Source organism: Dipteris shenzhenensis, chromosome 11 (assembly GCF_047967505.1).
Source record: "Dipteris shenzhenensis isolate YYH24624 ecotype China chromosome 11, Dip_SZ_1.0, whole genome shotgun sequence".
In the NCBI taxonomy this organism is placed as follows: Eukaryota; Viridiplantae; Streptophyta; class Polypodiopsida; order Gleicheniales; family Dipteridaceae; genus Dipteris; species Dipteris shenzhenensis.
In genome coordinates this window covers 18,442,254-18,586,432 of record NC_141606.1, presented here as the reverse complement: position 1 = coordinate 18,586,432, position 144,179 = coordinate 18,442,254, and the positions used below count along the sequence as shown (strand labels likewise).

General features: G+C 43.4%; 1 protein-coding gene across 3 annotated transcripts; it reads right to left on the bottom strand.

Moving 5' to 3' along the window:
- Window positions 1-37,637: 37,637 nt before the first annotated feature.
- On the bottom strand, window positions 37,638-128,359 carry LOC147896712 (mechanosensitive ion channel protein 2, chloroplastic-like). Of its 3 annotated transcripts, none has more exons than XM_087381434.1 (13): window positions 128,145-128,359; window positions 127,993-128,064; window positions 117,073-117,251; window positions 94,973-95,096; window positions 94,759-94,853; window positions 61,517-61,630; window positions 61,312-61,372; window positions 61,053-61,202; window positions 45,075-45,185; window positions 44,748-44,915; window positions 44,543-44,656; window positions 39,211-39,267; window positions 37,638-39,065 (listed from the first exon to the last, which is right to left on the bottom strand). In XM_087381434.1, exons 1-13 carry the CDS (start codon window positions 128,211-128,213, stop codon window positions 37,989-37,991), a joined length of 2,391 nt encoding a protein of 796 aa, XP_087237560.1. In that variant the 5' UTR covers window positions 128,214-128,359; the 3' UTR covers window positions 37,638-37,988. The 3 variants fall into 3 exon arrangements, with proteins under 3 accessions (XP_087237560.1, XP_087237561.1, XP_087237562.1); XM_087381435.1 differs by having other exon boundaries at window positions 127,993-128,043; XM_087381436.1 differs by lacking the exon at window positions 127,993-128,064.
- Window positions 128,360-144,179: the final 15,820 nt, after the last annotated feature.

Sequence of the window (144,179 nt, the reverse complement as noted above, 5' to 3'; positions counted from 1 at the left end):
AAACTGCCTCTAATAAAGTTTACCTCATGAAGAGGTTGTTTGAGCTTAAGATGAAGGAAGGGGTCTCCATTGCTTCTCACTTCAATGAATTTAACATTATTTCCAGATGAATTTTGATGTGGAGCCTAAGGCAATATTCCTCTTATGTTCATTGCCATCCTCATGGGATACCTTCCGTACAGTTGTTAGTAACTCTGCACCTGGTGGAGTATTGAAGTTTGATGATGTTGTGGGTAGCTTGTTGGCCGAGGAGATTAGACGTAAGTCTATGGATGGCAACAAGCAAGATGCAGCCTTAAGTCTACAAAGGGGCAGATCACAGTTCAAGGGGAAGTCCCAAGAAAGAGGGAAGTCTCATAGCAAATCCAAGGCATGAAACATTGAGTGTTACCACTGTGGCAAGAAGGGACACATGAAAAAGGATTGCTACAAGCTGAAAAGAGAGCAAAAGGATAAGAAAAAGAATGCAAATTGGGGTGCAAATAAGAAGGAAGAGAGTCCAAGGGAGGACAAAGGAAAAATGAAGATCGAGGAGACTAATGCAGTCACTGATGATAGTGACAATGATATTGTCTTAGTCTACCTGCAGACTTGCTTACCACTTCAAATGATGCATATTCCTAGGATTGGATTTTGGATACTGGTACTTCATTCCATGTTACTTCCCATAGGGAATGGTTCTCTACTCATGACAGTGGAAAGACAGGTTGTGTGCATCTTGGAAATAACTATACATGTGACATAGTGGGAGCAGGTGACATAAAGTTTTCTTTTGCATAAGGGTCTACATTTGTTTTGAAAAATGTGAGACATGTGCCTAAGCTGACCAAGAGTCTCATTTCAGCAAGTCAACTAGATGATGCTAGTTTTCAAACCACTTTTGGCTTTCAGAGTTGGAAAATTTAAAAGGGCTCTATGGTTTTAGCCAAGGGTTCCAAGTGTGGGACTTTGTATCCCTTACATGTATCAGGGGTGTCTGATCATGTTGTTGCAATAACCAAGCAGCCAAGTACTTCTTTGTGGCATTGCAGGTTGGGGCACATGAGCCAAAATGGAACGAAACTCTTATGCCATTTGGGTTATGTACCGCATTTTGCATGAGCATTGTCTTTATGGGAAGCAGACTAAATCTGCCCATAAAAGAAGGGGAAAGAAAGAGCACAATGCTGCTTGGTTATTGCAACAACATGATCAGACACCCCTGATACATGTAAGGGATACAAAGTCCCACACTTGGCACCCCTGGCCAAAAACCATAGAGCCCTTTTGAATTTTCCAAGTCTGAAAGCCAAAAGTGGTCTGAAAACTAGCATCATCTAGTTGACTCGCTGAAATGAGACTCTTGGTCAGCTTAGGCACATGTCACATTTTTCAAAACAAATGCAGACCCATTTGCAAAAAAAAACTTTATGTCACCTGCTCCCACTATGTCACATGTATAGTTATTTCCAAGATGCACACAACCTGTCTTTCCACTGTCATAAGTAGAGAACCTTCTTGCATGGGGATTCGCATGAGGAAATTTACATGGTGCAGAAAGAAGGCTTTGAAAAAAAGGGCAAAGAGAATTTGGTTTGCAAGCTAAAAAAGAGTCTCTATGGGCTTAAGCAAGCGCCTCGAGAATGGTATCACAACTTTGATGCTTTCATTCGGTCCCAGGGTTTCAGAAGAAGTGAGATTGATCATTGTCTCTACACTAAAAGGGTTAAGGATAATGGGCTGATACTCCCGACACCTTATGTGGATGATATGCTATTGGCTAGCAAGAACACTTATGGGCTTGATGCATTGAAGACCAAGTTGCATGAGGCCTTTGACATGAAGGATTTGGGACCTACATGTCATATTCTTGGTATATGCATCACGCGTGACCGGAGAGGGAAACTCCTTTGGCTTTCACAGAAGGAGTATGTTACCAAGTGTTGCAGCATTTCAACACAGAAGGAGTATGTTACCAAGTGTTGCAGCATTTCAATATGGAGGGGGGGAAGGGAGTAAGTACTCCATTGCCTCCATATGTGAAGTCCCAAATCACATGAGGAGAGGGCCATGATGGCCAAGGTTCCTTATGCATCAGCGGTTGGGATTCTTATGTATGCTATGATAGCTACTAGACTGGACATTGCATTTGCAGTGGGAGTTGTTAGCCGGTATATGGCTAATCTAGGAAAGAGGCATTGGGAGGCAGTTAAGTGCATCATGAGGTACATGAAGGGTACCAAGGAAGTGTGTATCTGCTTTGACAGAGGAGAGATGCATGTATTTGGGTACACTAATTCAGACTATGCAGGGCATGTGGATAGTAGGATATCCACTTATGGTTATGTTTTCACCTTTGTAGCAGGTGGTGCAGTGTCATGGATGTCTCGCGTACAGAAGTGCATTACTTTGTCTACCATAGAGGTCGAGTATGTTGCAGCCACAGAGGGTTACAAGGAGGCTATATGGCTTGATTGGCTAGTGAGAGATTTGGGGATTCATACAGGTGTACCGACATTGCATAGTGATTCCCCATGAGTGCTATTCAGCTAGCACGAATTCTGGTCTTTCATGCAAAGACCAAACACATTGAGGTCAGGTACCATTTTATCAGGGAGGTAGTACTTGAGGACAAGCTCATTGTTGATCTCCTGGTCTCATGATATCCGGCATAGTCATCACTATCATAGTATCCATGCAACCGTGGATGACTTCCTATGTGTTTGGTCTTTCATGCAAAGACCAAACACATTGAGGTCAGGTACCATTTTATCAGGGAGGTAGTACTTGAGGACAAGCTCATTGTTGATCTCCTGGTCTCATGATATCCGGCACAGTCATCACTATCATAGTATCCATGCAACCATGGATGACTTCCTATGTATTCTATCCCAAACTGTCTTGTACCTCTAATGTATCTCAAGACTCTTTTGGCTGCATTCCAGTGATAATATTTTGGATTTGCCATAAACTGTGAAAGTGAACTTAATGCATAACAGATATCTAGCCATGTTATAGTCAGATATATAAGAGATCCGATGAGTTGCCTGTAGTATATGTCATTGGATGTAGGCTTTTTTGAATCTTTAGTAAGTTTCAAACTTTGTTCCATGGGAGTGGCTCTGCAATCTTGCAATCTGCCGTATGAAACTTCTTCAGGAGACTGTCAACATACTTGAGCTGACTCATGAATGTGCTATCTGAATCTCTCCAGAACTTAATACCAAGACAATAGTGCTTAAGTCCAAGATCTTTCATGTCGAGCTCTACAAATAAGTATTGTTTTAGTTTTCTGATGAAGCTATCCTTGGTTCTGGTCACAATCAGATCGTCTACGTACAAAAGTGCAATAGTAATGTCTTCCCCTTGAACTTTGTAGTAGAGAGTATGATCTGCATTGGACTTCATGTATCCCAAATCAGCAAAATACTTGTCGATTCTACTGTACCAACTTCTCGGTGCCTACTTTAAGCCGTAGAGACTTTTCTTGAGATGGCAAACCTTATTCTCCTTTCCTAGTTCAACATAACCTGTTGGTTGTTTCATGTAGACTTCCTCGTCTAGGTAACCATTGAGAAATGCATTCTTGACATCGAGCCGATACAAATTCCATCTAGTGAGTGTCACTAGTGATATCAAGAATTGTACGGAATCCATCTTTGCTACTTGAGCATAAGTCTCATCATAGTCTTGACCAAATTGCTATGCAAATCCTTTTGCAACTAGTCTGGCTTTGTATCTTTGAATACTTCCATCTGGATTGTACTTCACTTTGTATACCCATTTGTTTGCTATGGACTTCTTTCCTGGTGGAAGGTCGCATAATTCCCAAGTATTATTATTATACAAAGCATTCATTTCTTCATTCATAGTAGTTTGCCATTCTGGCTTGTCTGTTGCATCTTCGAAGTACACTGGCTCTTTTGTAGCCATGATGGTAGTCATAAGAGCATAGTTGGTGGTTTCAACCTGAATTGCTTTGCCTTTTTGAGCATATGTCAATTTGGCTGGAGGTCTGCTTTCCTTGGTAGACTGTATGAGCTGCTGTGGCTTTGCTTGGTTATTTCTGGCAATTCTTGCTCTTCTTCATCAACCTATTCTATAGATGATTGTGAAGTCGATGCTTCTATCTCCTGTGTGTTTGAGGTTTTCCAATCTGATTCCTCATCAAAGATTACATCTCTGGAGATAATGACCTTACGGTTGATGGGATCATACAACTTGTATGCTTTGCTTTCTTCACTGTAGCCAACCATGATGCAGTTGTGTGACTTCGCATCCAATTCGTACGATGATCATCATGTATGTGGGCATATGCTATGCAACCAAATATGCAGAGATGCCCAATGTGTGGCTTATGTCGAGTGAATGTTTCATGAGGAGTCATACCCCGTATCACTTCGGTAGAAAGCTGATTAAGCAAATAGTTTGTAGTGGCTATTGCATCTGCCCAATACTGATTCGAAAGATGCTTTTCACTAAGCATTGCTCTAGCACTGTCTGCTAAAGTCCCATTCCTCCTTTCAGCTCTTGCATTTTGCTGAGGAGTATTTGCACAAGTGAATTGCCTTCAAATGTTGTGACTTCTGCAAAAGTTCATGAATGCTAAAGACATGTATTCACCTCCTCTATCTGATCTCATGACTTTGATCTTTCTTCCTATATGGTTTTCTACCATGGCTTTGAATTCTTAAAATCTAGAAAACACTTTAGATTTCTCTTTCATAAAGTAGACCCAACAATATTTGCTGTAGTCGTCGATGAAAGTCAAGTAGTAAAGCGAACCATTGATGCTACGGGTCTAGGCATAACCCCATACATCTCTGTATGTATCAAATCAAGAATACCTCATGCTCGAGAGGTACTTCTACCAAAGTTGGTTCACTTTTGTTTGCCGAAGCAGCATGCTTCAAAAACTTTTCCAAGAAAATGTAGCATAGGAATCCCAATTGCCATATTCTGATTCCTGAGATCTAAAAAGCACTTGAAATTGACATGACCATATCTCTTGTGCCATTTTGCAGATAGTGGCATTTGTTGCGGTTAAGCTAACATGGCATGCTTATTTGGTACTGTAGCTAGCATTTTGTACAATCATCCTTCCTTGACACGTTTTGCTACTAGCTAACATCATTTGAATTTGTCTCTGATAGTGCATTCATCTCTATCAAAGATGACTCGGTAGTTTTCATTGGATAGTATGCTCATTGGTTGTTCTCCTTAAAGGCACATTGGCCTTTAAGTGGGAGGTTATGGGGGTTAAATGCCACAGTGCCTTAACCCCATTTATGTACAATATTCAAACACATATATATATGGATGACATAGAAGATTAGGGTGTTCTGCACCCACCAAAACTTGTGTGGATCTCTCTTCTGGCTCTCCCTTTCTCTCATCCTCTTCCATTCCGCTTCCATTGTTGAGATCTCTCAGTGTATTTGTACAAGCTACAATTGCTAGGAATGGTTTGATGACATAACATTCTCAAGGTTCATGGATTTTGATCCAATCTAAGAGGTAAGATAATTCCTCTCATATTCATGGCTAGTGGAAGCTTAGAAAAGCTCTATGGAGTAACATTCATGATGTAACATTCCTCTCATATTCATGATGTAACATTCTCAAGGTTCATGGATTTTGATCCAATCTAAGAGTTAAAATGATTCCTCTCATATTCATGGCTAGTGGAAGCTTAGAAAAGCTCTTACATGCTAAGCGCTAGTGCTAACTGCTACGGGAAGATGAATTTTGTGGGGATGACAAGATGAAGCTCGGAAGAATGCTCGTAAAGCACGTCTAGAGCAAGGCTCTTTAAATTGTAATGAGCTCACTTCTATAGATAAACTAGTGTGGCAGACAATATTGCTCTTCAAAAAGAGGTTGGTGTCTTGCTTTCACCGTTTTTGCATTTAGATACGCATCTCCACAAGTTAGCTCCTCTCAATCTTTTGGTGCTCATGTGCTTGGTTGATCTTCAATTAGCTTGTTGCACATGTTGTCTTCTTGGAGGTTATTTTGGCTTTTGAGTAGGGGTGGTTTTTGGCTTTCTTTTTCATTTTGCCTTTTGGTAACCATGTGTACAATCATAACATGTTTTGTTGCCATCAATGCTTTTTTTTTTCAAACACCCCCCTTGGAAAAGGAGAGCCTAATTGGGCTATCCTACTATCCTCACCCTTGAGAAATGATTGCCTAAATGGGCGCTCATGCTCTAAACTTGGTGGAGAAAATTAGCCATAAATTCATAAAATGATTATTTTGATGTATGTAATTTTATTAAATGGTAAAACAAACATCTTAAATATTGTAATTATGCCTTGCCATTTGATTTAATCTGCTACATGTATCAATTTGGATTTGTCAGTCAAAAGTTATAGGTTGTCAAAGATATACATAACCACATGTATAGACTTAGCATGTTGTGTTGCTATGTCCTTTCACCCTAATTATACATAAGAGTGTATCTTTATTTACATTATTGGCATGTTGTGGTTTTGTCCTTAGTGGATCGTCCATGTAGACATGCCCATCTCCACAATCTCTGCATAATACTTGGAATATAGTTGGATTGCCTTGGTGAGGACACTTACTACTATGATTTTCACCACATCCAAAGCATTTGATGGGTGCTCTATATGTATTTGGCTCGATTGGTTAACATTGATTGGAATTATGCCATCTATTCGTCCAAATGGATAGTAAATATTTATATTCAAACTCAAATTAAAGTTTCAACTCTTTTACTTGGATCTTCTACTATTGGAGTTGGATTCGAGGCTCTTGGATATTGTAGTGGGTTAGTATTTCTCAAACCACGATGGGATTCATCTTGCAGACTTGTGGAACTTGCATCATTACTAGGGTTAAATATACATTGGAATCAGTGCTTGGAACTTGCATCATATTGGTTATCTATACATTAGTATTGGTACTTGCTGATACTTATAAGGTCCAATTTGGGTGACTTGCATATTATAAAAGCACGTACTGACATCACACTATGAATTAGGCACCGCTAATTGATTTCTTTCCAAACAAAGTCTAGAGCTTAGTGTTGGACATTCATTTACCAGATAGTTGGCCATGCAACGTAGACACCATGCATTCTTTCTTCTTAGATAGGTGGGCACTATTGATTGAAATACTCTTAATTTCTTATTCGATAGTATATCATTTCTTCTTTTGCCCTTCTCAGGAGCTTGATCCCTACTAGAATTGCCTCTTTCCTTTATTGATCTTTCTTCATGCTCAATTATTATCACTAGCAGTCTTTGAGTCAATCATGCCATCTTTTATATCTAATGCATCTTTGTGTGCTTCTTTTATATGATATATCTAATACATCTTTGTGTGCTACTGAACTTCTTGATTTCCTTTGGATGGGGTATAGATATAAACCAAGCTATCAAGTATTTATTATCTAAGTGGAGACAACATTTAGCCATTAATGATTCATCCATCCTTGATATGTTAATACCTTTTCTTTTCTTCTTTGTTTGATCTAGTTATTCTGCAATGTCTTTCATTGGAATCTTCTTTTGAACTAATTTGCTAATAGGCTCCAAGTTTCTATTTCTTGTACAATCATGACTAAACACAAGTGGAAGGCTTCATCTACTAGTGCCATGGGGAATCATGTAGCTTTGGTTTCATTTGATTAAACTCCCACTTTGCAAGCTACATCAAAGAGCTATAGAAAGCTTATTGAGCTATCTTGTCCATTGAACTTGGTTAACTCTAGTTTTCCAAAGTGTATTATTCCATGTTTATTACTGTTGTTGCTGCTGCACTCGTTGTGAGCCCACCATCAAAAGAAATCTTTGTTAAGTTCTCCCAGTAAATTTCAACTTCATCCCTTTATTATTTAGTCATATTGATAATTGATGGAATTTATATATTGAATGGCATTGAGGGAATAACAAAGTTTGTTAAAATAAGTAGATTCTAACCGCCTTTTAAATCTCAAGTGCATAAACGATATAGGATGGAACTTTCAATCCTCACTATCTCTCATAAGTAGATGCCCTTGCATGTGTTTAGGCTCTTGTTCTCTCTACTTCTTTTAAAAAATGACACAACTTGCCCTTGGTAACCTTCTGGCCTTTAAGCTTGAAAGCCCTCACAAGACCTAACTTGATTTTTTGGACTTTAAAAGGGTTTTAGCATGGGTTCATAGTTCTTAAGGAGTATTTCAAAGCTTCCTTAAGGCATTGATTGGGTATAAGTGCAAATGTGCACTATGCCATCACTCTTCCATAATATGCTAGGGGTGGGAGAGCAAGGTGTCGGAAAGGTCACCTCCCCATCTGTAATCCCCCAAATGAGGAGAGCAAGGGGGAGGGAGACCTAGGGCAAGATATGCCCATAGAAGATAGAGAGAGGGGACTACCACATGGGCAACACCTCACAGCAAACAAAGGCTGCATCAAGAGGAGCTTATGTGCCGGGGTTAACCTCATGGCAACAAGGGCCAAACGTGCAATCTAGGATAATAATGATGAGAGCATTGTGTGTGTAGAGTAGCGGCAAAGCTTCGCTTGAAATATCTTGAGCCTGAAAGATGATATAATGAATCTTAAAGGATGAGGATAGCCAAAATTCTCTCTAGAAAAGATCCAATCATACTTGCAAAATTAAGATCTAGAGAGAGACTAAATCTAGAGAGAGAACAACTAAAAGCCTACACTTTTTGAGGTCCCCCCACTTTGTGTAATGACCCAAAAGGTCCCCCCACTTTGTGTGGACACTCAAAGGTCCTCCTCACTTTGTGTAGAGACTCAAAGGTCCCCCCACTTTGTGTAGACACCCAAAAGGTCCCCATCCAAAAGTGGAGGGACTCTTGTCCAAAAGGTCTCCTACAAAAGAGGTCCCACCATGGAGGTAGCTACGGATTGTGTAGAGACCAACATGTATAAATATCTCTCAATGGAATGAAGCTCCCACTCTTTGGGGTTCAACGTTCAAGCTCACTATTGTGTTCATGTGATTGATTTCCATTGCGTCCATGCTCTCCTACAGTATCGTGTTCTAGCATGCCCTTACCCTTGCACTCTCTACCCTTGTACTCCCTCCTCCTCCTCCTTCCTCCTCCTTTTTCCTCCCTCCTCCTCTCTTCTCCTCCTTCCTCCTCCCTCCTTGCTCCCTCCTCCTCCTCCTTCCTCCCTGCTCCACCTCCTTCCTCCCTCCTCCTCCTCCTCCTCCTCCTCCTCCTCCTCCCTCTTCCTCCTTCCTCCCTCCTCCTCCCTCCTGCTCCCTCCCTCCTCCTCCCTCCTCTTTCTCCTCCCTCCTCCCTTGTCCCTTGTCCTCAAGCCTTACCCCTCAAATCTGTGAAGGAGACTAGCTCTCCACTCCTGAACCCTAGACTCCTCCTAAACCCTGTAGCCCCCTCTGAACCCTGGAACTCCTAGATAGCTCTCTCAACCCTGTCCCCATTTGGAACCCTAAAATCCCCTTCTAAACTCTTGAACTTCCATAGAGGCAATAGCCTCCATCAATCGTTATGATCAAGCCCTCTTTCTCACCCACGTGCGCATGAGATCTGCTTTCCATGCTTTAGCCTACACTTCTCGCTGGAATACGACCCGAGGACCTATGCTACACTTGTGAACACCTATGCTACAATGAGCAACAACACGACTGTAGGTGACCAACACCCTCGAAACCTGCACTTGGGAGAAAGAGTGACAACATTTTGGTGCCACTGCCAGGGAGGTTAGCACCTGAAGCAAAAGCGGAGCATGTGTTTGCATGTGTGAAAAAGAACCCCCTTTGAAAAACCATTCAAGAGACATCCCTCAAGGAAAAGGAGTGAAAAAATGCTTCCAAGTGATGCAAAAGGATAATGTTGTCCCTCTTCCTTCCCCCCCCTCCACCTCCACCACTCATTGAGAGTGCTCTCAACGGAAGAAAGAACGGAAGAAGGAGAGAAAGAGACAGAGAGCCACACAAGTTTTGGTGGGTGCAGAACCACCCTAATATTATTTTTCATTCATTTATATATGTGTTTTAGTATTGTACATAACCGGGGTTAAGGCACAGTGACCTTTAACCCCCACAACCTCCCACTTAAAGGACAATGTGCCTTTAAGGGAGAACAACCAGTGAGCATACTATCCAATGCCCATCAATACACGACAATACTCAAACCGCTGACTAGGTAGACTCTTCGTCAGCATATCTGAAGGGTTATCATCTGTATGAACCTTGACAAGCTCTATGCGCTTGTCCTCAAGTACCTACTTGATGAAATGGTACCTGACCTCAATGTGTTTGGTCTTTGCATGAAAGACCGGATTCCGTGCTAGCTGAATAGCACTCATGGAATCACTATGCAATGTTGGTACACCTGTATGAATCCCCAAATCTCCCACTAGCTGATCAACCCATATAGCCTCCTTGCAACCCTCTGTGGCTGCAACATACTCAGCCTCTGTGGTAGACAAAGCAACACACTTCTGTGCACGAGACATCCACGACACTGCACCACCTGCAAAGGTGAACACATAACCAGAAGTGGATCTCCTGCTATCCACATGCCCTGCATAGCTTGTACCAAAGCAAATGCACATCTCCTTGGTACCCTTCATGTACCTCATGATGCACTTAACTGCCTCCCAATGCCTCTTTCTTGGATTAGCCATATACCGGCTAATAACTCCCACTGCAAATGCAATGTCTGGTCTAGTAGCTATCATAGCATACATAAGACTCCCAACTGCTGATGCATAAGGAACCTTGGCCATCATGGCCCTTTCCTCATCTAATTTGGGACTATCTGTATGACTCAGTTTCACATATGGAGGCAATGGAGTACTCACTGCCTTCCCCCCCTCCATATTGAAACGCTGCAATACTTTTGTAACATACTCTTTTTGTGAAAGCCAAAGGAGTTTCCTACTCCGATCACGCGTGATGCGCAGACCAAGAATATGACCTGCAAATCCCAAATCCTTCATATCAAAGGCCTCATGCAACTTGACCTTTAATGCATCTAGCTCATAAATATTCTTGCTAGCCAATAGCATATCATCCACATATAGTGCCAGGATTATTAGACTATTATCCTTAGCCCTTTTAGTGTAGAGGCAGTGATCAATTTCACTCCTTCTAAAACCTTGGGACCGAATGAAAGCATCAAACTTCTGATACCATTCTCTAGGGGCTTGCTTAAGACCATAGAGACTCTTCTTCAGCTTGCAAACTAAATGCTCTTTGCCCTTTTCTTCAAAGCCTTCCGGCTGCACCATGTAAATTTCCTCATGCAAATCCCCATGCAAGAAAGCTGTCTTGACATCCATCTGCATAAGCTCCATATCCTCTGATGCCACTAGTCCAAGCATGCATCTAAGTGTGGTCATCTTCACAACCGGAGAGAATATCTCATCAAAGTCCACACCCTTCTCTTGCTTAAACCCTTTAGCAACCAATCGGCCCTTGTACCTAGGCACATCATCACCTGTGACCTTCATTTTGTAGACCCATTTACATGGCAATGCTTTCTTTCCATGTGGCAAAGAAACCAAGTCCCAAGTCTTATTCTTCATAAGTGAACTCATCTCTGATTGCATAGCATACTCCCACTTGCATTGATCCTCACACATCATAGCCTCTCTATAGCAAGAAGGCTCCCCGCAATCAGTAAGCATCACATAGTCTACCCTTGGAACAAACCTATTAGGTGGTCTAGACACTCTAGATGATCTTCTCAAGGGCATTTCAGCTTGCTGTCCCACCTGCATATCATCCACATTTGGCTCATAATTTCCACCAATAGATGATCCATCATCTACCCTTGATTGTATGCCTGTGGGAGTACTTGGTGGTACCATTTCTTGCACATTTGGTGCATGGACAACTTGCTGTCTATCAACATATGCAGATGGATTCACATCCTGGAAAGTGATTCTCCTCATTTCCACATCCCTCATGGGTGTCTTATGCATCTTCTTCTCATTGAAGACTACATCATGGCTGCGTATGATCTTCTTTGCTTCTGGATCCTAGAGACGATAGCCCATCTCTCCACTTTCACCATAACCCAGAAAGATGCATTTCCTAGACTTAGGATCTAGCTTCTTTCGAAGCTCTTTTGGCACATGTGCATATGCCTCACACCCAAATATACACAAATGAGCATAAGAGGGCTTCTTGCCACTCCATGCCTCTTCAGGAATACTGCCATCCGAACTCTTACTAGGTGATCTATTGATCACATGCACTGCAGTCTTCATTGCCTCAGCTTAAAAACCACTAGAAAGACTTGCATTGGAAAGCATGCATTGCAACCTTTCTTGAATGGTACGGTTCATCTTTTCTACAACTGGATTTTGCTCTGGAGTACGAGGGGATGTGAGCTCCCTCTTAATCCCACGTGTATCATAGAAATGCTGAAAGCCATGAGAGAGATACTCTCCACCATTGTCAGTCCATAGGCATTTAAGCATTCTACCTGACTGATTCTCAACCAAGGCCAGCCATTTCTAAAATATCTGGAATACATCACTCTTCCGAGCTATAGCATAAGCCCAGACTTTCCTAGTTGCATCATCAATGAATGTCACATAGTATTCAGCCCCGCCTAATGACCGTGTAGGCATGGGACCGCATACATCTGAATGCACCAAATCAAGATTTTCAAACTCTTTCTTTCCCCTTCTTTTATGGGCTGATTTAGTCTGCTTCCCATAGAGATAGTGCTCACAAAATTCAAAATCAGAGAAACTCAAATGCGGTACATAACCCAAACGGCATAAAAGTTTCATTCCATTCTGGCTCATGTGCCCCAACCTGCAATGCCACAAAGAAGTGCTTGGCTGCTCGGTTATTGCAACAACATGATCAAATACCCCTGATACATGTAAGGGATACAAAGTCCCACACTTGGCACCCCTGGCCAAAAGCATAGAGCCCTTCTGAATTTTTCAACTTTGAAAGCCAAAAGTGGTGTGAAAACCAGCATCATCTAGCTGACCCACTGAAATAAGACTCTTGGTCAGCTTAGGCACATGTCTCACATGTTTCAAAACAAATGCAGACCCATTTGCAAAAGAAAACTTTATGTCACCTGCTCCCACTATGTCACATGCATAGTCATTTCCAAGATGCACACAACCTGTCTTTCCACTATCATAAGTGGAGAACCATTCCCTATGGGGAGTAACATGGAATGAAGCACCAGAATCCAAAATCCAATCCTGGGAATATGCATCATCTGAAGTGGTAAGCAACTCTACAGATAAAGTAGACATGAAGAGAACATCATTGTCACTATCATGTGTGACTGCTTTCCTCGATCTTCACTTTTCCTTTGTCCTCCCTTGGACTCTCTTCCTTTTGATTTGCACCCCAATTTGCATTCTTTTTCTTATCCTTTTGCTCTCTTTTCAGCTTGTAGCAATACTTTTTCATATGGCCCTTCTTGCCACAGTGGTAACACTCAATGTTTCGTGCCCTGGATTTGCTACGAGACTTCCCTCTTTCTTGGGACTTCCCCCTGAACTGTGATCTACCCCTTTGCACATTTAAGGCTGCATCCTGCTTGTTGTTATCCATAGACTTCCGTCTAATCTCCTTGGCCAACAAGATACCTACAACATCATCAAATTTCAGTACTCCACCAGGTGCAGAGTTACTGACAGCGGTACGGAAGGTATCCCATGAGGATGGCAATGAGCATAAGAGAAATATTGCCTTAGTCTCTGCATCAAAATTCATTTTTTGAGCCTGAAGCTGGCTGAAAATAATATTGAAATCATTCAAGTGAGAAGCAATGGAGACCCCTTCCTTCATCTGCAGCTCAAACAACCTCTTCATGAGGCAAACTTTATTAGAGGCAGTTTCCTTCTCATAAGTGGCACACAGTTTCTTCCACAAATCTTCCGTAGTCTGCTCGTTTACTACTGTGAAATAAACTGACTCTGCAAGATGAAGTCTAATAGTAGACTTTGCTAATGCATCCAACTCATTCCAATCATCCTCAGACATATTTGCAGGCTTAGCTTCAATCCCTGCCAAGGGTTTAATCTGCTTCTTTTGAATAAGCACATCCCTTATTTGTTCTTTCCACAAAGAAAAGTTTGTCCCATCAAACTTTTTAATGCTGAAAAACTCCTTTTCAGACATGGAAGAGGATGCCATGATGCAAATGAAACAAAATCCCAAATGCTGGTGCCTGCAAGAGAGAATCACACCAAATACCAGGTGCACCCAAATGTGTATGCCACAATAGACTGAAATATCACCACTCAAAGCTCAAAGCATCAAAAGATGCATCTGACTCATGTGCATATACTATGCATCCATATGAGCAAATCTGGCCCAAAAGAAAATGCCAATAAGTGCCAAATGACTCAAGCATAAACACCGTCCACTGGCATATGCATCAATAATATCTCATCCAAGAGAGCATAGCACTATCAGTGCATCACCTGCAATGTGTCAAAGCTGTCCCTCAGCATAAAATAGCATCCATGTGCAAAGCGTCCATAAAAAATAGCATCCCACAAGGTAATTTGGGCCTATCAGCGCATCCAATAAGGACCACAATGCATCCAAATGGCCTATAAATCATCCATTGCAACGCAATGCATACCACAAATGAGCACACACACTGCAACCAGAGTGATCTGCATAAGGTATGCTCAAGAAATCATAGTCCCACGGTAATGACTGCTACTGAAAATAGAACCTCAGATGCCTCAAAACATGGGTGCCATTGCATAATTGGACTCAGTAAGAAAATCTACAAATATCTCTCTTCTGCCAAAACTCCAAAATCCCAACCGATGAGTGAGAAATGGGAGTCAACACTTATCCACTGCCATGTGGCATAAATCTAAGGTTTCAAAACCTTAGTATGAAAAATGCATAACAGAGAGACGAAATCGAATACACAGAGATCTATAACTCTGAAAATCCTCCACCGAATTGCATAAGAACTGACAAGTAGGGGTTTTTGGGCGTCCGGAACACAATAGGACAGATGGTTTTGGAAACCGTGGTCTCAATCACTGGGTCCAACACATGGACTGAAAAACGTTTTTGGAAACAGAGCTATTTGTAAACTCCACCAGAGTGCGAATGATGAGCAACATAGAAGTTTTAGGACCTCCTGAGTCCACTAGAACTGACAGATCTACAAATGGTTGCTCCAAACTTGAGTTCCAACACCCGGGCAAAAAACGCAGGAACTGACACAATGAGTTAGAAATCCAATGAAATGACCCCAGATTCAAGAATGAAGGTGTTTCCAAGCTCCTTAAGTGAAGTGGACACCAAAAGCAAGCAATAGTTGCCTCTACAAGTCAATATGGAGTCTCTGTTGTCGAACGGAATAGGGAAAAGCTCCAAAAATGACTTTTTCTTTGAAAACTCTTAACAGGCTCTCAAAACCACTTTGCAAAACCAAAGTGACTTTTCCAAAGGTTCTTCCAAGGTCTCTGCACACTCGGATGCAAGTAAAGTCACCCACAAAGCTTCCCACAGAGCTGCTCGTTCCTCCCACAGAGCTGCTGAGCTTCCAAGAAGGAGAGAAAGAGACAGAGAGCCACACAAGTTTTGGTGGGTGCAGAACCACCCTAATCTTCTTTTTCATTCATTTATATATGTGTTTGAGTAATGTACATAACCGGGGTTAAGGCACAGTGACCTTTAACCCCCACACTCACCTCCCTCTCCACCATCCCCCCCCCTTTGCCCCCCCTTTGCCCCCCCCCTCCCCCCCTCCCCCTCCCCCCCCTCCACCTCCACACCCCCCGCCCCTTCCACCTCCACCCCGCCCCCCTTTCCCCACCCCCACCTCCCACCCCCTCCACCTCCACCTCCACCTCCACCTCCACCTCCACCTCCACCTCCACCTCCACCTCCACCCCCCCCACCCACCACCTCCCACCTCCACCACCTGTATCTTGGTTGTTTGAAAGCCAAATTGCACCCAACCTTAAGCCAAGATTCATGCACACAAAGGCTAATATCAAATGATAATTTTCAAGTCGTTTTACCATCATTTTTAGTCTTAGTAGTCTCCATGATGTAGGCACTGATTTCGACCCATTGATTGCATATTTTATGCCATTTTCGGGCTACGAAGGTCGAAATCAATTGTGGATTTCAAAGTCAAATGCACTCACTTGAAAGATACAATTAAGCATTGTGCATGCACCTTAGATCTGGATGAAGACTAGCATCTACATACTTTCGTGAACTTTCTTCTACCCTCGATGCACTCTAGGAATTCAACCTCTCACCATCAATGAGCAGCATGGAGGACCTAAGGGTTGAAGAAAAAATAGATAACGAAGATCTGCATCCTATAAATTACTTTGGTCAACAATGCAACCGCAACAACAACAATGGTAAAAGACACTTTGGCAAATTGGAAATGCCAAAGGATAATGGATGAGGGGATCCTGTCAGGTTCCTTCAACTCTTCAATACAACATGTTGTGCTAGAGGCGATTAGTCAAATGAAACCAAAGCCACCTGGTTTCTGATGGCCCTAATCCAATGAGGCCTCAAAATGGTACATCGACCTTCTTGTAGACAAGATGGCAACAACTAAAGAAAGAGCCACATGGGCACTGCTATCTGAGCGGTTTAGAAGAAGGTTCCAAATATAAAGACTACAAGATGACCACACATTACAACTAGGCAATATAGCAATGCGCAAGAAAGAAAAGATGAGAACATACTTAGGAAGAATGAAAAGATTAATAGCAAAGCATGTTCCCCGTCTGGATGACAAGTACCTCATAGCATGGTTTATCTTTGGACTGAAAAAGTCCATTCGCAAGGACATGAAAAAAGTCAGTAGTAGTATGCACATCTCAGCGACACTCATGAAGTTGCAATTGATAGAGGATGGCATGACCGATTCTGACAGTGATAATAATGGCTATAAATCAAATCATCGTGACAAGAAATCTTTGAAGAAAGGAAGCACTTTCAACAAGGATCGCACCACCGAGGATAGAGTGGAACCCATGGCCCTAAGAGTAAAAGATGAAATTATGCAAGCCATCAAACAAAAGTTGCATGTCTCTCAACCACCACAGTTTCCACAAAGAGAGAATATTTGGTGCCCACACTGTATGGCCAACCATATAGCCAACGAATGCCAAATCCTATGGAATAGACTAAACCCATTAGAAGTGGCTCAGCCCCCATGGTTATGGTGTCCCATTTGCAATGTTGCAGGGCATGATGTAAATTCCTATTTCTTAATCTGAGGGTAGCACAACCCTGGCCCCAATAATACCAACAGCCGCCAATCCTAGTGTACTGGCAACCAGCACTAGCACCTAATGCACAAATGCCATGACTCAACCCCCTTCTGGTGAGAACACAAGTGCCTTAACTAATGAGAGGAATCCCAATCCTCTGCACTATTCTCGGCTCCCAATCTTGCTCTAGTAGTTCTGGTGTAACAACTCCAACCTGAAGAGTTGGAACCTCACTATGAGTATGAAATAGAATACCCTATGTACTACATGGATGGTGCCAAAGGAATCATTCCGGTGTATGCTAATCGAGTAAGGCCCACCGCATATCAAACACCCATCAAGTGTTTTAATTGTGGAGAAAACCATTGCATAGCAAAATGCCCACACAAGGGTAACCCCATTACATTCCAACCTTGCAGGGAATGTAGAGTTGGGTATGCCTGCATGGACTGCCCACTAAGAACAAAGCCTCAACCAACCACGGAAGTAAAACCTAATGTACCCTTGGGATGATAAGTGTGGAAAATCACAACGTGGCAACACAAAGTGTGGTATCACAGCTAGTCTTGATCATAACAAGATAGTAGAAAGTAGCGGCATCCAAAAAGCAAAGAGCCCTCTAGCAAAACAAGCCACTCCAATCCCACAACACCATGCCTAGCACATCTACAAAAAGTGCCCCCTAAGAAGCCAAGGAAGCATACCCCAACAGTGAAACTGAGATGGCTCGTTATCAAGCTTTGAAGCAATGGGTACAATAGGAGCAAGAGAAATTTGAAACAAGCAAGATGGCAGCATTAGAGGTCAGAGCACCATCATCACCCAGCATTGACACAGTGATTGATCCCAACAACTTCTAAAGGGTAATGGAGCAACAAACAAAACATCACCAATTGGATGGTATTGCACTAGCAAGCTTGATAAGCTACCCCATCACAATGCCAATTAGGACCTTACTAAGAAATTTCCCTACAATGTGGGAGATTTTCAAGGGATGGATAGAATCTTCACAATACTTTTCCCCACTTGAAGATGAAGAAAAGGTTATCTCAGTAAAATTCAATGCTAGGGATGGCATCAAAATGGTAACCATCCCGCTGGAGCATAAAGCCTTTGGCCAATACCCTGTAATAGTGGATAGCGGAGTAGGAGTAAAAATTTTAGCAAGAGAACTATATGAAGAATGGGGCCTACCTCTAATGTAGAAGGCCACATTCAACGTCTACCTAGCCGACCACACTAAAATGAAGCCATTGGGTATCATTGACAATGTGTTGACAAAAATTGATGGAGTCAGGTTGACTCTCCAATTTACTATCTTGGATCTTCCCAAGGGAGCAACAATAGACCAAATATTGTTGGGAAGACGATGGTTTCGAGAAGCTTTGGTACTCCATGATTGGGGCACTGATAGAATCACAATTCAAAATAGAGAAACCACTGTCAAGATAAATTTGGAAACATGGGAAATCAAATCCACTATTCCTAGAAATGATAAAGACACTTCCTCCACTATAGCCACCAGCCATGCATCCCCTGTACCTACAAATGTAATAAAACCCATAGGAGGGGATACACAAAGTGACATCAATAATTGGATCTAGGTAGTGGCTACAATAGATAACTGTAAAACAACACATCCAATGTTGCCAGATGTGGACGCCTAAATGATCCAACTAGAAGCACCAATCTGGGATGATGAATCAAAAGAGGTGGAAATGCCAATCTTCATGGCAAGTGTCGAGTGGGACACTGACCTTGAAGAGGCAATAATAGAAGGTTATGGTGCAGAATTTAGTTGGGATCTAGAAACAGAAGTTGATAATGCCACTTTGGAAGGCCAAATATTCAACAACGACTTGGCAATCCTACACGCACTCATGGCCATAGAATACCCCAAGATAGACCCTCCAGCACTAGCCATAATAGCAATCAATCCAGGAAAAAGAAGGAGGTTGTGCAACGCCAAAAGGCCTTCAATGAATTTGAAAGAATGTAGACTAGAGTGGTGGAATTGTATTTGACTAAGCCCACAAAAGCACCTCAGTCCCCAAATTTTGAATGGGATCCTAAAGGGATTGAAGGTGCCTGTATGGCTGAAGAACTGCTCCTTGGACTGAGACTCTTATTGAAAATTCATCACTAGTCTCACAAAGCATAAGACTTAGAAATTTCAAACCCAATGTGAGAATGAAGAATCAAATGGTGAATACTAACAAAAAAGAAGAGCAAGGAAACACAACTGAATTGGACCAAACATCTTCCACCACATCTAGTGAAGCTAGCATCCAAGCAAGCACCTCAAAGTGCCATGAAGGCCTAAGGGAAGTTCCCGATTACTTCAAAAACTATACCAGGGGAGAAGCAACAATAGCAATGTCTAGGTGAGTCAAGGAATCAAAGCTCACAGAAAAACAGAATATTGAGAATACCCTAGTTTATGAAGGACTAGCCAAGACAAAGAAAATGAATCTTGCCTTGGATGGAGAAGAAGAAAAGCCTATATACATTGGCAAACAACTCACTCTAGAAGAAGAAAAAGAATTAAAAGCATTGCTAATGGAATGTAGAGATTGCATGGCTTGGTCCTACAAAGAAATGAAAGGGATTTCCCCTGAAGTTGCAGTACATACCATACCAATAAGGGAAGGATCCAAACCAAAGATATGCAGACCCTACAGGACAAATCCCACGTATGGCACTCATGTCTATGAAGAACTAGAAAAATTATCGGATGCTAGTTTCATTTATGAGATTAAGCATACCGATTGGGTGTCACTAATTGTGATTGTTCCTAAGAAAAACAAGAAGCTCAGAATATGTGTAAATCTCAAGAACATCAATGCAGCAACAATCAGAGATCACTAACCCCTACCATTGACTAAAATAGTTTTAGAAAGGGTAGCAGGGTCTAAAGTGTATAGCTTCTTGGATGGGTTCAGTGTGGGTACAACCAAGTACGAATTGCAAGGTCTAATGTGTATACCTTCTTGGATGGGTTCAGTGGGTACAACCAAGTACAAATTGCACCTTAAGATCAAGCAAAGACAATGTTTGCCATAGAATGGGGCATTTTTGCATACAGAGTCATGCAATTCGTCGGCTTATGCAATGCTCCATCTACATTTCAAAGGGTCATGTACACCGTCTTCAAGGAATTTCTCAACAAGTTCCTACAAGTCTTCCTCGACGACTTGTGCGTACACTTAGGAAAAAAGGATCACTTGAAATGCCTTGAAGTAGTACAAAAAAAATTCAAGGAGTATGGAATCTCTTTGAATCCTCTATAATGCCAATTCTTGGTCTTACACGGAGTAGTCTTGGGATACATAGTCTCTCGACATGGAATTGCAAAGTAGCTGACATGGACAAAATAAAGATGGGCCTGGAGGAGCAAGAGCCATTAGTTCAAAATCCAGGAATTGGAATTGGCACTGCATTGTTCTAAAGGGTTTCATCATGGGAGCTCTTGGGGAAACTTCATCGATGAGTTAGCATTGGGCCAAGATGTGTTAGAGTGAGAGGGGGTGTTGGAAAGGCCACGTCCCCATCTATAAGCCCCCAAATGAGGAGAGTATGGGGGAGGGCAAGATATGCCCAGAGAAGAGAGAGAGAGGGGGATGCCACATGGGCAACACCTCACAGCAAATAGATGCTACATTAAGAGGAGCTTATGTGCAGGAAAGATGGTAGGGCATCTAGCCTAGGATATAGCTTGGCAGAAGATGAATGAGAGTAGCAAGATGGCACTGATGGATGGTGACACATGGCATGGAGGAAAGGCACCTAATTATGGATAGGTTGTGGGAAGAACTATGGCGTGCAATAGGCCATAGATCTATGGCCCAACTATGGATAGGTTTGTGGGTAGATCTATGGACTGTAATAGGCCTGGCAAGAGGGTAGGTATGCAGGGCACTTAGGTGGTCCGGTGGAGCAACAAAGGGGGTTGCAAGTGGTCAGTGCCCTACCCTTATATAGGGCTAGGCTGGCTGGTCGATTGACCAACCACGTCATCTAGCACACAACCCTAGATTGATGACCACAGCTCCATAATAAGGGCTATTGTGGGCTCCATAGAAGGGTGCCAACAGTTGGCCATAAGGGGCCCTACTAGTCAGTCAGTTTTAAGTGGGGTTTCCCCTATAAAACGGGCCCCTTGGGGGGCATAACATCATCTAATAGATCAACCAAACAAGGATCGGGAAGGAGCAATAGAGCCTCATCCTGAGGTCTACATCTAAGAGGTAAAGGAGAGCCAAAGGCTATGCTCTAGACTTATCTTAGAGGGATGAACCCTAGGCTAAACCCTAGGCTATCTACCAGGGAAGCAAGGTGCAAAGATCTAGATAGAGAGTCTGCATATGCTCAAGGTGGAGAGAGTTTGCATATGCTCAAGGTGGAGCAAGGTGTTGAGATCTAGATAGAGAGTTTGCATATGCTCAAGGTGGAGCACGCAGTCGTAGAAATCTAGAGGTATTTGGCAGATAGTAAAACCTTTAGGTAGGATCCAAGGATCTAAATCTATCTTTTGTATTGTGTTTTTAGCTTTGGATGGAGATATATTCCTTTTGGCGAATTCTATATTTGGCTTGGCCATTGTCTACTTGCTAGTCTGCATAACACAATAAAGAAGTTTGTGATTGCACCCACCCACCCACCCCACTCACACGCATGCATGTGCACCCCCCTAGAGAGAGAGAGAGAGAGAGAGAGAGAGAGAGAGAGAGAGAGAGAGAGAGAGAGAGAGAGAGAGAGAGAGAGAGAGGGGGGGGGGGGGGGGGGGAGAGGGGGAGAGAGAGAGCTGCTGGGCTATCCTATTAAATTTTTATTGTGTGTACCCTTTGTTGGTAAATTTCTAACACAAAGGGGGAGGTTCACATGTATGTAAGTAACTTGTCCTGATGCCTTGAGCTTGATACGTGAAGCTATAACTTGAATTATAGGACTCAATCAAGGTTTTTGATTGCTTGTGTTAGGATTATGCTTTGTAGTCTTTATGGAGCTATATGCTAGGTTATGAAAGGATTTTAAAATTGAAATATTATGTTAGTAGCTACTATGATTACACAATCATGTGTGCAGTGAGAAATAAGGTCGTGTTTGGCAGTGACTTGGTAACCAAGAGTGTTACAACCTGAGATAAGATTAGATACTAGCAATATCTCTACTAGATTAACAAATCAAGAGGATAGTTCATTTTGTCCCTTGGATATACAATGGTTAGGATATGAACTTAATAACTATCTCATTAGCTTGCAATTCATTATAATTTATCAAGTAAAAATTATAGGGTAAGAATCACTTCCTTCAATGGATCATGTTATTTCATTTTAATGCAGTTTGTTTTACATGAGGCCACATTGAGAATAGACTTATATTTAAAATTTACTCTTTGTTTTTTGTTACTTAGACTATTAAGGAAAAAACAAACAAGTTGGCAAGTTGTAAGTGATAGTTCCAGTGGAGCATTTGCCATTGCTTCAACACAATCTCAGATTCCAACCATTCAAGTTCCCACAAGTGGTTTAATGAGAATATGTATGTGTTAACTGTTTTCTCCAAGATTTGCATGCTTGCTTCATAGGGTTTGGTTCAATGGGTTGTCAAATACCACATCAATCATCTAGTGCACATAATTGCAAAAGCTAACCTTGTGACTTGCAAATACTTTTTCTAAGAGTATTTGTGCATACAACCAAAGTTTATATTTAAAGGTGTAAAGTTTGCTCTAGTGACTATAGGCAGTAGATCAACGTTAGCTTAATGACCAAGTCTACATGACATTGATAGGCATCTACAATATAAACTAGTTAATCTTGTTTAGTTTTGGACATGTTTCATTGATTCCTCCTTCATTTTATTGTAATTGCAAAATATAGGAAAATGGGACATTGATCCCACAAAAAGTGTAAGCATCTTCTATTGCAAAATTTCCTTAGTAGCTTTCATTCGGCTTGTCAGATGTATTTCCAGATGTCATACACGAAGTGACATTTGACAAATTGGCTGAAAATTTGATTGTGTATAACGGAAATCTGTGATGATGCTCATTAGGAAAGAAGAGGATACATTGTTCTAGGTTTGTTTCTTGGGATGTCTCAAACTTCCATTTGCGGTGTCTTTGCTCTCAACAATCCTTGGATTGGTTGGGGTAAGAGAACCTATTGGATTATGACTTTATGAAAATTTTTAAATGACAATGAGACTTATGCTATTATTGTTGTGATAAATAAGAAGATTATATTTTATATGGCTAGATATATAATCGAGAGAAGGTTTAATGTTGGAAAATTGAGCAAGTGGCGGTGGGTGAGGATATTGAATTCAAAGAGAAGCCTACCTAGTTTAGGCATGTGGAGCCCTCTGTCCCTCAAGAGCACCTTTGCTCCTCCCTTCCCCTAGGTATAATCGGCTTAGTTCAGGATTAGTCTTGCTTGCCCATAGTCTAGCTTTTGAATATTATTTGATGAAGGGACTTGACATTTTTATTATGATTCCAAAACATAAGATTAATTTTTGATGGAGACTTAGTGCATTGGAATAAATTACTCTCTTAGTGCCATGATGGTTATGTGTCATCTTGTCATTGTAAAGTGGATAGACGTAGGATATGATTGGTTTGGGGAGCAAACTACCCATCATTAGTACATGCTCCAAATTTCTTTGATTTTCTTACGTAAATGAGAACTTAGACTTTATAACTGTGATAAATATGTACGCATTTTAGAAGCTTAGCATTAGAATTCAGGCTTTAAAGAAAAGAATATGTACCCGTGGTGTGGTGGTAAGATCTTAGCATTAGTCTTTAGAGAAAAAACTATGTATTTCTATAGTTTCTTAGTTGTGGGTTTAGCACTAATTATGTATTTATACAACTACCTAACCCTGGATATGGTTATCCAAATTTTGGTTCAGCATTAGAAGCCGAGAGCAGAAGGAAATTATATACTTACAATTACTTGATTTTTGGTTCAACATTGGTCTCCAAAAGCTTGGAAAAGAAGAGTTTTCTTTTGGTGTACCATTTTCCCTAGTTGGGTTAAATAATAAATCTACTTTACTTTATTTGGCATCTCCTAATTTAGCAAGCATGAATTGCACCATTGTCATTGTTTCTTGAGATTTTTGTAGAGGATGTAGCTCCTTAGGTACCAATGATAGATAAAAGTTCAAATGAGATTGGGGTTTGAACATATATAAACAATACAAATTTTGCCTTTGAAGTTTGAGCTTGGGAAAGTGCTTGCAAACTAGCAAATTCATGAATATTTGTACTAGATAGAATTCTTGAGATTAATAGATATCAGATTAATGAGGAGCACAAATAGATGAGATTGGATACATGCCATTGATATGTTAGACATGGTGAGTATCACAATTAATTTTTTTATGCTCCTTGGTTTTGAATTTCTCATGGACATATCCTTCATTTGGATCTTTTGAAGTCATATCATTAGAAAGATCTTCTTGTATGGTTCAATGGAAAATAATTTGATGTTGAAAATCATGGAAAAAAGAAAAGGTTCAATGGAGAAAGAGAAGATAAGGAGGTGGTACAAGAAGATCTTTCAAATGATATGCCTTTAAAAGCTCTAAATGGAGGATTATTAGGTGAGGTATAAAATTGAGGAGCATAAATAGATGAGTGTTGATACTTGTCAAGTCTTATGAATCAATGGCATGCATCCAAAACCTTATCTATTTGTGCTCCTCATCATCTGTAAATCTATAAAAGCACCATAAGAAATTCTAGGTAAGCAAAGGTGTAAAAAGCTATACTCCAATGCAATATCTACTGCTAAACTTTGGCCTTCTAAAACTAACCTTTTTTAATTCCTAACAAATATCTTGTGAATTTTGAATATTCTAACTATGTTTAATTCAAAAATATTCATTGTTAATTATCCGAACTGTCTCTTAGAAATTGAGATGCCAATATTATAATTCAAGACACCTTTAGATAAGATTGGTGTGCTTTGGGTCTATGTTCACCTAATTTCTATTAGGGATTACAAATGGTTACTTTCTACAACCATCAATTCCCTATAATATTATGTATTGAGTTCGCCCGTGTTTGATTCATTGGGAGATCACTGTACATGTTTTGAACTTCATATTTACATCCTAAGACTTCTAGGTTACCTTGGGTTTGTCCCAACATTTAGCATTACTATTGTAATTGAAGTTGAGCATCATTGCAATAAAGAAATATACCTAGGATTAGCCTAGGCAAGGGGTGTACCTCATTCAAACATCCATTGTGTGTTGGCTCTTTTTCATTCTCTTCATGATATTTCATTTTCAATGTACTTTGTTTGGCATGATATCACATTAAAAATAGCCCTATCATTTCAAATTTCAAATTTTACAGTTTGAAAATATTCAGGACAAAGCAAGTCTTGAAACACAATCACCATTGAAGAATAAATACTTGAAGAAAGGACTTCACACCAGTAGACACAATCATGCTAGTAAGATGAGCTCTCAATTAGTACGATAGGCACAATAGAATGACATACACAAAATCAAAAGATAAACACTTTATTAGGCTAATAATAGATGACCTTTTCAAAGAAAGGACTTGCAAAAGCTTCACTTTTGTCTTATGCATTCTTAAAGAAAGACACAGTTAACAACAAGGCTCTAGAGGTACTCAAAATGACTATTGATTTTTCTTCAAGAATGCATAGAGTTGAATGAGAACCTCAACTTCTTGCAAGAACCATCCTTAGAAAAATTTCATCTACTTATAGGTCAATAAAACTTGTTGCTAGTAAGTGGATTTTTGTTTTGTTTAATTGCTTTGGTGATATTTCTTAGGTTGATCATGCATCGATTATACAACGCATTACTTTCATCATGCAAAAAATTTACCTCATTGGAAAATGGCATCATATTGTGTATCCAAGTGGCTAGATTATAATTGCTACTAGCAGCTTTTCAATATCTCTTAGTAGTAAGATTGTCCTTGTGGGAGCAGTTGTAGATGCTGCTAGTGGGGATTGCATCTCAAGCGTTTGCTTGCTCTTGGATAGTAGTGCTATGCTCAAGGAACTTTTCTTGCTTCCCCATACTCTAGGAATACCTAGAAGAGAGGACTAATTAGAATTTGTAGAGAATAGTCTTTGCTTTAGCAACCTTGAGGGTAAGTTGCAAATGATTATGTAGAAGTAGAGCTTCTTCATCACTATGATAACAAAAGCTCTGACTTACATCTTGAGATTCATCTGTGCATATTAAAAAAGTATGAGCTACATTGTAGGAACATGTAGGCCTTGTGGAAGATGACATTACCACACTGAGAATTGGGTCAACATTGATGACTAGCCGGTGAGATTTATCTTATGAGGAGATCAATGCTTGTTTGAATTGTTGAATGGTTGTTGCAAAATGGATCCTGCTCGTTCTTGTACTTTAATAGAAAACAATTGCATAGTAGAGCTTCTTCATCACTATGGTAGCAAAATCCTTGACTTACATCTTAAGCTTCATCTGTGCCTATTGACAAAGTATGAGCTATATTGTGGGAAGATATAGGCTTTGTCGAAGATGACATTACCACTGAGAACTAGGTTGGCATTGATGATTAGTTGGCGAGATTTGTCTTATGAGGAGATTAACGTTTTGTCTACATTATTGAATTGTTGAATTGTTGTTGCAAAATGGATCCTGCTCATGATTGTACTTCAATGGAAAGAATTTAGATGCAACACTGATCTCCATGTTGGTAAACCTCACCAGCTAATCATCAATGCCAATGCAATTCTCAGTAATAAGCGTATCTTCTACAAGGCTTGCATCTAGGGTTATACTTATGGTATATTTATATTTACTATTGATGAACCCACATTTATCACTACGGGGCAAGTTATCTCGTAAAAGGTTACTAGGTCACCATGAATATTAATAGATACATGTTTCACAAATGTGATCACGTGATTATGTCAGCACATGATCACGACATAAACCTAGAGGTTATGAGATGATTTAGGCTCCCCTAATGCACAAGCTCTTATAATTAAGACAATTAGATTTGGTAGGATCCTGGTTCAAAGCTCCAAGACTCAAGTAAGGTTTTGGGCTAATTAAATGGCCTTTGAAGTTTTAGTCCCACCTTTTAATTAATTTATGAAAATTATGACCTCTAGTTCCCCCTAGATTGGCTTTGGAGGACATGCTCTTAACTATTGTAGATCAATACACCCATGTACTTAAGGTATATGTGTAAGCCAGGTTCCCAACATTGAACTGGTTGCTTACTTTTCCGAGTCCAAGTCCTACTTAGAAGTTTATTTGTATGGCTTGTACTTCTAAGCTTTAGTATGAAGGCCTTGAAACTTCTAGGTGCTCTCGCCATGTATGACTATAAAGAGTGCTCTAGGGAGCTTAATGGAAGGGGTGACTTAGTAAGAATTCCTAGAGTTCCTAAGATTTACTCCCACCATTCATTTCATCTTCTAGTCTGACTCAATAGTACAAAGAGTGTTAATGTGGCCTTGAGAGTAGAGGCTCTTAACTATGAGAAGCTACAAGTTGCTTCTAGATAAGCACTAGCTTGAATCATGAGACTCAAACAAGGACTGGAGATAGGATAAGATCACTTGATATATAGAGGCATAGAGATTCCATTACTTTTAAATTACAAGGTAGCTTTTTAAGTCACCCTTTCTCCATAAAGAGTGACCTTTAGGGTATCCATTTTAAAGGTTTTATTTTGTTTTGAGAGCCAACTTTCTATGTAGGAACTTACACCCACCAGACATCTCAATGAGGTTGCCATATTTTGGATAGGAAGCCAAATAGTGTAGCCAACATTAGGTGCCATTTATTTGTAATGTTTAACTTTGAAATTCCCACCTTTTTCTGTTGCACTATGAGAGCTTGAATCCAAGACTTTACACTCATGTCTCATTGTCTATACTAGTACACCAACTTCATTTGTTGTTGACATATTGTACCATATCATATATTATCTATTTACCTTCTAATACTCCTCCTTCCGTGCCTCCACTTCCACATCTACCTCCATCATCTCCTCCTCCTCCTCCTCCTCCTCCTCCTCCTCCACTCATCCCTCCACCTTTACATCTACCTCCACCTTCTCCTAAACGTCCACTGCATGCCTCCACCTTTACATCTACCTCCACCCCATGCCTCTACCTTTACATCTTCTTCCACCTTCTCCTAAACATTCACCTTCTATGCTATCACTTCTATCACCATCTCTACTACCTTCTTTGACATCCCCAATGTTGGAACTTGGGGAGAGAGGAGAGCTTCATCATGGAGGGGAGTGAGAACACATGAGATATTCAAATGGGTGTTCTATTCATTGTGAGAGGGAAGTCCCTCTGTTATAGAAATTGAGAGAGGGTGTCCTAAATCAATGGCACCTCTCCTACATCAAAGGAGGTAACTCCTAAATCATAGGAACTCCACAATCATAGGCACCACCCCATGTCTGGGCCTTTGCATTACATCATCACCTGTGTCATGGCCTATGGCACTAAGTGTGCCTCTTCTACACACACACACACAACCATATGGTTGGTAGTGGATGCACACATGCTCCTAGCAAGCCCTTGATCACACATATCCCAACATACCCCCCTCAAGGGTTTGCCTCTTGCTATGTCAACCAAGGATACATCTAGTTACATAGTTTCTCATGCCATCTCATGGTGGTCAAGGATAAATCTATGGCTAGGATCTCATGCTAGCAAAGTTTCCCAAGGGTCAAGTTTTACAAAAATGGGATAGGCCCCCCCCAAAATGGTTATCTCCCTTGCATGTACACGGATGAATCTTAGGATTTTTGTGGACCTAGTTTCTCATGTTTGCAAGAGGTACCATGGGGGTAAACGCATATCACATCGCCTACATCATATGGTGACTAGAGGTGATTTACAAAGTTTATATGGACTTAAACAAAACCATAACATTCTTTTTGGAGTACTAATCTAGGAAGAGAACCTCAAAATTGACTACATGACCAAGTGACGACCATAGTTCAAAATATTGGACTCTAGAAAGCCCAATCTGCATCTACCACAAAATTTGATTTTTCATTTGTTGATGGAGTTCTCTCTTCAACTAGATTTTATTTGTTGTTGATGTAGCTTCTTTTCACACGATATGCTTCATTCTCTTTGGAGTTGTTGTTCGTCATGGAATAACACACTCCCTTTTTCAATTGTAGCCAAAGGAACTTAATAAGCAAGGTATATTTGAAGCATTTCCCTTGTGCACCAAATACTGTGTGAAGATGATCCCAAGCTTCATGTGAAGTTTCAAAGCCATCAATGTGGTGAATATATGAGCCAATTAATCTCAAAGCAATGATAGCAACAGCCTTCTTATCTTTGATCAACCAATCAGCTTCTTCTTTTGTGGGCTTCTTTTCCTTTCTATTAACAACATTCCATATCCCCTTTTTCATAAGCACAAACTTAGCTTTTGTTTAGAAACTAGATCCATCAAACTTCTCTACTTGCTCGGGCTTAGTCATGTTTACAATTCAAGTACTCATCAATCATGGTCAAAGAGAATCACATAGTTATCATCCTAAATGCAAAGTATAATGACACTCATGAGCTCCATGACTGAGTTCTACTACTTAATACAATCAAAATAATGAAAATTTGTAGTAAATAATAGAAGCCCCAAACTTATGGTGATTGGTCAACACCCTTTGACCAAAATATAAAGAATTCTGCCAGTAAAGACCAAGGTAGATTGGAGGGTACAATTCAAGCTGAAGAGAAAAGATTTGAGAGGGCTTTCAAGGGCAAATGGAAGCTTGCATGCCAAAGAGAATCCTCAGCTAAGAAGAGGCACAATGTTGCGTCAGGTCACCTGGGATAATAGCATCAAACTTGACTAGTTTTTTTGCATTTTCTTCTTCGTTTGTTGACCAAATGCACTCAAAATTGAACAGTAGCTAGCTCATAAGTTTACCCACTAGTGGCTCAAAGGAATTGACGAAATGTCACATATGTAGGTGGAATTTCTTGAAAGATCAGCAAGCAGATATTGTGTCGATACGGGAAAATGAGGCAAAATTTCAAAGAATTCTTGGTGTCAAAGATGTAACCCAGTTAGAGGAAACTTCAGTTTAGAGGGCTCTAGGAATGGTTGCTTAATGGAGGAGAATAGAGCTAAGCAAAATCTAGGGAGAAAGAGGGCAGAAATGAAGAAGAAGGTGGAGGGTGGAGAAGAAGATGATGAGGTGGCATATTGAAGCTAGAATGGGCTAAGGACTCAAGGAGGATGATGCTGCTCTGATACCAAATGTTGCAAGTTGGGGAGAGATGAGAGCTTCATCATGGAGGGGAGTGAGAACACATGAGATATTCAAATGGGTGTTCTATTCATTGTGAGAGGGAAGTCTCTCTTTTATAGAAATGGATAGAGGGTGTCCTAAATCAATGGCACCTCTCCTACATCAAAGGAGGTAACTCCTAAATCATAGGAACTCCACAATCATAGGCACCACCCCGTGTGGGGGCCTTTGCATTACATCATCACTTGTGTCATGGCCTATGGCACTAAGTGTGCCTCTTCTACACACACACACACAACCATACGACTGGTAGTGGATGCACACATGCTCCTAGCAAGCCCTTGATCACACATATCCAAACACCCAACACAACTACCACTCTTACTTTCTCCTCCATCTCTATCTTCTCATCCCTCCACCCCATGCCTCCACCTTTATATCTACCTCCACCTTCTCCTAAATGTTACCTTCGATGCCATCACTACCATCACCATCGTTACTACATTCTTTGCTATCCCTAACATAACTACCACCATTACCTTCTCCTCCATCTCTATATTCTCCACCATAATAAGAGTTAGAGATACCCTATTTAAAAGTGTAGCCATGGACTTCCCTATTTTTTGCCCTATGTCCAAAAGGGCAATCATGAACTGCCATGTTTCTTCTCTTATGGTCAAAATGGAGGTCATGAGATCTGCTCTATTTTGAAGGGTGGCCATAGATTGCCCTATTTCTTGCCTTATGTCCAAAGGTGTAGCCACAAGCCACCCTTTTCCATGGCTTGGGATATGGATTCCTTGTATCTGGTCTAAAATGGCAATGTATGGAAAAACAACCTTTTTGGCTTTCCCTTTCAAACCACTATTCTTGTTGTGTTAGATAGTGATTTCTAGCACTTTTGCACTCATTTTTTCGTAATAGTCACTATTTTCCTCTAGCTAGGAATATGTGAGCTAGAAAGGGATCAAATTAGGCAAGAATTTATTGTTTACTAAAGGTTCTTTGGCCTAATTTCCTCCCCATAGGACATTTGTGGTCTTTTTGGAAGTTGGATGATGTCTCCTTGCCTATACTCATACATGCTTTCAGTTGTGTAGCGTTTGATCTAGTAGCATGGATCCAATAGGACTCGAGTTATGAATTGAGATAAATGAAAGAGTACTCAAGCTAAAAATCTAAAAGGCTCTTGATTTTCTATGAGTCTTATGTCCAAGGGGGTCAAACCGATCTCCAATAGCATCTTGATTTACTGTTGTGCTTCAAATGCTTCTTTGCATGTCATTCATGAATTTGTGCACTATATATATATATATATATATATATATATGTCAAGCTAGTAGAGCCCTTGAGGCTTGAGTTATGAATCAAGATGCTAATTAAGCAAGAATTATTTTCATTTCTTCTCTAGTATGTTCCAACTTCCACTCATAGATACCATTTAATAGCTTCTTATGTTCGATTGATTTCTTTTCACATGTATTAATGCACTTGGGTTTAATTTTGGAGAGCTTGGGCATGTAATCATGTAAGAGATGAGTACTCAAGCAAGGAACTTATAGACTTTCTCATTTTTTCTTGGTTATGTTTCCTTTGGTGGCTAAATATGTCCATGAATTCAAAGCTTTAGATTGATTGCCATTAGGTATGTGGTCCATAATGCATTACATTATGACTCGCACTGCTATATGCAACTCTTATTCCTTTGGCTATCACTTCACTAAAGGAGTAGCTCTTGCTAGAGTAGAGTAGCTTTGCCACCCTTTTTGTCACACTTGCAACTCTTATTCCTTTGGTTATCACTTGTCTATATTAGTTGGCTAGAGGAGTAGCTCTTGCTAAGAGAGTGGTTGTTCCACCCTGTTGTCTCACATGCAATGTTGTTGTGATCTTTCTTTTCTTTTATGTGCAATGTGCATATACTCTATTTATTTAATAGATGCCACTGCTATTTTGAGATAACTTATGCTATGACCAGGACTATTAGGGATATGCACTTTGTGACCTCTCTAGATGCTGTGCTAATTGTAGTGGATTTGTTATTTTAACCTAGAGGTTATAAACTTATCCCTCGTTTGGTAAATGATAAGGTTAAAAAATTTATGCTTGTCCTCATATCTATTATTTCCTCCAACTTGCCTCATAATGCTCCCATGTAGTAGACATAGCATTATCAATAAGATCATTTGGACTGTCAAGGACATAGCATTGTCAAAATAAATAGTTAAGATGGCATTGCCTCATAATGCTTCAAATGTAGTAGATAGAATTATCTCAGAGATCATTTACACTATCAAGATCATAGCATTGTCACTGAGATAATTCATTATGATCATTTGCCTATCAAGCTTCTACTTGTTGCTGTTTGTCTTGTATGTTTGCTACCAATGCTCCAAGATCAAGTGACTTGAATTAATAGGCACATTACAAATGTGGCATTTTTTTTGCTATTGTGTATGTATAGGAATACATATGCATTTTTTCTTGGATCCTCAATAGCTTCCCTCAGTATCAACATCATGAAGTTGGACTCCCCTCAGGGCAATGATTTTAGGATCTAAGAAAGATTGACCAATACTACTCATCGATCCTCTCAATAGAAATGTCCTCCCCTCTAGTATATTATAGCTCAATTCTGCCTTCAAAAAATATATTTCTCTAATAGGAGTCTCCTTAACCATCTAGCTCTAGATGCTCTTGTGGTGTTATTCTACTCCTATTGAAGAATAGAGGAATTGTTGGCTATTTTTTGATAGTCAAGATATTTCTCCTTGCCTCTGGAAAAGCGCCCATCCTTATGTTGATTTCCTATGATTATCATCACAAGATCAATGTAGGATGGACTAACTTCCTTTGCATTCAACTCCAAGCTATTTGTAGCTCTAATGTACTGTATTTCTTTTGGGCTACATTTGAGTGTGACTATTATGGTTTGAACATAGAGGTATGTTTGGCCTAGTGATTGCCACCTATATTAATAAGGTGATGAGCATTATTTGCCTTTCATTAAATTTTGGCTTTTCCTCTTCTTCATTTAGTTTGAAATTTTGTTCCATGCACATTATTGCTATCTTGAAATCTTGCATACGAAATTTTTTCATTGAATTAGCAACATATTTGTGTGCTTGGTCTACGTAGGACATGTATGCAATATGATAAGGCTTAGTTCCCATGTACCTTGGCCTATGTAGGCCATGTATGCAATACGATAGTGCAATTTAGCGCTCTAATGATCGCCTCTTAAATTGCATGGGGATAAGTAGAGGTTCTTTAGAAAAACATAATTGGACTTTCGAAATGAAAGAAGTTACATATGATGATGGCAACAAAGATAATAATTGAAAATATGAGAAATCAAAGATGTGGATGGGCAAAATGACTTTGTTGCAAATATGAGAAAGCAAAGATGTGCATAGGCACAATGACTTTGTGGCATCTATCTCCTTCTTCTTCTTCTTCTTCTTCTTCTTCTTCTTCTTCTTCAATATGAGCTTCTTTTTCTCTACTTTGATCGGTGTCCTCCTTGTGCTGTTATGACTGACTATGCATAGACACCTCTACCCCCTGACTATCTCCTCAAATTAGATTATTACATTGCTAGCCTCTTCCCTTCCTCTCTCCCTCTCCCTCTCCCTCTCCCTCTCTCTCTCCCTCTCCCTCTCCCTCTCCCTCTCCCCTTCCCACTTCTCCCTTTTTTCCTATGCCTCTCTTTATCCCCTTTCGTGTGGCCTACCCCTATTGCATGCTTCCATTGTATTTAAGACTCTAAACTGTCGGATCCCCTTATTTTATACTTCCATTCCATTAAAGCCACCAACCCATTGGATGCAAGCATTACATCTGAACTCTACATCCAAGCTCCATGATAGAGGTCATACTATTAGTGTTTGGACTCGATAGTAGAGGTCTTGCTATTGAGGCCCACCTAAAATAATATATTGGGCAATGATCCACTAGAGACTTTTTCTATGTGTGCTCTTAACAATACTTCCTCTTTCTTGTTCATTGACCACTTTGTGGCGTGTTAATGTGCTTGGGGAGTTACACTTCCTCTGAGCAAAATTATATTGGCGAGGTTTTATGAGTGATTCAAGATTAGCAATACCCTCAATACACTCAAGGACTGTTTAGTAGAGAAACTACCTTGGAAATTCATTCTCTCTCTTTTATGTCCTAATTTTCATTTTGGAGTGTTTAGTAGAATAAAAATTTTGTTTCTAGAGTGTTTAGTAGAACAAATTTTACAGATTTCCTATTCTATTAAGTAAGCACAATTAGAAAGAATGAAAAACCAAGGCAAAAACAATGACCCAATAATTAGATATTGCACTTCCATCGAACCATAGCTTCTTATATCTTACTCTTCATAGAGTTTTCTTATCACTTTTTTGGCTCTCATTAGAGGCTTCATCAATGAGAACCAATGATTATTTCAATAAAAAGTGAAAAATCTACTAAGACTAAATATATATTATGAGTTTTTTAATACTCTTAAAATTAAATTCAAAATTTGAGACTCTAAATGACATAATTTACAACTTATAACCTTGTAGACATGCTCAGATGGCCTTTTTTGCTTGATTTGAGTGGTTAAATGCTATATTTGGACATTGGATGTGAAAGTTATGACATTTTAAAAAAGTTGTCCAAGATAGTTTTGTTGGTGAAACTACCTTGGAAGGCTTCCTACAAATGGATTTCTTTGGAGAAACCCCCATGAAAAGGGCGTTTCTTCAAAGTCCAAGGTAGTTTCATGATGAAACTGCTTCCTTCAAATGAGTTTCTTTGGAGAAACCCCCCGTGAAGAAGGGTTATGAGAGGTTTTCTTCACTCCTCTATCAAGTAGGACCTATGAGGGGATTTCTATGAGAAACCCACTCTACACGGGGGTTTTTTCAAAATCCTTTCCATCCTAGTATCTACCATGCCTAACATCATTGTCATTGTTAGATGAAGTTCTCCATCTTTGTGCCAAGATCTATGGACACAATAGACATTCTCATTTGAAGTGGAAATTTGTGATTAACTGCAAACATATAGTTTCAAGGCTGATGGGAAGCACATTGGGAACCAAAATCCAAAGAAAGCAAGACATCTCTGCATAGCACAGCTACACTCGAGGCACCACCTATAATCTAGGGAGCATTTGACCTAGAATATGATCTTGGTTGTGGGATGCCCTCCTACCAACCTTGGCATCTACCTATGATAGTGTGGATTCGGCTAGCCAATGCTCCTTCCCAAGATTCAATCGAGCCTCCGAAAGCTAGGGCCTCCATTGTGCCATATCTTACATGCTAATGTGCCACTATAATTTCCCCACCTTCCCACTACTTGAAATTCACTGCAAAGGCATATTTGCAAGTGCTAAACAGGTGCCATTCTACCTATGTCTTTTCTTGAAGCGTGCCTCGCATTCGTAATTATGAAGGGGAAACATCACGCTGAGTAGGACCCTTGTCTTGGAGAGGTTTTATATCCTTTCTGACCATGGGTTTCCAATAGCTAGCCCTAGGGTTAAAGTAGACCCTAGGGGACAAGGCTATTGGCCTAGGGGGAAAGGTTTTCCATGACCTCAATTGTGGATCTTGGTCATGGGCATGGCACGATAGCAAGCTAGTCCAATAACTCCCATGTGGAGGGATGTCTATGGTATGGGACATGGATGTCTTCTGGGCTAGGGTCAAGCCATAAACCTTAAATATGCTGTGCCCATTTGTCCACCGAAGGAGAACAATAGTGATCGAGAGAGAAGGGGTAGATGTTTGGTTGGGGATAGGTGGTGTTCGTGAAAAGAAAGAGCTAAGGGGAGTGGGAGTGGCCACCAACAAAAATTGACGAGGGAGATGGAAAGTAGATCAGGAGGAAAGGGGGGGCAAGGAAGGCTTGGGGTGAAAGAAAGTAGTGTCTTTCGTAGGAGGAGATGAGAGAGAAGCTTCCTCACAAGCGGATTCATGGAACCATTGTCCTCTTAGACAAATGTCTCTACCCATCTTGATGTTGCGTGTCCTTGGCAGTGCATTTATGTCCTTGTGCATTGTCCATCTTAGCTTGGCAAGGGGAGTGGTAGAATGGCCAAGGGTGGCCATCTTCTGGCATGAGCAACAAAGCATTGACAAAATTGACCACGATGACAATCTACGAATTTTGATAGCAACATCCACCCTTTTACAAGACTTCAATATTTCTAAAATAATATTTGAAGCAGCACCCATACATTTGCATTTGCAACTCCTACATTTGGATCTACAGTCTCAAGGACCAAGGTCGCTATTGTGGACTATCACGATAAATCGTCATACAAAAATGAAAGACGTGATAATGCATCTCCACATCAATCATTGTCAAGCCATTGTACCAAGGAATAGAAAGACTTGGATCACACCAAGATTAAGCAAGCCATGCTGAAACAAAAGGTAAGTTATCTCCACCAATGTCACCAATGTGGCATGGAATGATGACCTTGATGTGACTTTCTTAGAACCAATCCCACATTTGCTTCCTATGAGATGAGGCTCATATTACAAGCCACAACTGTTCCATCTTGTGGTTTATGTGCCACACATTCAACATGTGTGTTTATGAGCCCCCCTAGCCAAGACCTACCTCGCTTTTCGTGATCTTGATCCTAAACAACAGATCTGCTCTTGAAGGCAAAGCTAAACAAGCGAGTACAAGTAGTCGTGAGCACTGCCTTAGGTTTTGCTAAATGCAAATGATTGTGAAGATGAATGGATGATTACATTGCAACACCTGCAATGGAGTCCCGTGTGTAGAACCATTGGAAAGTTCTATAATGCAACCGCTTGCAAATGCAAAGCGATGTGCAAACTTTGTGTGTGGGTGTGTGAGTGAAAATAAAAGAGAGTGCATGATGTGCTTGACTGCACTCTCTTCATTGCTTCAAAATTTTTAGCTTTTATGGGGCGTTTGGAGTATATTGATAGAGGAGGATAATGCTTATGAGTTGATTAGGGGCAGAGAGAGAGAGAGAGAGAGAGAGAGAGAGAGAGTTTTGCCTTCGATTTAAAGGCCTTCATGGGGACATTTCAAACTAGTATTTTGCCCTGTTAGGTCAGACATGCTTTAGAAGACAGATTTTCTCTTTGATGAACTGAATTGCCGTTGCACTGAGAACAAAACTTTAGCTTCCATAGAATTCCTGGTGACAATCACATTTTGTGTATACCAATGGTGTTACAAATGTAGCCAAACCAATCCTCCTCATCCGATTGAGGAGATAATTCATGCAGGATGCTTCGTAAAAAGCATATTTTGCAAATTCCAATTTCAAGGCCCGAGCAAGCATGCAAGAGCCTCACCCACAAAGGAATGGCTTACAGATTCATACATGCAATGCATCTCTCTTTGGCACTGCAAATTCCTGTCTGTAGGTCATCTCTTACACTGACAAACATCTTTTCAAAGCCAAAAATCATGGCCACAATTGATAAAATCTGTAGTCTGAAAAGAAAGGGCACAACCACATAAAATTTTTAGAAAGTTCATCTTTCTTTCATATCCAAATGGCCTGCACTTGATGACTGAGAATTATCTCGCCTTTCTTTCACAGTATTGTTCGGATTACCATTGCGTGATCCCACCAATTCTTTCTGGTCATTAGGAGCAGCGTCCTCATTGTCAAGAGGAAGCGTTCGTTTGGGCCCATCTATGGCCACTCCCAAAACTAAATTTTCCTCAAGTTGTGGCTTTGCTGCTGAAGAAACACCACCCAATGTTCGATCTGTCTCCTGTTTAGGAGACGATGGACCTGGTAATGTGGTAGCATGCACCTGTGGTCGCCTTGTATCAATCAGTAGATCCACATCTGCTTTCCGTTGTGTTTGCAGCTCTGTGTCATCTTCTTGTGCAATCTTGTCTTCTCTAATAGACGCAGTCTCTGGGTCAGCAGCGGCTTTATTCAAAAGCTTATCTGATTTTGTCCCTGTGGAGTGAGACAGTTGGTCAGAAACTCTGTTGCTGCTCTTTTCAAACTTAGTACTTGGGGGATGAGAATGCTTGTCTGACACTCTGTGCGAGAGAACCTCAGCAGTAGATTCTGGGCCCTCTGGAATGTTTGCTGGAGGTTTCTCAAATGCTGCTCCCAGCAACGTTATGTCCTTGGAATTAAGACCCATGGAATCCAATCCCTCAAGCTGAGGCTTTGGCTGAGCTGTTGCTGCAGATGAGCTTACGCTTTTTGATCTTCCTTCAGCAGTAGTCTGTTCCTTACTCTTTGAAGGGATCCTGGAATCAGATGAGGCTTCAGATGTACTCTCATTACCAGAGGTTCCCAATACAGCATCAGATCCATCAATTGCAACCACAGTACCATCTTTGGCATTTGGGGCCCCATTTTTTGCATTAGAAGGCTGCTCTGTATCACGTTGTCCATTTGCAATGGCATTAGCTTCTATCAACAGATAAGGCCTCCCTTGTGCCTCTGAAGAACGGCCCATGTCACGGAAAGGTGCACTGCGAGATTCTGCCTCATCATATATCCGTTGCACTGATCGAATTGGGGTAGCTAGGCGAGCATGATGATGGCTTATAACTTTCAACAAATCCAATAAAATTATTTCCTGCAAAGCAAGGAGATATAAACAGACTCAAAATCCTTAAATATACGATTCTGGGTTCCTCCAGCCCTCAGAATGGAAAAAAAAAGCCAGACAACCAACATTAAATCAGATGTGCCATAGGATCGGTACAGACGGCAATGCTGACCTTTACACGAAGGTATTCTTCAAAGTGGGAAGTCTTCACAAAGCAAGAAACCAAAACCTGTGTGCACACACCAGAAATCTCCCAATGATAAATAAAAAATGAATAAATACCCACATGGCATCTTTATAAATTCAGGTAATAGGACCATCAAACACCTTTTCAAACAACTAAACAACCAAGCCCTAGAGGCATGTCAAACAGGTTTTATCATTGCTAAAAGCAGCTGGCATAGACAAATTAGCAAAGCTTAAATGTATCATAGTCAAAAGTGTATACTTAGATAGCTGCTCTAAACACTCATCCAAGTGATTTACCTTCCAACATGCTCACATAACCTACGGTACCTAGAATAGTACAAGACAGCCTACAACATACACAATTGAAAGTTGAGTCTGCATTGATTATAAAACGGTGACGTCAATCTCCCCCCAGAAACTAACAGAGGCAGGCTTCTGAGCAACATTATATCATAGAAACTCAAAGAAAGAAAGCCACAAGGACACCTCCACCTCTTTTTGCAGCCGATCATATGACTTCAATACCTTTTTGGAATGGAACCTTCAAAAGGTGCACCGAGTTCCATAAACCTTCACCCAGGGCCTCAATGCTCAAGCACCTAGCCGCAATACATGAAGTTGATTGTTCATTTGAAGGCATTTCCAACGTGATCAGGAACGTCAGACACATATTACTACTTTCATTGCTTCCTACCTGAGATAAACTATTTGAAAAATCGTGGACTGCGTATCCATGCTGTTTTTTACCTCCATCAGCCTCATTTCTGTTTCCTTCTCAAAATGCCCACAAGAACAACGCTTCCCTTCTTGGAGGTCCTGGTTCCACTACCTGAACCTTGAGCAATATAGATGGAATCTGCATTGCCATGGCAATGGAAAGCTTGGGAGTTTAAAGCATTCTTGAAAAACTTGCCCTTTCCAACCCACATTCTCCTATTGTTTCTCGTACGTATGGCAAACCTTGATGTCATGTTGAAGCTAAAATTAAGCTCCTCTCCTCTAAATAGGTGCAAGAGAGTTCAAAATAATGGGAATAAGGTTATTATCATCAATCTTCTACCCAAAATAGCAAGCTACTCAATTATTTCCTTGAGGTTGGTCAAACGAGTGGAAATTGAAGCTCCTCTCATTCTCAATGAATTAAGCTAAGGTTTGACCTGCAACACTCCACTTGTGTTGCTCACCTCACAGTAGTGTCTTCCAAGCTCCTCAAGTCCATGCTAGGCAGCATCCTTATAGACTGATTTTTTGGCAGTGGGGCTACTACGAATCCTACTTGGAAACCAGTGGACATTTTGTACTTCAGTAGCATGAGTTCTCATTCAAAGGTGTGGAAGCTTTCTCCCACTTTCTCAGATCAAAAGTCCTAGGTACACACCAACTCTTATAGCCGTAACTAACACAGGTTGGGGTGTGCGCTTGGCAGGCCAAACATACAATCTGTTCCTGCTAGTGTCTCTTCCTCTTGTGCACATCTGAGTCTGATCCATCTGAGTCTCTTCTTCAACCACGTTTTCTTGGATGCTTGTCATAATCACAAAAAGTGCGCTGCATCCAACTTTACAAATCAGCCAAGATTTGAGAACTTTTCTTCCCATTCTACCTTCAAATTGTTGAGTTGCCCCTGCTATCACATCTACGAGGGTAGAATGGGTTATTTAGGCTGTCTGTAGTGTACTGTTCTCCTCAAATGAGTTTTTTTCCCATAGGCATGGCCCTTAGTCTTACACTACTCAACCTGGGTTGTGAGGCCAAGAGAAAGATCCCTCACACTCGGCCTGCATAGTATCTAACTCCTTTTTCATCTTTGAGCTTGGACCACTTGGGCTTCCATATCACTTATTGTACTTTCAGCCTGTGCAAGCCAAACATCCAAAGCACCACCTTGTTGTATCTGGCCATCTATTTCTTCTTGGAGTTCCTCAATCATGTAACAAAGGGGGTTAGTTAGTAGCTTTTTAATTGGCTTTGTACTTAGGGCTGCCAGAACGTTGCAATGTGGCAGTCTAGGGTTATTATCCCATAAGCAAAGCTGTAAAACAGCCTGCCCTAATTCGTATAAAAGGCATGGCTGCCTCATTTGTACTCAGCTTACGTCAATCCACTGTAATGCCAAATTTTATTCTAACAACAAGAGCTCCTAGCTCCAGCCGAGTTCAAGAAGGAATTAACTTTTCTGTCCTTCTACAGCCCCTCACAAGCCCTGTTGTACGTCCAGCTCCTCTCTCTCTCTCTCTCTCTCTCTCCATCAAACTCTACTAAGGTACTTTTCTGATCATTCCAGCATTGTTCTTTCTGTACACTTCAGCACTGCAATCCTTGCTCCTAAATGAATAGTCCTAGTCTACTTTCTGTTCTGAACCATTAGAACTCTCTAAGGGATAGCCATAGTTAGAACTAGGGTGTACGACAGCTGTATTGAACAGCACCTGTACGGACGACTGAAGCCTGCAGATCTGTGCGGATGTTGGCTGGCGCTGGCAGTGTACGGCTGTATGGACAACCTGTACGGTCGTTTGTATGGACAGACAGCAGGGCTATGCGCGTACATACGGATGGGCTGCATGCTGTACGGCGCTGTGCGCTTGTATGGGCGGAGTGCACGCCTGTGCACGGTACCTGTACGAAACTTGCAGCTCGGGCTGCGTGCAGACATTGAACGTGCAGGTGTACGGAATGCGCTGCCTGTACGGATTGCATACGTGGGGGCTGTATAGCAAGTCGTCACACTTGCAAGGAAGCTGGTCCAAGGTCTGAAAGCTTGCAGGACCTGGCTGAGAGCAGGGAGCTGGGAGAAGGTCCGGTAAGAAGCACCGCTCTGATACCAATTGAAAGAAAAGAGCAGACAACAGAATGGGAGCAAGTGAGCTCAAAGCTGGAGTGTGCAATAGAAGAGATGAACAAAGTACAAGAGTGAGAAGGTTTTGTCTAAGTGACAAAACCTCTTGTTGGCATTAAATTGGTCACTGCCTAGAATATATCAATAATTCTAACACAGTCCAACCCGACGATTGTCCTGGGCCCTAATGTGTGCACAAAGAGAGAGAGAGAGAGAGAGAGAGAGAGAGAAGGGGGGAGAGAGAGAGCTGTGAGAAATGGATAGCGCAGAATGTGTTTTTCACAGCAGAAATGGTTCAGCCTGCAATTGAGAAAGAATACAGGAAAGGTTTTGAGTGACGGGTTCTTTGTTTGAGTTTCAGAGGCAAGGAGGAGGAGGGAGGGACTGCAGGGAGAGTTAACGTGAGTAGGGAACGCGAGCAAGGAGAAAGGAGGGAGAGGATTAATGCGAAAAAGGAGAGGATTAATCATTAACGCGAGCAGGAAGACCGATTAGGGAGTGGAGATAGGTTAATTGCGAAAAGAAGGGGGGGAGGAGATAGAGATTAATTAATAAATAGGTTTTAGGCGCAAGAGCGAATAGGTACAAAGCACTATAGGAATTCACTATAAGGGATTCGTCGATAAACTGCCAATTACCTTTTGTCCTCGTAAGTGGAAATAAAAGGAGCTTACCTCTTAGCCCCTACTCGCAAGATAGTACCTTCAGCTATCCAGAAAGATATAGGCTTTACAAAGCCTATACCCACACATAAAAAAGGGATTATGCTCGTCATGTGCACATTCACAGCTCTTGATGATCACTCATAGGCACCACCAACACATATGTGCAAATCATTATGTGGCAACAAAGGATCCACCTTATTTGTTGGTGTATTAGTTGTCTCTCCATGCAGGCCCCTCGCAAGCCAAGATGAAAACTGCTCTGATACCAATGTTGAATCTCTGTCAAAATCACTACATAGACCAACTTTGATGAAATCCTAAGCTCAATGGGAACTTTCCAAATATATGCTAGTCTCTAGGACGCTTACTCTTAGGACATCTAGTTAGCACCAATTATATGAACTGTCCTAACCAGGCACTATCAACCCCTTTAGCCACTCAATCCCACTATTAAGCTAATGTCTTTACCTCCCAGTTTCCTAACACCCTTGACAGCCCCCTCCTAGGCATACCGCACTATTATTAATGTAACACTTACATCCTCACGGAATAAGGATTCTATTGGTTCTATGACTTCTTATCCTTAAGTAGTAAGCTAGACCCCTGAGAAGCAGGACACAAACAGCTGGTCCATTCCTTTTGTCTCCGCCCTTGCAGATAGCTGATGATTACATAGAATTTTGCAATCATAGTATAAGAGGCCCTTTTTCTTGGGGGCAAAAACAGTACTTACCCAAGCGTTAACTTCTCTCAAGAGAGATTCAGTTAAAGCTTTGAACACATCGATCATCAAGTATTTTTCCACATAAGAAACCAAGGAAGCTTCACTTCTCAAACGTTTATATTTCTTCTATTCAAAGACTAAACTTTGACATTCCTTTCTTCGTTTCTTTTCATTAGGCACAATACCCTTAAAAACGAAATTCCAAATTTTGTGCCTTTCAAGAAAAGTTCTCATAAACATAAGTGAAAAGAGTGGAAGAATCCATTGTAAGACATGTCATCAAGAAGCTTCAAGAAAAGCTATGGTACACTAAGGCCAGCTGACTTTATATGCTCTACAAAGATTCTAAATATTTGAATAGTTTTCTTGCAATTCTTGTAAGCTCTCATGTATTTCTTTGGTACTTCCCCCAGTGCGTTGCTTGAAGAGCAAATTTGCACACGACCGACTTGTATACTATTCGAGTATGCTGGTCCTACTTTGGAAGGGGACCTTCTTATAGGTACACTTATTTAACCCTACGATCCAGGGCAGCTTGTTAACTTCCTTGCAGGCAAGCTTCAATCCATTTCCTTAAGAAGTCTTTAACACCCAACTCCCACTTGCACCGTTCATACCATTCATATTTCAAATAAATTTATCTGCTCATTATATCTAAAATCAGTCCAATGCATATCTGCTATACCATGCAACTATGCACCACCTGCTGAAACACACGTCCCAGGGTATAAGCACCTATAGATTCTAAATTTGCAATCCTAGAACATTCAAGGAAAGAGGTGCAACAACCCTTAGAATCAAGGAGCCTGCTCTAAGAAGCCATGATTCTAAATCACAAGAGGGGCCTTTTACGGACCATACAGCAAATCAGGTCAAGATAGCCAACCATGCCCACACAATCTGGTTGACCAATCAGGGCAATTAACTGGGGAGACTGTTCTTGGAGGAATCCCCCATTTCTCAGGCAGCTACTTCATGAGTAGTATGGCATAGAACACTGCTGTCCATAGCAAGCATATAACCTTGAGTCCGTTTTTACTTTAATTGCTCGAACTCGGTATAATTTAGCTGGAACAGGGAATATTACCAAAAGAGCCTGATTTTCTCGATCGATGTTGTCAAAAAATACTCTCCTGTGAAGCCGTCTTTGCTCAACTTGTGGATGCTTTGCTAAGACCTTACGCATGTCTGCTACGATGCTCTGCAAAAGTTTATAATAGATTGCTCAAAACAAACATCCCATTACAAGCTACTTCTAATGATTTTAAAAAATTAAAAAGCAATGGTCTTACCGGTATCTTGCTCACATCTAAGTGGCTTATGCCAAAATGTGTCTTGATACGCCAATGTGATTTCTGAGTTAAATTTCGGACAATACTGACAGTAAACTTGTGATTTGGTATATGAACAGCCTCACGATCATCTCCCCGGACAATAGTTGGAGACCACCACCCAACATGCTGGAGACAAACAGGAAGAGTAGTAAGCGCTGATGCAAAAAAAAAGGCAGTGTGTAATGCTTCAAAGGTCAAGATGAAGACTCTGAAATTTTGCTTATGATAAGCACATGTGACTGTATTTTATGAGAAGCATTACAAAGTGCAAAAGGGGCCCCTCACCTCAACTGTGCCTGAGACTTCATAACCATCAATCTTGGTCTGTATCCACTCATTGATGACAAAAGGTCGTGTCGCATGAATCATTATACTTGAAAGAAAATTCGTGAAAATCTGTCATCACAGCTCACAGTTTAGCTTTCCTCTCTAGAGAACGTGGAATCAATTGCAATTAGTTGGTAATGATCGATAGAGTTAAATACAATGTTCAAACAAACACAGCAAGCTTTAGACTCATTGACTTCTGGCACCACATGATTAGCAAAATCTCCTATTAATATGTTTTGTAGCATGGAGGATGGAGATGGAGACAGTAGTGGGCTTGATGTAGTCACCGTCACTATGCTCCATTCCCCCAAATAGCTCCCAATCTCCAGTACGGACTGCAAGATCCTGTTGGAGATCCCAAGATCTTGCAAGAAATTCCTGAGAAGACAAGAGGCAGTCCCTTCGAGGTATGACCAGGACAAAACACTGTAGCTAGAGACTTTCTCAAAGTTGTCCGCGTATGAGGACTTTGAGTTCGCCGACGAGCGTGCCTTCCCTGTACTAGCAAACAACCAGAACCCGTCTGTTGAGAACGAAGAGCGCTTCCCCCTCCCTCTTCGACATGGACTCTAATTCTCAGAAAGTCATGGTGGCAGAGGAGGAAGTTCTGCCCGCCCCTCATATGCACATGCAGCTCAGAAGCCACGGGGGGGCTTCTTTTGCCTCCCCCCGGGATCGCGTCCAGCTCCTAGCTTTGCCTATCCAGATGGGTCCCTCCCCAAAACCAAAAGCAGCCCCTTATCATACGCTTTCATGATGCACATGCACGACTTCTTACCTTATGACATAGATTAGTCATACGAGATCATCCATTTATATCTATGGATCAGGTTCTCACTCCCATATAGGTAGAGGAGAGTCGCACTCGAATACATCAATGGGATCTGGCCAACAAAACGATGGGAAGTGGGTGTAGTACGAGATGGGCGACTCCTTATAGGCCCCCATCGGGCACATGGCCTCTCTCCCACATATGGGGCAGGGTCTATGGGACTCAGACAACCGAGACCCTGTGCTGCACCATTTGGAACCGTAATGCTACCTTATGGTCGGAACCAGGGAATGCAATGAAGGGGAAAAAGGGGCAATTTAGAGGACCTTTAGAGGCCTCTTAGGTGGGAAATATGGAGGGACGATATAAGTCCCCATCCACCCCTATTTGTACACTTTTGATGTGACATCTAATCCTATCTACTTCCCCTCCTCCTTCCTGCTACCTTCTGCCTACGTTCACTCACACGCAGACTCTCTCCTTCCTCTTCTACTCCCTTCTTCCCCTCTCTCTTCCTTTTGCTATTCTATCCCCTTCCTCTAAATCTGCCCCTACCCCCGTTTCTACATTGGTATCAAAGCTCTGACCCTGGCACCGTTGTTTTCCCTTTCCCCTCTTGGATCAGAGTTTCTTTGATCGACTTTATGAGAATCAAACACCCGTGCAAGTAGTGAGCGAGCTGGGCGCAGCAAGATTTGCCAAGAGGCGAATCCTGAATAGAATTGTTGGGCAAAGCAGCAATCAAATCGATCGAATCAGACAGCGCCAAACGCTCACGACTACATTCCGTTATGAATGGCACTATCTTGATCTGACGACGAACGAGTTGGTTCTCCACGAACTAGACAAATCTTCCTAGTTCTCGTGCAATCATAGACAACAACTTATCTTGGTTCGTCGCTCGTGATGAACAGCAGCTAGTTTTGGTTCGTTGTTCTCGAACCAACACCTAGGATGCGTTTTGGTCCATAGGCCATCCACGTATGTCACCTATGCCACTGTGTGCCATTGTCACCATGCTTGTGAAATCATTGTGCGCCATCTCTGTTCAACCCGCCTCCACGCGCAGGCACTGCTCAACTGTTGTTGGTATCTCTTGCGCCCAAGTTGCGTTGACACGTTGCCAACACATTGGAGCAGTGCAACGTTTGCATTGAAGATTTGCAACGCCCACTGCCTCTGCCCGCAAAAGAGACCCAAGATGCTTGAATGACATGACTGGAAGGTTGTAGCAGCTCCATTTCCCAGGTTTCCCACAATCTCGAGTAGCAAAATGTCATACGCAAAGCCTTATAGGCAGTCCAATGATGCAAAACCAAGAGGAAAGCTACATGTTATTGCAGAAAAATCAGTTATAAGACAGCATACCATAGCCATTATGTACAACAGGAAGAGGGCAAATCAATGCTTTAAGTGGGGCGAGAAATGAACTTCTGAGCACAGGGAGATATACAAAATGCGGAATACTCAGACAACCAAAATTTTCATGATCATTAAGCTCTCCGATGATGAGGAGTTGGTGGATGATCGTAAGATCCTTGATGTCAGATACAATCCATGCACATGAAATACTCCCCTTCCTCTAAGAACTCACTCTTGAGTTCAAAAGAAAGTCTGGAAACTCTCTCTGAAGGTTAGTCAATGTCTCCCATGTAGAGTCCTCCTCGACCCAATCCTTACACTTAATCTTGTATTCCGTGATCCTCCTATTTCTAACTTGACGTTCACGAAATCCAAGAATACTCTCGGGCTCGTGTGGTATAAAGGTTAAATCTTCAACCTCTGTAAGTTCCTGAGGAGTAACCACCTGATCCTCAGCACCTAGCACTTCTTTCAGTCGACTGATGTAAAATATTGGATGAATCCTTACATTAGGAGGCAAATCCAATTCATATGCAACTTGGTCAATTCTTCGGATAACCTTGAATGGACCACATAGTATTTGGGCTATAATTTCCTAACCTGCCCAGTACTGAGACTCTTGGATTTCATTGGGAATATGCAAGTATACCATCGTGCTAATAGAGAACTCTCTAGGCGTTGGGGTCTTGGAGACTCTGGCTATATGGTGGTTCCCCTATTAGGTTCTTGCAGTGGGACCCACGGGAGTGGAAATGGATTGATGAGGGGCACCGAGAGAAGAGCTTCCCCTTCTTTCGCTACACAGTCAGAAATGCTCGGAGGTTTCAGCTTAGCAGTAGAGGTTGGAGACCCTCTAGAGCGCCCCATTGGGATAGTTTTCAGATTTTCGCAATTGTGCAGAAAAACTTCTGGCGTAGGCTCTGGAAATCCCTCACGAATAGAAAGATCACACATTTCTTTGACTTTCTATTCATGGAGGGATTGCAGTGAACCTGTGGAGATCCAGGTTCGGGGCTGACCCTACTTGTCCTCGTTGTCACATTGCAATTGAGTCAGCACAGCATTGCCTCTGGGAGTGTAGACAGGCGAGGACGATCTAGAAAGGTGTTGCTAGGATTTTTAGCATCTTTCATACAACACCTTTCTATATGACCTAGGGTTTAGTGGCTTGGTTATCTCTTACTGGCCCTCAGGTGTCTTTCAAGGGACATGATCCAGATCCAGCTCTCATTGTACGGCGACCTCCAGGATGTTCCCTTCACTCCTTTCAGAGCTGCTCATGCCTCAGTAGACACGTCTTTGGAGATTCTGGCTAGCATTGCAGCTTGGTATATTTCGAGAGCTAAGTGTACAGAGGTGATGGAGGATATCCAGGTTCACCCTTCCTAGGCTATGGCCAGTATTTGGACCGACACAGCACACACCCTGATGGCCATATGGGCGAGCATGCAGGGATCCTCTAGAGCAGCCACTGCCAGGAGAGTTACTTTCTTCAGAGTTTGGAGAGGATCTCCTTTCTTCTCTGAGTGTCCCTGAAGGTTGAGACGGCATTTTCAGTCTCCACCTTGGTTTTTTATTAGCTCATTTTGAGCTGTTTTTTCCTCATGCATTGCATGATGTACTCCTACATTTGAGCTTGCTCTCGTGGTTTTCATTCATACTTAATGAAGTAATTTTCTTGGAAAAAAAAAAGAGCTCTCTAGGCGAAGATGTCTATTAGCATAAAATCTGTCCCGCTCTTGGGCACTTCTAATAGACTCCTTGGCAAACTGCAACATCTCTTGCATGTCTTGCAAGAATGTTTTCGTAGCATCATTCTAGATTCCCTTGAATCCGACCATTATTGGAGACTTAGGTTGAAACCCGTACATAAGCATAAAAGGACTGAAACCAAGACTAGAATGCTTTGCACTGTTGTAAGCAAATTCAACCATGGGTAAGTAGTCTTCACATGATGACTGCCTCTTGGAAACATATGCCGTTTGCATATCCTCTAGAGTGCATGAGTACTTAACCAACTAACAGAATTAGTGAGAAGATTGTCATCTAGAAAAGCCATGATGGACTTACCATTGCCACGTGGTTCGCTCTCTCCAGAAGATTGGTGTGTTCTTCCATCACTCGTCAGCACTTCAACTCTTGCTCCTTGATCAAGTCTCTCCCCACTCGCTAGGCCCTCTCGACGATCCCATGCCCTGCTACCCCTAGAATAGTGTCCACAAATCTAGCTGCATCACTTATCGCGAGAGAGAGAGAGAGAGAGAGAGAGAAAGAGAGAGAGAGAGAGAAGAAGAAGAAGAAGAAGAAGAAGAATATATTATCGTCCTCTGAAGACCAAAACCGGCCTATGGGACCTGAGCAATACAATATCACAAGTACATGAAAGCTCCTCCCGAAGATGGGAGGGTGGAAAGAGAAACCACCTTCTAGGATTCAGGTGGATTCCTATGCTTGAAGAGCTTATACACAAAAGTTCCTAAAGCTGAAGGTGACCCTTTATGCAGCAAATCAGCCAGTTTGTTATGTCCCTCAAGGAGGTGATTGAACTCTTCCCTAATGTGTGCATAGTGAGGGCATATCATTACCATGTGTTCTTCTGTTTCAACCATACCTTGATCACATAGTTGGCATATTCTACTCTCCCTTGGCATCTTTTTCCATCCCCCTGTTTCTATTTGCAGCTGGTGTGATCGGGTGCGAAGTGAGGCTAAAGCCCTCCGTTTATGCACTGCTATAGGTGTACATATGTACTTCTGCGTTGTTGTCTCCCTTCCTGTATAAATTGACCAATATTCGGGGTTGATATATGTGCGATAGTACTCAAATTTATCTTTGTTTTCTGCTGTTTGCCATTTCCTGTGTAGTGCATTCAGCAGGTCATAATGAAAAGCCTCTTCATCAATCTCCTCTGAAGAGTAGTTTAAATACTCTTCTACTTCCCACTTCTTGAACCATTTTTTTAGGTCCTGTGCCCATCCGGATGTCAAAATCTTGCCCTTGTTTGTCTTTTGAAGCTTCTGACTTTCATTCCATGCTCTCTTTGGTAGCCTTTCATTATCCATGCACTTGACCTTTGTGATGTATCTGAGTACTCTCTTCAGAGCATGTAGCTCTATGGGTATACATCCTGTTTCTAGGAGTAACAAAGAGTATGGTGTAGTAGCCTTGATGCCCAGGTGCCTCCTAATGAAAGACTTTTGCATTTTCTCTATCTCATTCCACGTTGATGGAGATATACTCCCACCCCATACCTCTACTCCGTAGAGTACTGTCTGTATCACATATGCCCCAAAGATCATATTTCGTACTTGCCACCTTCTCGTATTGCTATTGTTGCACTCATTTTCAAATTGGAAGTATTTTGCCCATCCTGCATCAAGTCTCCGTTGCACACAGCTGTTCCATCTATTATTGGCGGGGATTTCAATACCCAAGTATTTGAATGAGTGCACTGTCTCAATGGGTTGTCCTTTATATAAGATTTGGAGGGGGCTGCTTGGCTGTATAGTCTTGACTATCATGAGTTTAGTTTTGTTGACATTAATAGCCATCCCACTCTCTGCACAAAATATGCTGAAGATATCCATCATTTTTTGCATCTTACTTTCACTATCAGTGAAAACAACCACATCATCTGCGTAAAGAAGCAACCAAATCACGAGACCTGCTAGATGAGGGCTGTATAACTCATCTTTACATGCTTCTTCATTCACCAACTCCTCAAGTCTATCAATGCATAAGCCGAACAAAGTGGGTGAGAGCGGACATCCTTGTTTTACCCCCATATTACTATAGAACTCTTGTGACATCCCATCCTTACATTTTAGTTGACATTTTACTTTCTCATAAAGTCTAAAGACAGCAAACCTTATTTCCTCGGGCACCCCTATGCATTCCATTCTCTCCCATAGCACATCCCTAGGCACTGTATCAAATGCCTTCTTAAAGTCAATGAAACAACAGAAGAGTGGCTTCCCCTTGAGGCGGCTTTCCTCCATCAAAACTCGAAGAGTGACTAGGTGATCCACTGTACAGTGTTTTGGTCTGAAACCAGCTTGTCCCATTGCTCTTTTATTTTCTTTCTCTGCCCAAGCACTCAATTTTGCCTCTACTATTGTGCTATATAGTTTGGCTAGAGTGGAACATACCATAATTGTTCTGTAATTTGTTAATTGATTGCGGTCACCCCCTTTGTAGATTGGTTTGATCCAATTCTCTTGCCATTCTGTTGGGAAACCATGCATCAAAGCCTGATTTAGTGCCATTGCTATGTGCCTTTGCGTGTGCTCATTGGTCCACTTAATGAGTTCAGCCACTAGGTGTAGAGTGTCTGCTGCCTTTCCATTTACCATTTTCTTGAGGCCATCTTGTACATCTTTCAATGAGAAAAGACCCTGAGTATTACTGCTGAGAGGTATGCTCACCATGGGCCGAGCCTTGGGATGTGTGTAGAGCTGTTGAGCATATTCCAGCATCTGTGTTTCTGTAAAATCTCCCATAATGTCATTTGACCTTTGTTTAATTCCTTTCCATGCTCTTCTAGGATGCTTGATAAAATCAATTGCATCAGTCCATTCCTTGTTCACAATATGTGCACGTCTTTTTTTACGTGTAAGTGCATGGAGCTGTTTCTCAGCTGCTCTTTTCTCATCCCCCATTGGGATCCCCTTTAGTGCATTCCTAGCTGCCTTGCACTCAGCATCAAACCAAACATTGTATGGTAGCCCTTTCTTGCATTCTTTATTGCTCTTTTTGTACCCCAAAACTGACTTGGCTGTAGTGAGAATAGCATTTTTCAATTCTGTCCACCCAATTTTCTGTTTTCCCAGCAGACACGTCTCTAGAGTTTCAGCGTACTCCACCTTCTTTGCCTCATTTATATGATAGTTGCCTTCAACTGTTTTGCGCTCTTCTAAAGTTGCCTTGGCAAGTAATATATTAAGCTCCACATATAGTGGTGTGTGATCTGAATCAGGGGACTTTGAGCCAAGTGAGAAAGAGAGAGAGAGAGAGAGAGAGAGAGAGAGAGAGAGAGAGAGAGAGAGAGTTTATTAATGTCCACTGGAGACCTAAAAAGGTCTATGGAACAAAAGAGACCTGCTTATACATTAGTACAGAGAGGACCATAGGCAACCTCCCTGGGAGTATCATCACAGAGAGAGAGAGAGAGAGAGAGAGAGAGAGAGAGAAGAAAGAAAGTTTATTAAAGTCTTCGAAAGATCGATGGGTCTATGAGACTGTGAAAAATCTTGATACAAACAAGCTGTGTGGGTGGAGCTACTAAACGAGATCCAATTCAGAATGCAAAATGATAAGTGATGAGTGTCACAGTGCTACATAGTCATGTCAGAATGATGATCGTCTACACAACACTAACATCCTCATCATCAGAGCGCCAAGGTAGTGGGGACATAAAGTCACAGATAGAGTGCTGGCGGCTGCCCGTCGGATGTGGTCCTGTGTTGTCTCCTAGTCGTAGCTCTACGTCTGACAAGGGCTACTGCAACCTCTACCAGGGGAGCCCCAACTCTAAACAAGGAAGGAATATCCCCAAGTTAATCTGTGCATCCATCCTCTGTCTGAGCTGTTGCGTCGCTGGCTCTATGTCACAATTATGATGGGGCCTCATGGTATGGGAGTTGACATGGCCTGGCTGAAAGAAATCAATGATCAAGCTCTGAGAGGAGTCTATCAAGGAGGTCTGCTCCTATGTCCCTCCCAGTGTCTGACTGCCTCGTGAATGAAGGTGGCTAGGCATCTCTGGTCTTTGGAAAGGAGAGAAAGCAGGACAATATCCCAAAGCTGTCTCTAAAGAGGCAATAGAAGCGTCCTTGAATCTCATAGTATACACGGCACTTGAAAATGAAATGCTTCTCCGACTCAATCTCCTGTGTGTCGCATAATGTGCATAAGCGCCTCTCCCTGGGCAAACTCTCAGCCCTGCCACTCTCAATGCGAAGTCTATGTGAAGAGACCCGAAACTACCCATTAGAGATCCTCAGTGAGTGGGGTAGGTGGATCTGCATATATCCTGGTGGGTCGATAAAACCCTCTGCTGTGATATGTAAATAATGATCCCTGTAGAAGCTGAGCTTTACTGGAAGCTCGCTCAGTCCCAACTAGGTCCTGAAAGTGTGTAGCTGCAAAAGATCCTCACGCATGACTTGGTTGACCTCATGAGACAGGAAAGGGAAAACAGGCACGTCAACGCTATACTGGAAGGGGGGAAGTCTATCCATGTGGAGTCCCAATCGCTCAAACCATCTCTCTGTGCGTGCAAACCAGCATCTCTGATCACCTGCTATTAATAGCGCCATAAAGGAGGACATTGCTAGCCATGGTGATCTGTTGCGTCCAAAAGTGCAATCTCCATAACCCCTAACCCGATATAGGTAAGTGATAACCTGAAATGTAGCATCAAGCTGTAGCGGAGATGATCCAAACTCAGCCTGAATGATTTGGTCAGGAACTGACGGCCTACTGCGAATCATCCATGATAGCATAAGAACTTGTAGGCGCTCCACCTGAGCCCACTCTATGTTTGACAGATCCGGCCCTCAACTAGGACTGCCATACATCTCGACTGACGGACCAAGGAGTCAAAAAGCAAGCCCTTGGTCCGCGGGTCGTGGAAATGTGAATGGAAGCAATGTCTCTCTAGTCTGGCCAAAGCTCAGTCGGGCCTGCATCGCCGGTCTCATAGTAAAGATAGGTCTAGAGAAGAGAACCCGTGAGTATATATATGACGAAACAATCTTAACCGGCGACCCGTTGAAAGCAAGCTGCTCCCAGTGCCTTATTTGATGCTATCCTCGTGCTATCTTAACTTTTCCATTAAATGAACATCCATCTTCTTTTCAACATTCTTATTTATTGACACATCTAGTAGTATTCCCTAGCAAGGTCACCCAAAACGTTGGTTCTAAAGAACTTTTCCTTTGCTTAGTCCTTTGTTAGAATTAAGGCTTTATGGAGGAGGGATGCTCTCTCGCTGGCACTTTGATTCAGATCTTGCTTTACGCAAATGACGTGGCACTCTTGTCTTCCTCAGCAGAGGGCCTCCAGAGATACCTAGATGCACTACAATTCTTTTGTGATTCCCATGATTTAAAGGTCAACATTGGTAAAACCAAGGTCATGATCTTCTACACATCCTCATCAATATAGAGGCCAAACGGGGTTGGTGATAAAGCACACCCTTGTTTGACCCCAATAGTACTCGTGATCTCATCTGTCCACCTAGACCCTACCCAAACTCTACCTAAAACCCTCTCGTAAAGTGCCACGACAGCCCAAATGATCTCCTGGTCATAACCTAAGTTGTGTAGATGCTTGATGAGGCAGGCTCTCGAAACCGTATCACAAGCTTTGCAGAAATCCACAAAGCAACAATACACCCTCTGTTTTTGTGACCTCACCTCCTCAATGATACATCTAAGTGTGAGGATGTGATCCATGGTCCCATGATCACGTCGGAATCTAGCCTGTCCGTCTGCTCTAAGTCCTTGCATCTCTGCGAATCGACTAACCTCAGAATCAAGCACTGATGCATAAATCTTGGACATGACATGTCCGATCATAATGGTAATGTAGTTCTCCGGACTCATGGGATCCCCTATCTTGTGGATGGTGAAATAGTGTTAACAATCCAGGTGAGTGGAAACCTTAGACAAACAGCTTCATTAAAAAGCTTTGCTAAAATCGGGGCTAGGAGATTAATCCCATATGCAATGAATTCATTATAGGCCCTCATGATCTTTTGCTCGGCCATTATGGAGTTTCATCACAGCATCCTTCACACCCCCCCTAGTGAAGAGCGTGCAGGATGTGGGCCAGGGTATGTGTGAGTGGTCCGGAGTTGGCTGATTTGGGATATCATAAAGCGTATGTGCATAATTCTGCCAGACTTGAGTGGTGTCAGTGAGTGGTGAAGGGCACCGCCCCTCTATAAATCTCTGTCAAAAGTTCTTAGAGTTGTTACTAAACAGAATATTGAGTAGTTCCTTCTCGTTTTGTTGGATGAAATCTAGCTTCTTCCTACGTACCAATCAACAGTACTCACATTGCGTCTCTGGTTCATTTGGGAGGTGGTTTTGGTTTCAAATCTAAGTAAAGCCTTGCACTCATCATCATACCAGCTATTACAAGGGACGGTCCCCAGTGATGGTGGACGAGTGGAGCAAGTAGTGTGAGGGAAAGTGTGAAGGGCAGCCTCATGTAGTGAGCGGGTGACCAGAGCAGCACGGTCCTCTAGTAAAAGTATAAAGTCAATATCTGTGAGAAGTATGTAAAGATGAGCTGAATATATAGGCGAGAGGTTGCGATCGAAATGTAGTGGAGTGGGAGGTGTTGTGAGATGGGATGTAGAGATACTAAAGAAGACATATGTGTAAACAGCCTCGGGAGGACAAGGTGTGACCGTAAAATCAGTGATACGAGAGGCGAAGGAAGGGGATCCCATGATTTAATCAACAACGCTAGAGGCCCCTCCGTGTGGGAAGCAAGTAAAACCAATTGAGGAGGGCCATCTATCAAGACCATTATAAATAATAAGATCATGCATCCTACCTAGATCTAACAGAGCCTTCCCGTAAGATGTGACCGGAGCTTGTCTGTCAGCTGAAACTCGTATCATACCTGCATCCTCGAGATCAATGTCTAGAATGGAATCGTCTCTGAAATCAAGAAGTGGTGCCTGATGGATCCCTGTCCTCGTGTTGAAGTCCCCAACTAAGAGGACGTCCCCACAGCTCGAAAAGTCAACAATGCCCTGGTAGAGAGCTGCATATGGTGATGTCTCCCTCTCCTCTCGTACATCTCGAGCAAAGTGGGAGATCTCGCGGGGCGGGGGGGGGAGTAGCATACTGCAACGAACAAGTCCCGGCTATCTGTGTGTTGGATCCGGATCTACAGAAATTTGGAGTGTCTATCTCTTCGCTCTATTGAGATGGTCCCCAAAAGGGCAGACCTGTTAGAATTGCAACTCCTCCCGATCCTTGTACTCCCCCTGTGTCCCTCGTCTCATCTCTGTAAGCAGACTCCCATGTGCACCTGCTGACTACTGGTAGTGGGTTCTTTGGACTCTGATGTGTCTCTGTATAAGACTCTGAGAAGTTCCCTGGTTCTGACCATAAGGTGCCATTACAGTTCCAAATGGTACAAGACAGGGTCTCTGTGGGGGAGGGGCAAATACCTGACGAGGGCCTGTAAGGAGTCGTTCATCTCAAACTACCGCCCACTTACCATACTTGCGGGCCTGATCCCGCTGTTGTAAGTGCGCCTCTCCTCAACTTGTAAGGGGGTGAAATGCTCATCCATGGATATCGATGGATGCTGGTCTCGTAGGACTGATCTACGTCATAGCGCTAAGAGTCGTGCTTGGGCATCGTGGAATCATATAATAACGGGCTGCTCTCGATTGGGGTCTCTCCCCACCTGCCATGCCCTCTCAATCATGTGCTCAGCTACCCCAAGAGTGGTGGCCACAAATGTAGTCGCATCGCTCATTGGTGCAGCCTTTGGTGCAGCCTCAGTGCGTGGAATGCCACGGACTCTGATGTTGAGAGCCTTATTGGCTCTCTGTTGCTGCTCCATAAGGGTGGCTGAAACGGTTGCCTTCGCAGGTTCCCATTTGGCCACGTCTACCCATCTCGATGTCTCCTCGATTACAGATTGCATGCTCGCAATCTGTGCCTAGACTACTAGGTACTCCCTGGGACTGCATGGATGGTTGCTACCTCCTGTCGGAGTTGCAAGATGTCTTGTCTGAGCCCCTCGATGAGGCCAGCTTGCTCCTGAATGACACGGGCCTACTCCTGCATGGCATGAGCCTGCTCCTAGGTGAAGCAGGCTTGCTCCTGTGCGAAGCGAGTCAACTCCACCTCGCGTACACGAATGTTGTGTACCTCCATGAGAAGAGGCTCCCAAGCATCAGGTGATGGGTCAGCTAGTCCTCGCCCAAGTTGGAGCTGAAAAGGTTGTGGTATAAAGCTAGGAGAATGTGGCAAGGTGGTGGGTGGTGACTGAGCTAGCTGGTTGAGATAAGGGGATGACTGGGGCATGGGTGGAATGATACCAGCTCGGTGTGGGAGAGATGGTTGGCTGAGAGGGAGAGGGGAAAGAAAAGTCGAGGAGTAGCGTGGGACAGTGTATGATGCCTCCGATATAGGTATCATAGGTAATGAAGCGGACGGGGAGACTGTAACTATAGCAGGAGAACGAGAGAGGGAGGAGATCAATGTCGCTAAAGGGGAGGAAGTCAATGTCGGATCTCCTGTCATGGGTATATCTGTAGTTGAAGGAGTGGTTGGAGTGGGTATGGCTGCAGATGAGGCCATGACTGAGGCTGAAGCTGAGACAGATCCCATCTTATCAATTGCTTTGCTATCCACTTTGGTTGAGACACTTATTCATATCCTCAAGCTTTAACTGTATCTGCTGGTTTTTGTCCTCTTTCTTGATTTTGTCTTTGTCTTTCTCCCCTTCAAGACCTAAATCTTGTTATCCTGTATCTTTTTTTCCACGTTAATTCTTGTAGGTCCTAGCGTGGGGGTATGACCAGCCCCCCCATTGTTGGAATGAAAGTTGCCGACAGAGGTGAGAGAGGTTCGTGTGGAAGCGGGCTGCGGAGGAGGGTGGGCGAACAACGAGTAGGAGGGAAGGGCAAGGGCGGAGAGGAAGAGCAGAGGTGGGAGGAGCGGGAGCGGAGATGGGAGGAGCGTAAGTGGGCAAAAAGGCAGAGACGGGGGTGCGGGGAGAGGGAGCTGCCGTGGACGGAGGAGCTGCTGCAGTGGAGGGAGGAGCTGCAGGGGCAGCAGTGAGCGGAGGAGCAGGAGAGGAGGCAGCAGGTGGGGGCATGGCAGAGGCAGAGCAGGGGCAAAGGAGCTGCAGCGGGCAGTGGGGTGTGCGGAACAGAGGCGGGCAGAGCATAAGGAGGAAGGCGGGAGGAGCCAAGGCGGGCGATCAGAGGCGGCAAGTGGGAGGAGCAAAGGTGAGAGAGAGAGAGAGAGAGAGAGAGAGAGAGAGAGAGAGAGAGAAAGAAAGAAAGAAAGAAAGAAATTTTATTAAAGGTCTACGGAAGGCCATCCATGGCCTATGGGACACAAAATCATCCGAAAGGAAAATACATCATCAACGATGCGCCAACTAGGTGGCCTCATCGTAATACAGCTAAGATGCCAAAAATGGCTACAAAAATCCTAGATACAAAAATCGTAATACAGCTAAGAGAGAGAGAGAGAGAGAGAGAGAAACATCCGCGTGGGGGACCACACAGGCCTATGAAATGCAAAATGTCAAGAAGACTTACAACATCTGAATAAAACCAGAGAGTCGAGGAGTGCACATGGCACCATCTCCTTCACTTTCCTGTTCAGAGATGCAACCATAAGTTTGAGCTCTCTCACTTCTTGTTGTAGAAAGTATATTTGCTCCTGTGCATCAGATCCAATCCTCTGCTTGTAATGCAGTGCATAGGGGATGGGTGTTGATGCCGAGGCTGAGGGCTTTCTAATCGGTGTAGTAGCAAAAGTCTTCATCTTCGGGAATTCCATGGTGGCCTGTGCAGAATTTTAATAAGCCCTTTTGCTGAAGCTAACCCCCCAAGCTAAGCCAAGGGCTCAGCTTAGCCTGGGGTGACCTTAAATCCCGACTCTATTGCGCTGTACGGATGCTACGACGACTGGATGTACAGATGACAGGGCTGTACAGAGGTACGAACGTCTGCATGGCGGGAGGTACGAGAGGTATGGACGCCAAGTGGCTGTATGGACGATGTACGATGTACGGACTCCGAGTGGCTCTACGGGTGACATACAATGTATGGACGACCTGAGAGAGAGAGAGAGAGAGAGAGAGAGAGAGAGAGAGAGAGAGAGAGAGAGGAGAGAGAGAGAGAGAGTGCAGGTTTTACTTCTTGCACGGATGATCCACAGCAAGTCATCGATCCCACACCATAGCAAAGTTTGGAGCTACTCCCTTACAGCTTAATGTAACCTTTCAAATGGTCAAGTACCTCCATAAAGTCATGGACTTCGGCACCACCATATCAGGATGGACCAAGCTAACTTGGCTGGCCCTAACTTCATCCATGGCAATAGCTGCAAAGGGTCACCAAAGGAGTTGACATGCTCAAACATGCAAATGGTTTGCAAGCATGGGACAATATGGACAGATCATCACCGTTTCAGTATAGCTTTGAGGCCCCATCCATCTTGCTCCCTTATCATGAGGTGAACCAGGTCATCAAACAGGTACAGCTTCACACATACAAACTTGGCCAGCACACCACAAGCTTTGATAGAACTCAACTTCTATAGAGATCATTGCTCCCAACCAACAAAAGACGTGTTCTATAACTTATCAAAGTGTATCCTGTAATCCAAAATAAAATTATGTAGCTTTGTTCCAATCTAAGCAAATAGAAATTTAGCTTGGATGAAGTAGAAACTTGGACATCGTAGAAGAGGGCAAGAAATAAACATATAAATCATAATAAGTAAAGCTTTAAGGGGAACCAAATGAAGAAAATTGACAAACATTCTTGACAATGGTGCTAACTAAAGGATAATGGGCAATATAAACAGCCAAAAAGCAAGGAACATGTAAAACATGTCCTTTTTTTGAAAATGATAAGAGCATCCATATGCATATGGATAGGTCCATTCCTAACCAACAGGTGTTTGGACCACATATATCCCTCTAAAAACCACAACACATCGTGCAGTTTCAACCTCAAGACAGTCACTCACAAGTTTGAAAAACCATGAACTCCATCACGCATAGCCTGGACTGCTACTATAACATCCCCATTAGTATCATCAGTGCCCAACAGTGGGTCTAGATCATAGTATAAATGTTTGCTCTCACACATACATATCCACACACCCACACATACTTGAGCATCCAGATTTGAAACAAACTTAGTCATGCCAAATATAATTCACAGAAAATAAAGAATAAACCTTTCTACTCAGTATGAAATGGCCCTTCTAAATATATCCATTTTGTACAAGGGCAAGGGAAGATCTGCCATCTAAACACCTGATTCTCATACCCACGCATTCACTGACGACCTTCAAACCAAAATGCCTACCAAACATCAGAAATATACTTTCAATGGTAAGTAGACTAGAAAAAGAAAGCTGGGGCTTGTCAAGATAGAGTGGGAGGTTATAAAATGCAAAGAAACGTGCATATTTTGGGGAACCCCAAAATTGTTTAGCTACTACGTTCTGTTAAGTCTCCAGCAGTTAAAAACTGAGTTTGGATCATACTAGCTGACATGAAATCAGTAAGGAGGAATGACATACAGTACCTTTGCTACAAGAAATGTTGTTCTGACAATTGCCAAATCAGCATTACCTTGACTTTACAAAAACACCATTGGAACATTTTGTCTTCCTTGGACCATTGGGTTTAAAAATTGTTATGCCAGTCTCCATAACATTTGTGATGATAAAATATCAATTGGAGAGGATATCTGTACTCTCCATAGGCCTACTTTGTCCAAGTAGCCACCGTAACACTAGGGAGAGTGAAAAATGGGACCTTAAAGACAGTTAAAAAGGGATAAGGCAACTACAGGGAGAAAAAGTAGAGTCATAGGCCACAAGGAAAGGAGGAACAGGAGAAAAGGAGTAGAGAGAAAAGAAAAGGGAGCTTAAGAGGAAGCCTAGATAAACCTGAAGCCCTCTCTTTAAGCTAGCATGAAGAGAAGACAATGAAACCCACTCCTTTGAGCCGATACATGCTTTAAACTTTAACATCAACAAGTCAAACAGCTTCCCAAAATTACTCACCTCTCGGCCAGCCAGTGTAAGCAACACAGTGCCCAGACCACCTGCTGTCAGCCACTTCTGAGTAGAGAAGCCAAGTAGCTCCATAAATAGACACACTGCTGCAATCCATACTGCAGTGTAAACTGTGTTACCAATAAATTGGGCACCAACCTGAAATGGTTAAGTTTCATTTGAGACAAGATCCAAGATATTGTTCACAATTCTTCTGCAGGTGGCATTCCTATACAAACAAAACCAAAACTCAGTTACTGTAACTTACATTGCGAGAATCATGTGAGTCCTGCCGATCCGACAAGACCTTCTGGAGTTGCTGAGTCAAACTGGTTTAAATACATGGTGACATAAGATTCAATTAGATCCCCAATGTTAATAAACCTCACTAGAATATAAATTACCTTCATAAGACTAGAAAATACCTTCACTAGACGTATAAAGCAAAATCAGAAAAGGAAGTCTTCACTTGCCTGGCCGTGCAATATGCAAATGCCAATACAGTTGATAATGACCGTACAAAATTCAGAAAACGCTGCTTGATGGCCTGACTTGCCTCTGTTGATAACACAACGGGATCAAAGGCCCTGCAAGATATACCTTGCATCTCACAAATTAACAGTTATCCAAAATTATGTAGGAACAAAAATGTGAAAGAAAGGAAGAAATGTTCATTAGCATCTTCATGAGACCAAAATGGTCTAATATAAAGTAAAATACAATGCAGTGTGTGACATACCAGGAGGGAAAGCCTACTCTGTCAGCACAATGTAAATATCCCTAGTCAAAGTATAGTTGACCATTTATTTGATCATAATTAAAGAGTTTTCATATGTGTTAATTATGGTCAAAGAGTTCTTTTAATGGTCAAAGAATTGACTATGGTAAAAAATACTTGACTCTAGTCAAACAAGTCTAATTTCGGTCAGGGAGACTTGGTTTATTACCAAGAAGGTTAACTGCAGTTAACCAGAGAACCGCAGAGCTGACTACGGTCAGAGAGTGTTGACTTCGGTCAACGAGACTTGGCATGCGCCAAGAGGGTTAACTACAGTTAACCAAGTTGTGCCAACTTCGGTTGGAGAGTTGTGCCAGCTTCGGTTGGAGAGACTTGGCCATAATTAAGGTGCCACGACCATTGGTCAAAGCTCCTTAATTACGACCAAGAAGGTTGACTTCAGTCAACCAAGAATTGTGTTCTATGTTTTGTTCACATGTTTGTTCAGTGGGGACGCCTGCCTATGACTAGGATTAGTCCACAGTTTATTATTTGCATGCAAAGCGCTAACAATTAATGGGTGCCATGGTGGTGCGCTTTAATTAATTGTTGCAGGTACTATGAGGGGCTAAAGACCCAAGTAATTTGGAGCATAGCGAGTATTCCGGAGGCCACCCGTGTGACCAGTGCTACGTAGACCCCATAAATTGCCCTTAGATGCATGTAATAGGACTTAGTCTAGATTTTAGACAAGTGGCATGTTGCCATTTTGGAATGAGCTTGAAGCTCTTGTAAAATGAATTCAGGTGTTTTTGTAATGAAGATTGCATTGGTATCAGAGCCTTGGTTCGCTGTCTTTCAAGGCAGTGACGGTCTGAGGAAAAACGTGGGAACAGGATGAAGCAATGGTAATGAATGGCCATCCCAAAAGCTTGACGAAGGCCATGCTAATGGCGAAGGAAATGTCTACGCGATGCCTTTGATGGAGGTTTTTAGATGACGCGTGAGTATAGGAGGAGTAAAGATCTATGATGAGGGCCGGTGCACTCGAAGGAGTGCTGCCTGTTTCTCGTGCGATAGCATGTAATTGACGTGGAAATAGGCTGTGCACGAAATTGACAACGTGACCGGTTATTGGTGCTACTCCAAAGATGGACGACTTTTTTTCTATTTTTCTCTATCGTCGAAGTGACGTCAACCAGAAGAGTTGAGCCAATTGCATAACCAAGGAGGCTTCGTTGAGCTTAAGGTGTACGCAAGAGGGGGGGCGAAGGAAATTTGCATTGAAGTGCAGTTCCATTACCCTCTACAATTCTGCCTCTGTTCAACCCCAGCAATCAGCTTCTGCGACCTTAGCGACCGGAGACTCTCTCTCAAGGTTGGTGCACATGGAATTGAGGTAGATGGGAGTGTTTGACGGAGGATGGTGTCAGTGATTTTAACGTGGGGAGACGCCTTAACGCATAGCGACTTTTTAACGAAGGCGCAGGCGTGTTATCTGACAGAGATGCCGACGGAGATCACCGACGGGGGCTGTGAGAAAATGCAAGGGTCATTTTTTTTATCAGAGGACATGTGGTCCTGACACGTGGCACACAGGCAAGCAAAGTGTGCTGACGTGGTAGGTGTCCGTATTGATGACGTGGCATATGTACGTGACACATGGCAGATAGCAAGGACTTGTTGATATGGCAGTACACATGGCAGCCAGCTCAGATGCTGACGTGGCACTAACACATGGCAGACAGGTGGCTAACCTGTGGTTAGTCTAACTCTGGTTAGCTAGACTTTGGTCAGAGGTCCAGTTAGTTGGCCTAACTAAACTAGACTGGTTAGTGGAACCAGGTTTGACCAACTAACTCTGGGTGTAGTTAACTGGTTAACCAAGAGACAGTGGGTTGAGTGCAGTTGGGAGCCAACCAAACTAGACCATAACTAGTCTGATTAGTGTAACCAGTCGGTTACGCATCCAGTTACGGTCCCCCCTCCAAAAAAAAAAAAGGGACAGTTGTAGAGACAATTCTGGCCATCAATTTTCACTTATCTGTCAGACTTTTTCCTATCAGAAAAACAGCAGAAAAGCCAACTATGTAGCCCCCAGGAAATGGAAGGACTTCAAGAAAGCTTTCTATAAACAGTTTATTCCCAATCATGTCCTTCTAGGTTGGTAGAGCATTCATATGGAAGCACAAGAATTGAGTCTTACAACCAGAAATTTTGGGACGCATACTGCAGGTTTCACCTTTCAAGAATATTTCTGACAAGACTCAACACAGGAAGTACAAGGGAGGACTCACTCCAAAGATACAGGCCTAAGTGAACACCGAAGATATTAAAGAAATATCAGATCTTATGCATTCAACCAATGTGGCTAGTCTCATGTACATCCAGAATCCTACTAGTGTGCCTCACTACAGGCAGGGTTACCGGGGGATAAAAAGTTAGCGACCCCCAAGTTTGAAACAAGAGAGTTTCCCAAGGCTCAGAAGAGGGGATTTCAGCCTCAGAAGCCGAGGGGAAACCAAGTGCAAAAGCCCTATAAGGGAAGACTACAGTTTACCCCTAAACAGATTGAAACTTTCAGGAAAGAGGGTAAATGCTTCAGGTGCAGCAAAGAGGGGCATGTGGCTGCCCAGTGCCCAGAAAAGCCTTCAACTTCGAAGGGAAAAGAGGCAGAGAAGCCATGGGGACCGCAAAAGCCAATGGCAGAAGGAATTCCTCACATACTGGGTCATGTTTCAAACCCAAAGGAACGAGAATTGCTGCTATCTTGGGGCAAAGTCAGAGACCAGCAAGCGCTGATTTTATTTGATCTAGGGGCTACTGATAACTTTATATCAGAGGATCTAGCCCTGAGGCTGGGAATAAAGACGGAGGAGTTGGGCAGGGCTCTGGATGCCGACCAGATGTTCTGTGGGAATCCTGTGCCAATCACTCCCTTGATAGGGAAGTATAGTCTTCATGTATAGAGTTATGTGAATCAGGAAGACTTCTTCATTTCTCCACTGAAACATCATGGTGTAGTCTTGGGTATGCCTTGGTTTCATGATTCATCGCAAGGCAGTGAAGTTGACTCTTCTTGAAAGAGTGCTGGAGTTTGAACATAGGGGCAAAGTACATCGTGTGGTTGCTAGGAATAGAGGGGAAACTATTCCCATTGTATCAAATAGTTCAGTTGGAAAAGAAATAAAGTCTGCAGTTTCAGCTTACATGGTTTTTGTAAATGAGAGAGATATGAAAATGCATGCTGAAATAAGTGAGGCAAATTAGAATAAATTTCAGTTTCTTGAAAATTTGAAAGATTGCTTTTCTGACGCTTTGCCAGGGGAGCTACCCCCTGAGAGACCTAAGCATCATGGCATAGAACTCATTCCTCGCAGTGAGCCACCCAATAGGCCCCCATACAAAGTTAGTGCAACTCAGCGAGAGGAGAATATGACTCAGGTGCAAGACTTGTTGTCCAAGGGGCTGATTCAGCCTAGTTCTTCTCCTTTTTGTTCACCTGTACTGGTAGTACAAAAGAAAGATGGCTCATCCCGTATGTGTGCCAATTACCGCGCATTGAATAAAATGACCATCAAGAATAGATTCCCTATTCCGCGCATTGATGATGTGTTGGATCAATTAAATGGAGCTTCAGTTTTCAGCAGGATAGACATAAAGAGTGGCTATCATCAAGTGAGGATACAACCTCAGGATGTACACAAGACAGCATTCCACACTACTTTTGGGTTGTATGAGTATTTGGTGATGCCTTTTGGATTGACAAATGCCCCAGCTACTTTCAATAGGATGATGGATCGTATCTTCCGACCCTACAAACAGTTCACTGGTACCTTCTTCGATGACATAATTGTTTTTTCTAAGTTCGAAGAAGAGCACAAGGAACATCTTGCTATAGTGTTTCAAGAGCTGAAAAGTCATCAGCTCTATGGAAACAGCAAGGAAAGTGAATTCTTCCTAGAAGAAATCCATTACTTGGGGCATATAATATCCAAAGATGGGATACAAATGGATCCGGCAAAGATTCGTGCCATTCAGGAATGGCCAAAGCTGAAAACTGTGCATGAAGTTCGAAGTTTCCTAGGCCTGTGTTCTTACTATAGAAGATCTATCAGGCATTTGGCGGATATAGCCGCTCCACTCCACGATCTTACTAAGAAAAATGCAGCTTTCAGATGGGGAATTCCACAAAAGGCAGCATTCACCACACTCAAAGAAAGGCTGACCCAAAGCCAATCTTAATAGTTCCACATTTGTATCAGCCATTTGATGTCGAATATGATGCTTGTGGGGAATGTGTTGGGGCTGCATTGCATCAAAATGGTCATGTAGTGGCCTATGAGAGCAGGAGACTCCGGGATGCAGAGAGATATCTGGGAATCTATGAGAAAGAGTTATTGGCTGTAATTCATGCCATCCATACATGGAAGCATTATCTTTTGGGTGCAGATTTTACAGTTAAAATAGATCACCAAAGTCTAAGATACTTTTTGACTCAGACAAAGCTTTCCGAGAAGCATATGAAATGGGCAAACATGCTGTCAATGTACCATTTTCAGATTGTCCATACTCCAGGAGTTCAGAGTAGAGTGGCAGATGCCTTGTCCCGAAGACCCCAAGTCAACAATGTGGCTATTGCTTATCATCATGACCTCGAAGATATGAGAGAGCAATATCCTAACGATGCAGATTTTGGTGAGATTTTACAGCAAATGCAAGAGGGGCAGTCCATCAGTTACTATTCCCTGAAAGATGGGTATTTAATGAAAGATGACTGCCTATGCATCACCCAAGAGATGAGGAAAAAGATTTTGGAGGAATGCCATGCACCTCCCTATGCTCGGCATAGAGGAATTACAGCAACAACTCAAGCGCTAGAGAGGTATTTCTTTTGGCCAGGGATGCGAAAAGATATACATCAGTTTGTTACTGAATGCCTTAACGTGTCAGGAAGTGAAGTACATGGTTGTTAAGACGCTTGGGTCTTATGATACGACACTTTAAGACACGTGTCTTACCTTAAGACACCTTTAGACACTCTTGTTTTTTTTTTTTTTTCCGAGTGGGGTGTAACAACAAACATCGAGTTTGACTTAACCATGCTATCATTGATGGTGACTTTGGATCCAGTAGTGGTAGTGACCTCACAGATTCAGATTAGGATGAATCTTGAGAGTCAAAAGTTTCCTATTATATGTATCGAGATGTAGATTTCATTCATGTCACATGTGATTGATTGACTGTTGTCATGATATTTATGTTTATTGATATATGATGATTGGTATATAATCTATGTAGTCCTCTAGGCTCTTGTTAAGTTGTTTATCCGGATTTTAAAAAATCAAGATGGTCAGCCTTACTAAAGTGTTGGAAGCCAGCACTTCATCGGTGGATCCTGAAAGTGTGCCTGGAAACACTTTCTTTCTAGTCGGGCCAAAGCACTCTATCCCTGGTTGCCTGAGACAAACATCGTGAAGATGGGACTTGTGAAAACTGCTCGCAAGTATGTGTAGGACTGCACTCTCTCCACTAGCTCACCACGGTAAGTGAAGCTCTGTCAACGAAGCACTGCGTGTGAGGTGTTGAAGATCATCACCTTAGTCTTCCCAAGGTTGATTGTCAGCTCTCTCTCTATATATAAAAAACCTCTAGAGCCTCTAAGTGCCTCTACAACCCCTCTGTTGAAGATGATATAAGGACTATGTCATCGGCGTATAGCAATATCTGTATCATGAGGTCAGCCAGAAGTGATCCTTTGCCCCCTAGGAAAGATGCGATCTCATCAATAAAAGGGTCGGTGAGAGGGGGTAGCCCTGTTTCACCCCTATCGTGCTCTCAACCCAATCCGACAAATCACCTAGCGCACGAACTCTCCAATCTCTGGGATCTGCATCTCCTTTAGTCTCCTAATCATGCGGGATCGCAAGACGGTGTCGAAAGCCTTCCAAAAGTCTATGAAGCAAGTGCTGCTTCCAAGCACATCACATCATGTAAGAAACTCTCTCTCTCATTGGATAATGCCCCTAAGGCAGGCATGGTTCTCCTTTCCCAAGGGTGGTGCAGCCCACAAATTACATTTGATACATAGTGATGTGTGGTGTCCCATTGGAGGATTTTATTATTTTGTCACATTTGTGGATGACTTTCCTGCTATAGTGCCTTGAGATATAATTCAGATGTCTTTGCATGCTTCAAGCGAATACTTGCCATGGTTGAAATGAGAGTGGCCACAAGCTGGTCGACTTGGTACTAACAGGGGGGGTGAATACATGTTCCGTGAGTTTGCTGATCTTTTAGCAACTCGCGGTACCATACATCATTGCACAATGCCATACACACCAAAGCAGAATGGAGATGTTTTGAGCAGAAGAATAGGACTCTAATGGAGACGGCCAGATGTATGTTAAAGGTAAGACTTTGCCCAACAAATTTGGTTGGATGCCATCATGTGTGCAGATTATGTGCTGAATAGAGCACCAACCAGGGCATTAACAACCCATAGGCCGTAAGCCTGTAAATTCGCATATGCGTGCCTTTGGTTGTTTGGCATATGCTAATGTACCATTTCAGCTGCTGCAGAAGTTGGAGGACAAGGCAGTGAAGTGTATTTTCATTGGCTATAGCTCAGAAAGTAAAGGCTACAGATTGTACCAGTCTAGTAATTGTAAGTAGAGATGTTATCTTTGCTGAGCACTCAGCTTTATCTTGGCTGGATTGTCACCACAGATGTCTTTCACACATTGCTGCCCCTTTTCAAGTCCAGTACAGATTCAGATAAGCCATTGGAGAATTTAAATCTCCCCGCTGCAAGTCATTCTCAGCTTCAGCTGAAAAAATTCAGCCTGATATGCCTTCTATTCAGGACAATGTCACTGAGCAAGCAGTTACCGAAGAAAGGGATGTTACCGAAGAAAGGGCTGTTATTAGACAGCACGAAACAGTCCCAAGATGCCTGTTGGATACACTTAAGACAGCAAGCAGGCTAAACCTTTGGCTGCCTGTACTAGAGGGGCACAATGTCATATGTGTGGCCATAATGAAGAGCCTTATAAGTTATGCCACAAACATGCTTTTGGCAACAAGGAATGAATGGATGCTATGAAGTCAGGATTAGATTTCATTCACCAAAATGGCAAATGGGAATTGTGAGAATGGCCCTGGCAAGTGTGCCATCGGCACAAAGTAGGTCTACGAATTGAAGCAGAAAGCTGATGGCAACAATGACCGCTACAAAGCCCGTCTTGTTGCCAAGGGCAATGCTCAGCAGTAGGGCATTGGATTTTTGAAACATTTGCCCCCTCACGCATCACTACTATCTATTGTGTCATTGCTATTGCAGCTCACACGCATTGGGAAGTGCATCAACTCGGTCCGCACGCAGGTGATAGAGACCTGCTTTCTTCAAGATGTACCATTTACGCCCTTCAAAGCTTCTCATGCTTCAGTGGACACTTCCTGGGAGATTCTGGCTAGCATTTCCTCTTGGCACATCTAGAGAGCCAGAAGTACATAGGCCCTGAATGGCACCTAGATACACCCTTCACAGGTGTTCACGGGTATTTGGATTGACACGGTTCATACTTTGATAGCCATTTGGGCTAGCATGCAGGGCCCTTCACGGGCAGCCTCTTCTAGGAGGACTGTATTCCTACGAGTTTGGAGGGGTTCTCCCTTTTTCTCAGAGGGTTCTACAGGATTGAGATGGCACTTTCAGCCCCAATCCTTTCTTTTTGGCTTTTGAGCTTCTCATGCATTGCATGGTGTATCCCGTATGGAGCTTGCTCTAACGGTTTTCTTTAATACTTAATAGAAGTCTCTTTTTGCAAAAAAAAAGAAGTGCATCAACTCGACATTAAGATAGCCTTTCTTCATGGTGATTCGCTTGAGGAGGTATATGTCAGCCAACCTCCTTGCTTTGAGGTTAAGGGATCTGAAAATAAGGTATGCTGGCTGCACAAGGCCTAATATGGATTGAAGTAGGCTCGTTGGGCGTGGTATGCAAAGATTCATACCCGTTTGATTCGCCCTCATTTTTTAAACAGCCCTACTGAAACAACACTTTATGTCCAGCAGTGTGAGGAAGATTTGCTGATTCTTATTCTTTTTGTGAATGGCATGCTTATAACGGGGCCATCTACTCAGCAAATTGCAGCCTTTAAGGCTGATTTGCAGCAGTCTTTTGCCATATTGGTCAGTTGGACTATTATCTTGGCATCAAGTTTGCTCACTTTGAGGGGGCATTATAATGAGCCAGTCTAAAAATATTGGACAGCTCTTGCATTGAAGCCGGTTTTGAAACCTTTGGAGCCCGACTTCCGTTTTTCCTCAGAGGATGGCAGTAGTTCATTTGATGCCACTATATCAGCAGGCTATTGGTTGCCTGATTTATTTGTCACACTCAGCCTGATCTCTAGTATGCCGTTTCCCATTCAACCACATTTATGCACAAACCCAGTACACAACATCGAAAGACAGTGAAACGTGTCTTCCATTATTTGAAAGGCACACAGCATGTGGGACCTCTCTATGATGACAAGTCCTCACTAATAATGCAAGCTTTCGCAGACAGTGACTGGGCCGGTTGTTATAACACTAGGGTGTCACACAGTGGAGATTGTTTGACTTCATGCACATCGTGGTTCAGCAAGAAGTAACCCACAGTTACCACTTCCAGTTGTGAGGCTGAGTACAAGGCAGCCTTTACAGATATTGAAGAGTATGTCTCGCTTTGTAAGCTAATTGCAGATCTTAATGTTGGTAAGACATCACCTATACTGACAGCTAGAGTGTCTTGGCTCTTGTGCACAATGCCATATTTCATGTGCAAGCTAAGCACAAAGAGATTGACTATCATTCTGTCAGGACGCAAACGTTAGCAGGAGACATACAGCTGTCCTATGTTTTGACACAAATTACTTGGCAGATCTCTTCACAAAGGCTTTACCGCAACCCAAGTTTGAAGCTTTTCGGCAAGCTTTATACTTGGTACCTTTGTTATGTGGTATCGATATCCTTGTACTATCATACGTTGTTGTATCCACTACAGATGAGCATGTGCAACCATGATTTAGTTTCATAGGACGTTTTCAAGATACTTTAGCCATACCATTAGGGGGGTTTGTTGCTACATTTTCCTTGGTATGAGCCTTTTAGGCTAGATTTAGTCCTTTCAGGACAGTTAGTACTACTGGTCCTATCTAGAGTTAGGACACTTAGACCTAAGATAAGGTTTTAAAGCTGTACTTTGTACTTTCTGTCTTCATTCCTGCAGTACAACTTCATTTGGTTTTGAGTGATTGCTCTCCATGCAACACTTGATAAACTTCATGCAAAAAGTTTGATACACTCGGAGCTACCTTTCCCAAAATGTCCCAAATAATAAGTAGTTGGCTTATATTTATAAGCCTAGTCCTTCTATACTTAGTGTACAGCTCTAATGATAAAAGTTAATCCCTAACTTGCCGGATTCTCTTGCATAGCCTTGCTTTTGCTAGAACAATTTGTACTGAAATCTAAACCTCATCAACATTAGGTAACCCTCAACCTGGGCCTCTACCAAGTCTTGTCAAAGCTCTACCATAGTACATGGGAAAGTCTCAATTCTCTTCAAAGACAATTCCCAAAATTCATTTCCAATAAATTCTTTGAATAACGGGGGAGAGTTTTATGTCCACGTAAGAACATATAGTGGCTAGTATAGAGTTATGTATCATGATCTTGGGATAGATAGGACATGTAGTACTCAAGCTTGGTACATTTATAATAGTCAGAGATACTTAAGGCACTTAAGGCATCGTGTGCCTATACAACAGTGAGCTTAGGCTCATTTGGGTCATTCTTGGGAGCGGGGCCTTCCAAGAATGCCCAACTAGGTTTGGAGCCCATCCAAGCCTATGGTTTTCCTAATGACATTTGCGTGTAGATGGGATCCATGGTATGGGACATACAATCTTACATGGGAGGACAGTGGCTAGAAGGTGATCCTGAGAATTGATGGTTGAGTGGTGATACACTAGCCTACAGCAAAAGTGTGAGTTACTAAACTTTGGTTGTCTTCTAAGTATGCTTAGAGATTATGTCGGTCCTAGAACCTTCAAGGTACAGAGGTTTCCAAGAAGGCTGCCAAGTAAGAAATGGCATGCTTCTATATTTTCATTGATCAAGGAATCAGTTGGTTGTAATAGCCCACCACAATGGTTGTTGGCACCACCTCCACACTTACCACAGGTAGTGAATTGGGAGTTGGAGAAAACAATCATGATTCTCCTTCAGCACTTACGAAAAGCTGATTCTTTATATGGTTTTCAAAGCATCTAATATATCGATCTCCTCTCTATATTGGACTGCATCGTAAGCCTAAGCCTCTACGAGCACTAAGTTAGCCTAGTCTCAACCTTTATTATTACAAAATCCCTAGGACCATTTACCTCCAAACCTTAGATCTATCCAAATACTTGATTCAACTAGCCATAACCCTAGATCAATTAAGTCATGATCAGAGTTCCTACGAAATTGGGAGATGAGAAGGTTCTTATACACAGGAGCAAATTGAAACCCTGCACCAAATTTATTTTGGCTAAAACATGGATGTTACCTTTGAAGGGAGAAGCATTACCCTACACATTCATTACCTTAATATTGAAAAAATGGGAAGCAAAGGTAATGAAAAAATGGGGAGTATCCCTCATATGGTAATGCATGCACCCAAGGGTTAAATAGATGTGGTATTGGAGGATAGATGCATCAAACCACCTTCCTAAACTTGCTCAAGGTGTTTATGTGTCTTTGTACATACCACCGATCTGTTGCATAGAGACAATCAATTATATATAATCGTAAGAGTTAAGCCTCGGCCGCAAACTAGAATTTTCCTTCACTGTGTAAGATCAACTTCTTGTCTAGCTCGTCAATGAAATATTACATGTATACCTGTGTATGTAGACACACACACATACACATATATATGTATATATGTGTGTGTGTGTATGTATGAGAGTATCATTGTTTGAATCAAATATCACTCCTTATGATAGCCTTCTACTCTAACCCTGATCAGCCGAAAACTTCCGTGTGTTTGTGTGTGCGTGCGCGCATGTGTGTCCATCTCTCTCTCTCTCTCTCTCTCTATCTATCTATCTATATATATATATATATATATATATATAGAGAGAGAGAGAGAGAGAGAGAGAGAGAGAGAGAGGGGGGGGGGGGGGGGAGAGCGAGAGATGCACAAACTCATCCTCTAAAAATAAAACAATAGCACAATTTAAACCTCCTATTAACTCCATGCACAATAGGGACTGGCTAAAATGGCATCCCTTATCGACACCCAACAGTAGGTGTAGGCCATAAACATACACTCTCACACATACATATGGGATACACACCCATACACACTTTGGGCATCTACACAAGCGCTTTGCACGAAGTCTATATCATAGCTATGGAGGCAGAGGTTAGGCTCAACCACTATGAAAGCTTGCCCTCAAGGACAAGACAAATCAAAAGTAGTCCATATTCTTTTCATCCAAGCGAAAACTGCTTGTGAAGACTCAAGTATTTCATTTTAGTCCCTCTCAAATGACTATTTCAACTTAAAAAGTTTAGAAATGATGGTTGAAAGGCGATGCACCACTAGACATAGAACAAATTATTACAATATCTGCAATCCAACATTTTCAAAAACTGCAACTTCTGGAGAGTATGGCAAAGAGCATGTTGACGATAGCCTTTAAAAAAACATCGATGAGCTGCTATCAATGGTGCCGACCCCCACAGAGAAGTGCCGACCAACTGTGTAAAGCACGAGCAAGGTAGGAGCAAAATCATCAACCTGCTCTGATACAATTGTTGGAGAGCAGTGAGACTCGAGACCAAAATAGAAGAGAAATGCACATATATCACAACACTTTATGAAAAGAAGTACAAGTCATAATAATCACTAACCCTAGTACCAAGGTTAGAACTTAGGACTTCCTGCGAGTCATGCGTTGACTAACTGGACTAAGTGTCCCAAATGAGCTGAAAACTAACTAGAATTAACAGCCCTAGGCCTACAAGGCTATACCAAGACCAAATCAGTATTGGGTATAAGCAATCCACACTGCAGACTACTCGCTTAATCGGGTTCCTACCAAATGGATACAAGGTAAGACACCTTATGAGATATTCACGTAAAATCATGTAAATGCATCATGGTTGACTACAATCATGAGAGCAAAGCATACAAGTTGTATAATCCGACCAACCGAAAGGTCATCATCTCTAAAGATGTCATTTTTTAAGAAAATTCAACATGGAAGACATCAAATACACAAGACATAGTCACACCGACTACTTAGTCACATCTAGAGAAGGGTGATGAAGTAGAGCAAGAATTGCCAGAAGATCCTCCAAAAAGCAACAACTCACACGGTCTACATGAGAACGGAGAACATTTGCTCAAAAAGGAAAAGCAATTCAAGTTTAAAAGCATATGCTCTTATGACTATCATCATGGCTCCAAAAGAGCTTTTTTACTTTGAGGATACATTTGGCAAGCTAGAATGGCAAGTACAAACAATCTAGCCAAAGGTGAGTGTGATGGAGCTACTCGGTGAGCTCCCCCCCTCTGCCCGTGGTGGCCTGTTGGCTGCCCGCTGCTCCTAGTTGCTCCGCCTGATGCCCCCTCCTCGTTGCTCTTCCTCCTTGCCTCGCCCTCGCCCTCGCTCCACCTAGCCCCTCCTCCGCTCCGCCCTGCTTCCCCGCTCCGCCTCGGCCCCCTGCCCTGCCTTCTCCCGCTCCGTCGCCCCTTGCTGCTCCTCCGCACTCTTCCCCTCCTTCTCCTGCCTCCTTGCCTCTCGGCCTCCTCCCTTCCGCCTCGCACCTCCCCCCGCCAACGCACTCCTCCCGCCATTCCGCCTCCCCCCACCTTCTTCTCCTCCGCCTCTCCCGCCCTCCTTCCTTTTCTTCATTCCTTCCTCCTCCTCCCCCTTGCTCCCTCCTTCCTCTCCTCCCCTCTACTTTCCCTGCTGCCCTCTCCACTTACACGCATGGACGAGTGGATGGGGCCACAGGGACTCGACCTTTGGCACGCCCATGGTGCAGAGGTGTGGTTTGGCGACAGGAGTTATCAGATTGCTGCTGGAGGCAAAGGTGGAGCAGGCATACTTCTGGCCCCTCCAGAAGTGTGCGGAGCTGGTCGGGGGAAGCCGCCTTCATGATGAAGTGGGCATGGAAGATCAGTATTGAGCCGGTATCCACCCTAGTACGTCGCCGCACAGACACCAACTACTCGCCCTCCAAAACCCCGACAAAGCCACACAAGGCACAGTCTTTTTGGGACAGGCACCCACTCATAGGAGAGCCTTGTTCCCGACACCCCTGTCATCACCGTACACGGGCTTCACGACCATGTTCGTAGCCAGCCACAGTACCTGATACTCCGGCAGGAGCTACAGAGGGCAGTGGTAGGGTGGGCAGTGGACATTCTTATGATTAAGGAGCACATGCTTTCAGCCACAGACATTAGACCACGTCATTACCTTCTCCTAGGGAGAGGTCTAGAGGAGTGGTCCCCCGCAGTAGTCAGTGGCATAGACCCATGGAGAGAGGCAGATTTCAGCAGGACACCAGGCAGCCTCCTCTTCTCCTTTGGATAGAGGAGACACGATGGATTGCTAGAGAGACTAGACCGTTTCTATGTTGGGGACTGGGCACTACACAGAGGCGGATCTACCGGGATTCTGGCAGGTACCACGATGTCAGACCACTCTCCAATGGTACTTCACTTAGATCAGCCACCACGAGGTCTTCCCTAGAAGGGGATCCGCATTCCAGAGAACCTCCTGCAGGATGAGGAGATCCAATAGGTCATGGTAGGGATTTGGGAGCAGTAAAAGATGAGACCGTGCTAGGGCTGGGCTGCATGGGTGGCCGATGCGATTCAGAGGAGCAGAGAGGAGCTGCAGGCTCACACCCTTAGGTAGAGGAGGACCCTTCAGCAGAGTGAGCAGGCTTTGAGGAGAGACCTCGCCTCCATCGAGAGGCTCAGGGAGCAAGACCTAGGTTCTCAGTGGCTTAGCAACAGATTCAAGAGCGCTCGTCACGAGCTTCAAGACACAGAGTTGCGGCGCGATGAGTTCTCCTACCACTCCTCCCGGGCCTGGTGGGTGCAGTAGGGGGATAGGATGACGAAGCAGTTCTTTTAGACCATTGGGCCCTGATCGGCAGGCACACAGCTGCAGCGTCTCCGAAATTTGTAGGGCATCATGCACACTAACCCGCAGGAGATTCTAGACCTGACCACCGGTTTTTACAGCCAGCTCTTTCAGACGGAGAGGATGACCCCAGCTCGTCTTGTGGCCTGAGATTTAGTCTGGGATCACGTTCCGACAGTAGTCTCGGAGGATTTATGCAACAGACTTGAGGAGTCTTTCATAGATGAGGAGCTCTAGGAAGCCCTCAAGACTCTCCCGACCTAGAAGTGCTCGGGTGAGGATGGCTTGACTCCGGCCTTCTTCTGGAATTTCTTGGAGATTATCTCCACTCCTTTTCGTTTAGCTTGCCAGGAGATATTTAACACATGCTTTCTCCCTCAGTCCTTGAGCAGGGGGTGGATTTGTTTGATCCTGAAAGGGGGAGATAGGTCAGACATCCAACAGTGGAGACCGATCACTCTGCTTGATATTGCATACAAGATCCTCACCAAGGTCTTGACTTTGCGGTTATGGCCCCATCTTACCCACATCATCCACGACACACAAACTGGGTTTGTCTAGGAGCGCAGCATTCTGGACATCATCTTCACGTTCTGGGAGGCAGTGGATTGGTCCAAGGAGGAGTCACAGCCGCTGGTCGTCCTTCTCTTGGACTTTGAGAAGGCCTACGATAGGGTGGAGTGGTCCTTCCTAGAGGGCACTATGCGGAGATTGGGTTTCTCAAACATATAGGTCAGAGAAGTTTCAGCGCTATATGCAGGGAGCTCTAGTCAGATGCTTATCGGAGGACACACGGGTGAGGCCTTTCCTCTCTCACTTGGTCCGCCAGGGCTGCCCACTCGCTCCCTTCCTCTTCCTGTTTGTGGCGGAGGCTTTGGGCTACTACTTGAGATCACAGGTGGCGGGTCTCACAGGGTTGAGGCTCCCAATCAGACATGAGGTGGAGCTACTTGACTCGGAGTTTGTAGATGACACGGCCTTGTATATTGAGGGCACCACAAGGTGTCTGAAGAGAGTCAGGGGCACCCCGGCTATTTACTGTGAGGCTCAGGTGCACGGATCAACTGGGAAAAATCCATAGGTTTCTTCACAGGCTTTGAGGAGACATAGGAGATCTGTGAGTGGGGGAGTGACTTTGGCTTCAGATGGATACCGCGGGGCCAGATAGCAAGGTACCTCGGATGCAAGGTTGGTATTGACATTACAACAGAGCAGCAGATTGCCTCGATCCTTAAGAGTGTTCGGCGCAAGCTTCTCTATTGGAGCTCGACCAAATTCTCCCTAGCAGGTCGCGCCTTAGTGGCAAACCAAGTCCTTGCCACGACCTGGTATATCGCCTCCTGCTGGTGCTTTCACAGAGGATGCATTGGGCAGCTCCGACGGTTGGTACAGAACTTCCTTTGGGCAGGTTCAGACGGCACGAGGAACACTAGGGTTTGAGTAGCTTGGCAGACGGTCATAATGCTGCGAGCACTGGGAGGCTTGGGTATCATCGATCCAGAGATGCAAAGTAGAGCCCTTCTGGGCAAGTTGGTGGTTCGTGGCCTCACCCCAGGTGCAGAGCCTTGGAAGCTCCTCTTACAGCAAGGGTTCTAAGCAACACCCCACACATTGGGGGACAGTGGCAGCCTTCACATAGATGGATCTTCTCAGAGGCCTCCCTTATGGAGAAGGGTTCCCCCCTAATGAGGAGCCTTCACAGGGTCTGGCACAGACTGGCAGAGGGTCTCATCCGTGCTTTGCCCAGATGCAGAGAGGAGTTTTAGCACCAGCCCCTTATGTGGCACCTAAAGATCAGAGATCAGGAGGGACATATGCTCGGACAGTGAACTCACATTGGTTGGGCACAGTGGGACAGTGGTCCAGCAGGGTCCTTTGGCCGTTGGAGATGATTACCTATGGAGGCAGAGGCAAGGCTTGACGCCCTAGCGCATCTATGAGGGGTAGGGCAACGGATGGGCGAGATTGACTTAGCCATTTCTGAGTCATGGTGGAAAGGACTTCGCATTTGGAGAGACAGAAGATGGTTGGGGCAGTTTTCCCGTAGTGGTGTTCCCTTGAGGATGTTGATGCAGCGAGGCAGCACACACCCGTTGATGCAGCGAGGCAACACACACCCCGGCTTCTTGGAGGCCTACTCTAGCCACTCACTGAGAGAGACCCCGAGATGGATGGGAGTCTAGATGGGATTCACTGGCAAGTGATCAGAGTGGTGGGATGTTTGGGGAAGGAGTGGCACATTGACCCTCCCAGTATCTCAGAGCAAGACGCCCCTAGATGGCGCCTTTGGCTGGGGGAGGATAGACCCCCGAGGGAGGTCCAGTGGGATCTGGGAGAGTGGTTCTGGCCCTCCAGGGCTGGCCTAGCTGAGCAGGTGGATGAGGTGCCCTTCTTTTCCTACACCACACGGATTGGCAAGAGGCTTCCAAATGGACTCGTCGAGGTGGACCCCCTCGAGGGAGAGGTGCCTCAAGATCATGACACGTATGAGAGTCTTCAGAGAGACTACACCTAGGGGATGGTGGCTTGGTTGACAAAGGGAGGACACACGTTTCAGATTAATGAGATCTCCCCAGCCTACCGGATACAGGGTCAGAGCATCCAGAGGATTGCACTCCACGAGGAAGTCCCTCCTGACAGCCTAGCTCCTCCTCCTAGGGAGGATAGTGTTTGGGAGGTGGTAGCCAGCATCACGGCTTGGAACATTTAGGTGGCTCGCTGCAGTCTTGTGATGGGTAAGCACCCGGTTCCACCCTCGGCTACCCTAGTTGCCGTCTAGCAGGATATCATATACACTTTACGATCCCCTTGAGAGTGTGGGACTCCATGCTCCAGAGCGACTATCGAGAGGCATGCTCGTTTCTGCAAGGCTTGGCTTGTAGGAGTTTTCTACATCTTCACCCCGCGAGGGATTCGCTAGCTATATAGTCTCCCCACTTGGCTGTTAGCCCCAGTTCCAGAGATCCCCTAGGCAGTGAGCTGGGTTACTCTGGAATAGGCCAGTTCTTTCTTTCAGCCTTTTCCGGTTTTTTTTCCATACTCAGCACCTTCGGGGTATCTTGTATGAAATCTTTCAAGCATTAATAGAAGGTTCCTTTCTTTGGAAAAAAAAAAGCTAGAATGGCAAGTTGCTATGAATTAAGAAATGGATGCTTGTATAAAAACAACACTAGGGAGGGACTTAATTGACAATCCACTAGGAAAGAAGGCAAATGCAAATAAGTGGGTTTACAAATGGTCAAGATTATGATGAGACTCATGCTCCAGTAGCAAGGAGGGATTCCACAGATTTTTGATGTCACTAGCCAAACTCAACAGATGGAATGTGTACCAGCTAGATCTCCCAAAATGCTTTTATCGATGGATAACTAGATGAGGAAATTTACATGCCAAGGTATGTTGAACAGGGAAAAGTGAATCAAGTTTGCCATCTCAAGAAAAGTCTCTATGGCTGAAAGCAAGTACCCAAAAGTTCGTACAACAGAATTGACAAGTATTTTGCTGATCTAGGATACATCACGTCAAATTCAGATCATACACTCAATGACAAAGTTCAAGGGGAAGACATCACCATTGCTCTTTTGTATGTAGAAGATCTGATTCTTACAAGAAGCAATGAAGGCTTCATCAACAAGCTGAAACAAGAATTATTTGCAGAGTTTGACATGAAGGATCTTGGATTTATGCATTTGGGTCTTGGTCAAACACCTTCCCACCTCAAGCTCACAAAGACACACCTATCTAAATCTCAGCACCTCCTCGCAAAGGTCTTGCCCTTCAAAATGTCGAGACAGCTCAATAAAGTGGAACTATTCACTCTGATACCATGTAAGATAGTCCACGCAGAAGAAACTATTACCGAATCACTATCACTCAAGATCACTTACGGATGGTATGTGTACACCAAAACACCATATAAATACAGCTCCACAAAGCATGGACAAGGTACCCTCAGGTGGTACCTCACGTCTATGGAGAAGTATGCTGCCATGTGCATACCCCAAAATGGGTGTAGATGTGCTCTCACTCCTGCTGGTCCTTCTCCCTCTGCGGCGTACTCTTCTCAAGCTTTCAGTGGGTAAGTGAACAGGCCAAGAATTGCTCTGAACTGCCATATGTGTACCCCAGAATGAGTGTGGGCCTGCTTCTTTTTTTTTTTCTTTTTTTCAAAGAAAGGAACCTTCTATTAATGCTTGAAAGACTTCATACAAAACAGCAGCCCCGAAGGTGCTGAGTATGGAAAAAACCAGGAAAAGGCTGAAAGAGAAACTGGCCTATTCCAAAGAAACCCAGCTCACTGCCTAGGGAATCTCTGGTACTGGGGCTAACAGCCAAGTGGGGGGACTATACAACCAGTGAATCCCTCGCAAAGTGAAGATGTAGAAGACTGCTGCAGGCCAAGCCTTGTAGAAACAAGCTCGCCGCTCAATAGTCGCTCTAGAGCCTGGAGTCCCACGCTCCCAAGTGGAGCGTAGAGTATAGATGATATCTTGCCAGATGGCGACCATGGTAGCCGAGGGTGGAACCTGATGCTCACCCATCACAAGACTGCAATGAGCCACCCAGATGTTCCACGCAGTGATACTGGCTACCACCTCCCAAATGCTGTCCTCCGGAGGAGAAAGGGGAGCCGAGCTAGGCTATCCGGAGAGACTGCCTCATGGAGCACTATCCTCTGTATGCTCTGACCCTATGTCATAGGCTAGGGAGAACTCATCGATCTGGAACGCGTGTCCTCCCTATGTCAACCAGGCCACCATCCCCCAGGTGTAGTCCCTCTGAAGACTCTGCATGCGGGTCATGATCTTGAGGGCTCCCATCCAGATCCTCGCTGCTCTGCGACAGCACCAAAGGCAGTGTGGAATCGTCTCCACGAAACCACCAGAGCAACAATGGCATTGCCGCTCCACTCGCATCTGCTCCAACCACAGTCCGATGGGTAAGCCTCCATAGGCGGCCAACTAGAAGAAGTAGGGGGTCCACCTCTGGGTCTCCCAATGCCGCTCCCTCAAGGGGGTCCACCTCGAAGAGTCCATCTAAAGCCTCCTGCCAATCCGTGTGGTATATGAAAAGAAGGACATCTCATCCATCTGCTTGGCAAGGCCACCCCTGGAGGGCCAGAACCACTCTCCTGGATCCCATTGGACCTCTCTCAAGGGTCTATCCTTCCATAGCCAGAGGCACCATCTGAGGGCATCTTGCTCTAAAATACTGGGAGGGTCAATGTGCCACTCCTTTGTTAGAATTATTGCTATAATTTAGCAGTGACCAATGTAATGTAATAAGTAGGTTGTAATAAGTAGGTTAGGGGCACTTTTCCCTCACTTAGAGGTTTTTTCCCCTAACCACAGTTAGTTTACTAACTATGGTTAGTGAAGTGATAAGGTTTTGTCACTTAGACAAAACCCATCGCTCCATTCAGTTGTATTACACTCTCATCTAATTGCAACTATGTTTTCAGCTCTCTCACTCTCCTATTTCTTGCTCTCACTGTTGCTCTCTCCCCTTCTCACATTTGGTATCAGAGCAGGTTGACCCTGCTCCCTGCTTCTCGTCCTCCAACTCCAGCCCGCAATCTCCCTGCTCCATCAGTTCGTCATCCGTACAATCTGTACGGACTGATTTCATACAGTCCCGTACTGTACCTGTGCTGCCTTTCCGTACAGTCCCATCGCCATCGCTGCTGTACCAGTTCGTCACCCATACAATTGCCGTACCAGCTCGTCGCCCGTACAACTGTATGATTCGCCATACATTCCATATAGCTCCTGCGAAAGGTTCGTCCGTACCGCACGTGTGGCGCTGTACATCTGTAGTTCGTCCGTACATAGCTCACTGACAGTCCGTACATAGACTGTCTGTACAAGCTCACTGTCGCTGCCCGTACCCCATCTGCTCCAACTTCAACAAAGAGTACGAGCTCTTCTTGTCTGCCGTACATCACACGTGGATGTTTTTGAGTTGAGTGGGCATTGCAAAGGACATTGGTTTTGTTGCAGGTATCTCTGTTTGCATCTCTGTTTACAGAGAAATTGGGACTTCTGCATCATTTGCAGACACATTACAGTTTTGGGGCTTTTGTAAAAATTTTGGCACACATTGCAAGCAAATTGCAAAGATTGGCCAAGAAATTGGGGCTTTTGCAGGAGATTAGCTATTTGGGTGAAATTTGGCTCAATTTCAACTCCAAATTCCACATATCCGGTCGTGTAAGACCTCAAAGGCAGCATGGGATATTTTGGAGAGCATGTATGCAGCTCGCAATGATGCCAGGGTGTCTTTTTTGAAAAGAGAATATTCTCATACACATATGGAAGAGGGTGACTCCATGTCAGTGCACCTCACAAAGCTATAGGATTTACGAGAGCAGTTGCTAAATATTGATGAGATCATTCCTGATTCAGAGATGATTACCACTACTCTGAATTCTCTTCCTGAGTCTTATCTCAGCTTTCATACCTCGCTGAATTTGTCGTTGAGGGGGGGGTGCAAATCCTCTCACTTTTCACGAGTTGATAGGACTTCTGCTGCAGGAAGAGCAGACCAGGAAAAACATGGCTTCACGAGCAGGTGAACATGCCATGCTCTCAAAATTCAAGCCTCAAGTAAAGGGACAAGCAAAGAATTCAGCAAATCAGCCTTCCAGTGGTTCAAGACAGCCTTCTCAAAAGGCTAAGGGTGATGCACGTAAGCCAAAGAAGAAGGGAATATGTCATTACTGCAAAAAGCCAGGTCACTACATTGGAGAATGCAAGAAAAGGCTTGCAAAAGAAAAGAAAAACAGCTCCGGTATGGCTGTCTCAGATTCAGCTCCTCATGCATCTGACAATGAGCAAGCTACAGCCAACTTTGTGGAGCACGACTATGCCTTCTTGTCTTGCATTTCAGACTCTCAATTGGCTGCTCGGGATAGTACAGCCACTTGTAATGATGACACTTATGCTTTTTTGACATGCAGTTATGATTCTTCCAGGGATGCATCAGCTTTCAGTGTCAATGAGACACATAATACATGGTATTTTGACAGCGGTGCCTCAAAGCATATCACTTCCAGGAAGTGTCTCTTCACATCTCTGCATCCACCACCTGTTGGTAAAAAGGTCACATGTGCCAACAACTCCTCCTATTCAGTCCGTGGTACAGGAGAAGTTGAACTTATAGCCATTGATGGCTCAACATTCAGAATTTCTGATGTCTTGTATGTGCCTGGTATCACAAATAATCTACTTTCAGTGTCCACTCTTAACAGAGCTGGATTTCAGGTCATTTTTGAAGATGACAAGTGTGCAGTCCATGATAGAGAGCATGACTATGCCTTGAGACTGTCTGACACTCTAATGCTTGGTCTTTTTCAGCTTGACATGTATGAGAAAAGACCAGCACATGCTCTTACAGTTTCCACTCCTACTGCTGCTATGCAGAATGCGGAGTTATGGCACGCGAGATATGGACACATGCATTATGGCAGCTTGATGACGCTTCAGAAACATGCCATGGTTGATGCATTGCCTCCTCTTGAAACACCTCCTCCACATGCTTTTGAAGGGTGCATTCTTGGTAAAATGCACAGATCTCCTTTTTAAAAAAATGGATCAATTAAAGCTGTTCGAAAATTACAGCTTATGCATAGTGATGTCTGTGGTCCCATGAGGACTCCATCATTGGGTGGTCATCTTTACTTTGTCACTTTTATAGATGACTACTCCAACTACACTTGGGTTTATGGGCTGAAACGCAAATCAGAAGTGTTTATGGTCTTCAAACACTTTACAGCCATGGTTGAGAATGAATCCGGACTCAAGATACAGACATTACGCACAGATAGAGGAGGGGAGTACTTGTCTGCAGATTTTGATGCTTTTTTGAAAGACAAGGGCATTGTACATCAGCTTACAGTGAGGCTAACTCCTTAGCAAAATGGGAAAGCTGAGAGAAAAAATCATACTCTTATGGAGATGGATAGATGTATGCTGAAAAGCAAAAAATTGCCTCACAGATAAGGCAATCAAATGCATTTTTGTTGGGTACAGTGCAGAAAGCAAGGGGTACCGTCCTTACAATCCTGTCACATGCAAGATCATTGTCAATAGAGATGTAATATTTTCAGAAAATTCAGCTCACACTCAAGCTGAATTTGATATGCCTTCTTCTTCCGGTGATGTCTTTGAGGGGTTACTACCCATTGCCTTGGGTTCCCTTGCTGATATATCTGATGGAAATTAGAATTTTCAGATAGCTCCACATGCTCCGATTCAGCCATAGGATGTCATACCACCACCACAAGCCGTGGAAGAGGTTCAGCAAGAAATTGCAGATATACATGCAGCAAAAACAGTCCCAAATTGGCTGTTACAGACTCTCATGGAGAGTAAAATTGATGCTCCATTACCTGGTAGAACTCGGAGTGCAGTAAGGCATGGGGGAGGTGCTCTTTCAGTTGAATCAGCTTATGCAGGTACTCTTCTTGATGAAGAGGAACCTGAGACATTTGAAGAGGCACAGGATAATGTGCATTGGATGAATGCCATGCACGATGAGTTGCAGTCCATTAAGAAAAATCAGACATGGGAAGTTGTCGATTTGCCACCAGGTAAACATGCCATAGGTACACGGTGGGTTTTCAAAGTTAAAAGAAAGCCAGACGGCACCATTGACAGGTACAAGGCAAGGCTGGTCGCAAAAGGATATGCTCAGAAAAAGGGCATAGACTATGAGGAGACTTTTGCTCCTACATCCAGAATGACAACCATGTGGTCAGTCATAGCAATGGCTGTAAATTTTCAGTGGAATGTTCATCAGTTGGACATAAAAACAGCCTTCCTTAATGGAGACTTGTTGGAAGAGGTTTATGTCAAACAACCTCCAGGCTTTGAAATTTCAGGAAATGCACTTCAGGTATGCAAGCTGAATAAAGCTTTGTATGGGCTGAAATAGGCCCCACGTGCATGGTATGCAAAGATTCATGCCTTTTTGACCAGCAAGGGGCTGCACAACAGTCCAACTGAAAGCACCCTCTACATCAAAAAGGATGGGGGGGATATTTTAGTCATCATTGGCAGGCTGTAAAACGCATCTTCCGTTATTTGCAAGGTACCAAGTCTTTTGGCTTGATGTTTCCCAGGGGGGGTGACTTGCAGATGCATGCCTACAGTGACTCAGATTGGGCTGGAGATTATGACACTAGGCAGTCCACAAGTGGCAATTGTTTCTTTTTGGGCAAAGCTTGTATTTCAAGAAACAATCTACAGTGGCTACCTCTTCATGTGAAGCTAAGTACAGGGCAGCTTTCACAGCGACAGTTGAATGTGTTTAGCTGCGTCGTTTATTTGCTGATCTTCATCTTTCATTGGAGGGTCCTTCTCCAATTCTCACTGATAGTCAGAGTGCTATTGCAGTGGCAAAGAATCCTGTGTTTCATGCTCGCACGAAGCACATTGAGGTTCACTATCACTACGTCAGAGAGAAGTTGCATGCAGGAGAGATCAGCATGATCTATGTGTCAATACATGACAATGTTGCAGACATTTTCACCAAAGCACTTCCACGTGAAAAGTTTGAGGCATTTCACAGTGCCCTGAACTTATCTCCTTTTGATGATTGATCATTTCCTTGTACATGACATTGGCACTGCAGGGGGGTGTTAGAATTATTGCTATAATTTAGCAGTGACCAATGTAATGTAATAAGTAGGTTAGGGGCACTTTTCCCTCAGAGGTTTTTCCCCCTAACCATAGTTAGTTCACTAACTATGGTTAGTGAAGTGATAAGGTTTTGTCACTTAGACAAAACCCATCACTCCATTCAGTTGTATTACACTCTCATCTAATTGCAACTACGTTTTCAGCTCTCTCACTCTCCTGTTTCTTGCTCTCACTGTTGCTCTCTCCCCTTCTCACATCCTTCCCCAAATGTCACACCACTCTAATCATCTGCCAGTGAATCCCATCAAGACTCCCATCCATCTTAGGGTCCCTCTCCGTGAGCAGATGGAGTACGCCTCCTGGTCTTACATGGTAGAAGCTGGGGTGTGCGCTGCCTCGCTGCATCATCATCCTCAAAGGGACACCAGTCCGAGAAAACTGCCCCAGCCAAGTGTTGTCCCTCCAAGCGTGAAGTCCCTCCCACCACGACTTAAGGGATGGCTGGGTCAATCTCTCTCATCCGCTGTTCTGCCCCTCGCAGATGCGCTATGGCGCCAAGCCTCGCCTCTGACTCCATGGGTAATTTGCTCCATCTGCCAAAAGACCCAGCCGGGCCACTGTCCCACTGTGCCCAACCAATGTGCATCCGTTGTCCAAGCATACGCCCCTCCTGATCTCGGATCTCTGGGTGCCACATAAGGGGCTGACGCTCAAACTCCTCTCTGCATCTGGGCGGAGCATGAATGAGACCCCCTGCTAGCTTCTACCAGAACCTGTGAAGGCTTCGCATCAAAGGGGGTGTGGGCCTACTTCACTCCTGCTGGTCCTTCTCTCTCTGCTGCCTGCTCTCCTCAAGCTTTCAGTGGGTGAGTGAAGAGGCCAAGAACTACTCTGAACTGCTTGATGCCAAGACTAGGTCCCGATGGGCCCTTTACAGGAAGGATGATCTCCCCACTCTCTTGGAGGAGGCTGACCAGTAGCCAGGTCTGGCCGACCCTGACCTGCTGCTGACCCTCCTGCAGGCTCCACTGACATGTCAGTTAGGCTGTTGATCAGTCTGTGCTGGCCAACTGTTCCCGGGCTATATGAACCTCTTCTATGCCCACTCTATGGCCGTTTTGCTGGGCACTTTACCTGCCACAGCCATGGCCCTCTTGTGCCACCCAGATCTGCCCTTTTCCAGGGCCAGATCTAGCACATAGGCTGCTCCTCATGCTGCAGACAGAGTGGCTTCTGATGCAACCCACATGGCTGCCCATGCAGCAACATGCATTTGCTCCCCACACTGCCCATGTGGCAGATCTATTCACTGGTGTTCAAGCTGCCCATGTGGCAGCCTCCGTGCTGCCCACATGGCAGTCTTTATAAGATACTCATGTGCCCATGTGACACTTCTACATTGCGCCCACATCCCACATCTCACACGCGTCCTACACGGGTGTAGACCCTCAATCCTCCTCACATGGGGGCTCAGTGAGATATTGTGTCAAAGTCACTAACGTACAACCTGTTCAATTCTCCCTAGTCAACGATCAATCACGGGGCAGGCACTCAATTTTCCTCCCAGCCAATTCTCAGTGACAACAAACTCTCAGAACAGCAACCCTACATGAAAGCTCCAGCTTGCATATTCCACCAAGCCAAAATTCCCTAGATGGATCTAGTATGCCACATGTCTTCATTCGAGGGTACCTCTTAAATGCATATTTACTACCCCTCTCTTGGGATATCAATTTATTCACTTGCCCCTAGGCACATTTCCCACATAATGCATTTAAGACCCATAGCCCTAGACTCATCTAGTCAGTGCCTTATCACCCTCATCAAGGACCTTGACATTAACCCCTTTGACCATTTACATGAAGCCCTTATAAATATAATACAAACATTGATCCTTTACAAAGGAAAATGTCGACTGACCCTTCCGAGGTCATGTTGCCTCAACTTGAGCGTAACATTCCTTCCCTCTTCAGGCATTAGTGTCCTTGGTGATAAAGTCTGGGAACACTCTCCGTAACTGGTATACGGATTCCCAGGTAGCTTCTGATAGAGGTAAACCATGCCATGCAACCAACACCGTGGGTATCTTCGGATTGCGTACTTGCATTGTTCCTTGGTCTAGGATTCTTGTTGGTTTTCGTCCTGCATTATCCTCTATCTCCTGAAACAAAACAACACCCTCGATTAGTGAGTCACCTGTATGCAAAAATTTCTTTAAACGAGAAACATGAAACACTGGGTGCACCTTACAACCCTGTGGTAATCTAATTTATAGGCCACCTTGCCTACTCTTTTTAAAATTAACCACGGCCCACAATATCGGGGTGATAACTTAGCACACTCTCCTGCAATCAAAGACTTAGAGTGCGAAGGAACTCTGAGAAAAACTTTTTCTCCTTTCTTAAATTCTCTAACAGATCTGTTTTCATCCGCATACGCCTTAGCTCTATCCACAACTTGGCGGAACTTAGCTCTCGCAAGTGCTAGCATCTCCCGCATCTGAACCACAAAGTTCGCGGCACTAGGCACTTTCTGAGGTACTCCAACTGTAGTTGGATTTACTGGTCTATAACCATAGTTCAGCTCAAACGGATTAAACCCTGTAGAGGAATGTTTTCTATCATTGTAGGCAAATTCTAACAATGGCAACCATTTGTCCCACGTATGTTGCCTCAATGAAACATATGCTCTAAGCATATCCTCTAAAATTTGGTTGATTCTTCTATCTGACCATCCGTTTGTGGATGATCCCCACTACTCATTCCCAACTCAGTCCTTAGTGTCTCAAACACTGCAGTCCAAAAATGACTGGTAAATTTGACATCCCCGTCCAACACTATGGATTTGGGTAATCCATGCAAACAAGATATATGTTTAATAAACAAATCCGCCACTTGCAGGACACGCACTAACAGACTCTCTAGTTGGAATGAAGTGAGCCATCTTGGTAAGATGATCAACTACCACAAGGATAGAATCATATCCACCTTGTGTTGTAGGCATACCTACAATAAAGTCCATGGAAATGCTCTCCCACCTACCTAGTGGTATTTCCAGTGGTTGTAAAAGTCCAGGTGGCTTCACCCGCTCTGCCTTACTTACCTGACACGAAAAACAACGTGTCACATATTCATGAACGAGATCATATGTTTTCTCGACTCCTGGATGTCCCACACATGGGCTATCATGGCATTGTTGAATGACTCGCCTGAGATCATTCTTATTAGGTACTACTACCTTGCCATTTCTTTTCAGCATACCATCTCTTATGGTATATCTTGCATAAGTTTGGCCTTTTCTGGATGCCAGGTCACCCTTTTTCCCGGGTTTAAATACATGAGCCTTAGGCCAAAGGCTCTGGACGAACTCGTTCACCTTTTGAGTTTCTCTAATCTCGGTCATTAGAGCACTTTCTAATACCGTGAAACTCATATTATGCATAATGCATGACAACGCATCAGCAACTTTATTATCCTTTCCTCTTTGATACCGAATCGTCAAGTTAAACTCTTGCATGAGTTCTGCCCACCTAGCTTGGCCGCCTCTCAAGTCAGGTTGTTTACAAAAATGTTTCAGAGTATCATGATCAACATCAACATGAAACTCTAATCCATATAAATAATGTCTCCATGTTTTCAAAGCATGGATAACAACATACAACTCTAATTCATGAGTTGGCCAATTTCGTTGAGAGGGAGAAAGCTTCTTGCTTTCAAAGGCTACTGGCCTTCCCTTTTGCAAGAGAGCTGCTCCTACCGCAATGCCACTTGCATCCTTTTCAAGGAAAAACGGTTTTTGGGGATCAACTATTTTTAACACCGGTCCTAAGACCACAGCTTGTTTTATGGTGTTAAAACTTTCATGTTGATTCTGTGCCCATATAAAAGGTACTTTATCTGAGGTCAGATCAGTCAATGGCGATACTATTTCGGAATATCCTTTGATATGCCTTCGATAAAATTGGACAAATCCCAAGAATGATCGCAAAGCAGTCAAACTCTGAAGGATAGGCCAAGTCAGTATCGCAGCCACTTTCTTTGGATCCATTTCTACCCCCCCTTAGGAGTAATAATGAATCCTAAATATTCAAGTCTTACCATACATAGTACAGTTTTCTTTTTATTTACATAAAGACTGGCTTTCCTCAAAGTATTGAATACTATTTTTAAGTGTTCGTAATACTCAGCAATATTTTTGTTGAACACAAGAATATCGTCAATAAAATGTACTAGAAACTTCCTGATATACGAACGTAGTAAATCGTTCATCAGCATGACGAATGTAGCTGGAGCATTGGTAAGTCCAAACCTACTTCTAAAAGCGGTTTTATGCACATCCTCGGCTCTAATACGGATCTGATAGTAGCCAAATTTAAGATCAATCTTACTGAAAATTACGGCCCCATGTAACGTATAATGTCCAAACCTGCTTCTAAAAGCGGTTTTATGCACATTCTCGGCTCTAATACGGATCTGATAGTAGCCAAATTTAAGATCTTACTGAAAATTACGGCCCCATGTAACGCATCTAGCAAATCATCAATCCGAGCCATCGGATACCTGTGCTTAATAGTGATATTATTCAATGCTCTGTAATCTATACAAAGGCAAAAAGTATCATCTTTCTTTTTTTTAAATATCACTGGCGAAGCAAAAGGTGAGAAACTGGGTTGAATCTATCCTAGTTTGAGGTATTGTTCCAATTGTCTTCGTACCTCCGCTTCTTCGGTAAAACTTAACCTATAGGCAGGTCTATTTACAGGTTCTGCCCCCGGGATTAGTTCAATCTTATGCTGAACATTCCGCTCTAGAGGTAACCCATAAGGTAACTCATCCCTAAAACAATAAGAGAACTCCTCTGCTATTTGATCAGCCAACTTGACCATCTCTCCATTTTGGGTAACATCAGTGCTAGTTGAAGGATCATCAATCGGCTCTACCGATGTTGTACAAAGAAACAAAAACTCTTCTTGAGCTTTTCGAACTTCCATTACGGAAACCAACGGTCCTTGAGGTATATCTTTTTCACCTCGTAAGACATACAGCACATCATTAATCTTGAATTGATAAATGTGCTTTTTCCAATCTATGGCTAGATTCTTTCTAGAATGCCAAGCCTTACCTAGGGCTATGTCTGCATGAGCAAGCTTTGTCATTTCAAAATCAAGCTTCTCAGCATAGTCCTGAATTCGAAGTTCCAACTGGGTAACCCTTTGGTCCCATACTTCAGTTGAACTTCCATCTACCATTCTGACTGTATATGCATAGTCAGATAGGCTAGTCTTTAATTTCAGCCTCTTTACAAGCTTGGAGTTAATTACACTGTACATTGACGCTGAGTCAAACAACACAATGACGTCATGATTGGCTACTTGCCCCTTCATCTTAATTAACTCTGTATCATTAAAGGGCTGTATACCCGTTGCTGCAGGCTTTGATAGGACATTATCAGGTGCATTGGTTACTAGCTTAGCAACAGACACACATAACAAAACAGGTTCTAACCTTTGAGAAGATCCCGCTAGCTAAATCTGCATCTGTTCTGCTCTGGGACTTTCCTCCATTTCCACGTCGCATTCTGAGATCACCATCTCAGCCATCCGACGATCCTTGTTTCGTGGACAATCTTTCCACTGATGAGGCTGAAGGCATCCAAAACACAAGCCTTCTCTCCTCACTTTTTCTCTTTGCTCTGGGTTCAAAGAAGACTTCGACCAAGCCCGGGCTGCCATTGGTGTTACTTTTCTTTTCACTCCAATGGTGGTACTTGGTTTAGGAGTCTCAATTGGCTTCGGCTACTTGGCTTGACCACTAGGCTGTGAGGCACTCCCTTTACTAATCCACTTCTTCTTAAACCCAATTTTCTTTGGGTACTCATACCGAGTCCCAACCTGCACAAACCCACTTGCTCTGTTCCCTTTAGCATCCTCATAGTTCAAGGCTATGGCAATTGCTTCATCTAGCGTGTTCGCATACTTAGCCCGAACTTCCATCTTGATCCGATCATTCAATCCAAAGATAAAATCTTTTACCGGGACTGACTGAGGTAGAGGTTCATAAACTTTCATTACACTTTCTCTGAACTTATTAGTGTATTCTACCACTGATAAATTTCTCTGACGAAGGTTTCGATACTGATCCCAAGCTCGGGATGCTTCGTTAGGAGGTAAGAAGTGTTTTCTAAATTCTGTTTTAAACTCCTCCCAAGTAGTAGATGCCACTCCATCTTTCTGTTGTTTTATCCACCACCTATCCGCTGCCTCATTAAACATATGGGTGGCCTTGCGGATTTTCTTCATATCATTCCTGATTTCACAAATGGTGAAGGCCTCGTCCCATTTGTGTAACCAGGTGTCTATGATATCAGAACTACGGTCAGACATCCGACCAAAATACTTTTCTAGCCTATAATTGGCACTATTAGGCACCTTAGCCCTCCTAAGCTCGATCGTATGAACACTGGATTCATGCTCCATTGGAGCTTTACCCTTCTCTTTACGAGATGGTCTAGCAGACATATTATGAACGATTTTTCTGAGCTCGGATTGCCCTACATTCGCTTGTAATTGTTGCGCTAAAATCTATTGCAAGGCATTCTCCAATAATGCAATTCTACCAGATAGTGTATGGCCATCTGGGCACGACACCTGGGGGGTTGGCCGGACTCTCGACTCTACGGGATCCACCCTAGAAGCTTCTTCTTCAACTTCCATTTGGGTCGATGGGTGGATGTTTTTTTTTTTAAATGAATAAAACACTGCCTAAAACTCTATTCACAAACTGCTTTTTCAATATCACAACCACAAAAGGTGTCTAAACAGGCGTAACCACCAACTGAAAATAGCTCAGAACCAAGATGAATATCTTTTCCCTATACTAGGGAAATATCTGCAATCTCAAATAACTCAAACACCGTGGGCAAATAAACTAGCATATACCCCAACAAAATTTAAAAGGCATAGAAAGCTCCCTGGTCATATTTCTGAGAAATCAACTAGTCCCTGTAAGCCACTCCCAATCTATATTTATGATTTGTCCTGCAAACACCTGCCTTTACGTTGGATTCAAGAGAAGATCAGCCGTTATAAACATATACCCAGGCTCCAGCCTCTCTCTTATTACTGCACACGAGGCTCCCAACAAACTAAGGTTGCTGCGTTGCTAAACAAATGAGTTGTGCAATGAAGCGATGAACAGCCATGTGGGCATAGCATCCGTCAACCACACGATCACGAACGAGTTCACCAACCACATGCAAACTAACACTATAAACTCTTGCATCCACTCAATCTCTATGATCTGATAGGTTCCCCACAGGTCTCTTGACCTGAAACAGGTAACTCTGAGACACTTGATTTTTTTTAAACGCAATCCCCTGATTACTCTTAGCCGTCAATCATGACATCAACAAAATGAACGGACTTGTCGACGAAGGGCTAACTCCATCCTTTAGCGCAAGATTGCAAAGGTCTGCACCTTTCAACGTTTGCTCAAGCTTAAGGTGGATAACAATAGAGAGCTGCTTTTTCAGACGCACACTACGCAGGCGTCATGCGAATTTGAGGTAGCAATACCAACCACCTGATACAATTCACCCATCGCACCTTCCTTTAAAGCGGGCAAACCTTTCACGTCCGTCTTTTCCTGCTTGCATCCGTGGATATTACGATCATCTGCCTTTCAGGATAATCTCGACATCACCACTCTAGCTTCCCGACATAGGTGCCTTCATCTATCGCCATATCACAAATTTAATTCGTCGTTCAAACCTTCCGAACCAATATTTGCATACCCGTTTTCCATGAGCGTTCTAATTTGCTTGAGCTCAGAAGTTGGAGAACATTCACACGTTCATACACAGAGAGCTCGCTAACCATACCTTCATGACCTGACGCTCTGATACCAAATGTTAAAGTCACTAACGTACAACCTGTTCAATTCTCCCTAGTTAACGATCAATCATAGGGCAGGCACTCAATTTTCCTCCTAGCCAATTCTCGGTGATAGAAAACTCTCAGAACAGCAACCCTACGTGAAGGCTCCAGCTTGCATATTCCACCAAGCCCCAATTCCCTAGATGGATCTAGTATGCCACATGTCTTCATTCCAGGGTACCTCTTAAATGCATATTTACTACCCCTCTCTTGGGATATCAATTTATTCACTTGCCCCTAGGCACATTTCCCACTTAATGCATTTAAGACCCATAGCCTTAGACCCATCTAGTCAGTGCCTTATCACCCTCATCAAGGACGTTGACATTAACCCCTTTGACCATTTACATGAAACCCAAATAAATATAATACAAACATTGATCCTTTACAAAGGAAAATGTCGACTGACCCTTCCGAGGTCATGTTGCCTCAACTTGAGCGTAACATATTGACAATTCTACGCCAGCATGGCGGCACAAGCTTTTAATCAAGCGCTCAAATTGCATAGGTCTATTTCTGTACAATGCATGATGACTCTGAAAGTCTGAATAAATGACAACGAACACTTGCCTGCTACAATCTGCAAAAACCTTGAAATTCACAAAATCCATCTTTATTACATAGTACAAGGGCTCCACTGTCTGGGTTATCTAGAGCTCATAGATATTGCTAGAGATGAAATCAAAGACTTCTCACAAAGGGCTGTAAAAATAGAATTCATTTACGGAACTCTAAGCTGGTAAACATAAGCAAGCCTAAGATTTAATCCTGACAAACAGCTGAAAAATACCAATTTCCTAGGGCTTTTATTACGATCACGTTTTCTTGAAATTGAGAACAGCTAGCAAAATTGGTAGCAGAAGAGTTGGTTTATCTCAAAAAGCTTCTAGACAAAAACTTATTGAAAAAGTGAAATAAAATAATAATTGGAACATTGTCCACATTGTATATCACAAACTCTCCCAAAAGCCTTCATCCTTAAAAGAAAGAGGTCAATTATAAGCTGCAAATTACAAAAAACTCTAAAGGGATAGTGCAAAAAAAGACGATAATTGCACTTTGCACAATAAAAAGAGTGAAAAAAACCACTCTGCATTCTACTAGTAAACTGAACTTTCAGATTATACCAGCTTCTGAGACCCCCTTGTTCAAATTTGCAACAAAGGCCTGCAAGTAAAAGCATTATACAATTGAGCATGTACTCAAAGCTCGTAAGACATACCTGCATACCATGATTACTCCAATCCATAATAGCAAGGGCCGCAAGTATGATGCCATTATGTGATGAGTCTGACTTTCCTCCCAATGTTGATCCTCCTATAAAAGCCATACAAGATATCACCAAAAAATTTCCCCCATTCCTTATGAGAAACAAACAAGAACAGGTTTCCCTTGAATTTGCAAAAAACATTCATTGCCAACGGGATGTAACCTACTCGAAATATGATCTTGCAAATCATACGAAGCAATGGCCCTAAGCCCCATATAGCAAAAATAATAAGCCCTGCAGCAGGACCACATTGAAGAAATAGACGGCTCTCTTGCATTTGCTTAAATAATCTGCACAAAATTTCCCTTCCATTAGACTTTGTTACCCAAATGTCCAAGTATTTAGTCTAAGGAAAAACAGCTAGAACAACGATTAAAGAGGAACTCCAAATAAGAACCAATGCACCTAAGCCCAACAAAACAAATATTCATGTTATTATTTCCCTATAATTAATCAACCTTTCAGTAAGACAAGAAGAAAGAAAGAGATTCGCTACATATATGATACATTTCTGACATTGTGGAATATCATCACTACCAACTAACTTGAATGGTTGCTGAGCTTGCATTTTATAATTTAATGAATTGACATAATCAATGCATGAAATCCTCGGTAATTGACAGCAGATGTATATATATTGCTCCAATCATTGTTATAACAATAACCTTCAACCAATCCAAGAACAATGTCCTTCAGTTTCTATATTACATAATATGATTGCCTTCCTTGGTCCGCTTAAATTGTTTCTTGAAATAATCACAATTTCAACTAAAGACCACGACATAATTCTCTGGATATATTATCCACCATAGATTCCTCAGGTATCTGTACATGGACTCTTTTAATCAAGTTCGATATAATTGCAAGTCCATGCTTTCTCCTTATTTTGGCTCGCCATTACTCATTCTGTTAGTAGTAACAAAATGAACAGATGAAACACTACTATCAAGGTCAACTTTCAACCACCAGACCTCGTGTCTATATTCTGATCTTGATATCAATGGCCATGATATATTGTCAGGCACTCTATAAAAGGTAAGGGTCAATATTGGAGAAGAACAAGATACTATAAGAGGGAGTAAGGACCTAAATTTACAAATTCTGGCTGTTTAAAAATCAGCAGCTCAGAGCATGAGTGCTGACTATCAACTTGTTATGTGATGCTCTCCAGCATTTAGCATTACCTTCCATTTGAAAATGTATTCCACCTACACTTCCCTAAAAAACTCGGTGTTGGAAACCCATAATATGCTAGATATGTAGAGGATGTGACTATCCACTCATGGGTTCCACGATTGAGAATATTGTTGCCCTCATTACTGGGTGTTTAATTGTGGAATGCTAGCTTTAGGGACAGAGAGAGGTATTGTGGTCATGCATAAAAGACATCACATCATGGATACTCATGGTTGTACTAACCACTATCTTTACTCTTTAAGTTCGGGGCCTGGCAATCACCAGAATACCACTTTGTGCAACTGCAAGTCTCTCAATAAAGAAGGCATACATTTTGGTCTCAACTAAGGGCTATGATGAGGCTATGGGGCTGTCCATGGCTGAGGCTAACCATAGAGGATATCAAGGAACTGATCCCATGACAGGATAGTGCATGCAGAGGTGAGGGGTGCTGCAGGCTGTATGGGCTGCTGGTGCTGCTGTACCGGCTACTGGGCTGTTGCAGATGCTACTGCTGAAGCTATGGCTGAGGGAGCTGAGTCCCTAGCTGCTGCAGCGCTAGCTCGATCTCATAGTGATCGCATAGAGTGCAGATGCGAGCCTCTCTGGGTATGCCCTCTGCCCAACCACTCTCAAATGGAGGCAGTGTGATGAAACATGAAACTGTCCGATCGATATCCTCAAGGAGTGGGGGAGGTGGATCTGTGTAAATCCTGGCAGATCGATGAAGCCCTTTGCTGAAATCTGCAGGCAGAGGTCATTGTAGAAGCTGAGCTTGACAAGGAGCTCCCAAGGTGCCAACCAAGTCCAAAATGTGTGTAGCTGTAGGAGATGCTCTCAAATGACCCGGTTCACCTCATGATATGTAAGCGAGACGGAGCGTGCCTCGATACCATACTGGAAGGGAGCGAACTTGTCTATGTGGAGTCCGAAGATCTCAAACAATCTGCACGTGCGTGCATACCATCACCTCTGATCGCCCTCTTCTGCCAGTGCCATGGATAAGAACAAGGTGCTAGTGCCATGGATGAGAACAAGGCCAATCAAGGAAGCCTAGAGCACTTCGCCTTAAGATGCCCCGTGTACTACGAGATTCGAGGTCACTATCACTGCCTCTTCACGAATCGTCTCGGACCCCTATGAAGTCTCCTCTCCTACCCAGTTCAGAGATGCTTGGCAGCATTCATTCATGAGGCCATCTGACATAGGCAGTCATTGCTCCAGACAAGTAAGCGAGATCAGGGTACATAGCTAGGCTCCTCTTAGAGCATGATTGCTGAGTTTTTCCAGCCAGATAGCACCGCTTAGCAAGACTTACAGAGATGACAGACATAAGGGCATAGCTAGAGATACGACATACTTGCCAGCGGACTGAGGCACATATCATATTAGGGGACCTTCCCTCCATAATTGCTAGACTGGAGGAGACATGACCCACAAGGGCGACAGTGGCACTTGTTCACCTTAGGGCCATAGCCCGGACACCATAGCGAGCCGCGCATGCCACCAGCCGCTAGCGCTCCATCACATGTTTTATGCCACCACAACAGCCTTGCGCAGCGGTGCCCCTTCTCAGGATTGAGAAAAGTTAGTCTCAATGGCTTCACCCTAGAGCTTTTATTGCTTTCTATCTTGTTCACGATCATCTCATCAAATGATAGCGCGGAACAAAATCCATCCCAATCACATGAAACAACAAGAATTTACTTACAACTGGGTCATAGAATTTTGTGAGGCGAGCACAAACTATCAACGTCGAAGGTCCTTACAGGAACCCTCTGCTCCAGCGATAGCTTAGACGCCTGCGTGTCCCGCTCCTACGCTCTACGACAAGCTTGCGTAGGCCAGAGCCAATCGATGCATAGGCCAGTCGTTCGTCATCACCACGTAGCACCAACACAGTCAGCCCATCGATTTGGCGCTCACCTTCCCTCCATAATTGCTAGACTGGAGGAGACACGACCCACAGGGGCGACAGTGGCGCTTGTTCGCCTTAGGGCCATAGCCCGGACACCATAGCGAGCCGCGCATGCCGCCAGCCGCTAGCGCTCCATCACATGTTTTATGCCACCACAACAGCCTTGCGCAGTGGTGCCCCTTCTCAGGATTGATTCCTCGCCTTCAGAGAGCTTTTCTTCTTTTTGCGTATTGTGTATTGGTGCTGTTGTGATCATAATTATGGGCTTTTCTTTTTGTACTCATCATGGGTGTTGATACCTGCTTGCAGCTCCATCCCTCAGATCATTGTATCAGATTTCTCTTCGTCTCATAGACCTTTTGTTCTTCTGAAGACTTTTAATAAACTCTCTCTCTCTCTCTCCTCCGCCCCCCCCCCCAAACCGCCTCTGTAGCCAAAGTTACTTGGGAAGTGCAGAAGAAGTTTAGAATTTGTGGACTTATCATCTGTTTCTTCATGTAAGTAGGGTTTGATTGTATGCTAATCATCTTATAGATCATGTCATGTCTTCTATGCATGTGGTGTTTTCCTCTCTGTCTCTCTCTCTGGCTCTTCCTCCCTGCCTCCCTCTCCCTCTCCCTCTCTTTCTAAACATACACCAAGCATTTATGTATTGGCATGAGCCCTTCTAGATGTAAAATTGGCTTAGCCTAAAAGCCCAGCAAGCAAGAAATGAATCAACCCCAGAAGATGAAAGCTTTCTATGGTGGCCAAAAAAAGAATATGTAGCGATCGACACTAGTGACCATATATATTTCTTTCGTGGAACTTAGGGTTTCACAAGCATAGGTATGCCTCTTTGAAAGGCAACATCAGCATCAAGCTTGCCCATCAAGGTTATTTTTGCTATAAGATGATCATACATAATCCATCAGTTCGAGATCCCCCCCAATTCCAACATCCACAATGGATTTGTGTAAGTATTTGCGATGGGCATCTGCAGCCCATGGCATGGCTGCCATGCAGCACATTGCAGCCCACAGACAGGTACAGCAGCAATATGTATCGGACAGGCCAGCAGCAGCCAGTAGGACCCAGAATATGTCAGGCCCAGAACAGTGATAAGGATCTGCCCGAGCCTTTCATAGGCTCAGATCCAGTCTGTAAACCCACAGACTAATCTATGAAAACGGCAGTTACAGACTAGTCTGTGAGATGGCAGTTATAGGAACCTTCAGGGCTATAAAAGGAGGCCGCTCCCCTCATTATGTCCATCATTAGATTCAGCTCCAGCAAGAAGGTCACACTCGTTACCCTATGGTGCAAGAGCCATACTGTCTAATGCGGTAGAGCTAACCGGAAACACCGCATCAATCTGTAGTGGGGATGCCCGAACTCAGCCAGGACTATCTGACGTGGGACTGAGGGCTTATCATGACAGAGCGTGAGAATCTGAAGCCTCTCAACTCGAGCCCACTGTCCCCCGATGGGTCTGGACCCCCCCAACAAGGCTGCCATACATACCTACTGGTCGAACCAAAGGTCAAAGAGAAGGGTTTTGGTCTAGGGGTCTTGGACGTGAGAATGAAAGCACTATCTCACGAGTCTGGCTATTGCAGCGTACCCCCTACTCAGTCGGGCCTGTAATGTTGGTTGCATCGTGAAGATTGAGCTAGAGAAAAGCACCCCCAAGTTTGTGTACGATGCAACCACCTCCACCGACAACCTTTTAGGGTGGGTGAAATGGTCTCTGTGCATGAATGCCTGGGACATGTTGAAATTCATGACCTTGGTTTTGCCAAGATTGACCTTCAAATCATGTCTCACAAAACGTATGGAGTGCATCTAAGTGTCGATGGGGACCCTCTACTGGGAAGAGAGTAAGACCACATCATCTAAACAAGATTAGTGATAACGGACAATCTTGTTTGACCCCAATGGTGCTCATGATCTCCTCTGTCTATCCTACACCTGTCTGAACCTGACGTAAGACTCTCTTATAAAGTGCCGTGACTGTCCAGGTGATCTCCTGATCGTATCCCAACTCCTGTAGACGTTTGATGAGTCCGACCCTCGGCACTATGTCAAACGCCTTGCAGAAATCCACCAAAGTAACAATAGACTCTCTGTCTCCGTGCCTTGGTCTCCTCGATGGAGTGCCGAGTTTTGATGTCCGTGAGAGGGGATGGGGCTCAACGCTCAAGGAACCTCTGCCTGAAGTTATTACATTTGCTACTAAACAAAACATTTAGTAGCTCCTCCTCGTTCTGTTCTGAAGAACAAAAGCCTACTTCTTCTGGTGAACCAAACAACAATACTCGTGTATGATCTCTGTCTCACTTGAAAGCTAATGCTTAGTTTTGAGTCGGAGTTGCCAACCCAAAGCATTACACTAGTCGTTGTACCAACTATTGCAGAATACTGAGCTAAGCCGCGAGGGGGGTGTAGATCGAGTGGGCGTGTGAAAAAGTGTGTAGGACCGGCTCATGGGGAGAGTGTGTGATCAGAGCGGCTCGATCCTCTAGGAGCGGTAGGCAATCAATGTCCCTTAGTAAATCAGAGAGACATGAGGAGTATTCGGATTTTAGTTCGTGATCAAAGTGGATGTCATGGTAAGTAGTGTGTGGGGATGGTGTCATAGTGTGTGACGTAGGTGATGATGTGGATATATTAAAAATAGATAGATGTGGTCTACTTCTGGGGGTGGAGGTTTGTCATGGTATATGATGTAGGCGATGGTGTAAACATACTAAAAAACTATTAGGTGTGGTCTGCCCCTATCGGTGGTGGTGAGACGGAGAAGTTAGTAATATGTGAAGTGAGGGCACGAGATCCCATTTAGATAGTCAACTACGCTGAAACCCCCCCCCCCATGTGGGAAGTAAGTGAACCCACCTGAGGAGGGCCAGCGATCCAGGATATTATAGATAATAAGGTCATGTATCCTACCCACGTCTAGTCATGCATGTCCCTAAGATGTGACTGGGGCCCGTCTGTCTGCGGAGACTCAAGACATCTCAGCTCGCTTGTCTGCAGAGACTAGGGCCCATCTGTTTGACTTGGGCCCGTCTATCTACGGAGACTCGAAACATCCCAGCCACGTCTATATCAATAGCTGGTAATAAGATAGAATCATCACGAAAATCCAAAAGTGATACTTGGCGTGTACCTTTTCTCGTGTTGAAGTCTCCAACAAGGACTTCTCTACGGCTTAAAAAGTCCATGATGTCCCGGTAGTGCCACGTACAATGAGGTCATAGCCTCCTCTCGTAGTTCTGCGGCAAAATGTGAAGCCTCAGGGGAGAAATAGCAAACTGCAATGAAGAGGTCCTCTCGTAGAGCCGTCGAATCCGAACCCATAAGAACCTAGCGTATATGTCTCCTCCCTCGATGGGAGACCGTCTTAATGAGGGATGATCGAAGTTCTACTGCCACTCCTCCCGATCCTCGAGCACCACCTCTCTCCTGGGTCCCATCCGGATATGGCGCATCCCACGTGTATCCACTAACTATTGGATAAAGGGCGCTTTGAACTCTGGTGTCTCTGTGTCAAAGCTATATCTCGACCTGAGTAAGACTTCGACAAATTCCCTGTATCTAACCATAAAGTACCATTGCAGTCCAAACACTGCAGCTCACGGTCTTGGTGCTCTGAGTCTCATAGACCTCGCTTCCCTAGGTAGGGGGCCAACCAGATGTCCGTCTGGGACCTATCAAAAGCCACCCCTCTCGAACTAACTACCCATTTCGCCTCCTTGCCGGCCACATCCCACTGCTGTATAAGGTAATGCCTCTCTTCCACCTGTAAGGGTGCAAGGTTCTCATCTAAGTATATCTTTGGGTAGGCATGCAAGGTGGATCGTCTACGTAGTGCTGCCAAGCGGGCCTGGGAGTCTCTAAAGCGAATGATGAGATGTTGCTCTCATTTGGGGTTCCGTCATATGCGCCAAGCCTTGTTGATCCCATGCTCTTGAACTCCCAGGGTGGAAGTCACGAAGCCAATCGCATCATCCATAGGAGTTACGTACTCCTATGGAATGTTACATACTCTGACATTGAGAGCCTTACAGGCCCTCTGCTCTGCTACTCCAAGATGGTGGCTGAAATGGTAGCCTTTGCAAGCTCCCATTTCGTGACATCCACCCACCTAGAAGTCTCTGCAAGGGCTAACTGCATGGTAGCTGTACGGCCTCAACTCCTGGCCCACTACACGGGGCCTGCCACCTCCTTACGGAGCTGTAATATCTCCAGGCCTAGGCTGTGGATGAGACGGTCCTGCTCTGCCTATCATGTGCCTATCATGTGCAAAGGCGGTGTACATCTAGAAGAACATGGTCCCAAGAGTCTGATGGGACTGTGTGACCATGGAGCATGTGAAAGGGTGCCTGGCTGAGAGGTAAGGGTGAGAGAAAAGAAGTAGCAAATATTGGTGGGACATGTGAGTCGACTAACAGGAGCTCCCCCCGATCCCGATAGTGACGATGATGATGATGTTGTAACGTCAGGTGCTGCCCCTGGTACCGTCAGGTACATCCAAGGTAGTGTAGAGGATGGTGGTGATGCGGAAGAGGAGAGTGATGCTGAAGATGATGATGTGGAAGCTGATATAGAGGCTGCGTGGAGTTTGAAGCTATTTGGACAGAAGCTTTGTTAGTTGCTTTCTGTGTGGCAGTGCTATCGATCTGTAGGCCATTGCAGTCGCTGTGTTTGCACACATCCTTGATCATGAGTTGCTTCTGTTGCTTCTCCTCATTCTTGAGTCTCTCTTTCTCCTTATCCCCTTTCTCCATTGTCCATTTTCCAATTTCCTTTCCCTTTTCTTGTTTGTTGGAAAGTATCCTTGTTGAACTTTATGGAGGGTGGGAGGGCATATAGCCCTTCCTGCCTTTCATTGTCTAAGAGGGAACAACCTGGCAACCTGATGGCTGAAGGGGGCTCCTGCCCACAAAAGACCAGCAGCCCACAGAGAGAAATTTCTTATCTGCAACTTGCTTTGTCTTTGACATTTCTCTCTGTAATTTTCTGGAGCAGATTTCTAGGCAGATTTGGCGCCCCTTTCAAAGATTCGGATTCAAATTTGCAGGAACTTTCTGACCTTTGTTCTTGGGGCAGATTTCTGTGTAAAGTTGGCTTCTCTTTTCTCAGCATACCTGTGACATTTGGAGCAAACTTTGAGGCAGATTTGGTGCCCTCTTTCCTGGGATTCAAATTCGAATTGGAGGGTATCTTCCTGGAGCAGGTTTCTGTGCAACTTTGGCCGCTGTGTCATGATTTGCTACTGCCGCTGTGTCACGATTTGCTAGAGAGGTTGTCATTTCTTATTTCCTTTACGGTCCTGTAGGTCCAAGGTTGGCTGGAGTGGCTGCTGAGGCGGGTCCTGGATCACAAGGCAGTCCTGCGAGGGACCTAGGAGGTAGGTGGGGACTAGGTGCAGTCCCGCAACTAAGTGTTGAGGTAAGGAAGTCTTGGAGCAGCCCCCAGCGACTGTGTAGGCTGAGGCACGATAGGTAGGAGAGGTTATGGCGAGACTAAGGCTAAGGGTAAGGCAAGGCGCAAGCTATGGCTCAGGCTATGGCGGGTGAACAGCAACGTGGACAGCAGCTTGGAAGTGGCAGCTGAACAGCGGAGGGCAAGGCGCGGAGATGGCGTGGAGATAGCAAGGGAGCAGCAGCGTGGAGATGCGAGGGAGCAGCAGCTTGGAGGCGTGGAGATGGCGTGGAGACAAATATGCCACGGGAGAGCAATGGTCTATGGGACAGCAAAAAGACCCATCTAGTACATCTGCTTAGGGAGGAAAAATGGCACCTCCCAGGGACTGCAAAAAAAGCAACTCCAGTTATTTAGAGTGCCTACATAGTAGACTATAAAAAACATAATCAGCCATACATCAGTTTAGAAGAAAAAGAAAGAAAGAAAGATGTATTAACATCCGCAGGAGGCCTCATGGGCCTATGAGACAAAGTTTATCACCAAAAGGTAACTCATACAAGTCACTAAGGGCTGAAGCAAAGGGCTCACTAAGGCCCTTGCTGAAAGCTAAAGTGCTAAGCTAGTGAACAAAATAGTAGAGTAGCAAAATATCACAAGAGTATCAGGTGCTCAAAGCTAACGCTCCTAGTACATGCCCATGTTCCATATATCCAAGTGACCTGGTGGCTCTCCGATGAGATGTGAGGAGCTCTCGTATCTGTGTCTGTCGAGCTGTCTCTCGATGTAGTGGAGGGCGTGGTCTCCTCGATCTTTGTATCCGATCGGCTATGTCAAGGGTGACGCCTGATCTCTGGCTATCACCTTTGAGGAGGGTTGAAATAGACCAGAACTCGATCATGCGTGCTCTAGTCCCTCTCCCTGTCGCATGTGGAGTGTGTGTCTCTCGTCTCGCAGCATCGTGGCGGAGACTCCCATTGATAATCCATGATGCTCTCATATCAAGATCCTCTCTGTCAGCCTCACCGGCAACTAACTCAAATGTAAAGATGTAACAAGTGTCTGTGCTCTGTCGATCTCGGTGACCTATGGCATCAAACTCAGCTGCTCTCTGCTTTGTCGCATCAGTATATCTCTCTGTCGCTGCATCTCAATCAAATAGAGCCAACACAGACCGAATCGGGAAAATGGATCAGTCCTGTAAGTGGACCAAATCCATGCCCCTCCTGAAAGAGACAGTGAGGGTCTCATAGTAGACTGGGCAGACACATAGAAAGTGCTCCTCTGTCTCCATCTCCGCCATCTGGTAGTGTGCAGATCCTATGCTCTCTAGGTATGCCTACAGCTCTCCCTGCCTCAATCCTCAGCTGATGTGATGAGACTCGCAACTGACCGATGGCGATCCTCAATGCATGTGAGACTCTCCTATCCTCGAGGTACTGAGGTCTGATGACAAGACCATGCTCCGAGACCCTCAAGAAGTGGTCATGGTAGAGTTGGATCTTGGTGGGGAGCTCCTCTCCCCCCAAGCCCTAGATGTATGGAGCTGGAGGAGGTCCAATCGTATGATACGGCTCATCTCGTGGGATCATCTCGAAAGGGGGGAAGTCTATCCATTTGAATGCCATGACTACCAAACCATGCGGATACTCGTGCGTACCATGTTGTATCAGCATTGCTCTCTGCTAGTCGCCTGGAAGACTTCAATGCTAGCCTTGGTAATCTCCACTAGGGTAAGGCCCAAACTCTATGGAGGAAAGTCACTGTCTGAAAGATGGCATCAACTTGGAGAGGGGTCATGGTGAACTCTGTCTGTATAATCTGATGGGGGACTGAGAGCTTGCTTTGAATCATCCTAGATCCCATAATCACCTGTAGCCTCTCAAATCTCTTCCACTCTGTCGCTGAAATATCACTCCCCTAGAAAGGTGCTCCAAAAATGGGAGTCGGTCTCACCAGTGTGTCAAAAAGCGAACACGAGGATCCTAGAAGTGTGCCTAGAAGCACCGCCTCTCTAGTCGGGCCAAAGCACCCCGTCATGCGAGTCGTGCCGTACCTGCATAAATCATCGTGAAACCTAGTCAGGTGAACACTACCCCCAAATATGTGTAAGACTGCACTAGCTCCACTAGCTCGTCTTAGTATGTGAAGCTATGGCAATGGGACACTGCTTGCCGGTGTTGATGATCATAACCTTGGTTTCCCAAGGTTAATTATCAAGTCTCTCTCTCTCTCTGCAGAACATCTCCAAAGCCTCTAGATGTATCTGCAATCCCTCTGCTGAGGATGATATAAGGACTATGTCATCTGCGTACAGCAGTATCTGCACCATCAGGTCAGCCAAAAGTGAACCCTCTCCACCTACACGATCTACAAAGGAAGTGATCTCATCGATATAGAGCCCAAAGAGAGTCGTTGAGAGGGGGCAGTCTTGTTTCACTCTAATAGTGCTCTCAACCCAGTCTCATAGACCTCCTGGGGCACGTACCCTCCCTCTAACGGACTCATATAGACTCATGACCTTGGGAGATGCAACCTCCTAATCGGGTGAGAATGTGGGACTGTATCAAATGTCTTACGAAAGTCTACGAAGCAAGTGTAGGCTTTCTGATGCCTCAACTTCGCCTCGTCAATGATAGCCCTGAAGGTGTAACAGAGGGTTACTTTTTACTTAGGCTAAAAGTTAGTAAAAAGGCCTTTATTGGCTTGTAAGTGTTTTCTTCTTTTTTTAGGGGATACCATAAGTTGCCACGTGGCATCCTAGGAGGTAATCCCATAAGCAATACTGCTTTGTACAGTAGCCTTGGGCCATACCTATATAAGGGCTCTAGTTGTACCTGGCTACAAATTCTACTAAACTTAGTAGTGTTTACTGTTAGTTAGAAGCAGTCTTGTTGCATTGGTATCAGAGCACTTTTCGTGGGAATTTGTGGGAAATTCTTTGTCCAATCACTTTGAAATTTGGAGCATCTACTCTTGAGCCTAGGGCCTACCTCTCTGTAAAAATTCAGCACCAGAAGTGCTCTCTGTTGTGAGATGCCACATGGCACGCTCTGAGAAACCCTGATTTTCGAAGTGCTCAGCTTCTTACATCAGTGGAAAGCCCTTGCTTCCTTGATCATTCCTATGTGTGAGATTCCTAAAAGGATGGAGGATTGAGTCAACATTGAGGGTTTTTTCTCTCTGGCGCAAGAATGTGAAGAAATTAACGATCTGCTATTTGCATGCACCAAACTAAGTCGTTCTTGGCTTGATCTGTTCGCACTAATCACATAAGGCTGCTCCCTAAGTCTGGTGGTGATTCGAAACTGTTTGGAGAAGTTATGAGCAAATTCGACTAGTTGGCTTGGAAGAACTACTGCGGATTTCAAAGGTACACTTCCATTTTGGGTCAGCTTTGGGGCATATGGTCACCTAGCTCCATGAATGCAATTGACAAAGTGTGATAGTGATCTGGTTTTTTGTTATTGAGAATTTCAAAAATTCAGTGCAACAGCTAACGCAGAATTGCTATTTGCCAAAGGTTCTAGCAATTTTTAGCCATCCAAGTGTAATGTTATGAAATTCTACTCCTGATTGGCCCTTTGGTTCAGTCTTAGCAGAAAAATCGCCTAAACAAGTGGGAAATTTCAAGTTTTCTCTCAGAAATTTGACCTGCGAAATTAGGGCAAAACTAGCGTTTGGGGCTTTTGGTACTGGTTATTGATCACGGCTTAAGACAGCGCATTTACTCTAGATTCAAGTCATTGAAGATGCCTGTAAAGAGGTCTACTGGTCAAGCTAGTAAGAAACCAATGGGTATCCTTGATTCCATCTCAGAAAAGGAACCATCTAATGATCAAACTATAGTTTCTGAGCCCAATGATCCTCATGTTGGCAATGTTCAAGGGGATTTAGCAACAACTCCTCTTCAGAAATTCCATGAATATAAGTTGCTACCAGCAGACCTTAGGGCAGCAATGACATTCTAGCAATATATACAAACAGTTAAATCTATTGAACCAAAAGGACCTGTTCATCAAGACAAAGATATGAAAGACAAGATTATACTTCCTAAGTTCAAAGGTGATTCTACCTCTCGTGAGGAATTGGAGGCATGTCTCAGCAAGATGGATGATTACTTCCTTCTATATCCAAAGGGTGATCAAGGTAAAATCAGATTTGTTGTTCTTCATCTGGAAGATTATGCCCACTCTTGGTGGAGGCATCTACAGCAAGAAGAGTTAACTTTTAATGCTTGGGATGAATTCAAGGCTGAAATGCTTAAAACTTTTATATCTTTAGATGTTGCAACTCAAAAACCCAATTCTCTTAGAGAGGCCATGCAGTTGGCAAAGCTTTATGAACCCAAATACAGTGGGAAGGAGAAGACTTTGGGTATTGGTCACTTTGGAACTAAGCCTATGGTCAAAGGGGTTTCCAATGATGAAAGCAAACTTCCTGCACCTTCTACAACTTCTTCAATTTCTAGATTCCCCACAGTGTATGGCAGTGGCATGGGACAACCTAAGGCTTACAAGGCTACAGATGTAAAGTCATCCTTTAAACCCACTCCAAAGAATGATATGAGTGATAAAAGAAACAAGTTGGTCAAGCAATTATTGATGACAAGAAGAATAAGAATTTGTGCTACCTTTGTGGTGAGAAGTGGACCCCTCAACATAGGAATGTGTGCAAAGCAAAAACAGGAGCAAAGTTGAGCTTGATGCTAGAGATTGATGAGGATTTATCTCCTAATACATTTGCAGCAGAATCTGAATTTCATGAATATCAGAACTGTGTGAATGAAGGCCTTGATGATGATGAGGATCATAGTTCCAAAAAGGGGACCACCTTTTCCTTTGATCCAGGTGGGTTATCCATGTTTGACACCATGCTTATGAATGATAATTTACCAAGGTGCTCAAATAGATCTAGACAATGGAACATTGAAGCTATTGAAGGTTATGAGGATGAGATCATAAATTCTCATGGAAATGATACTGTTGATGATGATGAAGTGTATTGGGATACACAATCAGTTGTGTATAGCATATCTCTTGATGTTTTTATGGGTATGGGCTGCAAGGGCTCTCAAACCCTTAAGTTAAAAGGAACAATCAATAACAAACCAGTCCACATTTTGGTTGACAGTGGAAGCACTCATAACTTCATTAATGCAAAGACACTTCAAACAGTGAAGTTATGCCCATCCACTTTGGATCATGGGATCAAAGTTGAGGTGGCATAACTTCCCACAGTAATGGTCAGCATTCCCACAGTAAGCGATATTGTCAGGCTGCTCAAGTGCAACTTTCTCAAGACTATACTTTTCATGGAGATCTATTTGTCTTGGAAATGGGACCTATTGACATTGTCCTTGGTTGACACTGATAGGTGTTTCTCTACACCGACCGATATAATTAACAACACCGACCGATGTTTAAAGACACCGGTTGGTGTTGCTAATCTTATATAAACCAGCACCGCACTCGTACTATTCACAAAATCTGAGATTCCTAGAATACTGTGGAGTCTTGGGAAAGACAAGAAGCATAAGAAAGAGGATAAACAAAGCTACAAAGGAAATTGTAAGTTTTGTTAGTCCTTCTAAGTTAAAAAAAGTATCTAGTGCCAGTGGTGGGCTCACTTTTGCTGGTTGGAATTTACTCACACTTAGATACTACTTGGAAAATTAGCATTTACATACTATTAGGTGAAGAGTAAGTTAGTTGCATGTGACATTGTATTTAGGTATATAAGTTGTAACTTGTCTAGATTCTAGACTCTTTGGAAAGACTTGTCACTTAGGACTAGGGAAAAAGTTTGTTATTGCATGGCTTGGAATTTTAGTTTAGTTACATAACTTAATATTTCATTCTAGATGTAAGAAATATATTAGATAGATACTAGCAAAGTCTAGAAAAGTGGTATAGGAGAGATTAGTGCATGAAATGGTTTACTTTTGGAATAGTTTATGTTTGTGTGTATGATTTTCTTACTTTTAGCATATGTATTTATTTATAAGCATGTAACTATAGCTTGTAATTATACCTAAAGAAAAAGTCAATGAGCCGGTTGGAGGTTTGCTGAAGCCAACCTGTAACAACTCGTTCCTTAATGAATAATATTATACCATGTGCCAGATGGAGGTTCGCTTAGGCCCCAACCTGGAACATCTCGTATGTGGTTAAAATTGATACTATATATTATTGAAACTCTACAAACTAGTATTTAAGAATGATGGGGAAATATATGGCTTTGAGCCAGTTGTAGGCTTGCTTATGCCACTCATTTGCATCTCGCTCGAAATCTAGCCAGTTGTGGAGCTCGCAATTGCCGACTCATAGCAACTCGCAAAATTATGTCACGTACGTGTGAAGAGATAGTGGTATACATAGGTTCACTATCCTTATGTTTTATAGATTATTAGGTGAAACAAATTAGATATTAATATATTACATACGTTTTAATTTGTAGCCTTTATTAGAACTCAAACTCCATAGTACATATATACATAGAAAAAAATAATATTGAGGATTGAGGGTATTAGGCTAACAATTTCTCCTAGCTTAAAAAGTAGTAGTAAAATTGTTTATAACTAATTGTGTAAGTAATGCTAGCTACTGCACCAGTGTGTGTAAATTACTGACATCCATCAATAGAGCGGATGATCATGGTGCAAATAGATGCTTACTCAAGAGAGAGAAGAATGTGGGAATTTAAGGTGATTTGCCATCCCACGCCTATTTCAACAGGTAGATTACCACGTTCACAATCATCCAATTACACAGGGAAAGGGCAAGACAATTGGATGATTTCTCTTTTGAGAGGCCTAGCAAGCTTACAAGGAATTTACTATACACAGTTAGTCGCCCTTTGCCTCTCTCGTGTTATTGGTTAAGAAGAAGGATGGCTCATTTAGAATGTGTATTGATTACAGGGATTTGAACAAAATGACAGCTAAGAATAGGTTTCCTATCCCTAGAATTGATGATCTACTAGATGAGCTTAGAGGGGCGAAGTACTTCACAAAGATTGACTTAAGGTCAGGCTAAAGGCATTTCACCTAACCAATGCACCTGCAACTTTCCAAGCCCTAATGAACAAGGTGTTGCAGCCTTTCTTCTATAAAATTATGTTGGTATTCTTTAATGATATACTGATCTACAGCAAAACGAAAGAAGAGCATTTATTGCATGTCCGGCAAGTATTGGAAGTATTGAGGACACACCAATTGTATGCCAAATCAAGTAAATGCACTTTCATGGCTGAAGAAGTGGAATATTTGGGCCATATTGTCAGCAGTAGTGGCATTAAGGTGGAACCCAGCAAGGTAAAGTGTGTAAAGGATTGGCCTATACCTCAGAATATCACCCAGCTGAGAGGGTTCCTTGGTCTAGCATCATTTTATAGAAGGTTTATAAGGCATTTTGCCAAATTGGCAGCTCCTCTAACTGATCTTCTAAAAAAGAATGCTTTCCAATGGTCTGACAGTGCCAATACGAGCTTTGAAGCATTAAAGGAGGCATTAACTTCAGTGCCTATCTTGGTATGTCCTGATTTCTCTCAACCTTTTATAATTGAGGCTGATGCTAGTGGAAGGGGCATTGGAGCTGTCCTAAAGCAGAGTCATGGAGTCATTGCCTTTGAAAGTCGGAAATTGGATGACAAAGAGTCAAGTTTCCACATTTATGACCAAGACATGTTGGCAATACTTCATGCAATCGAAAAATGGCACCACTACATTTATGGCAGCCATTTCAAGGTCAAGATTGATCATAAGACTCTCATATATTTTCTACTTTGTCTTCTCTCTCACCCCAAGCAAAGGAGATGGCTATCCATTGTGCAAAACTATGACTTTGACATAGAGTACAAGATGGGCAAAGAAAATATTGTGGCAGATTCTCTTTCCAGGATATGGGCTTGTACTTTATCATCTATTACTGAGGTTTATAAAGATTGGATCCATGGCATTCAAGAAGAGTATCTCAATGATCCTCAAGCAGCTGCTATGTTCCAAGACTTGCAAGATCCTGACTGTCAGCAATATCCCAATTTCAAGTTGCACAATGGGTTCTTGTGGTATAATGATAGAATATTTCTTACAGAAAATTCCTCCTATAAGCTGCTAATCTTGCAGGAATTTCACTCATCTCCTATGGCTGGGCATATAGGCCTCAACAAGACGTATGATAAGGTAAAACAGAGTTTTTACTCGAAGGGGATTTGGAAGGATGTTCTTGCTTATGTTCAAAGCTGTAAGCCGTGTCAACAAAACGGGGAGTTGAATTTGAGGCCAGCTGGTCTACTACAACCTCTACCTATACCTCAAGGTAAATGGACACATATCAGCATGGACTTTATTACAGGTCTACCAGTGACCTTTAAGGGTTGGAACAGTATCTTTGTGGTTGTTGATAGACTTACTAAAGCTGCCCACTTCATTCCTACTAAGACCCAATTTACAGCTTCCAAGGTGGCTAAGCAATTCATGGAGAATGTGTTTAAATTACATGGACTTCCTCAGGATATTGTGAGTGATCATGACGCTAAGTTCATGGGGCATTTTTGGCAAGAGCTTTTCAGTTCTATGGGAACACTTCTTACCCCAAGTACAGCAGATCACCCTCAAACTGATGGACAAACAAAGAGGCTTAACCGTTGGTTGGAAGAGTATCTAAGGCATTTTTGCTTTGAGACCCAAGCATCGTGGGATCAATGGTTGCATCTAGCTGAATTTTGTTATAATACCACCAAGCACACCTCAATTGGTATGAGTCCTTTTGAAGCCATGTTTGGCTGTAAAGCTCATGTTCCATCAACCATTATGATCAAGCATTGACTAGCCAGCAAGCCAAGGATGATTTGGCTCACATATGACTGCTCTATTACAGCAATGCAAAGATAATATGGTAAGGGCCCAAGCAAGGATGAAAGATTATGTTGATGAGCATAGGAGAGATCTTCATTTTGAAGAAGGGGATTATGTGTTTCTCAGATTACATAAGTCCAGGCATGCTTCTTTGAAAGGTAATACCAATGTTAAACTTGCTCATAGGTATTATGGACCTTACAAGGTTTTGAGGAAAGTTGGGGAAGTGGCTTATGAGTTGGAGCTTCCACCATCCTCTAGAATACACAAAGTATTCCATGTATCACTGCTCAAGAAGTATTTGGGGCCCAAGGAGCAAGTTATGGAAGAGCTACCTCCTATGGATGAAAAGGGCCAAATTGAGTATATTCTTGAGAAGATCCTTGGATTTAGAGATCATGTGTTGAGGAACGAGTCCTACATGGAATATCTTATCAAATGGAGAGGTCTACTTGATGAGGAGTCTTCTTGGCAACCATCTACAATTGTGGAGCAGTACCCTCAATTGCTTAGCTGAATTCTATGGCCAAAATTGAGTCTTTATGAGCAGATTTGATTTTCTCTTGCTATATAGCATATATGGACATGCTGCAGCCAGCATTCACTATCCTTTCTCAGATCAGCATGTCTCTCACTGGATTATATGATCAGATCTGTTATATTGGACAGCATAGCTCTTCCACCCAATTGCTTGATTTCTTGGGAATATTATATGATCCATTTGCAGATCAGCATGCCTACAGGGAGGTATTGACTGAGAAACTTCATTGTTCAGTTGATATGACCAGAATTGAGCTGTTCAGGTTTACAAGGAGCATTGTATGTCCAGGTTACAGCCTTTTCAAATTTGAGGACAAATTTCTATTTGAGGAGGGAGGATTGTAACAGAGGGTTACTTTTTACTTAGGCTAAAAGTTAGTAGAAAGGCCTTTATTGGCTTGTAAGTGTTTTCTTCTTTTTTTAGGGGATACCATAAGTTGCCACGTGGCATCCTAGGAGGTCATCCCATAAGCAATACTGCTTTGTACTGCCTTGGGCCATACCTATATAAGGGCTCTAGTTGTACTTGGCAATTCAATTCATGACTTGTACTTCATTACCGAAATAGAATATACAGCAAGAGTTCAATACTCAGCTGAATTCTAAAAAGGATTGACTTCCTCCTGTCCTTGTGCAGCCCCTCACAAGTCTCTGTTGAAGATCCAGCCCATGATCTTCCTCTCCTACTCTTTTTCCTAAACATAAGGTAACTACACTACTTAACTCTCCTGCAAATTCTACTTAACTTAGTAGTGTTTACTATTAGTTAGGAGCAGTCTTGTTGCACAAGGTGAAAATGTGGTCCAGGGTGGAGTGCTATCTCCAAAAACCTACCTGCACAAGAGCCCGATGCCCGTGACCCTCTATGTGGCTGCTAATCTTCCTCTCTAGTACCGACCCATATATCTTGGCCAGAGTGTGGCCAATCATAAGAGTGCGATAGTTCCCAGTGTCCATGGGATCACCTGCCTTGTATATCAATACTATGGTGGCAGTGCTCTAGGTGGGCGGGAAGCCATGGCATACGGCATGGTTGAATAGCTGTGCTAGGACTGAGGTCAAGACCTCATGTCCATGAGTGCGTAGTCCCTCATGATCTGGTGATCTCCGGTTATGAAGCCGGAGAAGCGCAGCTTGTACATTCTGTGCCGTAAACAAGTGACATGTATTGGGTCTGAGCATAGAAGGCATATCAGGTGTTGCCTGACCCGGGACATCATAGAGAGAGCATGCATGTGCATGCAAGGCTGTTGGATCTGTGATGGGAATGGCCGACTTCCCCTTCGACAAAAGCCCCCATCCCGAAGTAGAATCTCCTCTGTGAAAGAAGTCCGACCAACTCATACATCCTGTGTATGAGGAAAGCTTGCTTCTTGCACCATGTCACTCGGAGTGAGATCCGTTGTGCCTCTGGTGAAGTCAAATGTCCCACTGCTTATTCACGTGTGAGGTGGGCTCTCATCTCCTTGCACTCATCGTCAAACCAGGGGTTTTGGGGCATCTTCCAACCTGATCGAATCGTGGGAAAGGATCTGGTGGCAACATCATGTATCAATGACACAAGGGTATCTAATGCATATGCAAAATCCATATCCTCTCCAAGTAAGACTTGAAGCTTAGAAGCCATGTGGCTCACGTACACCGGGTCAAGAGCACGATCAAAATGTGGATCTGAACACGAGTGAGTGGCAAGGGGCTCTCCTCATGGCTGGCATGGCGGCTGATAAACAGAAGGCAAGGTATGAGTGGTCAGCCCCGAGTGGAGGAGGAGGCAATAAAATCATGTTTCTGTGGGGCACAGGTTAGTGGACCCAACAGGTAGTCCACTGTACTTCTCCCCCCGCCATGTGGGAAACAAGTGAGCCCACCAGATGATGGCCATCTGAGACCACTATATATGATCAAGTCATGGATAGCTCCCAACTCGAGTAGATGCCTCCCATATGCTGTCACTGGTGCATCTGCATCTGCCGACTGCCTCACAATCCCTAACTCTGCTTCATCCATCTCCGGTACTATGAGGGAATCCTCATTGAAATCTAACAAGCCAACATGTATGTTCCCAGTGCGTGCATTGAAGTCACCAAGGAGGAGAGTATCACCCTGTCTAGAAAGCTCTATGATGTCATCATGAATAGTCTCATATGGGATGTGCCTCTCAGTGGTGCTTCTCGTGCATAAAATGATGTGTCTAGGGGAAAGTAGCACACTGCAATGAAAATCGGACATGTATCTGGTAGCTGAACTCGCACCCACATATGTCGTGTGTGCTCCTCTCTCCAAATCACAGATATGAGTGGTCTCAGATGTGCTCGAAAAAAGGACAGCCACACCTCCCGACCCCCGTATCTCATTGTCCCCTCTCATCTCCTTCAGTGGGCTGATTCCTAGATATATCCCGTCACTGTCGGCAGCCCTCTTTCCGGGCTTACATCTTACATGGGTCTTGGTGTAGAAGATCATGTCTCTGTTGGTGTATGCTTCCAAGAAACCCTAGGGGTCGGACCAAAGGGTACCATTGCAGTTCCACACTGCTATTCTCAGCCCCCCTTGTACCCTCATCTCTTGGGTCTCACACCGTCATGTGCTATCCATCTCCCCCTCTTCTCTTTCTTCCCTTTCCTCCCGTTCTACTCTCACTTTGATAATCACTTTCCCGTCTCTGTAGACAGCCCATTTACATATATCTCTTGCTGCCATAACGCGCAGGTTGCTCTCATGCTCATGAGGGTAGACCTGTCCATTGCTGTCTGAAATTTCATTATAAGGGGTCTTGTTGGGGCCTCGGCTTCGCCAACTCTCCATGCTGTCTCGCATGTGAGGTTGACTCCTATCTTGGTGAGCAAGGCTTTGGCATCTGACATAAAGGTATCTCCAACTGTTAAGCCTCTAACCAAGACATTCAAAACCTTGCTGCTGCTTCTCTTTTCTTCCTCCAAAGCCTCAGAGATGATCTCTTTCTTGGGGGCTGTCACACCCTTCTTCCATTCTATCTTATCTGCTTCCCCTTTGGTGATTTGCTGTGTAAACTCAGAATGCTTTCCTTGTATGGTTGTCTGCAAGGCTGCCATCTCCTTCTTGAGCTTCTCATTCTCAAATTTCAGTTCTTCCATTGCCTTGTGTGCCCCTTCCGGTGTTCCTTGCATGTCTCTTAGTTGCTGTAATTATGTCCCCATGGCTTGCATTTTGTAATAAAGGCTGGTCTTTTCAGTTTCCCTTCTCCCACTCATTCTTCTTGTTTCTCTCCTTTCTCCATTCTCTTGCATACACCCTCCTTGCTTCTTTATTTCATCGAGTGTCTTATCAACATGTGCTTTCTCTGTCATCAATGTCACGTTGGTGGTCTCAAGGCTATCCACTTTCTTAATCAAGGCCATACAGATTTTGCTAAGGTGAGCCAAGACCTCTGAGGTATTTTTGGGTGGTAACCCTGCCATGTACGCTGTCATTGCACTTTCAAGAGCTTTTATATAGCTTTGTGTCGTCATTATCCAGTGTATGAAGCTGCTCACTGTTTATTGCATTGCATACTCCAGAAATGAAAGGCAAGGAAGTTGCTACCCTGGGGACCTCCAAGTGTGTTGGTAATCCTTCTCTGCCCTTTCTTTGACTTTGTACTGTCACATCCGCTGGTGGAGCATTGAGGATGTGCGGGAGCTAGAGACAGCCCCCCGTGAGCTGTAGGCACAGCTCTATGCGCCAGTGGGGGGAGGCAAGGGCTAGAGGAGCCCCCGTGAGCTGCAGGCACTGCTGCAGGTGCAGCTCTATGCGCCAGGAGGGATGGCAAAGGCGAGCAGCTGCTTCCCAACAGCAGCTGCCATGGCGGAATGCATGAGGGCGCAGGTCAGGCCAACGGGACCGCGACAGCAGCCTTGGACGCCGCGACACGCTGAGACGCCCCCGTGACACACACACACACACGGGGGTGAGGGCAACAAGGGGGTTGGCAGATGGGCTACGAGGGGCTGGCAGAGAGGAGCGAGATGCTGTGTGAGAGGCTGTTTATTCAAATTATTTATTACAACATAAACAACATTAAGAGAGGCACGGAGATGAGATAAGGGGGTTCATGCTTACTACGTTATATATGATCTCTTCATGAGTAGAACATCTTATTTTACAAATTAAAACATATAAAATCATTGGAGAGATCTACGTGCAAAGGTGGACAACAAAAGATAGCCACCATATGCTGTAAATCAAGCACACTATTTTTTCTCAAAAACAGATAATACTCAGAAGTAAAATATTGGCGATGCCCATAAAAGTACATAGTACATACAATGTAACACTTAAGCAAGGTCTGTAGCTATCACAATCAGCTTTTGCTTCTGCCATAGAGGAAGTAGTAGAGTTCAAAAATAGCCACCTTGTACATGAACAAGCAACAAACTTGGTAAGGATCACCACCATCTCTTTAGATGGAACCGTGCAAGAAGACGCATAAGGACGTATTGACAATCGAACCCTTGAGCCCACTTGAGAATGAGATCGTAGTTGCTCCCATACACGGACGCACCATGCAGACTGCATCAAAACCTTTGCCCTCTGCATGAAGCTTTATGAATTCAGACAACTAACAAAAATGCATACATTATGTTAAAATGTCAAAACCGTTGTGCTTATTTAATGCAAGCCAATTTGAACACTCTTTTAGACACACAAGTAGGACCATTCCCTTATATGCCATTTTCCATGGTTGAGTTAGTTGGCGAGAAAAGAAAGAATATACAATCCAGTGAAGGAACATAAAACAAAACATTCCACACTCGTGGCTTTTCTTGAAGTCCAATTAAAAACCTATTAACAAACAAACTTTTACGTATTTGTGGCCTCTAAGCCATGATGTTCCTCTCATGCCAATGAATCACACTAGACAAAAGTATTTCCAACATGGCCTGAAGTCTGTGCTGCAGCATCCTTTCTTGCAAACAAGCACCCATAAAATTACAAGAAGTGGGTGACTCCCTCTCAATCTCCTTGCTGGGTAGGACGCGTGAATGTGTCACCCTCTCATCAAACTCCTCATCATTGGGGAGCCCTTCCCAGTGAGGGGAACCTTGGAAAAATCCATTTGCTACGTGCCACCCTTCTCCCCCCACCTGTCCTCACAGTATTCCTGAGTAGACCGTACTGCAAGAGAAGCTCTAAGGGGTTGGGCTTAGCAATTGAGGGTGTCTTTGAGTAAAAGGGATGAGATCGATATAGGGTACACTCCCTCATACAATTTTCATCATTCAGAGAAGGCTATGGGGAAAGTAGAGACCTAAAGAATTTGCTGGAGCAACCAGCCAAAAGGCTAGGAAGTAACTTAAAAGAGAGTTTAGAACATCACAACAAGGTACTGGGTCTAGCTCACAAGCTAGCCCAACAAGTACTCACTACATGACAAAGCTGTAAGATTTTTATCTTCACTGGATGTAAGGGATCACTATTAGTTAATAGTGATCGCCAGTCCCATAGATCCTGAAGGGTCTCACGCGAACTTTAATACAATCATATCATCTCTCTCTCTCTCTCTCTCTCTCCACCATTAGGGTCAAACAAGGTTGTCCACTCTCACCAACCTTGTTTGGCCCGTCCAGTCTCACCAACCTTGTTTGGCCTCTACATAGACGAGCTTGAGTCTATTATGAGGACATTGGAGGTGCTGGTTGTTCTCTTGCCGGTCACTTGCTCCATATTCTTTTGTATGCTGATGATGTGTCCGATGAGAGGCTCTAGAGAAATCTAGATGCACCACTGGCTTTTTGCGAGTCTCATGACTTGAAGGTCAACCTAAGTAAAACCAAGGTTATGATCTTCAACACCTCCAGAACAGCCGCACAAAGAGCAGTTGGGGCACCAATTGAGATCGTTTCATCATACACATACTTGGGAGTTCTATTCTCAGGGCCTATCTTCACGATGAGACTGGCGATGTAGGCCCGCCTGAGTAGAGGTTACGCTTCCCCGGCCCGACTGGAGAGACAGTGCTTCCACTCACACTTTCAAGACCCACGGACCAAGGTTCTCCTTTTTGACTCCCTCGTTCCTTCTAGTACAGCATTGACACTCCATCTGTCCCATTTTGGAGCAACGAATTCAACCAATTTATCCGGGAGGATCTTCTACATCTACACAAATTCAGGACCTGGCTAGCACAGGCAGAGCTCCGTGTGACGCTCAGTTTCTATCACAACCACTGCTTGCACTTTTTAGCGGAGGGGTTTCATCACCCCACCGGGGTACACCTAGATCCACCTACCACATTCACTTAGGATTGCCCTTGGATAGTTATACGTGTCATTGCATTGACTCTGTATTGAGAGCAAGCGTGCAGAGGGAATGCCCAGGGAGAGTCGTATCTGCACATTGTGTGAGCGCCATGAGGTGGAGTCAGAGGAGCAATTCTTTTTCCGTTGCCTAGTCTACTATGAGATTTGTGGACGATACCATTGCCTTTTCAGAGACGGATTCGAGGGCCTCTCCAAACTCCTATACCCAAACCACAGATGCCTAGCAACTTTTATTTCACGAGGCAGTCTGACATAGAGATTGTCTCATCAGATCGAGGAGATAGGAGCAGGGGATTGTGCCCGGCCCATCCTAGAGTTCTTCCAAGCAGAGCAGGTCGCTATCACAGCCACAATTAGCAAGAGAGGCAGAGACCCTCAGACCGAGACGCAACACACCCGGTAAAGGACAAACACACAGATCACACTCACTAGCATCTCCTCTGTTTTTAGACCTAGGGTGCAGCCCACCGGGGTGACAGTGGCACTCGTCAGACGTCAAGTAACGGCTAGGAGGGGCCAGGGCACGACAGGTTACTCATGGTAGCGATCCATTACGGGCTTCTCTACACCACCTAGTCCGATGTTGGATGTATCTTGATGTTCTATATGCCTATTGTATTGTAGTGGGTCAGATTGCGGCTCCACATGAGGATGATGATGCCAAGATGGCTGCATAGGTTTATGGTGGACATGTACTATGATATCACTGACTATGTCTACACAATTCTCTAGCATGGGTTAGGATGCTCGCTTAGTAGCTCCACCCTTTTGCTCATTGTATCAGGTTTTCTTCAGTCTCATAGACCCATCGGTCTTTAGCACACTCTAATAAATTCTCTCTCTCTCTCTCTCTCTCTCTCTCGTCAGCGGTCACCGTAGCCCTTGTCAGATGCAAAGCCATGGCCAGGAGACGACACAGAACCACGTCCATAAGGAGCCGGCAGCATTCTATCTCTAACTTCTGCTACCACTGTTAGAATTATTATTATATTCTAGGCAATAGCCAATGTATTGTAATAAGTAGGTTAGAGGCACTTTTTCCTCATTGAGGTTTTTCCCCCTAACCACAATCCAATCCCTAACTACGGTTAGTGGATAGGATAGGGTTTTGTTACTTAGACAAAACCCCTCACTTGACTTTGTACTTCACACATTCCTATTCGGTTATTCAACTTCTACGTTTGCTCACACTCTTGCTCATTGCTCCCCATTGTTCACATTTGGTATCAAAGCAGCACAAGCTCTTGGACCATCTCCTCCTGCCCAAGCTCCAAGCTCTTGTTCACCGCCCTAGTGCTTGCTCCCGGCCCGAGATCTTGTTGTCCGTACAACAAACAGACTATCTGTCTGTACAACAGCAACTCGTACATCTGTGTTTCCTTGCACATTTTTGTCCATACAGTGACGCCCTCCGTACAACGTACGAACCCCATACATGTATTCCGTACTACACGTGCCAACCGTACAAGTTGTCGTACTGCATACTATATAGCTACCATCCGTACAACGTACGAACCCCATACATGTATTACGTACTACACGTACCAACCATACAAGTCGTCGTACTGCATACTGTATAGCTGCATCAGCGCCACCATTTCGTAGGATGCAATTTGGCAGTTGAAAGAGCATTTGGGAGATTTGCCAGCAGTTCTAGACTCAGTGTGAGTCAAATTGCAGACTTTTGCCACTTTTTGCAAATATTCTTTGCAGATTTTTGAGCATTTGCAGAGCATTGTGGTGCATTTAAAGCCTTTGATAGGTTGTGACAGTAATTGTCCCTGTGGGCATAATTTTTTAGCAGAGTCCGGTTGTGCATTTTACATCCCAGAAAGGGATTTTACTTGTCTAGTTTGCTGTGTTTTTTGAGTTTTTCTAGCAAAAATGGCTCAGAACAACCCCAATGAAGTGTTTGGAGTCCTCACACTGGAGGATAAGTTGGATGGCACCAACTACTCCTTGCGGAGTTTTATGGTTCGTAACATCTTGGTTGGCAGACATCTTTGGGATTATGCCAATGGAGATGAGGCAAGGCTAGAATCTATGTGTCACTCCTACAGCTGGAGGCAGGGGTAGAGGTCAAAATGCAGCACAAGTAATTGAAGCAGCTGCTACTCCAGTGGCTCCCACAGCAGAGCGGAAAAGATGGGATTCTAGACATGCACAAGCTCTTTCTGTGATTTCTCTTTCTGTCAAAAGGTTCATTATTCCTCACATTCGGTCATGCAAGACCTCAAAGGCAGCTTGGGAAATTTTAGAGAGTATGTTTGCAGCAAGAAATGATGCCAGAGTTTCCTTCCTAAAGAGAGAGCTATCTCATACGCATATGGATGAGGGAGATTCCATGAATGCTCACCTCACAAAGCTTCAGGATTTGAGGGAATAGTTGTTGAATATAGATGAAGTTATTCCGGATTCAGAGATGATTACCACCACTCTGAATTCCCTTCTTGAGCCCTATCTTGGTTTCCACACCTCGTTGAATTTGTCATTGAGGGGGGCAGCAATCCTCTCTTTTCACGAGTTGGTAGGACTTATGGTGTAGGAAGAGCAGACAAGGAGAAATATGGAACAAAGGCTGGCGAGCATGCCATGCTTTCTAAGTTTAAGCCCATAGGAAAAGGGCAGCAAAAGCAACATGCCAATCAGCATGCACATCAGCATAAAGCTGATTCAAGACAGCCCTCTTATAAGGCTAAAGGTGATACAGATAAGCCTAAGAAGAAAGGAATGTGTCACTACTGCAAGAAGCCAGGTCATTATATTGGTGAATGCAAGAAGCGCATAGGTAAAGAAAAGAAAAGGGATTCACGTATGGCTGTCTCAAATGCATCAGCTCCTGATGCACATGATGGAGGAGATGTTACAGCCAACTTTGTGGAAGAGCGCTATGCCTTTTTGTCTTGCATTTCAAAATTTTCAGTAGATAGTTCAGATACTACAGCCACTATTGAGGATGACCCATATGCTGTCTTGACTTGCAGTTATGACCCTTCAAAGGGTGCATGCTCTCTCAGTGTCAATGAGACATTGAACACTTGGTATTTTGATAGTGGTGCTTCTAAGCACATCACTTCTAAGAAGGGCCTTTTTGCATCTATGCATCCTCCACCCACTAAAAAGAAGGTGACATGTGCAAATAATTCTTCTTATTCAGTGTGTGGAGTAGGAGACATCATACTCACATCCATGGATGGCACAGGTTTCAAAATTTCAGATGTTCTTTATGTGCCAGGTATAAATAAGAATTTGCTTTTAGTGTCCTCTCTCAATAGAGGAGGATTTTAGGTCATATTTGATGATGCTAAGTGTGCAGTCAGAGACAAAGAGAATGACTATGCTTTGATGTTGTCTGGCACTTTGTATCGGGGTCTTTTTCAGCTTGACATTTATGAGAACAGATCCAATCTTGAACTTTCAATGAGCAATTCCCACTGCTGTAATGCAGAATGCGGAGTTATGGCATGCCAGATATGGGCACATGAGCTATGGCAGCTTGATGACACTTCAGAAGCATGCTATGGTTGATGCATTGCCTCCTTTGGAATCACCTCCTCCTCATGCATGTAAGGGTTGCATCCTTGGCAAGATGCATAGATTTCCTTTTAAGAAGGATGGTGCAGTAAGAGCTACTCGTACAACTCATACACAGTGATGTCTGCGGTCCCATGAGGACACCTGCTTTTGGTGGTTATCTCTATTATGTTACATTCATAGATGACTTTACCAATTATACTTGGGTCTATGGTCTTAAGGCAAAATCAGAAGTGTTTATGCATTTCAAACACTTTGTGGCTATGGTTGAAAATGAGACAGGACTCAAGGTGCAGACACTTCACACAGATACAAGGGGGAGCAAAATGGCAAAGTTAAGCGTAGGAATTGCACTCTTATGGAGATGGATAGATGCATGCTTACTAGTAAGAAGTTGCCTCACAGGTTTTGGCTCGAAGGCCTCATGTGTGCAAATTATGTTTTGAATCGGGCTCTCACAAAAGCTTTAAAAACAATCACTCCCTATGAGGCATGGCATGGGGGAAAGCCTTCAGTGGATCACTTCAGAGTTTTTGGTTGTGTTGCATATGCCCATGTGCCTGTGGAGTTTCGACATAAGTGGTCAGATAAAGCACTTAAATGCATTTTTGTTGGATATAGTGCACAAAGCAAAGGCTATCGTCTCTACAATTCTGCTTCTCGCAAAATTTTTGTGAGCAGAGATGTTATATTTTCAGAGAATTCAGCACATACACATGCTGAATTTACTATTCCAGCTTCTTCAAATGATGTTTTTGAGGGGATGCTTCCTATAGCATTTGGTTCCCTAGCTGAGGCTCATGCTGAAAATCAAAATTTACAGCAACCTCCTCCTGATCCACAAGCCCCAATTCAGCCACATGCTGATTTTGCACCTCCACAGGGTATGGATGAGGTTGTCAAGCAAGAGATTCAAGAGATGCACGCAGCCAAAACAGTTCTGAATTGGTTGCTACAGACTCTCAAGGAGAGTAGGCTTGAGGCACCATTGTCTGGCAGGACTCGTAGCGCAGTAAGGTACGCAGGGGGGGCTCTTTCTGTTGAGACAGCTTATGCAGGTATTCTTCTTGATGAAGAAGAACCTAACTCTTTTGAAGAAGCCAAGGATAATGTGCATTGGATACATGCCATGCACAATGAATTGCAGTCCATTGAGAAAAATCAGACTTGGGATGTTGTGGATTTGCCGCCAGGGAAGCATGCCATTGGTACCAAATGGGTTTTCAAAGTCAAACAAAAGCTAGATGGGTCCATTGATAGGTACAAGGCAAGGCTGGTTGCCAAAGGCTATGCACAGAAGCAGGGCATAAATTATGAGGAGACTTTTGCTCCTACATCCCGGATGACCACCATAAGGTTAATTATTGCATGGCTGCAAATTTTGTTTGGAATGTCCATCACTTGGACATAAAAACAGCTTTCCTTAATGGGGACTTACAGGAAGAGGTTTATGTCAAACAACCTCCTCAATTTGAACTTTCTGGCAATGCACTTCAAGTTTGCCAGCTGAATAAAGCTTTATATGGGCTGAAACACGCCCCATGTGCATGGTATGCCAAGATTGATGCATTCCTGGCAAGTAAGGGGTTACATAATAGTCCCACGGAAAGCACCCTTGACATCAAGAAGGATGAAGGGGACATTTTGGTCATCATTCTTTATGTAGATGACACGCTGCTCACATGGAAATAATTGCAGATTTCAAAGCTGAGTTGAAAGCTGAATTTGACATGACAGATTTGGGCATGTTAAATTTTTATTTGGGGATCTAGTTCATACAAGACAAGCATGGCATCATTATGTCTCAATCCAAGTATGTGCAAAAGCTATTGGATAGGTTCAACATGCATGATTGTACACCTATAGCCACTCCCATGGAGCCAGGGCTGAAGCTTACTACGTATGATGCAGGTGCATCAGTGGATGTCACACTTTACAGCCAGGCTCTTGGATGCCTCATCTATTTGTGCAATACAAGGCCTGATATTCAGTATGCAATATCTCAGGTGAGCAGGTATATGCACAGCCCAAAGATAGGCGGCTGTTCCAGCATCGAAATCTGAGCAGAAATCAGCACAAACAGCTTCCAATCACCTTGGGAAGTGGGCAGCAGCAAAAACCAAGGTCCTTGCACCTTGAGAAAGATGAAAATCAGCCATACAACAATGAAGCTACGTTGAAAACTGCATAGGAGGGTGAAGGGGGCAAGAAGCTTGCATGGGGGATTACCACATGGCCCCTCATTAATGCTCTAACCCTCCAAACCAATGAAATAATTGGTTTGCCCCCACATTAAAGTCCTAACCCCTCCTAACCAATGAAACATTGGCTTTCCTTGGGCCCAACATTTAGACCCCTCAACCCCTAGCATTTGGGCCTAGTTGGTGCACTGAAAATTGGACTAGGGACCTCTAGGAAGTGGGTGCTTCCTCTAAGCCTGTCCCCTTGGCCAAAGTAACCACGGAAGTAGCCACAGGGTTAGCTACACATGAAATTGACATCCCCATGACACCAGTAGGTATGTATGGCAGCCCTTGTTGGGGGCCAGACCTATAAGAGACAGATTGGGCTTGAGTTGAGAGGCTTAAGGTTCTCATGGATGATTCGCACTAAGCCTTTGGCTGAGTTTGGGGCATCCCCACTACAGCTTGATGCAACATTTCAGGTCATCACATATCTCTACGGCATTAGACAGTATGGATCTTGCACCACAGGCGACGTAGGCTTCCTTGGTTGGCTTTATCCTCCTCAATGGCACTAGAGACAGAGGGTGACTAGACTCTAGAGGTCTTGGTATACACGTAAATGTTGGTGGTTTGAGAGCCTAGGGCTCAACATAGGCAGGCTACTTCCCTTCCAATACAACATTGAGGCCCCCTCCATCCCACTCACATATCACAAGCTGAACTAGGTCATCCACGAGAAGCTGTTATAGTTATGCACATTCAAGACTTGGTTGGCACCTCGTAATGTCTTTGTGAAGCTCAGCATCTACAGAGACCTTTGCATACGGATTTTTGCATAGGATTTCATCGATCCACTAGGATACCAACAAATCCATCTCCCCCACTCCTTGAGGATATCGATCGAGCAATTCCGCGTCTCATCAAACCGTCTCCGTATTGATAGTGGTCGGGTGGAGGGCATACTTAGGGCCTTAGCACATGGATGGGGCTAGCATGGGTTTAGGATGGGAATATTTTTGTACTCCCATCCTACACCAAGTGGTCTAGGATGGATTTAGAATGGGAATAGCCACTTTTTCTCCCATCCTGGACCATCGCCTCTAGACCCAGGCAGCCAGAATGGGTTCCCCTTTTTTAGGGATTCAAAAACATGGAAGGATGACATGTGTCCTTGTCCCCAGAAGGTCCCCACCTCTTAAACACATGAAATGATGCCATGTGACCTCTTCCTCCTAAACCCATACCTAGTTCTTTTTTTGTTAGCACATGGTGGGATGGGAATATGATAGAAATATGCATGGGACCACTTGGGACCACCTTTTCCCATTCCCATCCCATTTCTTCCCATGTGCTAAGCCCCTTAGAGAGGGTTGCATCTGCACCTTATGCCATCACCAAGAGATCGAGTCAGCGGAGCACTTCGCTTTCAAATGCCCTGTGCTCTATGAGATCAAAGGTCGCTATCACTACCTTTTTAGGGATGGTTTCGGATCTCCTTTCTAACTAGACCAGAGATGCTTGGCGGACTTTATCCATGGGGCCATCAACATAGGAAGCGATTGCTTAGGGCACGTAGGGGAGATCAAGACACATAGCCAAACTCCACTCAAATCATGATCATTGAGTTTTTCCAGCCAAACAGCATTGAGCAGTAGGACTCAAGGAGACGAAGACTGGGAGGGCCCGAGTCAGAGCCAAAGATATGTCAGGCTCGCCAATGGACTGAGGCACAGATCACATTAGTGGACCTTCCCTCCATGCTCATCAGATCGGAGGCACAACCTACAAGAGTGACAGTGGCCCTTATTCGCCGCAGGGCTATAGTCACGAGACCACAGCTGACCACACATGTTGATGTCGACAGTGGCCGGCACTCCATCACAAGTTTTATGCCACCACAGCAACCTCGCGCATCGGTGCCCCCTCCTATGGTTGATGCCCCCGCCAGCTCCCACTGCATGAGCTTGCAGGTATCGATGCCATTATAATGATGATTATAGGGTTTTCTTTTCGTCATGGGTGTTGATGCTGCTTAGTGGCTCCTCCCCTCAGCTCATTGTCTCAGTTTCTTTTAGTCTCGTAGACGGTTTGGTCTTGAAGACTTTTCATAAACTCTCTCTCTCTCTCATGCTTCCGTCCTAGAGCCGTCTGCATTGTACTATACCTAACAGGATAGTTTAGCAATAGCTCCAGGTGCAAATACCGTAGAGACATTACGTTGGTATCAACTCTCAGCATATTCAGCTTCAGTTCAGTGACTTCGCAAGTTCACTCACCTTGGTATGGTACCTTGCAGTTTTAAGGGGATCAAAATTATCTCTTCATAACACAGGACAAGTGTATCTGCAGACTTGGGATATGAGAGTTCCTAAAACTTTGGTTCAACAATCAGTCTTTATGATGCCCTAGCCAAAACACGGTAAACAAAAGTATTGATCCACTTCCATGACCAGGTCTGCATTGGGCTCTATCTACTTGAGATGCACTGCCATAAGGAGACCTTGTGAGAAGCTTTATGCAAGTAAAGAAAGTATACCAAGTTCCAACTAGACCAAGGTGTATGGAGATGGGGTGGAGAAGAGGGTGTAGAAGGGGTCTTCATAAGAGGGCATGAAACAAAACTCAAAGTTAAAATAGGAAAATTACTTTGAATGCAATGCTTTATACATTCATCGGTACCAAAGCACAAGTTACTGGCCAGGTTTCAAATAGTTCCAGAATGGCAGGAATATGGAGAGAGCATGTAGCCAGCTGATGAGCAGCACCACCAATCTCCTCACTTTAAAAAAAGATAAAATTCTCTTTAGGCAATGATAGCTGTACGAAAGGTCTACATGGACACTCATTCTGTTATTGTATGTTGCTTCCACCTCCCCATGCATAAAGTCTCATACACCACACACCCTTACACTCCTCCTCACACGGTTACTTTTCCTTATTTGTCTCTCGCCCCCTTTTCCTTCCTGACTCTCCCTCTTCCTTGTCCTCCTTAAAAGCTATCCTAGCCCCCTCGTTAGACAAAATCTATTATTCTCTATCCAGTGATTGCTTGCACGTTGCATTGAGAATGTGGTATGACAAACATCATGATCCCAACAAGGTGACAAACATCACCAGGAGCTCATAAATGCATTCAACATCAAAATAGGCTCACACAATATACTTTACTTCGTGATGACACCCAAGCCAACCTAAGAAAGGACGGGGTGCCAAAGGAACCTCTTCTGGAAAAGTATAAAATTTAGACGGAAATTGAAGCTTTTGTACAAATTATGCAAGCGCACTGCATACCAGAGAGCTATGTGTTTTGCCAGAACTTGTTGTATAAGGTATACTGCACCTCTGTATAAGCCGAATTTGTACCTGCTTCGATCAATCAGTGCTACGGCACAACATTAAGCACAATTGATTGCATTTCTTTGCCATTACAAAAATCCATGTACCTTTGGAACATGGAGGATCCCGTCGTGTCGCTCATGCCCTGCAACCCGAAACAGCTGTAAAGAACACATTTTTGCGATCACCTGTCCAGCTTAAACATGCCCAAATAATTGGCAATGTCTGTGTTCAGATGGACGATATCCAGATGTATCGGGGTAAAGAAATCTTCCTATTGTTCACTTGCTGCCTAATAATCTCCCTTTTTATCAGTAATCCTGACAGATAATTAACTCCAACTAATAGTCGATGATCGTGCCCGTCATATTTCCATGAAGCTGGGCATCGCAAGCCCATAAAAGAGTCTCTCGTAAGCTCGGTTGCTGCTCTTTATGTTTCGCGAAAGGCAACGCTCTGAAATAAGATGCAACAGACTGCGTGACAGAACAAGTCGCCCAAATAAGCCGTTGCGAGGCCGTGCAAGACTATCGTGTGGAACGTCGAGGAAAATTCCAGCAATTTAATGAGCGTGCAATCCTCTGCAGCGGTCAAAATCTAAATTTGAGTCTTTTGTGATTTGGGAGGACCCAAATGGGTTGTGTGGGCTTGTCCAGAGATGATCCGAAGCTACGCCTTAAAACTTATGGATTGTTGGGAAGGCAGCAAAAAAGAGCAGTATGCATGAAGCTCCGAGGCGATTAAAGAAAATGTAGAGAAACGATCGCTCCTCGGAGATCGAAGCAAATCTACGACAGAAGAGTCGTGGGGTATCTCCTAGCGTATATTCTATTCGTCCCTTAATTTTAGGCATGCACACGGATGCATTCGATGCATGCAAGCATCCGCACACTTCGTGTGTACACATCCTTAGAGGTCATTCCCGCTTAGCCCCATTTTTGCGTACATGCCCACGGCCCCACCTATCATAGTGGCAATATATCACCTCAACACTGACGAGACAGAGAATTTGTCTCTCCACCCGAGCACTTCAAGGGCCCCTGGTCATGTCAGCCTCTTGAGTTTTGTTCCATGAGTGCCCTTTTTTCATGTCTTTTCAAGTCTACCATCTTGGCTAGGGGGTGCTTCGGAATATCTGGCTTGGTCACTTGAGGAGCTTTGGCTCATTACTCCATCTACTAGAACGGCTAATGAAGTTAAGCGAGCTAGGATCCCATGGGATCGGGCTAGCATGCCAAGGTTCTCCATAATTGTGGAGGAGAGACCCTCACAATTGGCCAAATACTAATGGTGAAGGAAGTGATCAACAATTTGAGCTCAAGAGATCATGGAGATACAAGTATGATTACAACAACGATACTTACAAACCTTGGGGTTTCCCACCTCGGGGCAATGAGGCAGCAAGAGGACCAAAAATATGAATGAAATTCCAAAATTCATGAGATGCAAGATAGAAAATCCCCGATCGCATCTGCAAATTTGTGAATGGTTGCAATCTTGCAAGTCAACACGCGAAGGGAGAATACTTGATCTACTCTCCCACCACTTTCACTAACAAAGCCATGAAATAGTATGACCAGTATCCCAATGAGTAATCTACCACATGGGACAAATTAAAAGCTACATTCCTGAAAAGGTTTCAACATGAATTTAGCAAGGAATAAATATTGTTAAAGCTCAACCGGCTTAACCAACAAAAAGATGAATTGGCATAGGCCTTTGTAGGTGTTGACAATCAAATCAACAACATGCAAGACGAAACAGTATTATGGTCGTGGTTGAAGAGTGGCCTCATTAAAGGAGCTGAGTTGCACAACATGGACATAACCTATGCAAGTATTTGCACAACATGGACATAACCTATGTAGGTATTTGCAACATTTGCAACCGTTCAGGCCACATGAGCAAAGATTGTTGGTTCAACAAGTACAAATGAGCCACAAACATTCACCAAGTAAAGCATGACATAAGAAGACCCTATCTATCAAGGGGAGAGAATGGAGATCACCAACATGGCATGATACTTCTATAGCACCAAAAGAGTGGATCTTAATTGTGAAAGAAACAGCTCGACATGCTTCAAAGGGCATGAGATCAATATAAATATGCACCAATAGTAGGCATGGTACTAGCAAAAGTGGATATGAAGGTGGTCACAACCTCACCAACATGGCATGCTACTTCTATAACAAGGAATGCCACCAAAAGAGCAAATGTTAGTCGTGGAAGACATAGCTCGACATGCTTTAAAAGGCATGTGATCAAGATGACCGTGCACCAATAGATGGCATAGATACTAACAAAGGTGGTCACACGATCACAAGGAGGGCCCAGATAAGTCCAAAGAGGCTGATAGAGCAAGGGATTTGCCAAAAAGAAATGAAAAAATGGCGGATGAAATAAGCCATGGCCTCAAAAAAAAAGAACCTGATAGACCAAGGGCTTTGCTAGAAAGGAAGAGAAAATAAGCCATGACCCCTCGTTGAAATATGGGAGTCATCCGCTAATAAAAGACTGATAGATGGACCCAATGAACAAATGAGGAGGGCAACAAATAAGGGAGCAAGGACAAATCCCATTTGGAGAAGAAGTAGATCAACTCATCTTGGGAGAAGTTTTGGGAACTAAATGTGATGACCTCCCTTGGTCAACTGATAGAACTTGCTCCCTGCTATGCAGAATTCTTCAAAGTTAAGTTACTGAACAATGACCTACAATTGCACCCCTTACAACAAGGATTGTGGTGATCAAAATGGCAATCTCGAACTAAGTGATGCCCATGATTGACATCAAAATTCAAAATCATATGGTTAGGGGAGTGCTATCGATGGAGGCTCAGGAGTAGCTAGCCATTCAAAAATCTTGAAGCCCTAGCCACTCTAAAATCTTGAAGCCCTAGCCACCAAAAATGAAGCTCTAGCCATTGAAAATCTTAAAGCCCTAGCCATTCAAAATTTGCATGGCAGATCAGAGGTTGGTGCTACCCATGGGCATGATCGAAAATGTGTGCATTTTAAGATTAGTGGAACCTACTTCACAGTTGCATTCATTGTGGTCAACATGGAAAGCAAAGAAGGGTAATCGATACTATTGGGATAATTATGGATAAGATTAAGTTGAGCCATGGGTATAATAGTGAGCCATGGCACGAAGAAGAGATAGTGATCCTTATTCCATTGTGAGCCTCAAAAGTAGGCACATGTTTACACGTCTTTGCATCATCCATGAGATCAACAAATGGAATCTCGACCCACAAATGACTCCACTAATTTCTCAATCACACACCAACCACATGTATTACATCAACACATACACACCTTGACACACACATATGGTCTGTTACTCATATGACCCTTAGATTGTATGCACTCCAACTCATGTACATCACTCTACCCAACATTCGTGTCTCAAATTGATGATCTCAACCCTAGTAATAGTCCATGAGAAGCTTCAAGATTTGTCCACATCCAGTGACAACGTATAGGACCTCAACCTGGAACTCACTCTACTTGTTTGCTTCGATAGTAGACTCATTTAGGCTCACCAGACTTAACATGACCTCACTCTAAATTTGGATCTTTTGGTTCACAAATAGGGGATGGACCATAAGTGGGATGAGTCCTTAGCCTAAAAGGGCTAATCATGTTCAATCAAGTTGGCCACATCTGTGGCCTCAATAGCATTTGTTTCTTCTTCATCTCTATGATCTTCAACAAGATTTGTAGAAAACCTTTTCTTGTGTAACAATCCTTTTTGAACTGCCCTGGTTTCCCACAAAAATGACACTTCATATTGCTTTTTTTCTTAGAGAAGGTCTTTGATATAGATTCCTTGAAAGTTCTCTTGGCAAGATAGGTGTCATCTTAAGAACAACTTTGTCATAGCTTGATTTTCTTCTCTTCTTCTAAAAGTGACCCAACCATAATAACTAGCTTAGGTGTTGGAAGATATGTCAAAGTTGGGACAAGTTGCCATAGTCCTCTTGAGGTAGAATTTTCAATAGTATTGCTATGCAAACATCCTCATCCATGTCCATTTTAACCCTCAAAAGTTGGGTGGTTATACTTTTCATCTAGTTAAGGTGGGCTACAAAAGGATCTCCCCTTTTTTAGATCAAGCTTAAATAATTGCATCAAAAGACCGAACTTGGAGCTTTTTGCTTGAGTGCCAAATATCTTTCTAACTCTGCGCACGCTTCAAAGGATGTGTTATTTCCATCAATGTGATGGATGAACATGTCACATACTCTAAAGCAATAATGGTAAGAGCTTCCTCATCTTTAGCAATATATGTTACTTAAGAATCCCTAGTTGAAAGCTTCTTTTCTTTCCCATTCGTAATGCTCCAGAGTACATGCAGGGAATACAAGCTACTACTTTCCCTCCACTTTGTCTCCACTTTGTTTCCTTTCCCCTTGTTGTTGGTATGTCTACGCTTCGCCATTCCCCTTTCACCACAATCACACTTCCTTCTCCTCTTTCCCATCCCCTTTCCCCTTCTTGTGGAGCAATATGGAGTGAGATTCCAATGGTCTCGATGAGTGACACTTGACGACAAGCACTTGGATGGCAAGCACACTGAAAGGATATTGCATTGTTGCAAGAGGCTGCACACCTTGACAGCATTCATTCACGACCCCACAACATGTTGAGATCGGAGGTAGATTGACTTCCCCTTAACACTCTAGCTTTTATTGCCTGAATGTTTTTGGTCATCAAGGCTCAATATCCTTGAAATCCATTCGACATTGCTCCCACATGTTTTGAAAGTTTTGATTGATGTTTATCCAACAAGATGTAGGGAGGAGGTAGTTAACAATGTCTAGAATCTGGCCCTCATGCACCATGCAGCTTGAATCCTATGCTTGCTTTCTCCACCACGAGCTACCAAGCACAATTTTTCACATATGCTTGTAACTGAGGGAGCGCTTCTTGTTGCTAATATTATGAAATGGAATTGTGAGAGGATGTGAAAAACAACATTGAAGTTAGGCAATTAAAGCAAAGTAGAATTACAATGAGTGCACCGCATTGCTTGCATCCTATGCTTTGTTGCTCCACAATAAAGTACCAGGCACCACATCATAGGGGAATGTTGAAATGGAGCCATGAGAGGACTTGAAAATAGCTTTGCTTGACGAGGAGCGCAAGCGGAAGGCTCGTGAGCACAAGAGAGCCTCTAGAGCTAGAGCTCGCACTGCCACCACCGATCCACCTCCACCTCTACATCCCACCTCCACCTCCACCTCCACCCCACCCCCACCCCCACCCCCACCTCCATTGTCCCCCCATCCTCATCTGCTCCCCTACCTCCAGCCTCCGCCCTTCCCCTAGCCACCTACATTTTGGCCTCCGCCTCTACCTCTTCCCCCTCCACCCTCCCCCCTCCCCCCATTCCCCTTGGCGCCTCCCTTCCCCCCTCCACCCTACCATCTCCCATTGATCCCCTTGCCCCACCTTGCAGCAGCAGTGTTGCTTCACAACGTGACTTGCCGAAGTCCACTATCCGTCGTCGTACTAGCAAGATTGTGCAGTCTTTTTTTAGTGACCTCACGCCAGAAGTCAAAGCGACAAAGATTTTGGATTAGCACAAGGTAGAATAGGATCCATGGAACCAACAACGTGTTGAGATTACAACAAAACAAAGTGGTGAGAAGAAATTGGGCTTAGGGGTTGAAATGTATTATCGTGAGAAGAAGAAGGTTATAATGGTGAAGAAGAAGGACTTAGTGGTAGGAAAGGGATTTCGCTAATGCTTGAAGGACCTCGGATGCCAAGTATCTTAGATGTCAAGTTTCTTTTTGAGCTCAAAATTCCTATAAACCGTGCATTCTTGTTATGCTATTCATGAAAATAACACTCCTTTCGCGAATGTTGATAGCGACGACAGTCCAATGTCCTCCGTAAAAGTTTTTAAGAAAAAGATAAATATTTGCAATGAGAGATGAAAATTAAAAAAAGACCAACAAAATGACAAAGATCAACAAAATGAACAATAAATTGCAAGAATTTGCAAAGCAGCTACTTCTCCACATATGGCAAAATAACAAAGCAGCAATTGCTGCTCATACTTCTAAAGTAGTGTTCAAGCTGTGATGTCTTGATTGAAAGATTGACCAGTGAGATAAGGATATGTTAGGATCACATATAAATATCTCTTGTGCCTGCTCTGGAGTCAACTGCTTCAAAAGTGCCGTGCATAAAGATACAAGAAAAGTATTTAGACATTTCTTTGCTATTATTAATATAATTGGTAAAGAGATATGATAAATTAATACCTTATACACATGTACACGGCACTGTCACTAATTTCCCTATCCTTTTGAATTAGCATCGAGATGTCTTTAGGAGAGATAGACAAGAAATCAACATCTTCTGTAGTGGATATGTTGTAGATAAGCTATCTAGGAACCTTGGACACCCTCTCATCATTCTCCTTCTTGAGCTGCAACCATTTGGTAGTCTCCCCTTCATCTTCAACAATAGGCTTTCCTTTTTGTACCAATCTTGTGAATTTTCAATCTGGAGTTGTGACTTATTCAATTTTTAGACTAGCATCATCAGCCTTCCTCTTGATGTGGCTAGAGGAATGGTCAAAATTTTGAAAGCCTTTTCATCGCTCATAGGAAGAGGTTTTAAAATTTTGTCAAACTTGTACCTGTACCTGTACCTGTCCCTGTTGAGACGACAACCATGTCCTTGTCCATGAGAGTAACCCTTCTTGCATGGGCAACACAAATGTTGCTGTGATTAAAAAATTCAACCAAAAAGTCTTCGCATGCCTCTTGGAGACCTACCATTGTAGCACTCTACCACCATCTATGAAATCTAGGGCCCCTGACTTTATCGCATATCTCCTTTACTATCCTCATGAAAGGGGCCCTGGGAATAAGCAAATGGACAGTGTTTTGTGTCGTCCTTATCTCTTCAAATAGCTTTTTCTACCTCTACCTCAAAATGAGTAATTTAGAAACGCTCTTTCCTTGTGAAACTGGCCTCTTTACACTTTTCTCTGATGTCTCCTTGCTCGATTTTGTATCCTTGTGAACCACTTTCATAGTCTGTCTTACTCGAGCCATGGACACAGGAGTGTCTGCAACAATGGAAATATAGGCATCATGTCTGGATAAATTTGTATCTACCATTCTTTACGACATTCCATATCATCAAAATCGGTTAGACCCTTCCATACCTATCGTTAGTTCATATTTGATTTTCTACCGTTCAATTCTCTAAATTTTTTGTTTAGAGGTTCATGACATAGAAAATGCCTTTTAGTATGCTTTATAATCCAATGGCGCAATGGGTAAACTTCAACAACATTGCGAACAATTTCCTTGGTTCAGCATTCGTTCATGGCATGAGGAGGGCCATTAAGTTTAGTCAGAAATGGATTATCGCACCGTTGGCAAAATGAAAATCCCAGGTTATGTTTTGGTTGGACAGGCACTATCACTTATCGGTCCATAGATGATGGTCAGTTGTCGGGCATGGGGACAAGGTTGTTAGCAACGTTAATCATGCTATTAATAGCCCTTGGTTATCTTCAACAGGTGGTGCCATTGTCCGAGTCATCTTTGAGCCCTATATTAGCCATTCTACCCAAACTAATGCATTCAGCCCTTAGAGCCAGTAACACTTCATACTTAACCAGAGCCACGACACGAAGAGGAAGTTTTGTTTTGCCTAAAAACCCATAATCATGCTGTTGGCGAAATTGCATGTGAGTCTTGAGTTTAGTCTCCATTGCATGCAAAGTATTTGAAACTTCACGATTGTTTGTAAGTCAGCTCTCAAAGCGTACCTCTTCAAGGTTGTCCAATCCACGTTTGACCATATGCTTTTAGAATTCACCACCTCATTTTATATTATGATTTCCTATATTTGCTTTTCGAATTCACCACCTCATTTTAGATTGTGATTTTTTAGGTTGCTATTGGAAAATGGAGAAATAGGCGCATAGTACAAAGTGTTACAATCCAGAGGATGGTAATGATATTCTTGAGGAAGTCAGGAATGAGCCAACACCTGATGAGAATTTGTTTGATCTTTTGAGGAAGGATGGAAAAGATAAATATGTTCCTTCAGTGGAGCCTATTTTCAATGTACCTTTCAATTTGAAAGAAACTATTATGAACTTGACAAGTAACATTCTACAAGAAGAGTGGTTGGCTTATAATAAGCTTATAGAAGAGGAGATCCTTGTTCATGGTACCTTAGATTTTGTGCACATTGCAAGTTTGGTTACAACTGCATCTGAGAAGTCTAGTATGGCTAAAACGTGGGATGTCTTTCCTCTTGATGAAAAGGTCAAGACCACTCTTAAGAATTGTCCTTTTCATCATATGGATTGTCGTTTGCTCCAGTTATTTGTGGGGTTACATATATGTATTTCTATCAATGCAGATAGAGATTGCTGATCCAGATGGATTCCTTGCACGTGGAGGTGCTAGTTGTGCATGAGTTGGCATGGATGCTGCTCTTGCACATTATATTGCTTCTATTAATAAAGAGATTTTTGTTGTTTATCATAGCAAGTGCTCTAATAATGTAGAACTTCCAATTTTGATGCTTCAGGCTCTCTCTCTAGATATATGGGATATTCTTTTATTCCTTTTAATGCTTCCAAGATCATATTGATTGAAAAATGTGCAGCTATTCATATTTTGGATATGGGCCAAGTTTTTGGCCATCCAGACCTAGCTACTTCCTTTGTTATGCAAGCTACACATAAGGGGCAGGAGTCAATAATGCAGACTCCTCAAGAAAGGTTACCGTCACAAGAAGTTCTTACACTATAGAGGAAAAATAAATGTTGAAGAGGAGGAGTTTGAAGTACAGAAGAGAATCAAGAGCGATTAGCTCTTTCTTTATAAACATAAGTTTGTAACTTTTTTGTAATGACAAGATTTGCAAAGTATTTCATTATGTTTCGAAATTTATTTCTAATAGTTTTCTATTCGTAAATAGAATTTAGTACAAAACTAAATCCAAACTCTTCCTTCACGCCTTTGTGAGGATCTCCATGTCGCATGACGTGCTGGTCCTGTGCCAGCTTTCCATTTTGTTGACCTTCTCTTTTTTGTTGGTACGAGCCTTTTCCATGGTTAATTTCCATCCAAAAGTACATCTATAAAACCAATTAAACATTTATTTCAAATAATTTGAACGAATCTTTCCTCCTCCATGCCTTGTGTTTTTTAAATATACTCCTCTGGCTCGATAGTGAGATTTCTCCATGCCTTGAGCACTCTACATTTCAAGAGAACCGTACTCATTCATGAAATATGCACCATCAACATACAATATGTGCTACAAAAGTATTGAGAAAGTTAGCAAATAATAAGCAATCATTTTAAAAATTGAACAAAAAAATTGTATATCTTTACCATGTAATGAGTAATGTTAGTTTCACCCTAGGTATCCACCATGACCTTTGTGAAATTTTATAATATTTCTTGAATTGTTTTTTCGATCCTCTATAGTTGTGTGGGGGTTAAAGGTCACTGTGCCTTAACCCCGGTTATGTACAATACTCAAACACACATATAAATGAATGAAAAAGAAGATTAGGGTGGTTCTGCACCCACCAAAACTTGTGTGGCTCTCTGTCTCTCTCTCTCCTTCTTCCGTTCTTGCTTCCGTTGAGAGCACTCTCAACTGGTATCAGAGCCCGGGTGATCTAGCTGAGCATGCGTGAATGCTTGGAAGCTCAGCAGCTCTGTGGGAGGAAGGAGAAGCTCTGTGGGAAGCTTTGTGGGTGACTTTACTTGCATCCGAGTGTGCAGAGACCTTGGAGGAACCTTTGGAAAAGTCACTTTGGCTTTACGAAGTGGTTTTGAGAGCCTGTTAAGAGCTTTCAAAGAAAAAGTCGTTTTTTGAGCTTTTCCCTGTTCCGTTCGATGACAGAGACTCCGTATTGACTTGTAGAGGCAACTATTGCTTGCTTTTGGTGTCCACATTACTTCAGGAGCTTGGAAACACCTTCATTCTTGAATCTGAGATCATTTCAGTGGATTTCTGACTCACTGTGTCAATTCCTGCGTTTTTTGCCCGGGTGTTGGAACTCAAGTTTGGAGCAACCATTTGCAGATCTGTCAGTTCCGGTGGACTCAGGAGGTCCTAAAACTTCTATGTTGCTCATCATTCGCACTCCGGTAGAGTTTATAGATAGCTCTGTTTCAAAAAACGTTTTTCAGTCCGTGTGTTGGACCCAGTGATTGAGACCACGGTTTCCAAAACCGTCTGTCCCATTGCGTTCCGGACGCCCAAAAACCCCTACCTATCAGTTCTTGCGTGATTCGGTGGAGGATTTTCAGAGTTATAAATCTCTGTGTATTCGATTTCGTCTCTCTGTTATGCATTTTTCATACTAAGGTTTTGAAACCTTAGATTTATGCCACATGGCAGTGGATAAGTGTTGACTCCCATTTCTCACTCATCGGTTGGGATTTTGGAGTTCTGGCAGAAGAGAGATATTTGCAGATTTTCTTGCTGAGTCCGATTATGCAATGGTGCCCATGTTTTGAAGCATCTCAGGTTCTATTTTTAGTAGCGCTCATAACCGTGGGACTATGATTTCTTGAGCATACCTTATGCAGATCACTCTGGTTGCAGTTTGAGCAGTGTGCGCTCATTCGTGGTATGCATTGGGTTGCAGTGGATGATTTATAGGCCATTTGGATGCATTGCGGTCCTTGTTGGATGCGCTGATAGGCCCAAATTGCCTTGTGGGATGCTATTTTTTATGGACGCTTTGCACATGGATGCTATTTTAAGCTGAGGGACAGCTTTGACACATTGCAGGTGATGCACTGATAGTGCTATGCTCTCTTGGATGAGACATTATTGATGCATATGCCAGTGGACAGTGTTTATGCTTGAGTCATTTGGCACTTATTGGCATTTTCTTTTGGGCCAGATTTGCTCATATGGATGCATAGTATATGCACATGAGTCAGATGCATCTTTTGATGCTTTGAGCTTTGAATTTTGGTGATATTTCACTCTATTGTGGCATACACATTTGGGTGCACCTGGTATTTGGTGTGATTCTCTCTTGCAGGCACTAGCATTTGGGATTTTGCTTTATTTGCATCATGGCATCCTCTTCCATGTCTGAAAAGGAGTTTTTCAGCATTAAAAAGTTTGATGGGACAAACTTTTCTTTGTGGAAAGAACAAATAAGGGATGTGCTTATTCAAAAGAAGCAGATTAAACCCTTGGCAGGGATTGAAGCTAAGCCTGCAAATATGTCTGAGGATGATTGGAATGAGTTGGATGCATTAGCAAAGTCTACTATTAGACTTCATCTTGCAGAGTCAGTTTATTTCACAGTAGTAAATGAGCAGACTACAGAAGATTTGTGGAAGAAACTGTGTGCCACTTATGAAAAGGAAACTGCCTCTAATAAAGTTTACCTCATGAAGAGGTTGTTTGAGCTGCAGATGAAGGAAGGGGTCTCCATTGCTTCTCACTTGAATGAATTCAATATTATTTTCAGCCAGCTTCAGGCTCAGAAAATGAATTTTGATGCGGAGACTAAGGCAATATTTCTCTTATGTTCATTGCCATCCTCATGGGATACCTTCCGTACAGCTGTCAGTAACTCTGCACCTGGTGGAGTACTGAAATTTGATGATGTTGTGGGTAGCTTGTTGGCCGAGGAGATTAGACGGAAGTCTATGGATGGCAACAAGCAGGATGCAGCCTTAAATGTGCAAAGGGGCAGATCACAGTTCAGGGGGAAGTCCCAAGAAAGAGGGAAGTCTCGTAGCAAATCCAGGGCATGGAACATTGAGTGTTACCATTGTGGCAAGAAGGGCCATATGAAAAAGGATTGCTACAAGCTGAAAAGAGAGCAAAAGGATAAGAAAAAGAATGCAAATTGGGGTGCAAATCAAAAGGAAGAGAGTCCAAGGGAGGACAAAGGAAAAGTGAAGATCGAGGAGATCAATGCAGTCACACGTGATAGTGACAATGATGTTCTCTTCATGTCTAGTTTATCTGCAGAGTTGCTTACCACTTCAGATGATGCATATTCCCAGGATTGGATTTTGGATTCTGGTGCTTCATTCCATGTTACTCCCCATAGGGAATGGTTCTCCACTTATGATAGTGGAAAGACAGGTTGTGTGCATCTTGGAAATGACTATGCATGTGACATAGTGGGAGCAGGTGACATAAAGTTTTCTTTTGCAAATGGGTCTGCATTTGTTTTGAAACATGTGAGACATGTGCCTAAGTTGACCAAGAGTCTTATTTCAGTGGGTCAGCTAGATGATGCTGGTTTTCACACCACTTTTGGCTTTCAGAGTTGGAAAATTCAGAAGGGCTCTATGCTTTTGGCCAGGGGTGCCAAGTGTGGGACTTTGTATCCCTTACATGTATCAGGGGTATTTGATCATGTTGTTGCAATAACCGAGCAGCCAAGCACTTCTTTGTGGCATTGCAGGTTGGGGCACATGAGCCAGAATGGAATGAAACTCTTATGCCGTTTGGGTTATGTACCGCATTTGAGTTTCTCTGATTTTGAATTTTGTGAGCACTGTCTCTATGGGAAGCAGACTAAATCAGCCCATAAAAGAAGGGGAAAGAAAGAGTTTGAAATGCTTGATTTGGTGCATTCAGACGTATGTGGTCCCATGCCTACACGGTCATTAGGCGGGGCCGAATACTATGTGACATTCATTGATGATGCAACTAGGAAAGTGTGGGCTTATGCTATAGCTCGGAAGAGTGATGTATTCCAGGTATTTCAGAAATGGCTGGCCTTGGTTGAGAATCAGTCAGGTAGAATGCTTAAATGCCTATGGACTGACAATGGTGGAGAGTATCTCTCTCATGACTTTCAGCATTTCTGTGATACTCGTGGGATTAAGAGGGAGCTTACATCCCCTCGTACTCCAGAGCAAAATCCAGTTGCAGAAAAGATGAACCGTACCATTCAAGAAAGGTTGCAATGCATGCTTTCCAATGCAAGTCTTTCTGGTGGTTTTTGGGCTGAGGCAATGAAGACTGCAGTGCATGTGATCAATAGATCACCTAGTAAGAGTTTGGATGGTGGTATTCCTGAAGAGGCATGGAGTGGCAAGAAGCCCTCTTACTCTCATTTGCGTATATTTGGGTGTGAGGCATATGCACATGTGCCAAAAGAGCTTCGAAAGAAGCTAGATCCTAAGTCTAGGAAATGCATCTTTCTAGGTTATGGTGAAAGTGGAGAGATGGGCTATCGTCTCTGGGATCCAGAAGCAAAGAAGATCATACGCAGCCATGATGTGGTCTTCAATGAGAAGAAGATGCATAAGGCACCCATGAGGGATGTGGAAATGAGGAGAATCACTTTCCAGGATGTGAATCCACCTGCATATGTTGATAGACAGCAAGCTGTCCATGCACCAAATGTGCAAGAAATGGTACAACCAAGTACTCCCACAGGTATACAATCAAGGGTAGATGATGGATCATCTATTGGTGGAAATGATGAGCCAAATGTGGCTGATATGCAAGTGGGACAGCAAGCTGAAATGCCCTTGAGAAGATCATCTAGAGTGTCTAGACCGCCTGATAGGTTTGTTCCAGGGGTAGACTATGTGATGCTTACTGATTGCGGGGAGCCTTCTTGCTACAGAGAGGCTATGATGCGTGAGGATCAACGCAAGTGGGAGTATGCTATGCAATCAGAGATGAGTTCACTTATGAAGAATAAGCCTTGGGACTTGGTTTCTTTGCCACATGGAAAGAAAGCATTGCCATGTAAATGGGTCTACAAAATGAAGGTCACAGGTGATGATGTGCCTAGATACAAGGCCCGTTTGGTTGCTAAAGGGTTCAAGCAAGAGAAGGGTGTGGACTTTGATGAGATATTCTCTCCGGTTGTGAAGATGACCACACTTAGATGCATGCTTGGACTAGTGGCAGTAGAGGATATGGAGCTTATGCAAATGGATGTCAAGACAGCTTTCTTGCATGGGGATTTGCATGAGGACATCTACATGGTGCAGCCGGAAGGCTTTGAAGAAAAGGGCAAAGAGCATTTAGTTTGCAAGCTGAAGAAGAGTCTCTATGGTCTTAAGCAAGCGCCTAGAGAATGGTATCAGAAGTTTGATGCTTTCATTCGGTCCCAGGGTTTTAGAAGGAGTGAAATTGATCACTGCCTCTACACTAAAAGGGCTAAGGATAATAGCCTGATAATCTTGGCACTATATGTGGATGATATGCTATTGGCTAGCAAGAATACTTATGAGCTAGATGCATTAAAGGCCAAGTTGCATGAGGCCTTTGATATGAAGGATTTGGGACTTGCAGGTCATATTCTTGGTATGCGCATCACGCGTGATCGGAGTAGGAAACTCCTTTGGCTTTCACAAAAAGAGTATGTTACAAAAGTATTGCAGCGTTTCAATATGGAGGGGGGGAAGGCAGTGAGTACTCCATTGCCTCCATATGTGAAACTGAGTCATACAGATAGTCCCAAATTAGATGAGGAGAGGGCCATGATGGCCAAGGTTCCTTATGCATCAGCAGTTGGGAGTCTTATGTATGCTATGATAGCTACTAGACCAGACATTGCATTTGCAGTGGGAGTTGTTAGCCGGTATATGGCTAATCCAGGAAAGAGGCATTGGGAGGCAGTTAAGTGCATCATGAGGTACATGAAGGGTACCAAGGAGATGTGCATCTGCTTTGGTAAAGGAGACATGCGTGTACTTGGGTACACAGATTCAGACTATGTAGGGCATGAGGATAGTAGGAGATCCACTTCCAGTTATGTGTTCACCTTTGCAGGTGGTGCAGTGTCGTGGATGTCTCGTGCACAGAAGTGCATTGCTTTGTCTACCACAGAGGCTGAGTATGTTGCAGCCACAGAGGGTTGCAAGGAGGCTATATGGCTTGATCGGCTAGTGGGAGATTTGGGGATTCATACAGGTGTACCGACATTGCATAGTGATTCCATGAGTGCTATTCAGCTAGCACGGAATCCGGTCTTTCATGCAAAGACCGAACACATTGAGGTCAGGTATCATTTCATCAGGGAGGTACTTGAGGACAAGCGCATAGAGCTTGTCAAGGTTCATACAGATGATAACCCTGCAGATATGCTGACGAAGAGTCTACCTAGTCAGCGGTTTGAGTATTGTCGTGTATTGATGGGCATTGGATAGTATGCTCACTGATTGTTCTCCCTTAAAGGCACATTGTCCTTTAAGTGGGAGGTTGTGGGGGTTAAAGGTCACTGTGCCTTAACCCCAGTTATGTACAATACTCAAACACACATATAAATGAATGAAAAAGAAGATTAGGGTGGTTCTGCACCCACCAAACTTGTGTGGCTCTCTGTCTCTCTCTCTCCTTCTTCCGTTCTTGCTTCCGTTGAGAGCACTCTCATAGTTGTACTAATTTTGCTCATTATTTTGACAAGTTTGTTGAATTCAAACCAAAATCTCTCCTGAAGGGCTACAAGGCTCGGATTCACAGTCGAACGTCATGCATTTGCATAAATCTTGCCATAAGTCCAAGGGCTTTGAAGAATAGTACTTGACTTTTTACGGTTTCTCCAAAAAATGTTTTGCTTTATATCCACTCATTGATACCTGTTGTGCCACTTCATAATCCATACCAGAGCTCTATTTGTCAATAGAAATTTGCACATTGCCACCATGGGAGCCAATTGAGTTGAGTAGCTCTTCTATTTTCCAAAGAGCTGTATGATGTCTTTCTTTGCCTTGCATTGTAAAAGCATAATCAATGTGACACTTGAGCAACGATCAAAGACACACACGAATGCATGCAAAGTACCAAAGTGAACATTTTTTAGATTAAAAGGAATAATAGGACTCCATTATGAGTCTTTCAAATGCCTATTTGGTTCAGCAAGCATATTGATAGACATAATGCCACCAACCCAATTGTCAATGTCACCATTTGCTAGGTCATCTTCATCAACAGGATTCTCTAGCATCCTCTTTTTGCTTGCCTTTGCTTTCCTATCCTTCACCGGTCTCATGCAAAATGGACAAGGATTTAGACTATTAGCACCCTATCAAAAGCCAAGCATGCATTTTATTGTCTTCAAGTCACCTCCCAAATGCCAGTCGACTATATAAGAGCCCTTACCCTCTACTTCTAAATTTTTTCCCACAA

Coding starts and splice junctions, on each gene's coding strand:
- LOC147896712 (XM_087381434.1), bottom strand. CDS start 128,213: ATGTGTTCTTTACAGCTGTTTCGGGTTGCAGGGCATGAGCGACACGAC. Junction 61,631..94,758: donor GGAGTAATCATGGTATGCAG/GTATGTCTTACG, acceptor TATATCTTGCAG/GGCCTTTGATCCCGTTGTGT. Junction 44,657..44,747: donor TAGATGTGAGCAAGATACCG/GTAAGACCATTG, acceptor AAACTTTTGCAG/AGCATCGTAGCAGACATGCG.